We start from the raw sequence: 143015 nt of genomic DNA, 5'->3' as shown, positions 1-143015 counted from the left end.
AGCAGGGCTCCAGCCCAGGACAACCTGGATGGTCTCTGGGTGAGGTCTATCCCACACAGAGCTGGGAACTGTGAACGAAGTGGAGCAGAGCCCAGCCTGAGCGGCGTGGAACAACCAAACTTGGAGTCGGGCGGATGGGGCCCCTAGCGCCCTGAATATGTGAGCTGCGGCAGTTACCAGAGCCCTCGACCCACAAACACCAAAGACTGCAGAGAAGGTTAGTGGGAAAAGCTGCGGGAGTGGAAGGAGTTCGAGGTTTGGCCACTGCCCCCAGGGCAGCAGAGGTGGGGCAGCTACAGCTGCTGTTGCTTCTGGCCCCAGGCCCACCTGGTGGGAGGAATTAAGTGGCGGATCAGAGCAGGAGTGCAACAGCCTGCTGAAGATCTAAGCCCTGCCCGGGCTGGGGGTTCTTGGGGAAGGAGCAGTGCTGGTGTGGCAGAGCTGGCACCTCCCCCCCAAACGTGGAACATAGAACTCGTTAGTCTACAAGCAGTCATACCCCACTGAAAAACTCAAGGGTCAAGTTAGTTGGTTGGGAATATCGCCAGGCAGCGAAAACACACCCAGATTCAGTCTCAGACTTTGGATTCTTTTTTTGGTGACAAAGAAGACCAAAACATACAGCCTAAAGAAGACAACAAAGTCATAGAGCCTACAACAAAAGCCTCCAGGCCATGGAAGAGCTCAAAAAGGATTTGGAAAAGCAAGTTAGAGAAGTAGAGGAAAAATTGGGAAGAGAAATGAGAAGGATGCGAGAAAACCATGAAAAACAAGTCAATGACTTGCTAAAGGAGACCCCAAAAAATACTGAAAAATACACTGAAGAAAACAACACCTTAAAAAATAGATTAACTCAAATGGCAAAAGCGCTCCAAAAAGCCAATGAGGAGAAGAATGCCTTGAAAGGCAGAATTAGCCAAATGGAAAAGGAGGTCCAAAAGACCACTGAAGAAAATACTACTTTAAAAATTAGATTGGAGCAAGTGGAAGCTAGTGACTTTATGAGAAATCAGGATATTATAAAACAGAACCAGAGGAATGAAAAAATGGAAGACAATGAAAAATATCTCATTGGAAAAACCACTGACCTGGAAAATAGATCCAGGAGAGATAGTTTAAAAATTATTGGACTACCGGAAAGCCATGATCAAAAAAAGAGCCTAGATATCATCTTTCAAGAAATTATCAAGGAGAACTGCCCTGATATTCTAGAGCCACAGGGCAAAATAGAAATTGAAAGAATCCATTGATCGCCTCCTCAAATAAATCCCAAAAAGAAATCTCCTAGGAATATTGTGGCCAAATTCCAGAGCTCCCAGATCAAGGAGAAAATACTGCAAGCAGCCAGAAAGAAACAATTTGAGTATTGTGGAAACCCAATCAGAATAACCCAAGATCTGGCAGCTTCTACATTAAGAGATCGAAGGGCTTGGAATGCGATATTCCGGAGGTCAATGGAGCTAGGATTAAAACCTAGAATCACCTACCCAGCAAAACTGAGTATCATGCTCCAAGGCAAAATATGGATTTTCAATAAAATAGAGGACTTTCAAGCTTTCTCAGTGAAAAGACCAGAACTGAATAGAAAATTTGACTTTCAAACACAAGAATCAAGAGAAGCATGAAAAGGTAAACAAGAGACAGAAATCATAAGGGACTTACTAAAGCTGAACTGTTTTGTTTACCTTCCTACGTGGAAAGATGATGTGTATAATTCGTGAGACCTCAGTATTAGGGTAGCTGAAGGGAATGTCTGTGTGTATGTGTGTGTGTGTGTGTGTGTGTGTGCGTGTCTGTATATATATATATATGGACAGAGAACACTGGGTGAGTTGAAGATGAAGGGAAGATATCTAAAAGAAATAAAATGAAATTAAGGGATGAGAGAGCAACATACTGAGAGAGGGAGATAGGGAGAGATAGAATGGGGTGGATTATCTCGCATAAAGGTGGCAAGAGGAAGCAGTTCTGTGGGAGGAGGGGAGAGGGCAGGTGAGGGGGGAATGAGTGAACCTTGCTCTCATCAGATTTGGCCTGAGGAGGGAATACCATACATACTCAATTGGGTATCTTACCCCACAGGAAAGAAGAGGGAAGAAGATAAAAAAGGGGGGGATGATGGAGGGGAGGGCAGATGGGGGTGGAGGTAATCAAAACAAACACTTTGGAAAGAGGACAGGGTCAAGGGAGAAAATTCAATAAAGCTGGTTGGGTTGGGAAGGAGCAAAATGTAGTTAGTCTTTCACAACATGAGTATTATGGAAGGGTTATACATAATGATACACATGTGGCCTAGGTTGAATTGCTCGACTTCTTAGGGAGGGTGGGTAGGAAGGGAAGAGGGGAGAGAATTTGGAACTCAAAGTTTTAAAAACAGATGTTCAAAACCAAAAAAAAGTTTTTGCATGCAACTAAAAAATAAGATACACAGGCAATGGGGCATAGAAATTTATCTTGCCCTACAAGAAAGGAAGGGAAAAGGGGATGAGAGGGGAGGGGGGTGATAGAGGGGAGGGCTGACTGGGGAACAGGGCAACCAGAATATACGCCATCTTGGAGTGGGGGGTAGGGTATAAATGGGGAGAAAATTTGTAATTCAAACTCTTGTGAAAATCAATGCTGAAAACTAAATATGTTAAATAAATAAATTTAAATTAAATTAAATTAAAAAAATGTAATTACAGCCCCCCAAAAATAATTCAGGGTTAAATCTTCTTAATTACACACCATGTCTTTTTTTTCTTATTACTATTCTTTCTTCTTGTTTATTGTAAATTCTTATATTAACCCTGGTCTGACTGTGCACAGATAGCTATGCTAGGAACAACTCCCACATCTTGTCCATTAAAATGTAGTCAATTTCATTCTTTGTGATACTTTGGTACCCACTTCCAATTTTTTTAAGAAAATATCCATGATGTAGAGGCATAAGTCTTTTGTATAATCTACAAATCTTGAGCCTCCTTACTTCTTTTCTTTTTTAAAGTTCATCATTATTAAGAAAATAGAATTGTTTGCCCAGGGAAGCCTACCAAAAGTTTACCCCATTGGGTAATAATTGTTTGCACTTGCCACCCTGTTCTGACTACCTACTGATGGAGGTTAGTCTTCACTAAGAGCTCACTGCCTTGGGAGTGATCAATTTACGGTTTCCCTCCAAAGTTGCAGCTTGTGAGAATAACATTGGGTCAATATATTACTAGAACAAGCTGCTGGCAACCAAAGTTGCCAGAAGTCCTGGGATGTCTCTCCAGGGGTCTCTGTCCAAGAAGGAAGTCTTTGATAAGGTCATTATCAAACACAAAAAGCATCATGAGACATCTGTCATGTGGCATAGCCCCAAATGGGTGATTCAATGAGCTTTGCTGGAGAGTTAAAGATCACAACTACTGTTTTATTCTCTAAATAGGATGGATGATGAGCGCAGGCTGCTTGGAGCAGAGACAATCAGGCATGCTCTCCTCCTCTCTGGAGACACGAGATATTTGGGATGGTGTCAGAGATCACCACTGCACAGGGTAGCTTTGATGAAGTATTTTTCTTGGTTATTGTTGGGGCAGAAGTTATCCTGGGAAATAACTGTGGTTTAAAAGGACTAAGGCATTTCAATAAAACTTTTTTTTCGATGAAGGTGAGAAGTTCAGTTCGGGGCACATTGAGTTTGAGGTTCTGGAGGTGTCCTATAGATAGCTGGGATGGAAGGAGTAGAGAGCAAATGAGAAGCCCATTCTGGAGACGGAGGTTTGGGAATCCTAGAGATGTAATCTTTTAGTTGGATAGGACTTCAGAGGTCACCTTGTTTTGACCTTCTGAGAGGTGATGGGATGTGCCCATGGTCACATGCAAAGTTAGCAGCAGAGCTGGCACTGGAATCCAGGGTACCAGACTTCCAAATTCAATGTTCTTCCCACCGCTCTAGGAGGCCTCACTTGCAGAGAGGAGAGGGTTAAAGTGTGGAGGAGAAGAGCAAATGAATGACCCCTGCTTCTTCACAGAGCCTTGGATCTGCCTGCTGATGCTGCCTTCTCCCCTGCCCCTCCTTGGCCCCCTGCTCCCCGCCATACAGCTACCTTGGATCTGACTTCCCTTGGACAGATTTCTATTTATTCTCTTGATATCAATGCTAAACATACTTATATATGGCCTTGTTACCTCCTCCATTAGAATGGAGGCTCCTTTCATTCTTTGCACTTGTATCCCCAGTGCCTAGCATGGTGCCTGGCACATAGTAGGTATTGATTCTTGACCCATTATGTATAGAGAAAGTCAGAGTGTCAAGGACAGTGCCCTGGGGCACACTCACACATTACAGGTGGGAAGAGGAAGAGGAGGTGGAGATGAGAAGTGAGAGGAGAAGCAGGCTTATAGAGCATCACCAAAACCAAAGGAGGCGAGAAAGTCCAGAAGGAACAGATGGCAGCAGCTGGGAGGTCATGAGCCAGGCAACAGAAGTGTCCCATGTCATGCTGAAGTGACATCTGGGACAGTAGCCATTTCCCAGGGGCTTTCCAGGCTTGAGTAGAAGCGATGTCATTTAAAAACTGGTAGTTCAGAGAAACTTCCTTTGACAAAGAAGGCAAGAGGAAGCATCACCTTGCTTCCCCTTGTACCCCCATCACTCAAACTCCCAGCAGTCATCTAGAAGGAGGGCAGCCTCCTATAGTACCTACAGCAGCTCTCTGCAGGCTGGACTGTCTGGAGAACCAGGCCACAAATGAGGCAAGGCAAGGGTATGGAGGAAGACAGGGGAGTCCCATTTTTGTGGTGTACCGAGTAGCATGTGGTGCTTTCCCAGTGAAGAACTGAGCAGAAGAGAGGGTGCGAAGCTATTGTTGGAGCAGAAAAAGAGGTGGGCAGCCACCCAAGGCAAGTACACTGTCACCATGGGCCACAAAGAATCTCCCCTCTGTGCTATTCAGGGCATGGAGACCAGAGCCAACTCCCCCATCTAGATCCCCAGCTCTAATATCTCCCCTGACCTTTTAGTCTCACATCACCAGTTGCTTATCGAACATCTCAAACTCATGATCTTTCCCTCCAAAACCCTCTCCTTTTCCAAATATCCCTATTTCTGTTGGAGACACTGCCATCCTTCCAGCGTTCCAGGTTTGTAAGCTCAGCACATTCCCCAACTCCTCACTTTCCTTCACCCCCACATCAGATCCGATCAGTTGTCAAGTCTTGCTTCTCTCTCCCTTCACACAGCAACCACCCTAGCTCAGGCTCTCATCACCTCTGGACCACGTTATTGTCTCCTAACAGGTGTCCATGCCTCAAGTCTCTCCCCACTCCATGCCGAAATGATTTTCCTTAAATGAAGATCTGATCATATCGCTCCCTACTCCCCTATTGTGTCTAGGATCAAATATAAACTCTGTCTGGCTTTTAAAGCCCTTCACGATGGGCCCAAACCTATCTTTCCAGACTTACCGTACATTATTCCCCTTCTCCACACTCTATTAATCAGCCAATTGGCCTTCTCTCTATTCCTCACACACAACATCTTCACGTCCCATTTCCAACCTTTGCACACCATGCCTGGAACGCCATCCCTCCTCACCTACTTTAAGACGTGGCTCAAGCACCACCTTCTACATGACACCTTCCCAGTCCCCTTGCCTGTTAGTCTTAATACTTGATTGATTATGTATAGAGAAAGGCGGAGGGTCAAAGATGGCACCCTGAGACACAGTTCCAAAATCTACCTCCTGTTTCTTTGGATTTGTTCGCTTTATAGCCAATGTCCTTGCTGTGTCACCCACCAAAATACGGGGAAGGCTTCACTCTTTGTACTTGTAGCCCTAGTGCCTGGCATACAGTAGGTGCTAAAGAAATGCTTACCACTTATTCGATTGGATGGCTTGAACATTGCTCTCCCAAGTTATTCCTACCCGTTGGTCACAGAAGGATCTCCCCTGACTGAGGGAAGGGCATGAACCTCTGGGCTAGAGCCTATCAGGAAGTGACTGGGTAGGCACGGCTGGCTCTGTGGCTGGCCCCGGGCCCAGGGAAATAGTAAGAGGCTTCGAGGACTGGGCCAGACCTGGAGGCAGGAGTACCATGGGCATCTCCCTCCAGGAGATATTCAAGCCTCACAAACCTATTTATCACAACAGTCTGCTGTGCAGGTCACACCTGTACCATGCCCCAACACCCCAAGTTCCCAGGCCTTGGTGAGCTGGAGTCATCTCATTTCATATTCATGGACATATTAAGACTTTTTTTCCCACCATGCTGCCCATCTAATCTGCAAGTCTCTGATATAGCCTTGAAGAGAAACAACAACGTGGCTTAACACAAATACCTGGGGCCAAAGGGCTGGATTTGAGTACTGACTCTGTCACTTACTAGCTCTAGAACCTTAGTCTTTCTGAGCCATAGTTTCTTCTTCTGTTAAATGGGGATGATAATGCTTGCATGACCTACCTCACAAGGCAATGCATGAAAGAGGCTGCAATAGGAGGGGGGCGGGAATGTTACCAGACTCTTCCTCTGAAAAGCGGAAGTGCAGTCCATAATGATAGCCTGAATGTCTGCATGGGGCTGTGGGTTTGGGGACTGTGGCTGAGGAGACCAAAGGATTTTCTTCCTTTCAGGAGCTAAGATGAAATAGCTTGGACTCCAGGAAAGGAGGTGGAGTGAAGGGAAAAAAACCAGTTTTGGTGGGGCAGTAGCAAAGAGGCCTATGCACGATGAGCCAAGATCTTGCTTCTCCTCATTCAAGACCCCATGGAATTTCCATCTGTTCTTTGTCTGATGTCCAGCCCCTCTTTCTGGGACAGTCTCTCTGTCCTCTGACCTATCAGCTGACATTGAGAGGCTGGTTAGTTTAGGTTTAGCATGGGACTAATCAGGTCGTAGGATCAAAACAATCATAGACTTAGAACCAGAAAACACCTTAGAAACAAGAAGTTACAAAGCAGGAAACTGAGGCCTCAAGAAAGGAAATGACATGCCCAAGGTCAGGCAGGTAAGTAAGTGGTAGAGCTTGGATTGAAACCCAGCATTCTTTCCACTGCACCACACAGCATTTATTATCAGGATTGATTCATCAATAATGAATCTAGAAATATTGTCCATAATATTATATAGTATATATTATTAAGAAATAATTCTTAATCATACCAACTCACTTTCAAATTTACCAAGCGCTATCCTTACCACAATCCTGGGAAGTGGGAAACGTAAGTGCTCAGAGAGAGACAGAGACTTCTCACTGACTCCAGGTGGCCAGATTCCAAGGCCAGTGCCCTTTCTTTCGAGTGGGCCAGTTAAGAAATATGAACACAAAAGGATTGCTGTGCTGGGTCAGACCTATGTTCCCTGCAGCAGAACTTCCCTGAAGTTCTATTTCCAAAGAGGTGGCCCCAAGGGAAACGCTTTGGAAAGCTCTGATTGTCCATCCTGCTGTTGACCTCAACAGCTGGATGGATGCCAGCTTCTCTTAGTGGCCATTTATGGCTCCATTGTTCACAAACGCATCCAAGTCTTTTTAAAATCTATTTATCAGAGAATCTCACAGTCGGAATGTGTCAGCGTCCCATGACTTCTGTCTGACATAGATGTTTCTGAGAAAACAGGGAAGAGCTCAAAAGGTGAAACTTGCTGATTTTGAAACACACAGAGTCATGTCTACCAAAACCTTTTAGCAGTCTCTGAACCTAGGACCTCAGGCAGCTGTACAGCCCAGTCCAGCACATAGAGCTCTCCCAGGGGCACACAAAACACAGAACACTAACACACGGGGAAAGCCACCCAGGAACACCATGTCACCATACTGCACCACTCTGTTGTGATGAGTCCATTTCAAAAGAACAGTATGACAAAGTACCAACAAAGAAGTCCTAATTCTCCTAGTTTCTATGAGTTGACTTCAGGCAACTCCAGCATGAGAGAGGGCGGTACCCTCCTCGGTTTAAGGCAGCGTAGCATAGTAGTTACTGAAGTTGTCTCAGTCATGTACAAATTGATTTGGCATAATCTCAACTGGACCCTTACTGGGGCAAAGCCATGCCTTCATACCTTCCTAGTCAGCTCACTATCGCATTCACCACAGTGGCTTTTCTAGGCCTTTTCATCCTTCCTCAATCCTCCCATGGCTGTCCTTCCCTCCCAAGCCTCTCAGCTAAAAACCTTCTCTCATATTTTACTGAAAAATTTAAGGCCACTCGCCAAGAGCCCTCTCTTCTCCCTCCTGCCTCCTCTTCTTATATCCCTCAGATGCCTTTCCCCACTATCTCCTCTTTCACCCCTATCTCACATGAAAAGGGCGGGGCCATCGCAAGTTGTCTTGACTTACGTCTTGCCACTGGACTCCAATGGCTCTGGAGGAGTGAGGCTGATGACTTTGTTCAGCCCTGCCTCACTTCAATCCAATTCACTCGCAAGTCAAGACATCCCCCCACCTGGTGTGAGAACAAAGGACTAAGAACAGTCTGTGAGTAGTAGTAACTGCTCCCTGTGGACCCAACCAGCCAGTTCAAGTTGGGCAATGCTGCTATTTCTCCTCCTCCTCCTCCTCTTCCTTTTCTCCTGTCCTTCTGTCACATGGGGAGTCATACCCTTACATGTGGGTGTTCTGTCCAAAGGAATATACTTTTTTTGATCACTTACACTTCACAAGACATCTTGGGATTTGGGTACCTTATCCAGTGATTCTCTATGCATTTGTTGAAACCCTTTTTGATTATTTCTATTAGTGCCACCTTTCTCCAGACTAAGATGACATTTTTAAGAAAAATTATTCCAAACACTAAAAAAGGAGTATTTCCATATCCACAGAAGAACACAAAAGAGGATTCTTTATGAAACCATGACTATCCATTATACCACTTGCTTTTTTTAAAAAAAGTGTTTCATAAACTCTGTCCAGTTTCAGAACTATCTTGTCTGTGCTTCCTTCTGAACTTTTATCTGTTCTCTCCTGTGCATTTTAAGAAATGTTGCAATTGCCCCCTGTTTTTTTGGAATCATTATTGCTAAGACCCTTCACTCATTCCTGATTAAAAATTGAGAGAAAGAGAAAACAAAAACAAAAAACCAACTTATAACAAATAAGCATAGTCAAGCAAAGTAGTGGCAATATCCAAGAATGTCTGACTCTGTACCTTGAATCCATTGCTTCTCTGTCAGGAGACAGGCAACGTGCTTCATCATCTCCTTGCACCTGCACTAAGTGCAGGTCAGAGCATTTCGGTGGACTCCAGTGGCTCCCTAGCACTTCCAGGATCAAACATAAAATCCTCCGTTTGGTGGTCAGAGTCCTTCCGAACATATTCTCCAACAGCACCTTTCCAGTCTTCAACACACCTTACACCCTTCCAAGGAGTCTTCGAGTCAGTGAAATTGCCTCCCTGGCTGTTCCATGAGCAAGACATTCTCTCCGTGGGCATTTTCCCTGTTGTCTCCCAGACTTGGAATGCTCTTCCTCCCTATCCCTGCCTCCTGGCTTCCTTCAAGGCCCAGTTAAAATCCCTCCTTCTACAGGAAGGCTTTTCCAATCTCTCTTCATTCAAATGCCTTCCCTCTGTTGATTATTTCCTATTTATGGTGATGGGGTGCTTGGGTGCCTGTGTTTGGACCCCAACTCCAAGATCATGTTTCTCCCTAGCCTCAAAACATTATCCCTGGAAGTTTCTCCCCAGCCCAGGGACACTATGCCTAACAATTACTCATAAGTGGGCCCCAGCAACACACTTATCTCTCTTCCTGGTGTAGTAACAAATGGCATCTGTAGGAATTTTTCTTTTTAATTGGCTTTGTACTGGCTCATAAAGATATTCAGTACCCACTGGACCATCTATACCAACTCCCTACCTCGTTATATGCATCCTGGACTCCTCATTATGTGTATCCTAGACTTTAGACATATGCACACTCCCTACAACTATCTTATCTAACAAGACATTGATGGGTGGCAGATTGGGCATTTCTCAGTCATCCCTGACCGCTAGTTGACTTTGTGATGTTGCAGGTCTAAAACCACACCTCCATGTAGCCCCTCCTTGGGTTTTTTCCCAGTGATCTCTGGGTAAAATGCCTGTGCAGTAGATACTAAAAATGTATGTTCCCTTAAGAACTGACCACTCCTTAACCACACCCTAATCCTGCCCTGAATCACCTACTTAGCATATTTGGCACATATTCTTCTACTATAGAATATCCTATATAAACTTTAACTCTGCTCTTCTAAGGTCGCAGGTTGCCTAAGAACTCTTGCCCACTGAAAAGCATAACAATACATCTTTGCCACCTTGACTTAAAGAATGCTTGAGTCCATGAATTCATTGCAGATGACCCTATCCAGTACTCCCTCCCTTGAGGGGTCCCTGGATCCCCTGCTCAAACCGCATCAGTAGAATATATAGCTTCTTTGTATGTAGTTGTTTGCACGTTGTCTTCCCCTTAGATTGTGAGCTTCTTGAGGGCAGGGACTGTCTTTTGTCTTTCTTTGTATCCTCAGCACTTAAACATAGGGCCTAGCACATAGTAGGTGCTTAATAAATGCCTAACCCCAAATAGGGTCATGAAGAGTCAGGCACAATTGAAATGACTGAACAACAATAAATTTGATTGTATTTAATGCATAAAAATCTGTCTGTCCCTGTATTCTTGGTCCAGTGCCAAAGCTGAGGAAGCCAGGTCTCAATTTGTCATGCAATTGGCATGTACTGCTTAATAAATCTATCTGCTTGGAAGCTTGAATCTTCGTTCCTCAGTCATTTCATTTTTTACCTGCCACAAGGGTATGCTATTCTTGAATGTAAGGCATATATGTGTATGTATGTCTATATGTGTGTCTATGTGTGTATATATACACATATAGACATATACACACATGTGTATATGTGTGTGTGCACATACACATACATACATACATACATCTTTTTGAATCACACACCAAGATTCTCCTCTCCTTTTCAGTGGAAAGTGACAGGTCTTATGTGATCTTGACTGTGGTTCCTTGGTACTTGAACTGCTTATTTTTGAATGATTGTAGTATTTCTTCTTTGTCATGAGAGCTCTGGATTTTAGCTGTGACATTTCTGGGACTCTTCTTTAGGGATTCCTTTCAAGAAGTGATTGGTGTGTCCTTTCTATCTTTACTTACCCTCTGGTTCTAATTGATCTGGGCAGCTTTCATTTGTGATTTCTTGAAATCTTTTTTTTTTTAAATCATGGTTTTCACAGAATCAAATGATTCTTAAATCATCTCTCCTTAACCTATTTTTTAGGTCAATTGTTTTTAATATATCTTCCACTTTCAAATCTTTTGATTTGTTCTAATATTTTCTGCTGTCTCATGGAGTCGTTAATATTTCTGTTTGGTCTAGTCTAGCTCTCAGGAATTTCATTTCTTGGATAAGGTATGCTGCTTTCTTTTCTAAACTATTTATTTTCCTTCCAATTCTTTTCTCCAGAGCTTTTGTTTCATTATTTTTTTTATCTCTTGCTTCATTTCTACTAGATATTCATATGCTTGTTGTGAAAAATCCATTTTTCCCTTTGAGTTTCTATTTGTAGTTGTTATGGAGTTACTTGTTTGTTCCTTCTTTGGGGGTACCTCCAGATTTGCAATAATTTTTAAAATATTGGTCAAACGATGTTCTCTTTGCTTTACTCATCTCTTCAGATTTACTTCCTGAAATGGGACTTTGTTCCAGGGCCAGGCTCTACCCTCTGCTGTGTTCTATTCTGATCTTCACCTCCCAGGGTTAGGTTACCTTGAATCTTTGAGATCTTGAGCACTGGATCTTCAGGGTCCCCTCTGGAATCTCAGGGCAGAGTATTATGGACCCCAGCACCCCTAAGCCTAGACTGTCCAGGTGTGAGTGCTGTGGCACTCAGTGCCAGTCACTCGTTGCTCCCCACTTGGGTTCCTGGATCTTCTAAGATCCCAACGCTGGGATTTTCTGACTCCCTTGGGGTTTTCTCAAGGGAGCTCTCTGCTCTTGCACAAGCACTCTGTGCTCTAGGCACAAAGCCTCGCAGGCTCCTTACGTCTTGTCCTGTCTCTGGTTGTACTGAGAGGCTACCTTGGGCTGGCACTAGTTTTGCTGGCAAAGGCCTCCTTTTCTATTGCCCTCCTGCTTCTGATTGACTTTTTGTGTATTTCTGGGGCAGGAGAAGTTATTTACTGTGGTTCCTCTTTAGATTTATTGATCATTATTTAGTCTGGTGTGAACTGCAGACTTTTCTTGGAGTAGGCATGTGAGAACTAAGCAGTTTGCTTCTCTTTCAGACAGTCATTTTGGCCAGAAGATGGGTCTTATTCATAGACTCTCAGGGTTAGAAGGGACCTCTGGAGTCAAATTATCCCTGAATACCCCTGAATACAACACCCCAGCAAGTGCTCATGCAGCCTACATTTGAAGATCTCCAGGGGATAGGAAACTTACTACCTTCTCAGACAAAGTATTCCGCTTGATTTTATTTATCCAATTAATTTGGACACAATAGACCCTTCACAATGTGGCCCTCTACATCTACCTGTCCCCACTTTTGGACTAGCTCTAATTGCTGGGAAATCTTTCCTTTCAATGAGCCCAACTCTGCCTCTTTGCATCTTCTAGCCATTATTTCGAAGTCGGCCTCCTGGAGCCATACAGAACAAGTCGAATCCCTCTTCTAGGTCCTCTGGGAAGCAGAAAATACATTTCCATCAATGATGGCCAAAATGAGCCCTTTTAGTGCCCAAATCTTGCTAAGCTTCTATTATGTAGACAAAAATCATTGACATGACCCCCAACCCCACTGTCCCAAAGAGATGCCTTTTTAGTTGATGGCCGGTGAAATCCACAAGGTCATTTTATAGCTTCGATAATGAAATTAACATCCGAGTACTTTCATCTTGTTCCTCTGCTCCACAATAAACAAGATGGTGAAAAGATCAATTTATCTGCAGGCATTCTGCTGCAAATCCAATTCTAAGGATATGCTCTTCTTATAACTGTGGGCTAGGCACACCAAAGTTCTTTTAATCCTCCCAGTGAGGCAGTTCATTGATTTCCTGACTAGACTGGCTGCCAAGAAGGTAAGAGTTTTAGGAAGTCGCTTCTGTAAATAATAACTCCCATTTCTATAATAATAGAAAATCACGATTCCCCATTTCCATGGCACACTTTGAAACTTACAGAATGTTTTCTTTCAAACCACAAGAACCCTGTTTATAGATAATGAAGCTGAGATTCAGAAGGGGATGAATTGAATGACTTACTCAAGGTCACACAGCTAGTGGGTGGCAAAACCAAGATTCACCCCCCGAGTTTCTATTTTTGATAAACCCCTTTCCACAGAATGAGTTGGACTTAACTCCAGGATCTGGGGACACTGAGTATTGTCCTTAATGCCTACAGAACTTGGCATCTGCCCCTAAGATAAGGTTCCAATCCCTTTCATCTACTTTTCAGTTATTTGTTTTAATCCAGTTTTCCTATTTTAAATGTTGTTACAGATGAGCACTTTTCTATTGTGTGATTCTTTGAACTATATCCTAACATACAAAACCGTCACATTTTCTTTTTTTTAAATCATAGGCTTTATTCTTAACAATAACAACCACAGTGAGGTGGCCTAGAAAATCTCAATATATATCTATATGCCTACTTTCCCATCTCTACCAAGTCTTTATGAGAATAAACCATACACATGCCAAGACATCATTGCTAAAGGTATGAAAAGGGCTTTTGCAAAATAATGTGCCATATCAGATATCATTTGGAAAAATTTTAATAAATTTGTTTTTATTTTTGGTTTACAACACCTGGTTGCACAATTTTTTGGGATCCAAATTTTCTCTCCTTCCCACTCCTCCCCCCTCCCCACAAGACACCATGTAATCCAATGTAGGTCCTACATATACCTTCACATTGAACTTACTTACATAATAGTACAGTTGTAATGAAGAATTAGAACCAACAGAATGAATCATGAGAAAGAAGAAATGAAACCAAAAAAGAAAGAAAAAAAGAGAGAGAACAAAAAGTTTGCCTCCATCTGCATTCAGACTCCATAATTCTTTCTCTGGATGTGCATAGCTTTTTCCATCATGAGCCTTTTGGAGTTGTCTTTGAACCTTGCATTGATGAGAAGAGTCAAGTCTACCAAAGTTAGTCCTCACAGATACCGTGTGTCTATAATCATGTACAATGTTCTCCTGGTTCTGCTCCCCTCACTCACCATCAGTTCATATAAGTCTTTCCAAGTTATGATGAAGTTCGTATCTTCTCCATTTATTATCACACAATAGTATTCCATTACCTTCATATACCACAACTTGTTCAGTCATTCCCCAGTTGATGGGCATCCCCTCGATTTCCAATTCTTTGCCACCACAAAAAGAACTGTTATAAATATTTTTGTACATCTGGATCCCTTTCCCACTTGTATGATCTCTTTGGGATACAGCCCTAGAAGTAAAACCCTCACATTTTCAAGACAATCAATCAATCAATCAATATTTATTAAGTAATTACTATGTGCCAGGCACTGTGAATACAAAAAGAGGCAACAGACAGTCCCTGCCTTCAAGGAGCTTACAATCTAATGTAAACATACAAGCAAATGTATATACAAGGGGAGCAGAGCCAAGATGGCTGCTGGAAAGCAGGGACTTGCATGAGCTCTCCCCTGGGTCCCTCCAAACACCTATAAAAATGGCTCTGAACAAATTCTAGAGCTGCAGAACCTATGAAATAGCAGAGGGAAGCAGGGTTCCAGCCCAGGACAGCCTGGATGGTCGCTGGGTAAGGTCTATTGCACGGAGCTGGGAGTGGAGTGGAGCAGAGCCCAGCATGGGCTGCACCTGGACCAACCAGACCAGGAGCCGGGCCGAACAGGCCACATGGCCCTGAATCATTGAGCTGTGGCAGTTACCAGATTTCTCAACCCACAAACGCCAAAGACAACAGAGAAGGTTAGTGGGTAGAACTGCTAGAATGGAGTGAAAGGACTGCTCAGTCAGCGCCAGCCCCGGGGGCACGGAAGTGGTGCAGCTCTGGGACTGCTTCCAGCTGCAGTTGCTTCTGGCCCCAGGCCCGCCAGGTGGGAGGAATTAAGTGGCGGATCTGAGCAGGAGTGCAGAGCCTGCTTGGATCTGAGTCCTGGTCTGGGTTGGTGGTTCTTGGGGGAGGAGGAGCACTGGTGTGGCAGAGCTTGCTGTGTAGAAGTAGCTCTGAAAGCAGCAGCACAAGGCCCCTAAAGCTTGGGACAAAGTACTCTCTATTCTACAAGCAGTCATACCTTTACAAAAAGCTCAAGGGTCAAGTAGTTGGCTGGGAACATGGCCAAGCAGTGAAAACGCACCCAGATTCAGAATCAGACTTTGGAATATTTTTTTGGTGACAAAGAAGACCAAAACATACAGCCAGAAGAAGTCAACAAAGTTAAAGAGCCTACAACAAAAGCCTCCAAGAAAAATATGAATTGGTCTCAGGCCATGGAAGAGCTCAAAAAGGATTTGGAAAAGCAAGTAAGAGGAGAGGAAAAATTGGGAAGGGAAATGAGAGTGATGCAAGAAAATAATGAAAAACAAGTCAATGACTTGCTAAAGGAGACCCCAAAAAATACTGAAAAAAATAACACCTTAAAAAATAGATTAACTCAAATGGCAAAAGAGCTCCAAAAAGCCAATGAGGAGAAGAATGCCTTGAAAGGCAGAATTAGCCAAATGGAAAAGGAGGTCCAAAAGACCACTGAAGAAAATACTACCTTAAAAATTAGATTGGAGCAAGTGGAAGTTAGTGACTTTATGAGAAATCAAGATATTATAAAACAGAACCAAAGGAATGAAAAAATGGAAGACAATGTGAAATATCTCATTGGAAAAACCATTGACCTGGAAAATAGATCCAGGAGAGATAATTTAAAAATTATTGGACTACCTGAAAGCCATGATCAAGAAAGAGCCTAGATATCATCTTTCAAGAAATTATCAAGGAGAACTGCCCTGATATTCTAGAGCCAGAGGGTAAAATAGAAATTGAAAGAATCCACCAATCGCCTCCTGAAAAAGATCCCAAAAAGAAAACTCCTAGGAATATTGTTGCCAAATTCCAGAGTTCCTGGGTCAAGGAGAAAATATTGTAAGCAGCCAGAAAGAAACGATTTGAGTATTGTGGAAACACAATCAGAATAATACAAGATCTAGCAGGTTCTACATTAAGGGATCGAAGGCTTAGAATACGATATTCCAGAGATCAATGGAGCTAGTATTAAAACCAAGAATCACCTATCCAGCAAAACTGAGTATCATGATCCAAGGCAAAATATGGATTTTCAATAAAATAGAGGACTTTCAAACTTTCTCAATGAAAAGACCAGAGCTGAATAGGAAATTTGACTTTCAAACACAAGAATCAAGAGAAGCATGAAAAGGTAAACAAGAAAGAGAAATCATAAGGGACTTACTAAAGTTGAACTGTTTTGTTTACATTTCTATATGGAAAGATGATGTGTGTAATTCATGAGACCTCAGTATTAGGGTAGCTGAAGGGAATATACATATACATATATATATATATATATATATATATATATACACACACATATAGACAGAGGGCACAGGATGAGTTGAATATGAAGGGATGATATCTAAAAAAATAGAATCAAATTAAGGGATGAGAGAGGAATATATTGAGAGAGGGAGGAAGGAAGAGATAGAATGGGGTACATTATGTCACATAAAAGTGGCAAGAAAAAGCAGTTCTGTTGGAAGGGAAGAGGGGGCAAGTGAGGAGGAATGAGTAAATCTTGCTCTCATCGGATTTGACCTGAGGAGGGAATACCATACACACTCAGCTGGGTATCTTACTCCACATGAAAGTAGGGGGAAGGGGATAAAAAAGGGGGACAATAGAAGGGAGGGCATATGGGGGAAGAAGTAATCAAAAGCAAACACTTTTGAAAAGGGGCAGGGTCAAGGGACAAAATTGAATAAAGTGGGACAGGATAGGAGGGAGGGAAATAGTTAGTCTTTCACAACATGACTGTTTATGGGAGTGTTTTGCATAATGATACATATGTGGCCTGTGTTGAATTGCTTGCCTTCTTAGGGAGACTGGGTGGGGAGGGAGGAGGGGAGAGAATTTGGAACTCAGTCTTAAAAGCAGATGCTCAAAAAAAGGTTTTTGCATGCAACGGGAAAATAAGATATACAGGCAATGGGGCATAGAAATCTATCTTGTCCTATAAGAAAGTAAGGGGAAAAGGGATGGGGGGAAAGAAAAGGGGGTAATAGAAGGGAGGGCTGACTAGGGAACAGGGCAATCAGAACATATGCCATCTTGGAGTGGGGGGGGAGGGTAGAAATGGGGAGAAAATTTGTAACTCAAAATCTTGTGGAAATCAATGCTGAAAACTAAAAAATATCAAAGGAAAAAAAAGAAACACTGAGAGGAGGAAGGGCAGCATTCCAGTCATAACAGTAAAGCCTATGCTTTTCTTAAACAATTTCTTTAAATTTTTAAAAAAATTTTTTTTGGATAAAACAAGCATTTCTACAACATCGGATAATAAAATTTAATTTAATTTTAAAAAAAATGTACATACAAAGCAAGCTACATACAGGATAAATAGGAAATAACCAAAAAGTACTAGTTATTTTCTCTAAATAATGTTCCTGTTTTGAGTTGAATTGAGTTGAGTTCTCTGACTATGGCTAAGGAGGAAAGTCCTAGTTGGTCTCATAGACAGAAACTGTTGGCTGGTTAACATTATCTTCTTGGCTGTGTGTGTGTGTGTGTGTGTACACACAACAGCCAGAGTTTGGATCTGGGGCTATAGCCCCATTACTCTGGCCCTTTGACTCATCCTGCCCCGCCCCCACAGCCTGTCTCAGACTTCTTATGAAGGAAAAGATGGATCAGTTTTTTACAATGCCATCCTAGACAGAGGAAATTGGGCTAAATGGGCTAGCCATGGTGTAGTATCTATTTTTAGGAACTGTTACATCATAATCCTAAGAGAATACGCTTTTGCTTGCTCCTGTGTCCATGCCTGAAACGTCCTCCCTGCCCTCTCCTCCAGAAAGAAGTAGTGGGAGGACAAGCACTAGCTGAAGGGCAGGAGGCCTGGCCTCGAATTCTGGTTCTAATGATGTGACTATGGGAAACCACTTACCCCTTCAGAGCATTAGTTGCCTAATGGTGTTGATGGTGTTGATGGTGCCATAGGAACTACTTGGTACCACAGATTTAGAGCTGGGAGGGACCTTGGAAGTCATTGGTTCCAATGCCCACACAGACTCACAGGGTTATTGGTCTGGAGACCTACAGAAAGGGCAGATGTTATGCTGTCTTTCAAGGCCCAGCTTGCATCTCATCTCTGTGAGATTCACCCTTTCTCTGAAATCTTTCCTGTGGCCCTTACAGGCCACATGAGCTCCTGTTGGAACTAATACCTCTGTCACTTACTTGACATTTATTAGATATGAACTCATATTGTCAGTTTCCTATTTGTGTATTTGCCTTCTTCCATCAACTAGACCTAATGACCTCAGGAGTTGATTTTCAGCGGAGCTCCTTGAGGGAATCGATTAGGGGCTGTATTCAGAGAAGCATTCAAGGCTTAAGGATTAGCTAAGGGGAGAGCGCAGCACCCCTCTGAGTGTTCAGACCATTTCCAGATGATTATGTTCACATCCACATACCACATTTGAGGTGGAACACTGACAAGCAGGAATGCCCAGAGGAGTACTACCACTGCGGTGAAAGGTCCCCAGGTCATGCCATATGAGGATCAGTGGAAGGAAATGGACAAGTTAGCGTGGACAAGAGAGGAGTCTGGGAGACCATGAGAGCTGTTTTCAAGTATTTGACAGACTGTCATGGGAAAGAGGGCCTAGGCTTATTCTGGCTTATTTGGTTTGAAAGGGAAAAACCAGGAGCAATTTTGTGATGAAATTGCAAAGAGGCCAGTTGAGGCATGAGGTCAGATAAAACTTTCCAGGAGAGCTGTCCAAGAGCAGAATGGGATGGCTTTGAGAGTAGTGAGCTCCCTGAACCTACAGAACTTCATGTAGAAGCGCTAACCACTAGGCAGAAATGTCATTGAGAAAATTCTTCTTCTTCAAATGTGAGTGGAATTGATTGGCCTCTGATTGAGCCTAAGCGGCCCATCTACCTCTGGCCTTCTGGGATTCTTGGGCCTTGTCTTATTTATTCTTGTCTCTTTTCCTCGTAGCCCCACACAATGCCTACCATGGAACAGATGCTCAATAAAGATCTGGCGGTTGGTTGAATACAACCACAATTTCATTGTGTTTGGACACCAATGAGCCTTCTCATGAAAGTCATTATCAGGAGCCAATCTCAAATGGATTTGGACCAATCTTCTGAAGGCCCCAAAGTTCTAAAGATCTCAGCCCTCTGATAAAGCCCCATTTATTCCTTAACTCTGGCTGCAATTGCCCCTCTGTGGGAGACAGATTTGTTGATGCCCTGTCTCCTAGCTATTAACAAGCAGGGGCTAAGGGAGTGGTCACACACAAGTGCTCAGATGGAAGCCTCTGGTTTTGAATGAAGTCATGGGGTATCTCAGTGTAGTATATATATATATATATATATATATATATATATATATATACTTTTATTTCAACCTCTAAAGACTTGGCAAGAAGGCCCGTAGCTTCCTGGAAGCCGGAGTGCCCTTCTTCTGAGTCAACATGCCTTCAGCTACCTAGCTTGTCAGATAAGCATTCAGTCTATGTTGTGCATAGAACAGTTTGGATCAAAATACTGTAGCCCTCCTCCTCCTTTCTCAGTCCACACCCACAACTTCTTTAGTGCTTTGTGGTTCCACAAAGGGCCTTCTTGCCCTGGCTTCCTGCTCCTCACAACAACCCCGGAAGGCAAGTATCATCCCCATTTTTCACTTCCTTTGCTGGTGATCTTTACGTGAGGCTGAAGACTCCTTTGCCCAGGGTGTTATAGAGGAGATTCCGGCCCAGGGTTTCAACCAGCTCTGACTGGGGCTTTTCTTAGTTGAATTAATCTAAGATCACATCAGTTGCCGAAGCCTCAGTTTTCTCTTCTGTAAAATGTGGATCCTAATGCCCATTGTGAGGCTCGAATGAGGAAATGGATGTAAAGCACTTTAGAAACTGTAAAGCAACCTGTGAATGTCAGCTCTTGGCTCAAGCCTTGGCATCAAGAATACCTGGATTTGAGTCTAGTCCTATCTGTGCCACATACTGGCTTTGTGACCGTGAGCCAAGTATGGCTCAGGTAATGGCCCAGGCAACACTAAGACCAGATGTTCCAAACAAATAGTATCTGCATCGCTGGAGGGAGTTTCTAGGCTGGGAGTTCCCCACATGGATGAAATCATGATGAACTCACAGAAGCAGACCAAACATTACAATCTAATGATAACGACAATAATTACTCACTTTGGGCAGGTGCTCAGTGCAGATGTGGGGCCCGAAATTTTGGCAGGGGGGAGGGGGGCCAGCAGTGGTGAAAAGGGAAAAAAAACCTTTCAGATGCTGGTTCTGCCATGCGGTGCCTGTGTGACCATGAGCTCGAACCTTCAGCTTCTGCGCCCTCAGTTTTCTTTGCTATGAAAGGATTGAACTCCAAATCCAGAAGCCAGCAGCCTTGAGCCCCCACCAAGAGCGCAGTTACAGAAATAGAGTCAGGATTAAAACTCTGTCCTGAGGAAGACGTTTCCTTTGAACGATATAGATGTGCAGGAAACAGAGAACAAAAGCATTTTTCGATTGTTTCAACAAAGGCAGATGGACTACTATGGAAAGAACACTGCCCCTTACCAGCTGAAGGATCTTGGGCAAGTCACTTAATGGTCTTGAGCCTCTTTCTCTTCACCTATGGGTGAATGGGGCTAATAATCTCTATCCCTCTACTTTCCAAGACTGTAGTGAGGCTCAAATAAGATCACCTACGTGACAGTGATGCCCATATGGTTTGGGTTAGATCCCCTTGTGATCCTGGTCCTCCCTCTTTGGACATGTTCTAGCTTGCCAAAGTCGTCTTTCAACAGTGGCCCCAGAAGTGGTTGGAGCAGGGTAGAGAATAACTGGACAATCCCCTACTTAGTCTTGGACTGATGCAGTCTTGAAGCAATCTAAGATCAATCACATACAAACTGCTGCCTAGTCACACCTCAGGAGCCTTGTATTCTTCATTGGAATTGGAACTCTGGCTCTGCTACTTGGGCAAGTCATGTGATCTGTCAACAGGGCCTCAGTTTCCTCAGTCACCAGATGAGAGGGTTGGACTCAAAGGCTTCTTCCAAGGACACTTCCAGCTCTAAATCGGCAATCCTATGACCCATCATTTGGCTTGTACTTGTGAAATTGATTTTTTGGACCTAAGTATAGGATTTTACATTCAGCAGAACTGGTACTCAATGAATATTTATTGATTAGTCTGATTAATATCAGACAGGGGTGTGTCTGAAGGTATAAGACAAGTCAGTAGCAGAGCCAGAAGTAGAACTCAGGGGATGAAGCCTCCAACATCATTTTACCCTCTTTGCTCACCTAAGAGCCTGACGGCATTTTCTAAGAAGCCAAGATGATTTGCTTCGGCAAGGCCCCAAGTCCATGTCAATGTTCACTCGTGTGACTGACCTAATTCTCACCCTTTTCCTGTCCTGTTTCTTCTTTTTCCAAATATGCTGATGTGGTGTTTTTTTAAGTAGAGTGACCCTAAGTAAATACTTAAGGCCTAGCAAAGCCAGGCCCCCTCTGCCACACACAGAAAAGTGTCAGTGGCTCAATGGCATGCTCTGTCCCAACAACTCTGAAGACTGTTACTAAAAGTGGAGCTTCTTTGAAATGACACCTCAGTGAGAGTTGTGTGGGTGCTTGGGGGGTAGGGAGGAGGATGTGAGGTGTGGAGGGCAGGAACAAGCCCAGTATCAGAGACTGTTTCACTTCTCCTGCATTGGAGCCTGGACCCTACAGGTGTCTGGGAGCACCAGCAGACCTGTGGGGCCTGAAACAGCAGTGCCACCTCCCTGGACAGGCTCCATGACCTTATCCTTGTATTCACTGACTGACCTCAGAGCTGGCCTTCCCAGTCTCTGGGCAATAGAAGGCCAATGGCATTTCACCCAGTTAAGCAAATGTTTATTTGGCACCGTTGGAGCAAAGGCTGTGGCCCTAGGGCCACAAAGCCCAAAATGCTGCAATCCCTGCCCTCAAGAAGCTTCCATTCAATTGGCCAGGATGTATCTTGCACAGGAAGGCTCAAGGTGCTAACAATTGAGGAAGAGCAGGATAATGGGGACAGGACCTCATCTGAGCTGAGCCTCGAATGAAGACAAATGTGCAACAATTCTGCCTTGCCTCCTGGAGACCCAGAGTCTTCACATTGCCCACTGCTCTCAGAGTGCTCCGTCTCTTTGTCTCCGCCTCTCTCTCTCTGTCTGTCTCTTGTCTCTCACTGTCTCTATCTCTCTCTCTCTCTGTCTGTCTCCCTCCTTACCTTCCTCTCTCTCTCTCTCTCTCTCTCTCTCTCTCTCTCTCTCTGTCTCTGCCTCTCTCTCTGTCTGTCTCTCTCTCTCTCTCTGTCTGTCTCTTGTCTCTCCCTGTCTGTGCCTGTCTCTCATTAATCCAGATGGATAGTCATCTCTCGTCTTGCTGCCAGGACTGCTGATTGATAGTAGCTTGAGGAAGTTACTTGGAGCTAATTTTGTCCTAGTAAAAATTCTCCCCGGTCACCCTGCCCTAAGCCCCTCACTGCCATTCTACTGCCCTGCTGTGTCCTTAGTCAGTCCCAGGCTCATTCTGGGCCATACAGCGTTCTCTTTCCTCACTCCTACCGCTTCCATTTAAGAGAAGAGGGCTAGCACCCATTACCTCAGTTTCCTTTCTCTTTTCTTTCTTCTAACCCCTCTGCCCTCTGGCCTCTGACTTCATCACCCAACTGAAGCTGCTCTCTCCAGAGTTCCCAGGATCTCGAAGTTGCCCGATCTAATGGCCTTTTCTCAATCATCACCCACCTTGATTTTTCTGCGGTCTTGGACACTGTCCATCACCTCCTCCTCTGCTTATTTTCTTCCATCTAGGTTTTGATGACACTACTCTCTCCTGGTTTTCCTCCTACTCGTCTGAATGCTTCTTCTCAGGCTCCTCGGCTGGCTCATCATTCAGATCACAGCCCTTAATTGTGGTTGTTCCTCAAAGTTCTGTCCTAAATCCACATTTTCATCAAGGTTGCCTGGTGGTTAGAGCACCGGGCCTGGAGTCAGGAAGACCTAAGTTCCAATCCAGCCTCAGACACTTACTAGCTGTGTGATCCTGGGCAAGTCACTTAACCTGTTTGCCTCAGTTTTCTCAACTGTAAAATTGGGCTAATAGTTGCTGCCTCCCAGGTGGTTGTGAGGGTTGAGTAAGATAATATCTGTGAAGTGCTTAGCACAGGGCCTGGCACATTATAGGCTCTCTAGAAAAGCTTATTCCCTCCCTCCTCACCATTTCTCAACTGCTGCCCCACTCCAGCCTATGCTGGCTGACCCCCAGTTCCCCTTACCACAGCCCCCAGCAGGAATCCAGCCTCTGCTAGCCCCCCTCAAGTGAGAGGCCAGTTTCCCTCTTCCACTCTTGGATAGCTCTCCTTGTTAGGAAGTTTGTCTTTCCATCAAGGCCAAGTCAGCCGCTCTGGACATCCCTCATTGTTCCTGGCTCTGCCCTCAGGGGCTGAGCTGGACAAGCCCATCAATCCCTCTTCCAGGGGGCTCTGGGGGCTGCTGGGAGTTTGCACTGAAATGCTTATTTTAGTACTGGCCCCATGTTTTTTCTGGCTTGAGCCCCATCAGCTCATGCTAATTTGTGTGTCTATTATTATAAGCCTGGAAGAGAGCTCGGGCTCAGGGTCAGCCCATGGGGAAGGGGGCTCCTTTGCAGCTTCTCACTAACCTCTGGAGACTGGCAGACACCCAAAAGGAAAAACAAAAGGTTGTTTGTTTGGGGTTGTTTTTCCCCACCTTTTCCTTGGGAAATAAGAAGTCAGGTCAAGCATGGTATATCCTTCCCCTAAAGGAAACCAAACCTGAGACTTCATATTCTTAGATTTATTTCATTAAAGACAGGCAACCAGCAGCAAGAGGGTGAAGTTCTTTCCAGCCTGGATTGTAATGTGGTGTGTGTTGGGAGTGTGCTTGTGGGTGTGTGCTCATGGGTGCATGTGGAGCTGTGTGTGCCTGTGCATGTGTGTGTGATAGGACATAGGAAAGCACAACACAAGCAGGGAACTGAGAATGTGGTGTCCTCCTTGTAGAACGGGACAATTGCAGTGTCTACAGGGTGGGAGGAGGAGGTCACAGATCAGAATGATCATCATAGGACCAGAGGCCTAGAGCTGGAAGGGGCCCCAGAGACCACTGAGTCCAGCTCCCTCATCTTCCAGTGGAAGAAACTGAGACTTCGAATTTGGAAAGGACCTTGTCCAGGGTCCCACTAGGCAGGATTTGATCCTGGGTCTGCCCGACACCAAGTCTAAATCTTGATGTACTTTCTGTGTACCTTCTGTGGACTTACTGGGGTGCACGTTCATGTGACAATGCCTTTCCTAATGAAAATCACTCCATCAAAGCCCAACCAAGCAATCATGTGCAGGGAGGTGGGCAGTGCCAGCCAAGGTGATGCTCTGTGCCCTGAGATCGTGAGGTCACTGGATTGGGCCCTGTACTGCAGCCTATGGCAGGTAATGGCTCCTGTAGCTCAAAGAGGGAGCAGAGGCAGCCTCAGGTCGTGGGGTGGCTCTACACAAAGTCATCGGAATGATCAGCTTCATGTGGTAGGCAGCAGGGGGAGTGGCGTTCCCTTATTATTATAAGAATATATATTCTCTATCCTTATTATTGGGGCTCACATTGCTGGGGTGCTTCAAAAAGCTTCCAAAGCATTTCCCACGCAGGAGCTCACAATAACCCATAAGGAAGGTACTATTATTATCCCTATTTTACAGATGGGGAAACTGAGGCTCAAAGAGGCTGGTTTTGCCCATGTCTTCCTGACTCCAAGTCTAGCACTCTATCCACTATGCCACCTTGCTTCCCAGCTTCTACCTCAGACTCACTGAAATAATGAAGGATTAGCAAGGTCCCAAATAGCTTTGAAATGATTATCTGCTTACCAGGAATGTTCCCCACTGTCCTCGAGGAATTCAAGGGCAGAGTCCAAGGTACAGTGGGATTCCCCAGAGGTCATAGATTTCAGGGGACCCAGGAACCTGCATGAGGCAAACCCTGATATCTTTATTTTTCTGAGTCTTTGGTTGCCTTTGTAATCCTACATCTTATTTTATACTTCATTTACAAACTAACTTTTGAGAAAGAATCTAGGATCTTCTTCACCAGCCTCTCCAAGGGGTACGGGACCCAATGAAAGGGTGAAGAAACCTTCTTCTATGTGGTAATGTCAGCCTAGTGCTTCTGTTCCTAAATGGGATTGACAACCACTCCAAAGTTCAGCACAACTATCCTCATAGGAAAAACGAAGTGGATGCACAATGTCTCTTGTCCAGACTAGAATATGTACAATTGGGTGGGTGGCCCATCAGTGCAGATGTGCTAGACAGTCCTAGCAGATGGACCATGAGCTGGGCAGAAGAGAGATGGCTGCATAGTCCTCAGGAAAGTGTGTGGTAGCTTCACACCTTTCCCTGGAACAAAAATCCATCCTTTTAAGGCCAGAATTCCTCAAGGGATTCATATGGCTGCTAATTAGAGCAGACCAGAGCTTCAAAATGATCAGAATTGCTCTCAAAGCCACTCAAAGGACAATGAAAGGACATATGAGGGGTATAAATTAATGACAGTATAAACAGTGATAGCTTGCCTGCAACAAGTGACCTAAAAGATAATACAAGAGATGTGTAACCAGAAAAGGAGGTGGACTGGTCATGTAACAAGAGGGATGGAAAACCAAGTGGTCAGCCCTCAAGGAAGGTCCATTGTGGAGTCGTTCTGAAGGATACGAACAAGAGGGAATGGTTTGAGAAGGTGTGGTTGGCTTGGGATCTGCTCCCACAGGGATGGAACCTATGTCTCCTGCAGTAGCAGCAGCTCCCACTGAGAGCTATCTGGCCAGTCATTGAACCCTTGCTGAAGGATGCTCGGACCATGGTCCAGAAACAAAGCAAAAAGCTCCTACGTTGACCGTGTGCTTCTGACCTCACAAGCCTGCATTGATGTCTTGGGGGGCCAGGGGCTATTTCTGTATTCTACCACCAGGTGGCAGCAAAAGCACATACAACAGTCATGAGTGCGTTCTCAGGCTCAGCAGCCCCATTGGACCCTGGGAGAGCTCAGGAATTGCTAAGTAGGAACTCTGCGTTAAGGGCTGGAAGGGCCTGAGGAGAGCACATCTACTCTAAGAGGCCTAGAGAAGGAAAGGGGATTGTCCGAAGTCACACAGAGGGGAGACCTAGAAAATTGAGGTTCTCTGGCTCCAAGTCCAGCTCCCCCTACTTACGGGCCAAGCTACTACAGTAGAAACAGCATAAAGAGCAGTTCGCTCCCTGGTGGCAAGGATGGCAATGGCCTCAGACATAGCTTCCAACTTGGTAGGACCTGGGGGAGCTTTGGGTGGCCGTCCCCTCCACCCCATGGTGAGCCTCAGATTAGAAGACACTCATAGATTTAGAGCTGGAAGAGGTCCTGGTGGCCATGTGGCTCAGCAAGGGAGTAGGTAAGATGAAATTGAAGCATGTTGATGCTTCATTGGAAGTCAACAAGCATTTCTGAAAGTAATTTCTATAGGTATAGGCTGGGCAGTGTGTGTATGTATGCCGAGACACGCATGAAACCACCCTGGCCTTCAAAAGATCAATGCTCTATCAGATTACACGCCATCTTGGCGAGCGAGGAGGGGAGGGAGGAGGAGAACTCAAAATCTTATGGAAGTGACCATTGAAGTCAACAATCGTGGCCTTCAAAGGGCTAACCTTTAGCAAAATCCAGACTTGGATCCAGGGTGACAATAAGCCCCTCCTGCCTCTTCTTTCCCTCCTGAGATTTGAAAAGAAACTTTGGGGGTTTCTTGGCAAAGGCCAGGGCTCTGTTAACCCAAGTCAGTCTGCATTTGGTGAAACATATATATTTTTAGTGTAATCTTTTACAGCTGAAAGCTACTTTGGAGACCATCTAGTTCAGCCCCTCACTCAGGATCATAGGAATGTTGATCGATGAGGAAACTGAGGTCATAGAACCAGGTCCATTTTTCCAAAAGCTATTTGGTGTTGGGGCCAGTATTCTCATAGCCCCATGCATGCTAGCTTCCTTGAGCCATGTGGTGTAATGGCCAGAGGCCACCACTAGAGGTCAGGAGACCTAGTTGACATGCTAAAGGGTGTGTCTAGCTCCACAGGCCTGTAGGGTGGGGGCGTCATCACAGAAGGTTCAATGGCAGAGGGAGGAACTGAGCTGGGTCTTGAAGGGCTGGGAAGGCTGACAGAGATGACCTAGATGGGGGGGAGTCTAGGATGGGGAGCAAAAACCCAGAAGGGCAGGCTAGGGCACCTGGCAGCCCACTTCTGGCACATGATGGTTTCTGTCTCCTTGACTGTCTCCTCTTGTGCAGTGGCCCCCCACTGGTTCTTTCTTGGGCTCCTCTTAATGCTGGTGACTCCCAAAATTATGGCTGCAGCCCCAAGGCTCCGGGCGTACACTTCTGGCTATTACTCACGGAATGTTTTCCATTGGCTCTCCCACCCATACTTGAACTTCCATTGTTCAAAACCAAATTCATCGCCTCTACCTCCTGAAAAGCAGTTAGGTGGTGGCTGGGCCAGAAGACTCATTTTCCTGAGTTCAAATTCTGCCTCAAACACTCACTAGCTGTGTGACCCTGGGCAAGTCACTTTGCCCTGTTTTCCTCAGTTTCCTCATCTATAAAAGGAAAGAAGGAAATGGCAACCTACTCCAGTATCTTTGCCAAGAAAACCACAAATGGAGCCACGAGGCAGCGGCCACCACCGAACACAACAACTTCCTGAAAAGCGACCTGGCTGCGTTTTTCTTAGTGGTTAATAATTATTGTCTGATTAGCTCTCTAGCTGCCTACAGGCCAGGCCTGGCTTCAGGGAGACCCCCTGATCATTGTTCTCTGCCTTTGTTTCCTCAGCTGTAAAATGGCACCTACCTCCCAGGGTTGTTGTGAGGATCAAAGGAGATAGTATTTGTAAAAGGCTTAGCCCAATGTCTGGCACACAGTAGGTACTTAATAAATGCTACCCCCCTTCCTTCCTGGTGCACAGATCCTTCCCCACCTCCATCTTACTCCCTCCCACACCATATATCAGGGCAGGTATTATTACCCTCACTGTACATATGAAGCAAATGACTTACCCATAAGCACACAGCTAGTCAGTGTTTACAGCAGGATTCGCACTCAGGTGTTCCTGACCCCAAGTTCAGCATTCTCCCCACTGCCTCTCTAACGTCCAGTCACTGAAACTGAAATGCTATTGCAAAAAGAAATCCCCTCGTCATTCAGTCCAAGGCTAACACCCCTCCCCCCACCTGGAGCCTGGGGACATCACTATGCATCCTTCCAAGTCAGCCTGGTCAGTGGCCTCAGACCTCCAGCTCCCAGGCAGCCTGGACTCTTCTCTCTCGCTCCTTCCTTGCCTCCAATGAGTGCTCCAGGCCTGACGATTTCACTTGCATACCTCTCCCTTCTGCCCTTCTAGTGGATGCCCTCATTGCCTTAGGGCTACAATCACTACGGGGACTGCTTCCTAGCTGCTTTCCTCGCCTCCAGTCTCCCCTCTCCAATCCACTTTTGGCAGCTGTGGCATAGTTCTGACCTCTTCACTCCTCTACTCAAAGATTTGCAATGGCTCCCTGTTGTCCATAGGCTGAACTACAAAGTCCTTGACCCAGCATTTCAAGCCCTCTGCTCCCTGGTTCCCACCTGCTCTTCAGCCTTATTTCATCACACCTTGCGTTGCAAACCAACTGGTGCTCCAGCATGCAATGCATTGTACTCAGCCCTCTTCCTCCACCTGGCAGTAGCCTGAATGGTCGTCAGGTGCTACTTCCTCTTTGAAGCCTCCGCCTTCTAGCATCCCTAGGTCTTGGGCTCTTCTTCCTCTACTTACCCTCCAGCACTTCTGCTCATGTCTCCCTCACCCGATTATATTTGTCTGCCTCTATGTCATTTCCCTTTGGCAGGATGGAAGCTCCTTGAGGGAAAGAACTATTTTCAGGCTTTTCTTTGCATCCCCAGGATCTAATACCATGTCTCACAAATAGCAGGCCAGGTTAATACATGGGCTTTGGATTTAAATAGAACTCAGAAAGAAAATAGAAATTTTCTATGAGAATATATGATCAAAATTATGCTATGACCAGTTCCAGAGCTTTAAAGACTGGCTTTACAAATAGTCTAGACCACATTCAATCTATTCTTTCCACACAGACTCACCTATCATCTCTCAAGCAGTCTCTAAACCTGTGTGACTAGTCATAACTAGGGCACGGCGGCTGGGGCTCTGGCCCATGGTGCCAAAAGGGCACTGAAAGCACCATACCAGCATATACTTCCTCACCACCACTGGCTACACTCCAATTGAACTTCCTGTCCCAGGTACCAAAACTAATAGTTAAAGCTCTGTGTGACTGTGCCCTTCATCAAGATAGGCTGCCTATATTGAATACAAAGTTGTCCAGACAGCATGGGATAATTTAAAGTGATCACAGTAAATTATGCTTTAGCTGGGCAGGCTTATACTTCCCTAAGTGCAGAAAGACCTTCCAAACCTTGCCTGCTTCCAAGATCAAGGAAAGATACTACTGGACTTCCCTAGCCCTTTGGGTCTATGGTAACAGACCAAGGAGAGGTGTGGCTAGCGAAAAACCAAAAAAGAAAGTTGCTGCAAACAGGGTCCCCTCTTCCTATCTAGCCCTTTGGACTTGCTTATTCCAGAAACTCTGGCTTCACCTGGCACTGGATCCTATTGGATTTTTCAGTTCATAACTTGGAATATGCCCTCTTTACCTAGGTCTGCCTTGACAATAGCTCCTAATCACCAGCATGGCTTGGCCCCCTCCCTCTGGAAGCAGAATTGTCTTTTGCCCTAAACCCTTCCCAAGGGCCCACTGGTTTCTTCCACCAGCAGCTGGTAAACCATGTTTCTCATCATCACCACTTGAGATAGTTGCATCATTCCTTTTTCTTTGAGTTTTTCAAATATACATACGTATGTGTATATATATATATAATATATATACACACATATACACATATATTCAGATTACAGAGCTACTTAAAGTGTGTCATACAGTGTGCCACAATGTGAAGGTATAAAACAATTTTTCGGGGTGTAGCCATCCACATTTCTGGAAAGTTCCATCCCCCCAGGTGTTTTACTCGTGGCTTTATCCTTGATAGACATTGCATTTTTCCCTCTGGGTTTTCTATTGTCCTATACTGCTTTGGTCATCAAATACCTGAGATTCTATCACTGTTGTTTTCTGATCTATCTCGAGGTCTGGTCAGGCAAATTTCCCTTCTCAAATTCTCTCTCTTTTTTGGCCCCTGACGATATTTTCCCCCTTCTCATCCATTTTAATTTTCTTGTGACATTAGCTGATTCATTAGCTGACCTAGCAGTATCAAATTAAGTCTAGAAAATAATTTGGGAAGTATTGGCATTGTAGACAATCTCCTTCCATCTGCTCAGTGAGTATTAGATTATTATCAGATTAGGCCCATTCAATTCAATTCATCTCTTAAGTGCCTACTGTTAGGGACCTGAGAAGTACCCACCCGGTGAACTGAATTGATTTATTCCTTTAGAATTCAAACCTAACTCAAATTGTCTATAACAATCTCTTGGGGCCCCAACATTCGATGACTTTCATCTTAATTGTAACTGGCATTTCTCTCTCATTTGCTCTGGACTTTGCTAGTGGCATATAGTAATGTAGATGATTTCTGTGGGTTTCGCTTCTATTCTTCCACATGAATCAAGCAATCTAGTACTTCCAATGACCATTTCTGTTCCCCATCCTAGGTTCTCTAGCAATAAAGCCCTATCATCTGCTATCGAAAGCCATATTTTCATTTCTTTGTGACCATTTCACAGTTTTCATGCCCAATCAAATAAAAGCCCAGAGATGGCATGGGGGTACTAGAGAGTGCTGGCTTTGGAGTGGGAAAGACCTCGGTTCAATTCCCTACTCCGACTGTTATTATTTGGAAAGCGACCATGTCGCCGAGCCTCAAGCAGCTCCTAGGACTCACCAAGTAAGTCATAAACAAGTTAAGATCTGTGGTAGGGGAGGGAATTCTTACACTAAAAGGTGGAGGTAGACAGTCTTGAGTGAAATCAATAAGTAGGTCAATTTCCCTGGAGTATAGGGTGCCCAGAGGAGGGTAATATAGGAGGAGACTGGAGAGGGCAGCAGGGCTTTAAATGCCAAACACAGGAGTTTGTGTTTGATCCTACGAGTAATAGAGAGCCACTAGAATTTATCGAGTGAAGGAGTGACCATGGATAGGCCTGCATTTTAGGAAACCTCACTCTGGCAGCCATATGGAAGACGGCTTAGAGAAGGAAAAGACTGGAGGCAGGAGACCACTTCATGGAGAGGTGTTGATGGTATGGATCATGGTGGTGGCTCTGTGAGCAAAGAGGAAGGGAGATTGTGGAGATACAAATGATGAGACTCAGCAAGTGATTGCTTATGTGAGGCAAGTGCTCAGAAAGGAGTGGAGGATGACTGCTATGGCAGACCCAGGGACCTGGAATGAGGATGGTGCCTCTTACAGAAACAAGAAAGTTTAGAAGATGGGTTAGTTGGGAGGGAAAGATAACAAGTTCTGTTTTGGACATATGGAATTTGGGATTTGAAATGTCCCATAGGTGGTTGGTGATGTGGGACTGAAGCTCAACAGAGCTCAAGAGACAGATTGGAGTTGGATAGATAGATCTGGGATCTCTATAGATACACATGCATAGTTAGTGGGTTTGACATGAAGCTCAGGCAAAGGAAGGAACCATCCGGATCCACAGGAAGAAAACCTAGAGAGGAGCGAGTGATGAACAGTGTCCGAGGCTGCTGAGAGATCAAGGAGGATCTAGATGAACTAGGCAATGAAGAAATCACCGGTAACTTTGGAGAGAGCAGTTTGGGTGAAATGATGAGGTTGGAAGTCAGACTGCAGAGTTAAGAAGAGAGAGACAGATGAAAGGAAGTGGAGGCATCACTTGTAGATGGTTTTAGCAAAAAGGGGGAGGAGAGATATAGGAAAATAGGTAGCAGGCATGGCCAGTTCAAGTGAGGGTTTTTTCAGGACATGGGAGACTTGACCATATTTGTAGGCTGGGGCCTGGCAAGGGATGAGCTGGGGTAACTATCACTGGCAGAGCATTACAGGGTGGAAGTGTCATAGGATCATGGGTTTGGAGTTGTGAGAGCCCTCAGAGGCCATCAAATCCAGTCCTTGGCTGTCACATCTATCTCAATGAGGAAGAGGAGTAGGTGACACTGAACATTGGACATTTATTTACCACATCCACACTGGCATCGCTGTTGCTATAACTTGAGCTTATTTTTAGAACATGCTGATTTTCTTTTGTACCCAGACCTACTTTAGTGAGTTGGCTGTAACTTCTGCACTGACAGATACCATTTACTCAGGCCATCATTGTTTACCACTCATTTTATCCCACTGGGGTCTGCCCATTCCTGCTTTTGGACATCTGTCTTTGTGATGACCCAGGACATGATCCATATTTCCATGTGTACTTGAAAAAAATGCACCCAATGCAAAATGGTCTCCGTCCTAGCAGGGAAGGTCAAAGGGCTGGAGGAACACGGCCAGCTTCCCAGCTTATGAGTGGAATGGAGTGTTCCTTTCAAAAATGGCAAAAGGACTTCAATATGAAAACAGAGACATAGAAGGACATAAAGAGCCAGAGGGGCATATTGACCCGCATCCGGAACCTGGAGGCTGGAACAAAGTGACACGCAGAGGAAAGAGAAGAACAAGGGCCCTGGAACACTTGGAACTAAGCAACAGATATGAACAAAGTTGCAAAAGACACAGGGCAAAGAGCACTTTGACTCATGGCAACATGATCCAGAAGGAATTATCCTTTCTCCTTGGAGATGCTTCCTTCCAAGATCTTCCCGTGCCTGACCTTGTCTGGCCCGTTCTCAGGGGCTTGCCCTGGGCCATCCTTCTCCAGGGTTCTGTGATGATGACCTTCCTTCTCCTGATGTGAGTGTACATGTTGTAGGACTCTCTTCTGTGCTGCCACCCTCAGCTGCCCTCTTCCAGTATGACTGTACCTGCTGTAGGACTCTCTTCTGTGCTGCTACCCTCAGCTGCCCTCTCCAATTAGATCTGCCGCAGTCTTTTAGCTATTTCTGCTTCTGGATATCAGGCCCTCCTCTCTAGAAGAATGTCAGCTTCTGGAGGGCAGAGACTGTCTTATGTTTATTTATGTCTAGCATCTAGACCTGGTCCTGACACAGAGTAGGCACTTAAGAAATGCTTGGTGATTGAATCATCTATTGGCAATGAGGGGCAGCTAGGTGGCACAGTGGATAGAACAGGTAGAGCACTGGGCCTGAAGTCAGAAAGACTCTTCTTCCCGAGTGCAAATGTGGCCTCAGACACTTCCTAGCTGTGTGACCCTGGACAAGTCATTTCACCCTGTTTGCCTTAGTTTCCTTATCTGTAAAATGAGCTGGAGAAGAGAATGGTAAACCACTCCTGTATCTTTGCCAAGAAAACCCCAAGTGGGGTCACAAAGAGTCAGACACACCTGAAGAATGACTGAACAACAATTAGCAAAGAGGAGGAGGAGGAGGAGGAGGATGAGGAGGAGGAAGCAGTGGCAGGTGCTTGTCCTCCCAGAAATGAGGATGCCAGTCCACAGCTGGTATGGTGACATCTATTGGTTGATCTGATAACAACAGAAACATCTGCTGTTTTCCTGGGACCTGTGTCAGGGCCATGAGAGAGAACCTCCCCAGACCTGTCAAACCAGATGACAGCTACCCACTTCTGGTGATTCACATGGGCAACAAGGATGCAGCCCGGATGAATCTCAGAAGTGTTGCTAAAGTGGAGTTGTGAACCGATCTAGCCATTCTGGAAAACAATTTGCCCAAAGGGCAATCAAACTGCACATACCCTTTGATCCAGCAATACCACTACTAGGTCTGTATCCCAAAGAGATCAGAAAAAGGGGAAAAGGAGCCACATGTACACAAATATTTATAGCAGCTCTTTTTATAGTGGGAAAAATTGGAAATTGAGGGGATGCCCATCAACTGGGGCATGGCTGAACAAGTTGTGGTATGTGAAGGTAATGGAATACTATTGTGCTATAAGAAATGGTGAGCAGGCGGATTTCAGAAAGACCTGGAAAACTTACATGAACTGATGCAAAATGAAATAAGCAGAACCAGGAGAACACTGAACACAATAACAACTACACTGTGTGATGGTCAACATAAATGACTTAGCTCTTCTCAGCAATACAATGACCCAAGGCAATTCTGAAGAACTCATGATGGAAAATGGTCTCCAAATCCAGACAAAGAACTGCTGGAGTCTGAATGCAAATCAAAGCGCGCTATTTGCATTTTATCTTTTTTTGTGCTTTTCCCCTTTTGTTCTGTTTCTTCTTTCACAACATGAGTGATGTGGAAATATGTTTTACATGATTGCCCATGTATAACCTATTTAAAATTCTTACATTTTTAGGAAGGGGGAAGGAAAAGGAGGGAGAAAATTTGAAACTCAAAGTATTTTTTAAATGAATGTTAAAAATTATCCTTACATATAATTGGAAAAAAATAAAATACTATCTTTAGAAAAGGAAAAAAACGTGTTGCTAAAGCTTGTGAAGCCTTGGACAAGAACATGAAGCCTCAGTTTCACAGGTGGGCTTTTAACATTGTTGCCTATCCAAGCTAAGGGTTTCTGAAGTATGAGGTCTCCAAAGGGAGGAGCAATGCACGTGGAGTCAAATGAATTGGGTGCAAATCCTAGCCCAACTACTTATTTGCTGTGTGACCTTGGGCAAGTTATCATCCCTCTCTGGGCCTCAGTTTCTTTATTTGTAAAATGAAGACTACTAGTCCCCTATGCCAGTGAAATCACAGGTCTGTACCAAAAAATTTCAAATACTCCTGTGAGAAAATCCAGGGACCAAATGAGGGAAGCATGATGAAGGGCATTTGAACAAAGGTCAATGGAGGCAGAAATAGAAGTGATATTGTCATGAGAGTATACTACAGACCACCTGGTCAGAAAGATGAAATAGATCCTCAGCCTGGCATGATATAGTAATGATGGGGTATTTCAACCATTGGTGCATTTGCTGGAGTACTTTCTCTCTCTCTCTCTCTCTCAAAATCAGAGCAGTTGACAATTTCTTGAGTTGTCTTAATGATAGGTTCATTCTTTAAAGTGTGCAGGAATAAATGAAGGGGCCTGCTACTCTGGATCTAGTTATCATCAACAAGAGAGAACTGAGTTCTGGGGGTAGAATCCATGGCAGCTTTGAAAAGAAGTGCTACTCTAGTGTAGAACTTGTAATAAGGGAGCTCTTAGCCTGTACATAGTCTGACAAGTAACCTAGATTACAGGAACAGATTTCAAAGGCTTTCAAGAAAGGAGAAGTCAAATCCCATGGCCTAAAATTCACCAGGGGAAGTCAGCCTAGGAGGAATGGGAAGTTCTCAGGAAGGAAACTATGAAGACTCAAAAGGAAGTAATTCCAATGAGCAGCTAAAGGGAGTAGGGCGGCCACCTAGAGACCCAGGTTACTTACTTTGCCTGCTAGCTAGCGGTAGGAGCTCTTCCTATCTTGCCCTCGAATCCCCCTCCCAGGCCCCAGTAAAATAGAAGTAGCGCAGCCCCCAAGGGACACATCCCCATATCTGTCTCTGCTTTTAAGCAGTAGTGCCCTAGGAGAGGTACATTGCCACTTGAGTTGGCTTCTGTTTCCCAGATGTGAGGACCCCTGGGTCCAACCTGAACTGGGGAAGCACTTGGGGGAGGCTCCCAGCAACATTCCATTCCTAGCATAACGTCAAGACTGGAGAAGCTCCCTAAGCCCAACTCTAGGTCAATGGTTCCTAATATACACACGAGGACCACATTTATTAGCTCTCTCAAGGCCCCCTTTGCCCTCAGTTGTCTCAGCCCGGAGGGTGGGAAGCTGGGCAGTGAAAGCTTGGCAGACTGGTAAAATTTTGCCACAGATCAGCAGTTGGGAAATCCTGGTCCATGTGTTCTGATCAGCAGGGGAAGGAAGTGAAGGGGTAAAGGCTTTTGATTCACATGATGGTGGAACCCCTGCGAGTACATTTCTGAGGCTGATCCTGGTGGCTTTCCTGCCACTCATGTGGTAGTTTTGAGAAAGGCTATTAGCCCAGCTGGATGCACAGTAATTTTACTTACCGTTGGGAGTTCCAGTGTATCCTTACTTAGCCAGTAGAGTTGGAAGTTCCCTTCTTCAGGTCTTTTGCCATCCTGGTTGCCCTCCCCTGGACCCTCTCGGGGTAATAACAGTAGTAACATTTATATAGCCTTCACTATGTGCCAGGCACTGTGCTAAGTACTTCACCAATATTATCTCATTGGATCCTCACAACAACCCTGGGAGGTAGGTGCTATCATTATCCCCATTTTACAGATAAAGAAACTGAGGCAAACAGAGCTAAAGTGACTGCCCCAGAGTCACACAGCTAGCAACAATCTGAGGCTGGTTTTGAATTCAGGTCTTCCTGACTCCAGGCGCAGCCATTTCATTGCTTCAATGTTCATCTTACATGATGGGGCTCAGAACTGAGTACTGTACCCCAGGTGTGGTCTGAGCAGGGCAGAGGACAGTGAGCCCATCAGCTCCTTATTTCAGGAAGCTCAGCCTCTCCTGATTCGACAAGCAGCCTCACTCCTGACTCTGGCCCTGACTGCCAAGGCCATGTCCCTCCCATGAATTTCTAACATGAATTTCTAATTTGTCCTTCTGCTAGGCATTTCTGTCTTTTTAAAAACACTTTTTACTGACATGTTTTGCATGTCTTTCCCTCCCCCCTCCTTCCATTTCTTAAACAAAGACTTTTTTTTTTAAATAAAAAGAGGAAGAAGTGAAAAAAAAATTCAATACAATCAACACATTAAAAAATTGGAGATCAGGTGCAGCCCTGCAAAGGAGGGAGCTGAGGGATCTTCTCTAATGTGTACTTTGGTGCCACATCTAATTCTTTGTAATTTTGTACCATTCACTTTCCACTGTTTGCTATCAGTCTTTCCAGTGCCAGTATTGTAGTCACTGCTTCAGTTTGAAGCAGGTCACAGAAATCTTCCCAGGCTTCTCTGTATTCATCATATTTGTAGTTTTCTACAGCACGGTAACATTCCACGTGCAATATTCATGTGGCATCATTTCTTTAGGCATTCCCTCCATCGATGGGGATCTACTTAGTTTCCACTTTGTCTACTTTGTTATCATAAAAAGTGCTACAAAAAAGCACATGGAACTTTCCTTTTTTTTTTTTTTTTTAAATCAGTGACCTCCTAGGGGGATATGCCTAGCAGAACAGTGGCTGGCTTCAAAGGTTGGGACTTTTTGAGCACTTTCTTTGCATAATTCCAAATGGCTTTGCCGAATGGTTATGCTAATTTACCATTCCCCCAACAAATGCTTTAGTTAGTACGAGCATCCTTGTCTTGGTCAGACTAGAAAAAATACATATCAGTTCTTTCTTCAGATCTTTAAAGACTGACAAGAGAAAATCTATAGAATCTGCAGAAATCTTGGCATTCGATCCGACTAGGCACAATCATCCAAAGAGCAATTCTGGATGAAACATAAGGAAGATGACAAAACAAAAAAAGAGGAAGGGGTCTGGCAGCATTTCTGATTTTGATTACAGTGAAACCTTTCTGTTTGGACTATAAAACCAAAATCGTCAACAGGCTTTATCTGAAGCGGTGGAGATGGCACTCTGGAAGATGAAGTTAAGCTGGATTGTATTGTTGTGTGTTACCCACAGAAGAGGGAAGCTAGGGGGTGCTGCAGTAGAGTCAGGAAGACCTGAGTTCAAATCCAGCCTCAGACCCTTATTAGCTGTGTGACCCTGGGCAAGTCACTTCACCCTGTTTGCCTCAGTTTCTTTATCTATAAAATGAGCTGGAGCAGGAAATAGCAAACCACTGCAGTATTTCTGCCAAGAAAACTCCAAATGGGGTCACAAAGAGTCGGACATGACTGAAATGACTCAACAAGAACCACAACACACACACACAGAAGAAACCTATGTTAGCGTCGGAGATGTTTTCCAGATATCCTAAAGCGAAGGAGACACAAAAACTATCCCAGTATTGTTACCCCAAAGGGCCGTCCAGACAGCATCATTGGCCAAGATCTAAGAATGTTCTATTCCAACCTGGAGGGGATTTTTGATGCCAGTATGAGAAGGGAACAGGTAGGTTTGGGAAACAATTTTGTACAGAGGACAGAAGGTTCAGCACAAGCTCTTACTGGGGAGGGGGAGGGGCCTCTGACCAGAGTCTGGCCTCTTGACTCTCAGATGACAATCCTCTTTAATCACTGGGGACCACTGGGAACTTCCTTTTGGGTCACCCCAGTGAGGTAGGTCCACGTCCCTTCGCAGGGAGAACGAAAAACTGAGAGGGGATCTGGAGAGGCCTTGTGGGGAAGGTAGCTGAGGTGAGGAGGGAGGGCATCCTTGGCATCACTGGCAGTGCATGGGAAATGACCTATTCGAGGGAGGTGACAGACAGAAGGCTAAGTTCCAGGAAATACTAGGCTAGTCTGGCTGGAACGCAGAGTCTCTGAAGGGGACACAGATGTGCTGACGTGGTATTTTATACTAAGGTACTAGGGAGTCACCAAAGCTGCTTGAGCAGGGGAGTGAAACACCCGAGGAACAGCTTGCTTAGCTGACTGCTGATCTCCCTATGGAATTCTGTGCTGCTGAGGTGGGCATGCCACCCATGGGTCCAACAGGGGCCCAGGGCCAGGGGCTCCCGTCTTCTGCCTCCAGCGGGGGTGCGGGGGGGGGGGGTGCCTTGCCTCAGGAGCTTCTCCTAGCGGCCGCCCAAGTAGGGGAAGCTCAGGCCCTGCTCCCTCCGCCCGCAAAATGGCCGCGGGGGAGGGGTGGGGGGGGTGGGGAGGTGGGTTGGTGCGCGTGCGCGTACGGGACCGGTGCCGGCTGGGCCTCGCGGACACGCGCGGGGGCGCGCGGGGGGGCGGGGGCCCGCGGCGGCGAGCTCGCCTCCCTCCCAGGCGGCGGCGGCGGCAGCGTCTGTCACATGAGGCGGCGGGCCGGCGGCCGGCGGCCCGGGAGCCCGAGGGAGCCGCGTGCCCCCTCCCCCTCCCCTCCCCCTCCCCCTCCCCCTCCCTCCTCCTCCCGGGAGGCCCGGGGTGGATGGAGCGCCGCCGCTGCCGGGGCCGGGGCCCGGGCTTGTCGCCGCCACGGCTCCGGGTCGGGCGGGCGAGCTGAAGCCGCCGTTGCCGCCGCGCTCAAGGTAACTCCCGGCGGAGTCCGGCCGCTGGCGTTGCCGGCGTCGCCTCCCTCCGAGCGCAGCAGCCGCGGTGGCCGCCCCCGGGGCACCGGGCGGGGGGCGGGGGTGGCTGCCTGGTGGGGTGCGCGAACTGGGGGTGGTGAGGCCCCTGTCTTCCTCCTGCTGCTCCTTGTGCTCCTGCACCTCTCCCTCCCCGCTTCGCTCCGGGAGCCCCCCCCCCCCGCTTCTCCTCCTTCGGGGGGGGGCGGTGCGCTCACTCCTTCTCCTTCCCGGGGGGGGGGGCGCCTCTTTGGGAAGCTCTTGTAAATTCCCAGGCCGTTCCTGTTGAATTAATTCTCCCGGGAAGAATCCCAGACACAATTCTTGTTAATTTCCTTCCCTGGAAGCTGTGACTAATTAGGGGCAGCCGAGCCGGTGGGGGTGGGGGTGGGGGTGGGGGTGAAAAGCCAGCGCTCCGAGTGGACCGACCGCCTAGCTCTTAGCGAGTTTCCATGTTTGAATGATTCCAGAAGCATTACATTGCGTTCCCCCATGGGCAAAGCCTGCTTAACTACGGCCTCAATCGGAAAAACCGAGAGACGCAGACACACAGAGACACAGAGACAGAGACAGAGATAGACATAGAGATAGACAGACAACCAAGAAGTTCTCAGATAAAAAGCTCTCAGCTCGGGGTTTGCTTTTGCTCAACCGAGGGAATATATAGTTCCCTCTTGTCTCCTGTCTCGCTCTCTCAGTCTCTGTCTCTCTTTGTCTCTCTCTGTCTTTCTCCTCTGCCCTTCTCTCCGTGTCTCTGCTTCTCTGTCTCTTTGTCTTTCTCCTTTTTTTCTTCTCTGTCTCTCTTTGTCTCTCTGTCTTTCTTTGTCTCTTTCTCCTTTTTTTCCTCTCTGTCTCTTTCTCTTCTTTCTCTGTCTCTCTTTCTACCTCTCCACCCCTCCCCTTTCATTTTTCTTTTAAAACGTAGCTCTCCAAGAGAGCTTCAGAATGGTAGTCCTGCCCCAGTACTCTGAGGCTTAGCCGTGCCCTTTAGAGGGAGAGATAATGTCTAAGCTCCAGACATGCCAACCCCGGTTTGGCGCCCAGGCTCCAGAAAGTGAGAAGTTTTCCCTCGCTAAAAGCCCGCCTGCATATCTAGACAGCTGCCCCAGTGGTGCTGGTGGAGGGCAAAACCCAGCTTGTTCCCCTGTTGGCTTGCCCGCGCTGCCCCAGAGCTGGGCTGTTAACGCTCCATTCTCAGAATCTTGCAAACCAGACTAACCAAGCCTGCCTCGTTTTCTCTAGAGCGGCATCGCCCTTGGTGCAGTAAGTAGCCCCAGAAGAAGCATGGTTAAGTTCGGGAACTCCCGAGCCAGAGACAGGAATAAGTCAGGGCTAGAGGAGTTGAGATCTGTACCAGCCAAAGGGAGTGCCCACCTCCATACAGAGCGGAACGCATTGTCTCGACAAAGACTTTGACAACCTTCTTGACCTGGGGGGGGGGGGGGGTTATTTGGCTCCTGTTCAATCGCTTGCAATTACTGAACCACGAACAGCATGAAGAGAAATGAAGAAACCCAAGTCCGATTGCCAGCCTCCCCTTTGCAGGCATGCTTTCCCTCCCTCGTTATCCGGGAGCCCCCGCCACCCCCAAGAACCTCGGAAAAGCCATTAACCAGAGAGCTAGCAGAGTGACGGGGGATCCGAGCAGAGCCCTGGGACCCCCATTCTCGCTTCTCGCTCACCTTAAGCTTTGAGTATTTGGGAGAAAAGATAGAGAGATGATTTGCAAGTGTTGAAAATAGTGGGTTTACCTTTTTGTGAGTTTCTTGCTTACAAGTTTCAGTTTTTCCACATCTGTCTTCCAGGGAAGAGGGACCAGACAGCTGCTCTCACACCAGCCAGTGCACATATCCAAGCTTTCCCCAAGACTAGAGGTGCATTTTTTTTGGAGGGGGAGGGGAGCAAAAGAACTGTAACCCCCAGCCCAGGGAAGGTAGGAGGGAGGATCTGGAGCTGGGGGGAGGGGGAGGGAGGGGACCATAAGAGGAGTGACTGCTGACTAGCTCTCCTTCCCCCCCCCCCCCCCCCCCCCCCCCAGCCAGTGACAGGCAGCCAGCTGCTTCTTAAACTTAACCCTTTGACCATCTGGCAAGGACAAAATATATTCCACGTAGAGAAGCCTCTTCTGGCCTTGATCTTGTGGTGTTTCACAACAGGAACCAAAATTACACTTGGGGAATGAAGTAGGGAAAACGGTTTTCTTGATTTTTTTCTTCTCAAAATCTGTGCGTGTGAAAATGTGAGTAATACTGGCTTTTTTCTTCTCCTTTGTTTTGAAGCTTTCATTGAAATCTCTAGCGACATGAGATGTGAACTCTGAATAGGGTTTTTAATTGATTTCAGCTCCTTTCCGTCACTTCCCGCTTTGGTGATTCTGGGTTGCTGAGAGTCTCCTGGTCCCTCTCTCGTCTTCTCCACTGAACTTGCTTTGATCACTCACCCAGAATGCAGAAAGATTTTTCACATTAACTTTTAGCTCATCGCCCTCAACTTTGCTAATGCTTGAACTCAACAGAGAAAGGCTGCTCTGTGCAGCTTTCCGCCCTAGACTGAGTAGAATGATGTGATCTGTGTTCTGGTTAACATGGACATGGACACGCGGGCTGATGGGGCTAGCTTAGACGCTGAGCTTGGGATCTGGGGGCTTTTCACCTTTTGCCAGGGTTAGCGCTCACATTCAAACCCTGATTCTGGTATTTTCAGCTTGATGTGCTTCCTGTTCCTGTCATTCTGTAAAACCTGTGAAGAGGCTGTGCCAGGCATGCCAGCGGGCGGTGGGTGGTGGGAAATAACTCAGGTGCCATCACTTCCACAGAGCCTTTCCTGATCCCACCAGTGGTGATACCTGTCAGCGTTCTCCTCTCCCTCTTCCACTGGCTCTGGGGTTACTCTGCTGTGCACATGTCCTGTCCCTACAGTAGAACACAGTCGAAAGGGCTTTTCTTTTTTCTTTTTTGAATTTCCTAGCGCCTTGCCCAGAGGAGGCACTGAATGTTTCTGAAGTTCAATGATGTCCTTTATCTTATTCTTTCTCTACGTGGGGATACTTGGGCAGCAAAAAGAGACAGGTCAGGTTCTTTTGTTGTATGAGTCCATTTGGATGAAACTCAAGAAGTTGGTTGGTTGAATAAGAAATGGAATTGTAACAGTATTGGTTATAATGTGCTTTGATCCATGTAGTGGGAGTTCTTCAGGATGGCTTTTGATAACATTGCTTGAATCCTAAGGCCCAAAGGCCCCTGGGATTTTAGTTCTCGATCTGCAACGGCTGCCCTTTGCCCTCACTTGCTCTCTTTACCCAAGCCTGGCATTCATAGCTGAGTTCTGATTTCAAATTCTCTTAATTTAGAACCAGAAAGGTACTTCGAAGTCATCTAGCCCATCCCCTTTATCTTACAGATGAAGCACCTGATGCCCAGAGATATGAAGTGGCTGACACCAAAGGTTTTCCAGGTTCTTCCCTCTACTCCATAGCCTCTTTCAATTTGTAGCTTCTAATCTGCTAGAAACTAGATAACCAAGTAACAGAGCCTGGATTAGATCCCAGATCCTGACTTCAAATCCAAGGTTCTTTCTACTGGGTGCAAGTTTAGGGATAGGGTTAGATTAAATGAAGTCCTCTTTTCCTCTTTGGGGGTTGCTTGGGCAGCAAAAAGAGACGAGCTCAGGTTCTTTTGTTGTGTGAGCCTCAGCTGTTCCTTTGAGTGCCCATGGGGCTGCCACTCACTTGTTTGTTGGTTGAGTGGGCCGTGAGAGCCTCCCCTTTCCCTGTCTACCTGCCCCCCTTGCCCCTGTCTTCCTGCCCCCCTTGTCCAGCATCACTGGGGAAGGGGCTCTTCCGAGGAAGGACTTTTCACGTCATTGAAGCTTACTCCTTCAGGATATTGTGTACCTCCCTCCCTGCCTTCTTGAACAGTCTCCACTCATCACTGGCTGTCACTGACCCACGTTTGTGATGATTCCTGGTTGTTGGGGCAGGCCTCTGGTGCTGATGTCCTTACCTCCCACCTCCTGGGCTCCTGCTTTACACTTTCTTTTCCCTTACTATGAGTGTGTGTCCTCGCCTTCCCACCTTTTACTCCTCTATCAGGAGTTAGGAAGGGTGGCCTAGCTTGTTCTGGGGTGGGGGTGGGGCCTCTACCACATCTGTCTGAAGGCCCCAGGGCTTTCGTCTCTCCTCTGGACTGCTCAAGGCCCTTTCCCCTTCCCTCCAGCTTGGGGCCTGCGTTCCACAGAGCTGAGGTTTCTGTGTCTGACTTCCAGATAAGGAATGTCACTGGACTGGAGATGGTGTTAATCCCTTTTGACTAGACTCACATTCTTTTTCTAGGTTCCCTCTTGTAGTCTTCCTGAGGGGTGGCAGGTGCCCTTCTCCTGAAGGCCAAGTGAAACCTTGTCCTGCCTTTCTGCTTGGGCCCCGCTTGGTTCTCACAGTCTTTTCTAGCCAGACTCTCCCTTCTTTCTTCCCCTCAGGCATGACGGCTGCTCGGAATGATAGGGGCAGACTACTTTCTGTGGGTGTCACTCTCTTTGCTTGGGGGGGCTAGGAGCAGAAGTCCTTGATCTCCCTTGGCCATGTTATTATTTCCTGCCCTTAACCTTTAGCAAACTCCTCATTCCTCCTCCTCAGCTCCTCAGAGCCATTGGAGCCACCAGGCAGCCCATTGGGGGGAATAATGGAGTGGAGGGGGGAATCACACACTTCTTTAAAGTGGGAGGGATGTGTGTGTGTGCGGGGAGGGGGAGCAGAAACAAGCCTGTCAGAATTGTAAGGAAGCCAGATGTTGGAGAGAAAAATCACTCCGTTACAAGTGTCCAACGTCTAGGCATCGGGTGTTTAGAATTGGCAGATGTTTTTTCACACATCATGATGCCTGTTGACAAAAGGAATGCTGATCTTGCTGAGCTGGTGGTACAGGAGGAGAGCAGGGAACCCAAGGAAGAGGCACAAAGCAGGCACTGTGCTGGGGTGTCGTCTGTGGGCAACCAGCGGGTCCCCTTGTGGGCTGTCCTTGAAGAAAGCGAGCGCTCTGGGAGCTCTGTGTGTTAGCACTCAGGCTGTGTGTGTGTTTGATGAAACGAGTTTAGCTAAGAGTCTGCCCCCCCGCCCAAAGCATGTGTGTATATGTAGTACATGTATGTGTGTATGTGTATGTGTGGGGATTGTTTTTCTCAATAGGATTAGATTCTGATGGATGAGAAGCCTTTTGGCAAAGAAATCTTTCATGCGGTTGTTCTTTTAGAAGCAAGTACCCTTTCCCAAGTCCGTGTGATGGATCGTATTGGGGTTTGCGGCACTAGCAGAGAAAATAAAATCAGGCATGTTGTTAGCTGGGGGATGAGATCATAGTCTTGGATTTGGAAGCTGGAAGGGGTCTAACCCTGTCATGCTGCAGATGAAGAAACTGAGGCTTGGAAGGGAGAGTGCCTCAAGGCAAGGAGCAAGGTAGCCTCCCGGAATCTGTGCCCCACTGCTGCTTCCTTTGGGCTGGTGGCCCCTGACAAGGACCGGCTGCAGCCTTTCCGTCAGTGCTCCCTCCGTGAGGGAGGCTCTCATTACTCCCAGAGCAAGCTTTAGCTGTTTTTCTAAAGAAAGTCTCCGCTGAGGTTTCTAGGTTCTTTTTTTGACTTGTTACATTAAAAAAAAAATAAGCTATGGGATCTCAGGTTTTAACCAGAATTATGATTCAAAACTTCCGCTTTCTATTTTTTCTACATCAGCAGCGCATGAAAATTTCCCTGTGGGTGGCAGAGCTGTCAGATTTTTCCTTGTTGTTCCTATCGGGTCTGAACACTCTGAAGTGTGTTAGCGCTATGGTCACGGGGCAGTAGTTGTTAACCGAGGTAAGGACAAGAGTTAGCTTCCTTGGAAATCTCACAAGTCCTTGTATCCTTAACCCCACAGCCATGAAAATAGCAAAGTGTTTCTCTTTTTACTTCCTTAGAATTTCTCTCCTTCCAAAAGGACTCGAGGCCAGTGACAGGCTGAAATGAGCCGAAGTGGGGTAGCTTTACTAAGAGACCTGGATGTTAGTGGTCACGAAAGAAACGTAACCTAACAAAGGCCATGAAAAGGGAACTAGCCCTGGGAGTTCCCAGGCACCTGAGATGAGCTGATTGGGTACCCAGTCTGGCCTGAGGTTTCCTGGCCACTACAAGCCAAAAAGGGAAAGACGCTGGATTATATAACGTTAACTTTCTGATCAAAGAAAGCATACATACTTGCTGGCAGACACTAGCTTTTTCCTGGAACTTAGCTCAAGGAGAAATTCATCATATGGCTGGTTCCTTGTATAACTTGGTGGGTAATCACTTCAGCTGAGGTTTTGCAAAAGACTCAGAAATGTTGTTACACCAGATTCTTGGATCAAGCCCCTCCAACGTCAGAGGGTATAACATTAAATCCTAATTTAGCGAAGACATTTTTGTGGGGTCCTGGGGCCATTTGGTCCAGAGATTTTGCTTTCTGATATTTTCGCTTAGTTCATAGTTGGAGAAACTAGAAGAATGGGTGATCACTATGTCCATTAGATGGTCGCTCTTAAATATTAGGTGTCTGAAAGAAGCCAGGGCAAGTCCTGGGTTGCAGTGGATTACTGACTGAGTTCTGGGAGTACCTGGGCTTTGGAAAGTCTGTTCTGTGATGTTGGTCCAAGTGAAAGCCACAGCTTTAGATGTTAACCATGAGCAGTGCAAGGTCTTGCAAAACCATGAGCGATCCCCACATTCTCTCCTAGACAAACAGCCAAACCCTCCTTGACGTGGGCTGAAGGGATACCTACAGGTGATGAGATCTTTTCCCCCGCCATGAAAATGCACTTTGGATTTTCTCAAGTCTTTGCCTAAGTACTTGGTTGAGTTCTGAGCCATACGGTGTGGAAGAGATGACTTTAGCTTGAAAAACATGTAGCGTAGATGTTGCTGGCCTCAGTCTGGCCCCACAGAGTGTCTGGTTTTCCATAGTGTTGCATGCTGATGGCCCCACTGGAGTGAGTTAGCTCCAAAAGACCTTCGCAAAGAGCTCATTGGCTTGACTCGTTGGATTGGGTGACTTCAGATGGCCTCTTGAGATACCGTTGATGAAGGCCTAGAATATCCTAGTGGGGTTTGTGGCAGGGATTCTGGGCAGCTCTGTTTATCCCTTGTCAACGGGCTGAGCCCGCTACTTTCCTTATGACTGTGCAGGTCAAAGGGCAGCAGGAGGGCTCTCCTCTCAGGTCACTGACCTGTTGTTCTCAAGGTCTTTCCATGGTACCAGAATGGCAGTCCTATGGTTTGTCCAGAAGAAAACTGTCATATACTTTGGAGGGACTATCCAATAAGCCAGCAGCTTTACCCTCCCCTTTTGTTGACTGAAAAGAAAATGGAGAAAAACAGATACAAATCTAATGATACTGTCGGAGCATGCGAATGTATGTGGCTATATATATGAATAAACACATATAAGAACATACCAAATTGACCATCTTAGGAAGCCGGATCAAACAGGGACAATGTGTTCTTATTTAGAGGAGTCAGGTATCTCAGAGGCTAACCCTCTAAGAGCTGACTGAAATCAGAGTGGCTAGCCCACCCTTGAGTTTATAGGCCACCCAGCAAAGGAACTTTTACTGAGTTGGGGGAAGTCTGGAAACCTCAGATATGAGGGAATTAAATGTCTAATAAGCAGGTCTCTATTATGAATGGAAAAGCATTTAAGTGTATATATACATACATACATACATATATATGTATATATTTTATATATATATATATATATATATATATATATATATATATATATATATATATATGTTATATACACTATGTTCCAGACACTGTGCTATTCAGCACTTCGGATAGCAGAGTGAAAACGAAGACAACTCCTGCTTCACGCATCCCTGGCCTCATGGGGAGACAGTCTCTTTAGCAGGATTTGCATCAGGGCAGATGGCAAGGCCAGACAAGAAGGTTGCAAGATTGATTCATTCACCAAGCATTCCTTAGTTAAATGTCTTCCATTCCCAGTCTCTGTCACAGTGGTTTGCAAAGACAAAACAAAAAGACCGTTTCTGCCCTAAAGGAGCTTATGTTCTATAGGGAAGGGATGTGACATTTAAACAGATAAATAGAATTTGAGGAGGTAGAGCTCACTAAGACTAAGGGTGTTAGGAAAGGCTTCCCATGGAGCTACCATTTTATCTCAGTCTTGGAGGAAGCCAAGGCTTTTGGGAGGCAGAGGTGAGGAAGAAGTACATTTCAGGCAGGGAAGACAGTCTGGGCAAAGGAACCATACCACGAAAGGTTGTCAATGCCAGTTTGCATTGGCTTCCCCATTGTGTTGCATTATGGGACAGCCTGGTTAGCCATTATGAGATATGATTGAGAGTACCCTGAGCTTGAAAGAAAATATATCCATTTGCCTTATATACTTGTGATTACATGATTCTCCAGTGAGTGGTTGTGCCCAAGGCAGTTGAGCCCACCTCATATTGGCCAGAGTGTGAGATAGCAGTGCAACTCTTTGTGGGGGATCTGGGTCAGGGTGAGGGTTTGGGTCATTCCATCCAAGAAGGAGTCAACTTGAGCCAAAGATTGCTTCTAGTCTTTGGCTAGGGAGGCTGAAATGAAAGAAGAACCAACCTCAGGAGCAGACCACATAACTGGGTGGGGAATTACAGAGAGGACCAGGATGCCTTGGGTTATTGGATGGCAGAAAGAATGTAATTAGCTTATAGGTACCACAGATAGGGCTTAATTGCCAATGGGTCAGGTGGTCACGGAAACATTGGTCAGAAGGACTGGTTGGGTAGAAGGTTTGGCAAGGCTATGGTGTAAAGAGGACCCAGGTAAGACTTGGGCTTTGTACCCTACCATGACCAGGGTATCAATAGGTCTCTCACAAGGCTCTTAACTTTACCCCAAAGTCAGGGTTCTTCTCCCTGTTCTCTATCTCATTTTGCTCTTCTTTAGCTCAGAAGAATGTGAGCACGTGTGTGTGTGGGAGGGGAGGGGGTTGATACCTGTCCTCCCTTACATGGTATTTTCGAGGAGCCACTTCTTTCTCCTCATCTTGGATTCCAGGCTCTAGAGGACCAGCCAGTCAGTGGAAGTCTATTGGGTTTACCTTCTTGCCCAAGGAATGTACTTAGTGGTGGTCTCAATGGAAAGGTGGAAGGCTTCTATGTCCTTAGTCCTTGGAGGCCAACTGCTGTTTGCAGGGTTTGGCACCACCCAGGGCAGTACTGTAGCTTCCAGATGTTTCAGGTGGAGGTGTTGCTCCCCAGGGACCTGAGCCTGAGAGGAGGCTGAGGCCTCTTGACTACAAATAAGGGCCTGTTGTAGACTTACACCTTGGGGGCGGGGAGGCAGGCTTCCACCTTGCTTCATTCCTCTGCCCTCGGAGGCCAGGCCTCCATCTGGTCCAAGACTTCTTCACCTTGTCTATGCCATGAACCCTTTTGGCAATCTGGGTAAGCTTGGGGATCCCTTCTTAGAGTAAAGTACTTAAGTACTTCAAATAAGATACAGATGATCACAAAGGAAGTCAGTTCTATTGAAATACTTATCAAAATATTAATATCCCAGCCCCCCCATCCCAGCTTTCCAGGTTAAGAACCCCTGCTTTAGGGAGTTACCTACTCAATGCATTTTGAGGAGTGCTGGGAAGCCTGCCTGACCCGGGTTCTCCAGACCTACCCCCTTCCCTTCTTTGGAGCCTGAAATTCTCATCTTTGGTTGCTCCTTTGGGCTAATACATTGTCTCTAGAAGGCACCAAGTTAACTGTGCTTTTTATCTAGAGGCTCATTAATGAGAGCAGGGTTGGAGAGAGTAGATAGATGACAGGTCAGTTTGGCAAAGAGGAGAGCATAGTGGGGAACTCTGGGTGATCAGGAGGGGGTGGTGTGAGGCCATTGGCAGCCCTGCAGGGGGCACCAGAAATAGGGGTGGTGAAGATGGGCCCTCTGCAGACAGCTGGCATTGCTATGAAAGGCAGGGTTGGCTATGGAAGAGGGAAGCACTTCTTCTGCCTTTGCTTCCCAGATGATCCTGAGGGCTTGTTGGGCCACAGCAAAAGCCTGACTTGGGGTGCTCACAATTATTAAGGCAAAAGTTTTGTCTAACCTCATTGAACCATTGGGGAATGGCTCAGGGCTGTGAGAGGGGAAGTCACACACTTACCTACTAAAGCTCTGTTCCCTTAGTTTTCAAGTAGGGGTAAAATAATAGCTTAGGGTTGCCAGGAAGCATTTAAGTGCCTACTGTGTGCCAGACGCTATGCTAAGCACAAAGAAAGGCAAAAGACAGTCGCTGCCCCCAAGGAACTTACAATCTAATGGGAGTGACAACATGCAAACAACTATATACAGACAAGCTAGAGACGGAAGAAACAGGAAATAATCAGAGGGAAAGCACTAGAATTAAGAAAGATTGGAGAAGACTTCCTGTAGAAGGCAGGACTTTAGCTGGGACTTGAAAGAAGCCAGGGAAGCCAGGAGGCACAGAGGAGGAGAAAAGTGGTCCAGGCATGGGGGACAGACGGTGAAAATGGCCAAAGGGATGGAGGGTCATGTCCATGGCACAGCCTGGAGGCTGGGGTCATGGGATAGAAGAGTCCATGGTGTAGTGGTGTATGGTGTAAGAAGACTAGAAAGGTTGGAGGGGCTTTTAGAGGATTTTGTATTTGATCCTGGAGAAGATAGGGAGCCACTGGAGTTTATTGACTAGAGGAAGGGTGACACAGACCTACATTTTAGGAAGGTCACTTTGGCAGCTGAGTGGAAGATAAATCGGAGTGGGGAGAGACTTAAGGCAGGCAGCCCCACCATCAGGCTATTGCAGTAGTCCAGAGGGGAGGTGATGGAGGCCTGCAGCAGTGGGGCGGCAGTGTCAGAGGAGAGAAGGGGGTGTATGGGAAAGATGCTGGAGAGGTGAACCGGACAGGCCTTGTCGATAGCTTGGATTTGGGTGGTGAGAGATAATGAGGAGTCCAGGATGCCTTGTAGGTGAGAGCCTAGGGGATGAGGAGGATGGTGTTGGCCTCTACAGTAATGGCAAAGGGTGGAGGGGGGAAGGTTCAGGGGAAAGAGAATGAGTCCTGTTACTAACTTGTGTCAGGGTCTCCATCCAGATGTCCTTGGAGAGTCAGAGAAGGAATGATCCTTTAAAGCTGGACTTCTAATGGAGGAGGGGGAGGGCAGGAACTTGTTCTTTAAAAAATATAGAAAGGTGACGCAGACGTAGCCACAGCCCTGCTTGTTTTTTCTATATTGATCTTTTAAAAAAAATTAGATTTCAACATTCACTTTTATAAAATTTTGAGTTCTAAATTCCCCCTCCTCCCCTCTCTCCAAGACAGCGTGCAATCCAATATAGGCTATACATGTACAATCATATTAAAAATATTCCCACATTAGCCATATTGTGAAAGAAGAATTAGAATGAAAGGGAAAACCACAAGAAAGAAAAAAAGAGAGAAAACAGCCTGCTTAGATCTGCTTTCAGACTCCGTAGTTCTTTCTCTGGATGTGGACAGCATTTTCCATCATGAATCTTTTGGAGTTGTCTTGGATCCTTGCATTGCTGAGAAGAGCTGAGTCTATCAGAGCCAGTCATCGCACAATGTTGGCGTTACTGTGTACAGTGTTCTCCTGGTTCTGCTCACTTCACTCAGCATCAGTTCATGCAAGTCTTTCCAGATTTTTCTGAAATCTTCCTGCGCATTTAGGGTTAGGATTAGGATTAGGTTTCTTATGGAACAATAGTATTCCATTACATTCATATACTACAACTTGTTCAGTCATTCCCCAACTGATGGGCATTCCCTCAGTTTCCAATTCTTGGCCACCACAAAAAGAGCTACTATAAATATTTTTGTACATATAGATCCTTTTCCTTTTTATTTGATCTCTTTGGCATCCAGACCTAGTAGTGATAGTACCAGATCAAAGGGTATACACAGTTTTATAGCCCTTTGGGCATAGTTCCAAACTGCTCTTCAGAATGTTTGAATCAGTTCACAACTCCACCAATAATGCATTAGTGTTCCAGTTTTCCATATCTCCAGCATTTATCATTTTCCTGTTTTGTCATGTTAGTCAATCTGATAGGTATGATTTGGTACCTCAGAGTTGTTTTAATTTGCATTTTTCTAATCAATAGTGATTTAGAGTATTTTTTTCATATGACTATAGATAGCTTTAATTTCTTCATCTGAAAACTGCCTGTTCATATCCTTTGACCATTTATCATTTGGGGAATGACTTGTATTCTTATAAATTTCACTCAGTTCTCTCTATGTTTTAAGAGATGAGGCCTTTATCAGAGACTGGCTGTAAAAATTGTTTCCCAGCTTTCCGCTTCCCTTCTAATCTTGAGTGCATTTCATTGCATTTCATAATTTTTTCTATCTCTGGTCATAAGTTTCTCCCTTCTCTATAGATCTGACAGGTAAACTATTCCTTGCTCTCCTTAATTTGCTCATAAAAAAAGCAAATTAGGAGAGCAAGCATCACTGAATAGGTGCTGCCTCAGTCAGACTGAAACCTGGTAAAGACCTTAGCTTGAAAAGGCCAAGGTCCTCCACTGCATCCTGGGCCGTCTCCAGTCGTCCTGATCTGTATCTGGTCCCTGGCCCCAGATGGCTGTGGAGGAGAAAGTGAGGCTGGTGACTTTGCACAGCCTTCTCTCACTTAAATCCAATTCACTTGCATGTCGTGGCATCACCTTTCTGATGTCATGGTTCTCTCCTAGAATGAAGGGCAAACAGCAATTTGCTTATAGTAGTATCACACTTTATGTCTAAATCGTGTACCCATTTTGACTTTATCTTGGTATACCGTGTGAGATGTTGGTCTATACCTAGTTTCTGCCATGCTGTTTTCCAGTTTTCCTGGCAGTTTTTGTCAAATAGCGAGTTCTTATCCCAGAAGCTGGAGTCTTTGGGCTTATCAAACAGTAGATGACAAAAGTCATTGACTACTGCATCTTGGGTACCTAACCTATTGCACTCATCCGCCACTCTGTTCCTTAGCCAGTGCCAAGTAGTTCTGATGCCTGTGCAATCCTTCTTTAAGCCATGCTCTCCAGCTCCTAGCTTGTTTGCTCTGGCTTCTCCTGTCAACCTCTAAGGATCTTGTTCCTTTGGTTTTTAGATGTCAGTGAAATAATAGCATGTGGTTGTTCACTGAGCCCTGTTGATTTTCCTTTGCAAATCCCTTGTCTCCTTCCTTTCCCTGCCTGCTGCCTCAGGCTCCCCACTGTTTTCTGCCTCAGATCTTGTTCTGCTCCCATCTGGCCCTGCCCCACCCATCTCCCAAAAGCTCAGGTTAATCCTCTGCTCACAGTCCTTCGGTGGCTCCTGAGTCCACCCTCCTACCCAGCCTTGCTCCATCTTTTTGTCTGGCTGCCTTTTTCACTGTTGGTGCAGTTAAAACAGCACCAGAGCTGGAGTCAGTGGGCCTGGTCTAGTGCCTAGCTCATTACTCAGGAGCTGTGTGCCTTGGGCAAGTCTTTTAACTACTTTGTGGCTGTTTCCTTCTCTATCAAATGAGGGGCCTTGGACTCAGCCTTGGAGGCCCTCCCCCCTGAAATCGAGGGTCTCTCATGCTTTGCTTTCTTCTGTCTTCGTGCCTTCAGTACCTTCTTCCTGTCCAAACTCTCCATCCTTCTCTCGCTTTCACTATTCTCTGGCCCTCACTGTTCTCTGGCCCTCTGGTTAGCGGCAGGCCTTGCCTCGTGATTGGTGTTTTCCTTTCTTGCGTCAGCCTTCTCTCCCCACCTAGATGGTGGATCCTTGATGGCGGGCGGGGGTGGGCTGCCTCCTGAGCTTCCACCGTGTACCTGGCCCAGTAGAGGTGGTAGGCAGACCATCATGCACTTAGGTGAGCATGTAACCATGGCTGGCTCTGGACATTGCCCATTTTGAGGCAGGGAACATTCAGGTGGAAAGTTTGCAAAGCTAGTCCCTGCTCACATGAAGTTTAGCCTAGTGGGAGATATTAATAATAATAATGATGGCAAATAGCTAACATTTATATGATGCCCATTATGTACCAGACCCTGTGCAAGGTAGGTGCTGCTATGACCTCCATTTGACAGATGAGGAAACTGAGGCAAACAGATACATCGACTTGCCCAGGATCACATAGCTAGTTAGTGTCTGAGGTTAGATTTGAACTTGGCTCTTCCTGCCTAGTGTTCTATCCACTGTGGTGCCACCTAGCTGCCCGAATTATACCCATACCAACAATGCCAACACAGAATAACACAAGCGTACATCCGAGGGTCCAAGAAAGTGCTCTGAGGGGGAAACTAGTCTTTTGACACATAGGAGGAAAGCAGCCTGGAGAGGATTTCATGACTTACCCAAACTCACTCAGTCACCAAGCATTTATTGGGCATCTAAGCACTGGGGTTGTACAGGTGAGCCAGTCTTTTTGGGCCCTAATGTTCTGGTGTTTTCTGCTATGCCTCAGTCTTGGATTTGGGCTTGAAAGGATGTGGAGGAAGTGAGGGGGCTGAGCCAGGGATATGCATGATTCTCCACTTGGGGAACAGAGAGAGAGTTATGATCCAGTTTGCCTGGAGGCAGGGAGGGGGAGCAGTACCAGGTTGGAGAGGGCCTTGAATGACAGGCCTAGAAGCTTGACCTTGGCTCAGAGGCAGAACCAAAGATCTCTGAGTGGAGGAGAGAGGCCTCCAGATTGCTGTGTGTGCAGAGAAGATTGTCTAGGCTAACATTCAGAGAATTCTCTGTCCATGAAGAAAATGCTTGAGGGTGGCCTTTGTGGGGAGGGGCTGGACTTGGGGAGACCCCCTGAACCTGTCAGTTCCTTTGGGGGTTTCTGCTTGCCTAGTAATGAGTGATAGCCTTCATTGAGAAGAAACAGCTAACTGTAGATTTGGAGTCCAAGGAGCTGGGTTCAGATTCCCCATCACTTTTCTCTGGGTTTCCATTTCCTCATTTGGCCTGGATGTTTCCGAAGGTCCAAATTTATGATCCAGTCAATACGATAGGGGCAGCTGGGTGACACAGCTGGTCCCGAAGTCAGGATGACCTGAATTCAAATCTGGCATCAGACACTTCCTAGATGGGTGACCCAGGGCAAGTCTCTTTACCCTGTTTGCCTCAATTTCCTCATCTGTAAAATGAGCTGGAGTGTCTCTGCTGAGAGGTCCTGAAGAGCTGGATGCGACCGAACAACAATGTGACAGGGCTGTTGTGTTCCTGAGTGAGAAGCTAGATTTGCAGTGGCTCACAGCTTCCTTTTTCATTTTCTTCCTTCAGTCATCCTTGCTGCCTCCACTAGGAAACTGCACATGTTCCCCTGCCACTGATCAAGGCTGTGCAGTGGGCGCATCCTGGGAGCCAGAGAGAGCTTAGCGCATTGTGTGTGTGTGTGGAGTCAATGGCCCCAGTGTTCTGGCCAGTGCTCTGCCACTGACTCCTTGGGTGGCCATCACTCCAATGCTGCCCCTTCTGGCCTTGAGTTTCCTCCTCCGTGCAGATGGTGTGGAGGGTGACTTGGGCTGTGATCACCCAAAGATTCCCTCCTCTTTTCTCCTTTTGAGGGGTCAAGGGATAAAGTGCTGGCTCTTTGCCTGCTTGGGTGTGGGCCATATCATTTGCTTGCTCACTGTCGAGGGCCTTGTTAAGATCTTCTCGTGATACCAAATCTCCAGGACGGGGACAAAGTTGTGACCACTGCAAGTCTTCCTTGGGATGGGGTTTGGCCCGTTCATCTGTTAACATGAAAACGTACTTCTGACCAGAGTAGCAAGAACTCCAGGGGGCCGAGAGCGCTGGGAATGGGGTCTGGCCAAGAGCCGCTCCCCTGGCACAGCAGGACATCCCTGACGATGTTTTTTTCCCTTTTCTTTGGGAAGGAGGCTTTGGGCCAGGGCCCTATGTGAATGTGCTTTACTGATGGAAAGCTTTGGCTCGCCCATCAAACAGCCTACCATCCAGTGGAATTTTCAGCTAATTATTAGAAACTTAGCCATCAACAAAGACAAACGATCAAATAAACATAGAAGAGAAGGACTAGAGTGTCACATTTAAGAAAGCAGAGCCCAGTGGCCCCACAGACAAATGCCGCTGCCTTTTGAGGGCCTTCCTGGCTTTGCCGTGGCCCAGGCTCTGCCCCCTCCTTGCTGGCCGTCGCTCCCTAGCACTCTTTCCATATTTCTTGGCTTCCCATTTGTTGTCTTTGCAGCACCATAATATTCCATGCCATCATTTATTCAGCCATTCCCCAGTGGTTGCACATAGAGGTTTTCAGGTTTTTGCTCTAACAAATAGCTCTGCTGGGAACATTGTCCAGAGAGATTCTTTTGCCCTTTCTGTGATTTTTGAGGATGAAGTCCTAGCACTAAGCTTTCTGGGTGACACTTTGTCTCTGCCCCAAGGTCAGTCAGGCTACACTGCCCATTGTGTGCAGTGCGTTCTCTTTCCCTCTCTGTCTCTCACCAGTCTACAGTACCAGTGACAGTGTAGACAGTACAGAATGCTTCATTTGTACATATTTCCGTATATCCCCCACCTGTGTTGAAGCTCATCTGCTACTTTTACCAGTCTAGTGGCTGTTCTAAAGGTGGCAAATGGGAGCAGTGGAGGTTATTTCAGCCTTCTTCCTGGGGGCCTGGCCCAGAGGCGGTGAGGAAGTAGATGGTTCCCCAAGTGGAGCAGCAGGGGGCGCTAGCTTCTGACCCTCTTCTTTTGTCACTGGGCCCCAGGCTGTTTCTTTGGTGGTGACTGTAATTCCAGGCTATACTTAGTGAGCTCTTAGACCAGCTACACTTAGGGAATGGATCTGACTACAGGAGCATGATGAGGAATGGAGAAGAGACCAATGTTTGCTCCCCAGCGGGCAGGTTTTCATCATGGGGCAATTCCCTCCCCTCCCCTTCCCTTCCCTCTCCTTTGGTGGCCTGTGGCTCTAGGGTGTGACTGCTCCCACCTCAGGGCTGCTGTGGAAGTATTCCTGGCCCAGGCTCCTCAGTTACCTCATGGCCTACATATACAATAATTTGTGTTGGGGGGAGGGATGATCTTTAGCTATGTGGGGACCCTCAGAGACAAGCCAATGAGCCTCTGCTGATTTTCCAAAAAGGGGTGGCAATTCTGGCCCAGTTATAGACAGATGGTGATCACTGTGAGCTCCCACAAGTTCATGACAAGGAAGGCACACCAAGCAAACTTTGCCCTTTTTGGGCCAGGGACAGGCTGGCTTTCCCAGCAATAATAGCTGGTAACAGGGTGGTGAGGGATCTGACTCAGAGTGATTTGGTGAGTGATGGGGAAGGGGTGATTGACCAGGATAATGAAATTAGGGGGCACACTGAGTAAACCCAAGAGTGACCCAGAAGTGCTCTGGTGCAAAGGCCACTGGATCTGGGCTCAGGAGCTGGGTGTTTGAATGCTGACTTGGCCAAGTCACCCAGTGTGCATTTAGGGTTAGGGTTAAATGCCTCACTTTCCACTTCTATAAAAGGTCTGAGGATCACATGGAATGATGTATGTTGATCATTTTGTAAACTGTAAAGGGCCAGGGACACAGGAAGCTATCATTAACACATTGGAAAGTTGGGGTGACTAATAGGATGAAAGGGACTAGGACAAATGTGAAGCTATTATCGTAAATTTGGCATCAGAAAAATCTGGTGTCCAAGTACTAGCCAAGGAACTGGCCCGTCCGTCATGGAGGACTGGTTGCAAGCTTGCTAAATCAGCAGCACAGTTCATGCAGCTTTAGTCTCTAGGAACAGCTGTAGTGGATCCAGAATGAGGACAGGGACTGGCCTGCTGTCCTCTGGCCTGGTCAGGCCACATCTGGGGCATTAGGTTAAGTTTTAGGCTCCCCATTTTAAAGTGGAATTGGACAGGCTGGAGTGTGTCCACAGGACAGTAACAAGGATTTTGAGGGGCCTCAAATGCTTTGTGGGGCAGATGGGAAAGACCAGGGGATGTGGAGTCTGAAGCAAACGGGCTGGAAGGGGAGGGGAGGGGAGGAGGTCATGACGATAGTCATAAAATATTTGACGATTTGAAGAGGGGTTAGAGTTATGTTGCTTGGCCCTTGGGGCCCATCAGTGGATGGAAGTTAGAGGCAGATTTTGGCTCAATATGAGGAAAATGTTCCTAACAATTAGAGCTGTCTAGCAATGGAATGGGCTGCCTGGGGAGGGAGAGTTCTGTCACTGGAAGTCTTCAAGAGCCGAGATGACTGGCTGGCTGGTGGAGTCGTTGGGGCTTCAGGCATGGCTTGGCGGAGGGCCCTGGGTTAGAGGAAGGGCTCTGTAAGCAGGTGTGGGTGACGCTTTCCTGATCATCAGGCTGGTGGGAGGCTTAATGTGGCCCACTTTGCCCAATCAACGGGAGCTTGGTGCCAACTGATGGGACACAGAAAATCGTGTGTGTGTGTGTGTGTGTGTGTGTGTGTGTGTGTGTGTGTGTGTGTGTGACAGAGAGAGGGACAGAGACATGTGGCTGATATTCTCAGAGAAGTACAATGATCATAAACAGAGTTATTAAAGGGAATTTTTAGCCATGCCTCCAAGTTTTTGCCGAGAGAATTAGGGGTGGGGGAGTAAATCTGTTTTAGTTTGTTAAATGTTTAAAAAACCTTCTTTCTCTTGTAACTACTCAGATTTTTTTTCCTTCTCCTTGTAGATCTTTGCTTCCATCTGAGTTGGCTTAGACTCGCTTTGTATTGGGCTTTCTGATGGAAAATTATATTTGTGTGTTTGAGATGCTAGGGAGGAACAGTAACTAAGTAGGGTGATCCCTGCGGGTGGGAAAGATGTTTCTAGAAAGTGTTTGAAACAGTTTGGCCAGTGGTGCTGGATTGCTAGAGATTGGCTTGTGTTTTCTGATCCCTCCGATTTCCTTGGAGACAGTGGGGCTGGGATGTTGGCTTTTGGGTCACATTCTCCCAAGTTGTGTTCCGTACAACCTTCCTAGAGTGCTAGAGCAAAGAGGAAGCTTTCAATGCTAATCCGAATTGCACATTTTATATGAGGGGAAAATAGGTATTAGCAAATCCTTCTCAAGGACAGCTTTTTTTTTTCTTTTGTTCCACAAATTGTCTGCCCTTTTCCTCTCTCTTCCTTTGTCTTGGGGTGCTTCGTGTATCCCCTAGACTAGGGGTGGAAACCTACAGCCGTGAGGCCACATGTGGCCTTCTAGGTCCTTGGGTGTGGCTTTTTGAGTGAGTCCAAGTTTTACAGAACAAATCCTTTTATGAAGGGGATTTGTTCTGGGAAGTTTGGATTCGGTTAAAGCATTGGCTGCACTTGAGGACCTAGAGGGCCACGTGTGGCCTGGAGGCCGAAGATTCCCCATCCCTGGCCTAGACCTTTCCAGACCAGCCAACTGATGGTTGTCTCAGTACATTACAAGTCTAAATTAGCTTGGGAACCCCATTAGAGGCCTGGGAGAAGCCCATGGTCAGGAGATTTAATAGCTGGACTTTGGCTGCAAGAACGAGCCTTTGAAACCTTTTGATATGGACATGTCTTGAAGCTATAGCATCTAAAATCTTGTCATGTAGGCTGAGAATCTAACACACTCTCAAAACAAGTACTTGCTGTGGGGAGGCTTGGCTGGTCTGGGCCAGACTGGGCCAGGCCAGGCCGGGCCAGCCTCCTGGAAACTTAGTGTACTCAAATGAACTGAGGCTCCAAGGGTGGAAAAACCTGCTGGGAGCCCATTCAGATGTGGACATTTCCAGTCCTTCTTGGCAGCCACATTTTCATTAGGAAAATGAGGCAGGCAATTAATAATGGTGATTCATGGCTTTTACTTGGAAATGGGAAAGAAAAACAGGATTTTGTTTTAATCTTTATTGCATATGTTAAGAGGCAGTCATTCACCAGAGCTGTCTGTAATCTAGCATTCCCCAGTTATCTTGGCCTGTCTAGGGAGTGGGCCAGAGCAATAGTGAGAAGGGTAAGGCCTCCTCGATTTTCTGATGGCGCCTTGGTCCAAGCAGCAACAAATGAGGGGAGGTGGGAGCCAGGAGTCTGACCTCTCACTCATCCTGACTGTGTCACCCTGGGGAAGTCACTTTACTTTTCCATGCTCTCAGTTGCCGAGATGGTGCTGACCTGCCTTGGTAGAAGGAGTTTGCACTCCTGGGAGTTCTCTCTACCAATGAAATCCCATCTAAACAGAGCCTCTGACTGATGTTGGACGTACAGTTACCTCCAGGGTGAGGAGTAGGTAGAAGTTAAGAATGACTTGGAGGAGGTTGCCAGAAGTCCCAGGGGTCTAACAGGTAGCCCCTCTCCCATCCTTTGAGGCTTTCTTACCGTTTTCTGTACCATGATCCCCTTTGTCTGCTGAGGTCTCTGGCCCCTGCTCAGAAGCATGGTAAATAATTGAAGTTAGAGTGAGTGAAAATAACATGTTGTTTTCCCTGTCCAAGTTCACAGGCAGCCTGGAATCTGTCCACAGACCCCTAAGGGGTTAGCAGACCCCAGGTTAAAAAGCGCTGTTCCAAAGCCTTGTCCTCCCCTTGGCTTTGGGTGGTAGGAAGGCCTGGCCTTCAGGCTGCACTTGACTTGAGAACCATGAGACTGAGCATCGGGTTCTTGTCATCGCTTTACCCACTCTGTAGGCCAAGATGCTCAGATTCGCGGGTTTCCTTAACAGAAATACAGGTATGTGTTCTTGGGACCTAGTGCTATGGGCCACCTAAGGTGAGGGAGTTGGCATCTGCACGGTGCCTCTCCTAGACAAGATGGAATAATGATTCAGGCATGGCTTGGCGGAGGGCCCTGGGTTAGAGGAAGGGCTCTGTAAGCAGGTGTGGGTGACGCTTTCCTGATCATCAGGCTGGTGGACTGAGCAGGCCTAGGTTTGAACCTCACCTCCACCAGTTCCACTTCCTTGAGCCTCAGTTTCTTCATCTGTGTAATGAAGACAGTAAGACCCATAGCCCTTAGAGCTCAGGGTTGTTTTGAAGCCCAAATTAGAGACCGTATGTAAAGTACTTTGGAAAGTCTACAATGAGGTGCCACTGGGCCTCTCTTCTCATCCTCGTTTGCTTCCGTGAATCCTGCCATTTCTCCCCTGCAGGCCTCAGTCCCTTCCTGACCCTGGTGTACACCACCTGTTGCCTGCTGGGCAAAGCTGTCCTCCACAGGTCTTCCTCCCAGCCTTCTGAGGCTCCCAACATCCCCCAAGTTACCCTGGTGGTTAATGCCAAGTCACCTAGGACTTCCTTCTTGCACACTTGCCTCAGGCTGGTCAGCTGCCAGGGCCATGGACTCTATCAGATCCCTTCCCTTTCACTCCCTAGGCCTTTGTCCTAGGCAGCCTCTCCTGGCCTCTTGTCCAGATGAAGATGATAGCTTCCTAATTGGTCTCCTTCCTTCCTGTCGCTTCCCTCTTTATCTTCCTGGAAGCTGCTAAAATAAGCTAAGATAAATAGGGCTGGTGCAGAGAATGGATCAGAGGTTGAACTTGGAGTCCAGAAGACCTGGGTTCAAATCCTGCCTCAGACACTGATTAGTTTTGGAGCCTTGGACAAGTCACTTAACTGTTCTATAAGCTACTGTCTTCCTGTATAAAATGAGAGCCTTCAATGTTCCTTCCAGCTAAGATTTCTTGTCCTAGGAGCTTTCGAAGGCACAGTCCTGATCTCTATCCCACAACTTGAACCCTCATGTTTCCTGAAGTCCTGTGCACCTTGAGCCTTACTTGGTTCTCTGAGTGCTGAGATCTGCCTAATCTGACCTCCCATCATTTGCCTCCTTCTGCCACTGAAGCCATATCCTCAGGCCTATTTCCAATTTCTGCCAGGGCTGGACCTGAGTTCAAATCCTGCTTCAGACACTTAATAGCTCTATCGCTAAGTCACTGAACCTGTCTTCCTCATCTCTTATGAGGTTCAAAGGAGATCATCTTGTAAATGTTTTGAAACGTGGGCTGATGTGTGTATATGTGCGTGTACACTGCCCACATGTACCACCACCATTATTATTTTCGATGTTGACTGCTCATATGGTTTGGATGAGGTGGGGTCACCACTCCCATGCCACCTGCCCCACCTGGCTGGGACCTAAGGCCCCCCAGGGCTTGCCATGAACTCACTGCTAGGAGGAACCATCTTGGGTTTTCTCTTTGTGTCTCTGATGCCTAGCCCTCAGCGAGTACGAAGGGTTTCATAAATGCCCCTGCCTTGGCCTCTCATTCTTTCTTGGACCCCATAAGAGAATGGTGCCTTGGTGCCTGACACCCCACACTATGGAGAAGCCTCCTGATTTCATGGCCAGTCTGGGCCTGTCCTGTCCACATTCTGTGCTAATCCTAGCCAGCTGCGCCCCCCAAACCCTTGACAAAGGGAAAGACAAGGAGACCCAGTGTTCCCGGTACCCCTGAGCCCACCCCAACATACCCCCAGCTTGGCCTCCGACTTGGCCAGTTAACTGTTTCATCTCCGTGCTGCTAGGAGTGGGCCCCCAGTCTTTGTCCCTAGGTCTTGCTACAAGCATACACAAAGCTTTGAAAGCCCTTTTTGTCTGCCTTTGGAAGGTTTTCCGAGCCTCAGGTCATGTGCCTCTCCAGGCTGCTATTTGTTCCAGGTCCTTGCCATTCTTTTTCGTATTCCTTGCTGGCTAGGTACCTCCCTTTCCACCTTTTGGGGGTTTGTGTCCTATTACAGGCTCAGCTCCCTGGGCAGCAGTGCTTGCTGTCCTGGGTGGTGGAGGCTGGGGCCTGCTTTGAGTGCCTCCTTTTCTCTCATTCAGTTGTATTCTTCAAGTTTCCTTGATGCAACTTCTTGTTTTGCTCGGGCCAACTCTCCCTTTCCGAGTCTCAGGCCAGGGGACTGGACCTTGGTATTCAGTACTTTCTCTAAGCTCTAACAAACTTCTTTTCGTCAAGTCTAGAGTTTCTGGTGAAAAGCAGTGGAGTTTAGCGCCAAAGGCCCTGGGTTCACATCCTGGCTCTTCTACTTATTACCCCCTGTGACTGCAGGCTAGTCCCTTAACCTCTCAGGGCCTTGGTTTCTTCATCTATAAAATGGCAGGATTGGATGTAATCTGGGCTCCATGAACTTTTCCCCCCTATTTTGATAACTAGTTTAATAGAATATGTTTCCTTTGTTATCCTGTTTTCTGTATTGATATATTTTATGCCTTAAAAACCACCTTCTTTATTTTCACTAACCTCTAAGTCAAATTAAGTGTTTCTTTCCAGTGTGAATATAGGCAGCTAACTTTGATTAGGACAAGGGCTATAAAGGCTCCATGATGGCAAATAAGCTGATGCAGCCAAGGTCTGGGAGGCCCCTGAGGCCCCTTCAGACTCTAAGTCCTTGAGCCTTTGAAACCTGGGATGATGAGGCCCCTCCCTGCTCCCCAGAGGAGAGAGCGCTGAAGAGGACTCCCAGGGCCTTGCCTTGAATCCTGCCTTTTCCACTTGCTACCTAGTAGATGTTGGGCAAGTCACTTCACGTCTGTAGGCCTCAGTTTTCTCATCTCTGAAAGGCGTAGGTTAGACTAGGCCTCTAGCATCCCTCTTAGGTCCAGATCTGTGATCCTTTGTGCCTAGGTAAATAGTGGCAGCTTTCCTCATTGCTTCCTCTGCCTCCCCAAAATTGAAATTAGCACTAAGAGAAGTCCAGAATTTCTCAGGCACTCTGATTCTAGTGGAATGAGCCCCTAACACACATCAGGATATGCTGCTCTACCTCACTTCTGGGCCAGTGTTGTGCTCTCTTGGGAAAGCAGCATCGAAATCCTTCATCTGGCTGGGCTGTCTGTAGCCTATTTTTGTAACTGTTGTTTTGGCTTCCCTTTCCTCCTTAGCATTAACCTAAATGTCCTTTACCATGATTCCACCTACTGCTTCAAGGATTTTTTGTATGGGCACCTACTTTCTTGCCATTGTTATCCCTCTGACCCTTCGAGTTGGCTCTTTTTTTTTCTTTTTTTTGGGGTTAAGTGACTTGCCCAAGGTCATATAGCTGGTAAGTGTGTCAAGTGTCTGAGGTCCTCCTGACTTCAGGGCTACTGTGCCACCTAGCTGCCCCAGGCCTTTTCTTTTGAACAAAGTATGTCCTATTCTTGTATTCTAGCCACGTGTCCAATCTGACCGAGTTCCAGAGACACTGGTTGTGCCTTATTTGCTTCTGCTCTGTGGGTCAGTATGACATCTGACACCAGAAGGCTTCTTCCTGCCCAAATGACTAGGTGACTCCTTAGTTGTTGCACTTTTTGTCTACAGTATCTCATTTTACAGATTTTTGCAGATATTCTTCTCTCCTCCTCTGATTTCACCTTCAGTTCCTCGATTAGCTCAGTTTTCTGTCTCCTACCAAATGTATTCTTTGTGACCTCTGGCCCACCAGCAGCCCCCCTTCCTGCCTGCCAGTGATGGGGCACGGTCTGATCTGCAGAGTCTGCTGGTGAGTCCCTGTAGGTTCTTTTTGCCTCTTGACTTTGAAGAAGAGAATCCTGCACTTTCCTTCCCAGGGCTGCAGCCCCTCCCAAGAGCCATCCTGGTGGTGCTTATGGTGACACATGTGACATGGTTCCTGCCTTCAGAGAGCTTAGGTTCTCCTGGGGAAACTACTTGTACATTGATAAGTAAGCACACAGTGGATGCAAAGAAGGGTGGGGATGGAGTACAGTCCTGGAAACCACTGGGTGCTACCATAGCTCAGCACTTTGGGGACTTGGCAAGGGGTCACCCAAACCAGCATATGTCAGAGGCAGAATTGGAATCCATGTCTTCTGACTCCAAAGCCAACTCTGTTCACTATTTCACGTCTCCCATGTCCAATGTGTGTCCATTCGGCCATGCTAGAGTTCTGGGGGGAGGGAGATGGTAGGAACTGAGAGGTTCCGGAACAGCCTTATGCAGGGAGGAGTGGTGCTTACTGAACTGTAAGAAGTCTAGAAAGATTGGTTGGGACCACATTGTGAAAGGTTTGAAATGCTCTTGAATGTTAAAGGTTTTCTACTGGAAACCACTGGTCTAGAGCGGACTGAGCAAGGGGTGTGTGCCTTACAGCTGTCACTTTGGTAGCTGGCTGGAGAATGGATTAGAGGTGACCAAAGAGGAGGTTGTTGCCTTAGTCCAGGTGAGAGGCCATACATGCCCACACCAAGGTGATGTGGTGGTGGCCATAGGGGTGGAGAAAAGGGAAGGAATGGAAGAGATCTGCCAAGGTGAATCTGGGTCTGTGGGGGCCAGGGAGAGGCAGAATGAGGAGTTGTGAGCCTGGGTGACTGAGAGGATGATGACACCCTTGACAGAAAGTAGGGTGAGTCTGGGAGGAGAGGTGAGATTTGTTTTGGGTGTATTGGCCTTGACATGTCTACAGGACATCCATTTGGAAATATGGCAGTTGGTGATGTGGGGCTTGAGCTCAGGAGAGAGGCTAGGGCTGGATCTATACATCGAGGAGCCATCTGTATAGGGGAGATCACTGAATCCATGGGAGCTGAGTTCACCAAGAGAAAAAAGAGAAGAGGGTCTAGAACAGAGCTTTCTATTTCAGTTCAGCCCTGAGGGATTAATGATGGGACAATTTAGGGAGCCCATAGGCAGCAGGGGCCTAAGTCAGTGTCCAAGCTTCTGTGGCTAAGGAAACGATTCAGGTGTGGTCCTGGCAGTGAAGGGCTAAGGGGTTGCCCTCCTGAGGAAACTGAGTTTTGCAAAAGCTTTGAAGATAAAGAGGAAGCTGATTTGATTGGTGGGGAGGAGTGAGTCAGATGTTCTAGGGAGTCTGGGTGGACTCTCATGGGAGAGAAACCCAGGTAGTATCCTGAGGTGGGAGGAGCAATGACCGGCCGGGGCAGCCTTGTAACTCCTCAAAACTTGTGGCCTATTAAATGTGACACCTGACTGCCTCCTGTGTAGCTTGTAGCTTGGCAGCTATTTCATGTGGGCATACTTGTAAACTAGGCCCAAACAGCCAACCCCAAGAGCAAGAGGGTGTTCCTTGGGCCTGTCTCTGCCCTTGGGGACATTTAATGAACCACGGTCCTAGAAATCCCTGAAAGCCAGCTCATTTCCCTAAAAGAGGCTACCTGCTGACTCCCATTTTGGGGTGGGGTTGTTATTGAAACTGTGAAGCTTAACCCCTGCATACTACACCCTTTCTTATCAGATAGTGACTCATCAGGGCCTTGTACCTCACATGTCTGTGTTGCGCATCTACGTCCAGGGTTGGGCTTTTAGTTGCTTTTCCTGCACTTGGCAATATTTTAGAAGCCAGAACGAGGTGAGATCCCTCTGGGCAGTGGGGTGATTGGGGTGATGGCATTGCCCCAGCATTTGTGCTCTTTCTTTCTTTGCTTTTGCCTCCAGTTGGCAGCTGTCTTATCTTTGGTAAAATTCACTGAAGTTGATTAACCGGTTAGGTGGTGCAGCTGGCACAGCTCTCGCATCTGTTTTCTTGCTAGGCCCAGTGGCAGGAGCAGGTTTTTCTTTTCTTTTCTTTTCTTTTCTTTTCTTTTCTTTTCTTTACTTTTCTTTTCTTTTCTTTTCTTTTCTTTTCTTTTCTGGTTTTTCTTTTCTTTTCTTTTCTTTTCTTTTCTTTTCTTTTCTTTTCTTTTCTTTTCTTTTCTTTTCTTTTCTTTCCGTCTCTGACTACTCAAGTCCTCAAAGCCTGAGGATTCCTAGCTACCTGTTAAGTGGATGGTAAATTATTCCTTAAATGAGAATTCTTTTAAGTAAAGTGTGCCTGGAGCAAGAGAGACCCTTCTCTTCAAATCAAATTAACTTTCTTTTTCTTTTAAGGCAGCAGACACTGGAGGCTCACTTCTGATAGTGAAACCTCATTAGTTTCAAATGCTGAAGGAGGGGTGCATCTCTTTGAAATGGGCCATGGTCACTCTAGAGGAACCTCTAGGCCAGAGGCCCTTTGACTGAATGCCAACCTCACAGAACGAAGGGCTGCACTTAGGACCTAGAGGGCACCCCTGCTTTAGGATAACCTTTGCTTAAGCCTCCCCTTTGCTTGGGAGCAAGGACTGGCTTTTTGTATCCCCAAGACTTAGCACATAGTAGGAGCTTAATAAATACTTATTAACTGACCGCCCAGGAGAAGGCTTCCTGAGATTCTGAGAGGTAAAGGTGAGGAGGGAGGACAGCAACTGCAGAGAGATGGGAAACAGAGTTCTGGGTGTGAATCTCCTCTGAGCCTAGCACCATGTGATTGTTTGACTTGGAGGTGGGGGGGCAGCCTCCTGATATGAAGGGTTCTCAGGCCTGCGCTTCTGTTTCTGAAGCCCTGGTGACTGAGGGGTGTTCATTTAACTGTTGGTAGCTTGTCCTGTGGCCAGTCTGGCAGCAATGTTGGTGTTCTCAAGATCCCATCGATCCAAGGATAGAATGTGAGGTTGTGACCAGGGAGGAGGCACGGTTTTCAGGGTCCATGAAGAAGGAGGGCATCATGAATATAAGCTCCTTGAGGCCAAGGACCAGTTTGTTTTTTGCCCTTCTAGCTCCAGCACCTAGAAAGGGCCTGGCAAATTGTAGGCTCTTACATGCTTGTTGAGTGTTTGGAGTAGGAAGGGCCTTTGAGTTTAACCCTTCATTTTACTGAAGGCCCAGAAAGGTAAAGGATTTCCCAAGATTTTGTTGGGATTTGAACTGGGGTCTTTGGCCCCCAAATCTAGTGCCTCTCACTATCATAGAAAGGAATTCTTTGATGAATTAAGGTATTCCAAACAAAGTTAGCATGTACCTTCATACTTAGAAGCTAATCCTTAATAAGCAAGGAGAGAATTGGGGAAACTGTTGAAAATTATTGTGTGAGATCCAGAAGTGTGAGCCAAGGGTTTAGAGATGGCCTCCTTGAAAAATTCCCATCTGGACACATCTGGACACAGAAGTCGCTTGGTCGGCCCTCGGAGTAGGCGGGCAGCATCTAGCTCTGGCTGAGGGAAGGTTCCTCCCAGCGTATAGACAGATGTTCTTAAGCTGCTTAGGAATGGCTCAAGCAGAGTCACGGTGGATTTTTCTTGCTCTTAAAGAGCAAACCATTATTGTTAATACTTATACTCGGTCTCTTTGTGAGCTTGTAAGTTGATGAAGGCCACGGGAATCTCCCTACTTCTTTCCACAGTGTACTTCAGTAACATTAGGGCTTAAAGAGCCTTTTGTGGGCTAGCCTGGGAACCTCTTCACAACAATATGGTGTTGGAGAGGAAATGCCTCATTTCAATTGAACAAGCAGTACATCTCATTGGGGAATTGGGAATTTCCTGTACATTTGAATTCTAACTTTCAAAATCCATTTTCATCATGAGAGTTTAATAATAAATTATCTGGGACATTTATCTGTAACCTTTCTCCCCAAATGAGCTAACAGTGAACAACCTCATAAAGACTGAAATTGATTCGATCTAAAGAGGCAGAAGATGGCAGGTTCTGCCATGGGTGATCATGAGGTTCACATAAATACCAAAGAGAAAACAGAGAAGACACTGCATGTGGTGATAGCAGCTCCAACCTCACTTTGAAGAGTGAGGACTGGACAAAAAAAAGATTCCAAAATATGGAGGTTTCCCAAAGAAGTGCACACCGGTACACATCAACCTTCCCACTTAAGAGGCCCAGAAACAGCCTCCTTGGTTGCCCTCCCCATGCTTCGCATGCTCCCCCCTTCCCTGCTGCCTCTCAGAATCAGGACACTGGCCTTATGTAGGAGGGAGGCCTTTCCAACCCTCCCCCCCAACCCCCCACACAGCTGCCGGGGCCTCCCATCTATGCTGAATGTATCTTGTGTATATGTGATCTGCCCATTACAGGGGCAGGGGCTGCTTCTGCTCTGTGCGCATCCCGAAAAGCTTAGAGCACATGGTGAGGTCATTGTTTTTTTCTGAGCAGAGGGATTTGCCAGCTTAGGGCAACACCTGTTTGGAGGCCTGTCTTCCATGATACAGTCAGAGGCAGCTGAGGAGGATGGCAGCCAGTAGGGTGAGAGCATCAGTGAGACCCTCGAAGATCCACCTCTTGACACAGGTTGTTTCCTAGTGCCACCCCCCCCCCCAACTACTTTGGTCTTTTAAGGAAACTTTTAATTTTCCTTTATACCCTGGAGGTTAGAGGGCTTCCTCCAGCCTTCTTACCTCCTGGGCGGGGGTGGGAGATTAAGCTATATGTACTATGTGTGTGGGTGTCTGCTCGTGTGTATACACACACGTGTGTTGCAGGGCCATAAGTCTAGCACGCTCTCTCCCTAAGTCATTGCAGATTTCCCCTTCCCCTCCAAGTCACCTGGACAGAAGGCCCTTGTTCCTCTGTCACTCCGTCATCTTGAGCAGACTTCTCTTTCGCTGAGCTCTGTCCACGCCAGAGCCTTGAGGCAGCAGCTCTTGGCTGGGGAGGGTCTCCAGGAAATCTACTCCCCAGGCACTGGGTGTGGGAGCTCTCTAGTTCCTCATCGGTTTTCAGATCAGAAATCCTTCCTTCCCTGGGCCGGGCCCTTAGGCTGGGAGTCCCTGGTCCCTTTTGTGTGGACTGGAGGATGCCTCAGCCCTCCACTGGGTTATTACAGACCTGCCAAGACTTCTCCCTGCGAGGGGGAGCCACAGAAAGGTTGGGTTTAGAAGGTTCTCTTCAATAGGTAATGTTATGCTAAATATATTTTTAAGGTGGAAACTTCCAAAATGAATGAAAAAACCCAGCATTCTTTTGCTGTGGTAACCTAGGTAACTGTAGTAAACTTGTCTTTTCTTGCTGCAGTGGGGGCAGGATGAGGGAGGAGACTTTTAGCCCCCTGGAAGGGCCCTTTGGGTTGGGTTTTTTGTTGATCTTTGGGGGAGAGGGGCCAAGCACAGCTAAGATAGCACCCTCTCTGGGTGATCTCGGGGCTCTGGGAAAGGGCAAGCTTGACAACTCCTGGCAAGAGGAGAGGCTGAGGAGGGAGGGAGGCTTATTGAAACTGGCCCAAGGATCCACAGATTTCCTTTAGCTTAATCCTAAAGCCTAAATAAACCCCCTGAACCTAGCCCTAAAGGGGTGGGGGTTGGGAGTTGGGCTTCAGGTAAAAGGCGCCTCCTGGGCTGGAGAAAGGGAAAGAGCCCTAGCTAATCCAGAGCTTTGGTTGCATTGTGTTGTGGGTAGCAGGGGTAGGGACAGCAGAACCAGGACAGACCCCAGAAGGGGAATGCTTCTTTTCTCCAATGATCTCCAAGGGCCATTTCTGCTCCCCAAGTCAATCATTCTTCACCTTTTGGTCAAGGGCTCGTTCTCCCATACCTCTCCATACTTCTTTGGAAATGGTGAAAAAAGCCAAGCTTATCTTCGGCCTTTTGACCTCCCTAGGCAGCTCGGCCTCAGATCCAGCCAAGCACCTCCTAATTGAGCCTTTCCCTTCTTTCCAGGAGTTCAGCGTCTTCATGCTACCCACTGATTATTCAGAGACGCCCCAGGACTGCTGACTCCCAAGGTAAGTGAATGGAGAGAGAGGCCGGTCAGCTGCAGTCTGTTGACTGTGGGTTGGCCACGGCCAAGCTGGGGGCAGCAAACAGCTGTGAAGCTTCGGGGCGGTGGGCTTGGTGGACAGCTAAGCTAGTGGGAGCTGTGCGGATCCACCGATATCTTTGCAAATCGTGCTCATTGCCATTGTAATGGTGCTGAGGGACCCCGACGCTGCTGAAGCTTCCGTGGTTCTCATGGGAATTTGGGTGTATAATGGGACAAGGACTTTTCTAAGGCGCTCCCAGGTGAAGAAGCTCCCTTCACCACTGCACTTTGTCACCTTCGTTGTCTGGGGCACTGTCCACGGTTTTACACACACACACACACACTCACACACACTCACACACACTCACTCAGACTCTCCCGCTCCCTCTCCCTCAACTTCCCTCAACCTCCCTCCCCTTCCTTTATTCTTGCGGTATAATTGAGTTAGATGCCATAGAGTAGGTGGCCAGAAAGTTTTATAAAGGCCGCTGGGACGTTTTGCATCCAAAGGGAGTGTTAATCTGCTAATCTCTCCTTCCTTACAATGGAGCCCAGCCCTACTAGGTCACTGTTTGGGCCTGATCGGCTTAGAATGAATGCAAATAACAATTGTTTCTGTTTTGGCCAGACACCCTAAGGGTCTTCCCCTCCCAGATCTAGTTTTGGAAGAGGCCCTTCTTTGCCTCTTTTTTTTATTAAGCCTTAATCATTACATTAAAGACCTTAGCTTGAAAAGGCACAGCATCCTGGGCCACCTCCAGTCGTCCTGATCCATATCTGGCCACTGGCTCCAGATGGCTCCGGAGGAGAAAGTGAGGCTGGTGACTTTGCCCGGCCCTCCCTCGCTTAAATCCAATTCACTTGCATGTCATGGCATCCCCTCCCTGATGTCATGGTCCTCTTCCAGAATGAAGGACAAACAGAGAGAAAGAGAAAGAAATGATTGAGTACAATTTCTTGTCTGCCCACACAGGTCAAGTCAGCAAGCATCTATTCGGTGCTTACTGTGTGCCAGGTGCTGGGGATCCAAAGGAAGGCAAAAGACAGTTTCTGCCTTCAGGGAACTCCAAAGTCTAAAGGGGGAGACATATAAGCTAGACACAGGATGTGTTGGAGGAACCCTCAGAAGGCAAACATCCGAGGAGACTTAGCCAGGCTTCCTGTGGAAGGTGTGGGGTTTAGACCAAGACCAAGTCAGGGGGCGGAGACTAGGAGGGAAGAGCATTCCAGGCCTAGGCAACAGCCTCTGAAAAGTTTCTCAATCACCACGTGAGAAGAATTGCCAGGAGGCCCTTGTCCCTGGGTCTCTAAGTACATGGAGGGAGTAAGGTGTGAGAAGCCTGGAAAGGGAAGAAGGGACCAGGTTGTGAAGGGCTTTAAAAGCGGGAGGAGTTTGCATTTGGGCCTGGGGGTGCTAGGGAGGCCCTAGTAGAAGAGTGAGTGATATGGTCATCCCTTCGCTTAAAGAAGTCCATGGCTGACTCGGAGAGCCTGGAGGCAGGCGGCTGTTGCAATAGTCCAGGTGCTAGATGGTGGGGGGTGGGGGTGGGGCTGCACTCAGGTGGTGGCTGTGTCAGAGAGAGGAGAGATGGAGGCAGATTTGTGAGATGGAATTTATGATGATTAATGGGTTGGGGCTAGGACAGGGGTGGGCACCCTGCAGCCTCGAGGTCACATGAGGTCTTCTAGAACCTTAAGTTTGGCTTTTTGACTGAATCCGAATTTTACAGAATAAATCTGCAGCGTTGAGGCCACAGGTTCCCCACCCCTAGGCAAGGATCTGGTCTGGGACACGTTCATTTTTATGTACTTAGGAACCTGGGAGAAGTCCTTTAAGGAGGGTGTGTGTTCTGGAGGGTGGGGGAGATGTTGATTGGATTAGCAGAGGATTTAGTTGGGGACTCGTTAGTGGGAAGCCTTGGTGGTGCCCTCGGGCATTTAGGCTTACCAGGTGTAGATGGGGGCCTTGGGGGTGGAATCTTGCCTTTGGCCTTTTCTTCTACCTGTCAATAACTCAATAACTTTTGTCTGGGCCTTGGGTTCCTCAGCTGGAGTATGGTTGGGTGGGTTGTGCTGGAACCACCATTTTTGGCCTGGGGGCTGTGGCCCTACTTGATATTTGGCTAACTGTTCTAATAGAATTTGCTTCCTTTCTAATCTTCTCTATCTTATTTTGTGCATTTAAGAAGATGATTCTGGACGAACTGCCACAGGGGGCCATGGTGCCCCCAAAGTGAAGAAGTTCTCCCCTTGAGGGCATTTGAGGCTCCTGCCTCCTCAGAGGCTGTGGTTACTTGTTTCATGGATTCCTTGCCAATGAACCTCAGGGGCAGGGACGATCCTGCTTTCCTGTCTTTTTTCCCCCTCCTCTTGTCTGTACAGAGTAGATGCTGTGTAAAGACTATGTGATTTCTGAAATCATCGCTCACATTCCTCTAACACTTTGAGGTGTTCAAGCCCTTTTACCATAGCAGAGCTGGGCTTCCTCGTTCCCTCTTAGCTTCAGGGGATTATTAGATTATTAAAGATGAATTGGAGCCAATGGAGAGAGAATGTGCCTTGTGGTCAGTTTAAAAGGCACCCAGTGGAGTCTTTTGGAGGCTCCTACTGAGTTCCAAGTGGAGGGGCAGTGGTTACTCCGGCCACTTTCTGGGCTGAGGACAGGCCGAGGGACAGCTTCCTGCCCCCTGACCTCCTGGGAGTCCTTCCCTTTGGCTGTTCCTGCCATGTCCTGGGCTTCTAACTCTGCACAGTCACCTTGGACACCATCTCCTTCTCTGCCCAAAGTCCTTCCCAGGGCTAGCTGATCAATCAGTGATCCAGCTGATTGCACCAAGTCAGCTGCCTGGCCTGCCCCGCCCACCCAAGGCCCTCAGGCAATGGTTTTGTTTTCTCCTTCCCAGGCCCCAGTGTTCTTTGAGAGATGTAGTATCATGACAGCCCAGGTATTCCAAGAGTCAGTCTGTAGTCCCAGAGTTCAGAACTTCTTTTCTGTTCTTAGTGGCCACAGTAGGAGCTGGGAGCCTTTGAGGAAATAGGGGGAAATGTGTTGGGTGACATGAAACAAGGATTGACAAAAACTTTCTCAGGATTCGAATTTGAGTTGACTAAAAAGGGTCTGGGCAAGTCACTTAACCTCTGAACCTCTGAGAGTTCCAGACAGCTCTCAAAGACTGGAAATTCCCGAAAAGGTGCCCCCTTTCCTTGGTAAAGAGAATTTCGACCTTGGAGTGCCTTCCGCCTGTGAAGTCATAGGTCTTGACACCCCCAGCCCAGTCATCATCATTGGAATTCATTTGGCAATCTGATTGTTCTTCAAAAGTTGACTGGGCTCCTTTGTGATAGAATGAATTCCTTGGCACTGGCAATATGCCAGCAGAGGCCAGCAGTACTATCTAGTACTGCAGGAAGGTGGCTAAGGTGCCCTCTGAGATGCTATGGCTCCCTATTCTTGTCAGCATCACACTGTTCATCTGCAGCTTCTAAAAGGCTTGTGTTCCCAAATTGTGATTTGAAGTAGGTTGTTTGGGAAGAGCTTGTCTGAATGTCTAGTGTCATTATATGTGTCATTAGCTGCCCTGTCCACACAGCTCCTCAAAGCATCTTTTGCACCCTTTAACAGCCATACTTGAGAATGGGCACATCCTACAACTTCTCCATCTCCTCAAAGTAGGACCCTCAATCCCATTTTCCCTCTGTAACCTAGTTCTGGCCCCTCCAGCAATCTTCCTGAACAAGTTCTCTGCCCTCATTGTGACAACCCCCCCCATTCTATCAACCCCTCTCTTACACCTTTTTTTGCTTCTGTTCCTGAGCTGTTAAGAATAGATTTTTAAAGTTTTTGAGGCCTTTTGTTTTGATGCCACCATCATTTGCCCATATTCTCTCTGTCCACAGCCATCCCTTATAACTAAAGGCTGCAATGACTGAGGCTGGCATGTGCTGAAGCCCTCTTCCGAAAGGGTTAAGAGGACAAGAGCCTTTTCATTATCTCATTCTCCAGGCCTGAAATTAGTTATGACAGAATTCAACTTCCTCTTCTGATTATATTTGGATTCATTATTATAGTTATTTCAATCAATCAGTAAACATTTTTTTAGGAACACACTACATGCCAGGCATTGTGCTAAGTACTGGGGATACTAATAGAGGCAAAAGACAATCTCTCTCCTCAGGGAGTTTACAATCTAATGGAAGGGACAACATGCAAACAAATATATACAAAGCAAGCTCTAGACAGTAGAAAAAGGAAATGATTAACAAAGGGAAGGCACTGGAATGAAGAGGGGTTGGAGTAGTATTCCTGTAGGAAGTGGGATTTTAGTTGGGTCTTAAAGGAAGCCAGGGAGGTCAGTAGTGGGAGTAGAGGAGGGAGAGCGGAATGTCCAGGGCCGAGATGGGTGTCTTGTTTATGGAACATCCATGAGGTCCGTGTCACTGGATTAAAGAGTACATGTAGGGGAGTAAGGTGTAAGAAGACTAGAAAGGCAGGAGGGGGCTAGGTCATGAAGGGTTTTGAATGCCAAATAGTGACCATTTTGTATTTGATCCTGAAGGTAATAGAGAGCCACTGCAGGTTTTGAGGAAGAGGGGTGACATGATCAGATTTATGCTTTAGTGAAATCACTTTGGTGGCAGAATGGAGGATGAATTGGAGTGGGGAGAGACTTGAGGCAGGTAAACTCACCTGCAGCTATTGCAGTAGTCCAGTCATGAGGAGATGAGGGCCTGCACCAGGATGGGGGCAGTGTCAGAGGAGAAAAGGGGGAGTATCCAAGAGGTGCTGCACAGTTGCAATCAGCAGGCCTTGGCAACAGATTGGATGGATGTGTGGGGTGAGAGAGAGAGAGTAAGGAGTTAAGGATAATTCCTAGGTTGCAAGTCTGGGGGACTAGAAGGATGTTGGTGCTGTAGGTAGGCTATAAAATTAAAGTAAGAGAGAGTTTTGTTTTGTGAAACACATATTTCACCTTAAACTCATAGGCAACACCCTTGTGCATTACATAAAAACTGTGAGAAATGAGTCGCTTCCTCAACAGCCTGTGTCTGTCAATATTAAGGTGCTACCATGAACTGCAGTGGACCAAATTCACCTAGGGAATAAACGTTCTTCTCCTTATAATTATATTTGGATCCTTTATTGTAGTTATGGTAATCAATAAGCATTAAATACCTGCTATGTGCTAGGCACAGGTAGGAGAGGGGGAAGGGTTTGAGGGAAGTGTACTTGGTACATTTTCTTGGCTCTGCTTATTTGGCTCTGCATCAGTTAGTATGAGTCTTCTCATGGTTCTCTGAAAGTTCTCAGTTGTCATTTCTTATAGTGTAAGAGTATCCCATTACATTCAGATTCCACAAATTGTTGATGCTTCCAAGGTGATGGGCAGCCCCATTGTTTACAGCTTTTTGCTACCACAAAAAGTTCTACTTTGAATTTTGGGGCAGCATAAGTGGGCTTTTTCTGATTTGGATCCCCTTGAGCTAGCTATTTGTTCAGTAATAGTGAGATCAGTGCATCAAACAAAACTTATGAATGGTTTTGTGAATAATTTTCCATCATCTTGAATGGTTTCTAAAACAATTGGAACAACTCACTGATCCTACTGCACTATAGGAAGATAGCTGTCTGTTATTATCTTTGCCAATTCAAGGTGAAATCCGCAGTTTTTAGGATTTACATTTCTCTTCTTCTGAGTCCTTGGAAGCATTCTTTCCTATGGTTAATGATAGTTCATTATTGAACTACTGGGGAGTGATTCTTGGTCATATTTGTATCAATTTCCTATTTATCTTGTATATTAGACTTGTATTAAGGATATATCATGTAAAGATTATTTCCCCCCCCGCTGTGCAATTTCCCTTTTTATCCTAGCTGCATTGATTTTGTTGGGGAAAAGCTTTCTAAAAATTTTTTTGTAATTAAAATAGCTTCTTTTACCTTTGTGATCACCTCTATCCTTTGGTTAAGAATTTTCCACCTAGCCATAGTTGTAAAAGGTACCTTTTTTCAATATCCTCTAATTTAAAAAAAAAATTTTATTTTGGTCATTTGGTGCTTATTTTATGGTATATAGTAGAAAATGCTAGTCTAACCCCATTTTCTGCCAACCCGCTTTGTGACAGTTCTCATTTAGAAGGGAGCCCTTCCCCCAGGAGTTTGTGTTCTTGAATTTATCAAACACTGTCGTGCTGTTCTGCCTATAGACATTTCTGCTTTTTAACCAGTACCAGGGAATTTTGATGATTCTTGCCTTAAAGGCTAATTTGACCTCTGGTATGGCTATGCTGCCTTCGTTCCTGCTTCTCCCCTCCCCCATTATTTCCCTTGTAATTTCTAGGGTTATAGATTTAGATTTCCAAGGAACATTAGAGGTCACCTAGCCCAGAGATGGACAAATGGAGGGCCAAAGCAAGTGAAATGCCATGACCCCAGTCACAGTCCCCAGTCATCAGTGGCAGAGCCAGGATTCAAGCCAAGGCCCCTGATTCCACTGCCACATGTGCTTCTAGAGCTTTTATTTCCCAGGTGAATTTGGCCCACTACAGTTCGTGGTGGCACAGGCTTTGCCTTGGTACCCTAATATTGGTAGACATAGCCTGTTGAGGGAGCCTCACCTAGAATTCCTCACCTTGTTTTTATGACGTGCCAGGGTGTTGCTGGTGAGCTTAAGGTGTAGGATATGTGTTTCACAAAACAAAGCTGTCTCCCTCACTTTAATAATTTTAAAGCATACCCAGCACCTCCCTTTAGGGGGTACAGTTGGGGGAGTGATAGTGGTATTAAAGTTCCAGACTCTATGGAAAGTGCTGGATTTAGGGTCCAGCGATCTGGTGCCCTGGGTCTACCACCTGCCCAAGGTAGCTTTGTTTCCTTTTGTGGACAGTGGGCACGAGAGTTGCTTTACTATTTCTTCCAGGGCTAGAATGGTCAAATAAGACTCTGGGCAGAATGCTGTGGTATCGTAAGCCACTATTCTGCTCTCATCTTCTGACAGCTCCCCTGTGGACCGTGCCTGTGGGGCCCAAGCTTAAGTGAGGGCTTACTCTGGGCCTTTATTATCAGAAGACCTCTTGAGACTGGTTGGGAGAAGCCCATCACCAGGGTGGCCCAGTGATGTGCTGGGTGGGGTTTTTGGCCACAGTCACTCTGGAAGACTGTTTACCCTGGCCAGAGAAGGGTGGGGATCAGCATCGGTGGAGGGAATGTCAACACCGATAAAACCCTGGCTCTTTGTTGGGCATCACTGACTTGGACTAGCTGTTATGGGGTGGCCCAGTCCACATGGTGTTCACTCTGGCAATCAGACATTTGCTTGTAGGTTCCTAGGATTCCAATTCCCAGCCCCCTCATTTGACAGATGAGGAAACTTGAGTGTTTGGTTTCAGTGCCAGCTGGCTCCCAGCAGTCCCATTTACTCATCCGCACCCGCAAGGCCAGTCCCCGTGCCTTAATGTCATCTGAACACATAGGCAGCACGAGCTGGGGCCCTCTTCTCCTAAGTAACCTAGTTCTCTTTGAGGCCTGAAGGATGGTGTGTCACTTGCTGGTGAGTTTCTTTGACTTTCTTGCACAACCTCAATAGTAGCTCCTTGACGATCTGGCATTTATGGGCGTGTGTACTGTGAAGTGTAAATAATAACCCATTTGCAAAAGGTGTTTGGGCTGGTGAATTAAGCCTTTGACTTGTCTTGTTTGCTTGAGGGCCCTGCCTCCATCTGCCTGGCAGCAGGAATTCTGAAAACTCTTCAAATCTATGGGGTCTTTCAATTCGTTAAAAAAAACCCCCCACCACCCCAGGTGTTTTAGAGCTACATTTAGCCACGGTTAGCAGTCAATTTAGGAACCCCCTTGATACAGCTTGCTAATTGTGGTGCCAGAGAAGCTCGAAAGGATCTATTCTCCGCTACAATTTTTTTTTTCTGCCTCCCAACTTCCCCATCTCTTCACTTTTTCTCCTGTTCCTGTTTTCTTTAAACTTTCAGAAGATGAATTCAGACTTAAAATTGTTATACGTGGTCCTGCCCTAGGATTAGGCACAAACCTCATAAAGTCAGGTTGGGAAACATGCCCATTTTTTTCTTAAAGGCACTGTGTGGTTTGCATTTTTGAATCAGTGCCCACAGTAAGGTTCTCTCCAGGTGCGAAGTATTAGGATGGTGTCTTGAGACCTTGGGGAAACGCTGAACGCAAAAACTCTTCTGGCCTGTGTCAGTCCTGGTGAGTGATGGGGTGGCAGTGGCTCCGTGGCCCCCATCAACCCAACCCCAAAAGGGCCTCTCTGATCATCGGTGTCTCTGTCAGTGATTCAAATATTGAAAGTGAATCTCCTATTTACAGTCATAGATTTAGCACTAGAAAGAGACTGACTGAAAGGTCTAATGATCTCATTTTATAGGGAAGAAATGGAGACCCAGAGGGGTCCTCCCCGGCTCAGCTTGCAGAACCAATGGTTTCTTTATTTGTAGAAAAGAAGCTGCCAGATTAATCTTTAGCTGTTTGCTAGTTTATAAAGTGCTTCATCTCATTTGACCCTCCCAACAGTCCTGTGAGGAAGTGACTACCAGGCATTATATCATTGTTCCTATTTTGCAGACAGAAAGCCGAGGTAAAGGGAAGTTAAGTGACTTGCCCAAGATCACACAGCTACTAAGTGTCAGTGGAGGCATTTGAACCCAGGTCTTCTAGTTCCAAATCCATTGTTCTTTTCAAACGACCTTGATCAGCAGAAACTGGAGTCATTTGAATCATTTCAGAGCATCCCAGGATGTCAGAGCTAGAAGGGAGGCTATCATTTGACAAATTTGACAGTCATCTTACAAATGAGAAAACTGAGGCCCTCCCCAAAGGTTAGGCACAAAATCAGATGGTAATTAGGTGGCTCCAAATCCAGCCTCTTTGCACTGTAGCACAGCTGCCTGATCCAACCCCCTCATCTTACAGATGAGGAAACTGAGGCCCATGCCTAGGTCACAGAGGTAGGCAATAACTGAGCTGGGATTCAAACCCTTGCCCCTCTCTCTGACTCCATGTAGAATGCTCTTCCCACTGCATCAAAGCTTTTCTAAAGTCTAAGATGGCAAACAAAATGATTGTTAATGAAATGTTTAATTCATGCTGATTAGCATAGGCTGTTTAGCTTGAGGTTTAATTACTTACTGGCGCCCTGACTTTCGGGCTAAGTATTAATTCATGGAAGTCTTTCCCCATTTCTTCGGATTGTTCATTCTCTTCATTCCTTATGGCACAGGAGGATTCCATTACATTCATATACCATAATTGAGTCAGCTACTCCCCAGACGTTGGCCACATGGTTTTCTAGTGCGGGAATATTTTATATACCAACAGGTATTTTTGTCTGTTGATGGTATCCTGGGATCTAGGCCTCACACAGGGCTCTCTGGGCCAGAGGGGCCAGCCATTTTTAGCGTTCTTATTTTCTTGTCGTTTTTATGTAAGTCTTGTGTGTCTTGGCAGGTCTACTAACTCTTAGATTGTTGAATACGTTTGGTTATTTCATATCAAATTTTCTTTTGAAAAAGGGAATATATCAGCACACTGATGATTTTTGTGGGTTAATAATTGTATTAGGCACCAAAAAATTATTTTAGCCTCTACTTTGCCACTGCCTCTTTCGTTCCCTTTTCCTTCTCCCGAGTGTAGAAACGTTGGCCCCGGCAGGCTCTCCCAGAATAATGCCGCTAGTTATGGCATCCTGGCTTCACCCCTGTTTTTATTGGAAAGGCTTCTAATGTTTCTCAATTACAAGTAACGTGAGCTCCTGGTTTCAGTTACATTTTTCCTTCACTATGTGAGAGAGGGTTCTATTTCTCGGCTATAGTGTTTTTAACATAGATGAGTATTTGTATTTTATCGGAGGCTTTTTCTGCAACCATTGATACGAGCATGTGTTTTTAATTGCTTTTGTTGCTGATATGATTTAGTATATTCATTGTTTTCCTATGAAACTACCCTCACATGCCTGGTATAAATTCTGCTTGGCCATAATGAATACATTTGGCAGGAAGGGTGGGGGGAAGGTCTGTGAGGGAGTGCATGGCTGAAGTCTATTTTCCAGCACTTAATATTTTTTGCATCTATATTCCTTACTGATACAGGTTTGGAATTTTTTTTCTGTGCCTTATTCTTCCCAGGCTAGGTCTTAGGATTGTATTTGTCTTGTAGAATAAATGAATAGAATGTTTTCTTTGCCTATTTTTCAAAATAGTTTCTATAGCATAGGGATTCTTTGTTCTTTACATTTTTGATAGAATTCACTTGTGAAACATCTAATCTCAGGGGTTGGTTTTTTTCTCCAGTGGCAGTTCATTTGTAGCCTGGTGAGTTTCCCTTTCTAAGGTTCCCTATTTCCTGTTGGACTGAGTTGAATATTTTATATTACTGTAGATATTCATCCATTACACGGATATTTTCAGTTTTGCTAATGTGCTTTGTTTGCTCTTTGGTGATTCAGTTAGCTGGCTGAAGAGTTAGTAACTTATTCATTGGTCCTGCCCTTTGTTAATTGTATTTTGTAGTTTTCAGTTTTGTTTATTTCACCTATTCAATTTTTATTCTTTTTCATCCTTGTTTTGGGTTCATCTGTTTTTAAATTGCCCTCTCCACTCATTAACCTTTGCTTTTTCTCTTTGGTTAATATTAACATTAATATACAGATGCCTTCGTGATCACTGCTTCTGCTGTGGCCCATACATTTTGATATGTTATAGCATTATTTGTTTTATATGTATATATGTGTATGCATGTATGCATACACATATATGTTATAGCATGTTATATAGCATATTACATGTCATTGTATCACATTCCACATGATGATATGAATATAGAACGGCCCTTTTCAAAGTGTTTATTTCTATGATTTTGTCCTTAGCCCTCCACATTATTTAGCAAATTGTTTTGGGGCTCTTTTGGTCAGTATCTTTTAATCAGCTTTCCGTGATTATTTTCATCACATTGTGATCTAGAAAGCAAATGTTTGACATTTCTGCTTCTCTGCGTTTATGGGTCTGTTCTTTATGCCCTAGAGCGTGACCAACGTTTGTGACAGTCCCGGGAGTGTTTGAAAAATCAATATGCTCGGGAACTCGGCAGGGCCATGTTTCTCCCTGAATTCACTGAGTGCAGTTTTGTTTGCATCCCCCCCTCCCCCAATCCAGGTCTCTGACTACTTTATTTATCTCTCTGTTTGACTTGTAAATTTTCTGAGAATGGAATATTAGTCTCCTCCTAGTGATTTCTTACTGCCTCGGCTTTTTTTTACTCCTTATTTATTTGCCAGGTTGTTTGTTGTATGCATATTTGGTGCTGATTGCATTTTGCTAGGTATGGGGTGGGCCTGGAAAGCAAGCTGCATTTAATGGAGTCTCTGGACTCACTCCTGCCCCAAGCCCTGCTGTCACTGAGTGACCCAGGTCTGTCACTTAACCTCTCCAGTCCTCAGTTTCCCTTATTTAGAAAATGCAGATAATACAGATAGAAATAATTTCGAATATACAGATGCTTCTGCTCCCTATGGCAATTGGTCAATGAACCTGTGCTAAGCAGCACCGAGGATACAGAAGCCAAAACGAAATGAGCCCTTTCCTCAAGGAGCTCATGTTTTGTGGCAACAGGGGCTTGGCCCCTTTTCTGGGTCATGGATTCCTCTTTTGGCAGTCTGTCTGGTGGGGTAGCCTCTGCTCAGAAGCAGGTTTAGAAATGAAGCATGAAAGAAAAGAGCCTGTCAGGAAACATTTTTAAGCGCCTACTATGTGCCAGCACCATGCTAAACACCAGGAATGCCGAGAAAGGTACAACATATTCCTGCTCTCAAGGAGTTCACAGTCTAACGGGAGAGACAATATCCAAACAACCATGGGCACATAAGCTAGAGACAGGCAACAGAGGGAAGGAAGAGAGTCTGGGAAAGGCTTCCTGTAAGAGGTGCCATTTCAGCTGGGCCTTGAAGGCAGCCAAGGAGGCCAGGAAACTGTAAGATTACAAAGAAAAAGAATTCTATTGAAATAAAGATGTAAACTTTCCCCCCAAATTAGTTCACAGACACCTTCTCCCCCAAAGTCTATCCGTAGACCCCAGGTTAAGCTCTCCTGTATTAGGGAAAATAGTGTGTGTGTGTGTGTGTGTCTGTGTCTGTGTCTGTGTATGTTTATAAAGGATATGTACAAAATATTCCCATTTTGGGTGGGGCAGTGATCAGGAACAGCCTGTCAGAGGACAGACATGGTGCTTATATTGATCCTTGAAGGAAGCTAAGGATTCTGAGAGGTAGAGAGGAAGAGGCATGGGGTGGGAGGGTTCAGTCATTTTCAGTGGTGTCCAACTTTTCATGATCTCTTTTGGGGATTTCTTGGCAGAGATAGTGGAGTGGTTTGCCATTTCTTTCTCCAGCTCATTTACAGATGAGGAAACTGAGGCAAACAATTAACTTGCCCAGGGTCACTCAGCTAGTAAGTCTCTGAGGCTGGATTTGAACTCAGGAAGCTGAGTCTTCCTGACTCCAGGGCCAGCACTCTAACCACTGTACCATCTGGCTACCCCAGCCTGGGTTTACCCTTAGTGATATTTAAATATGACATGCTATTATTGTTATGGAGTCTTTAAGCCAAGATATAGTTTTCCTATTTCTCTTAATGTTTTCTACTGTAACTTTAGCTTTGGCTTTGGCTAAACCAGGATACGTTATATTCCAGTCTCTTGTTTTAAATTTGTTTGTTTTCTTACATTTGGATGTATTTCATATTGGCTATATGTTATTGGGGCTTGGTTTTTTTTTTTGCTAGGTACTGAAACTATTTTCCTTTTTTATGGAGAACGTTTAATGCAGTTAAATTCAGGGTCATAATTAAATCTAACTTTTCATCAGCCATGTATCTTATTATATAGTTTTCTCAGCACAAGTTACAATCAAGTTTGAGTCATTCTAAGGACCCAGTCCAAGAGTTTGTAGCACACATACACTCTCACCCACATCACTAAAAACAGTTCCTGAAATTCTACTTTTACTTATGTAAATTTTCCCACACTTCCCATCCTTCCTCCAATCCCAGATATGGGTATTATTTGGGATTGCCTGCTCTACCTTCTTGGAGATTCCCCGTTTCCTTAGTGTTTCCTTTCCCTGGATTTTGCCAATCAGGTATTAGTCATTATTTCCTTAATGTTTCTTTGATATCCCATTTTGCTAAGGAAGTAAATACTTTGAGTCATCATTTATTCTCTGGTCATTTACAGCAGCTTTATCCTAATGGTAGATTTGAATATCAGTGGCCCTTGCCTGGGCCTGTTTCCTTCAGTAGGAATGCCTGGAAGGCCTTTGAGTTAAAAACAAAAATACAAAGCTTTTTTTACTGCTTTGCTCAGTAGCTACTTTGGGGATGGATGAAGGTTGATCTCTTGCTTTTTATTATATTGCATTCCAGTTTCTTCTGTCTTTTCTTATCTTGGATGATAAATCTTGTATATTTTGAGATGGTGTTTTGGGGCATATGATTTGTGTCTTTCTGACCATTTGTGATATCTTCTCTCTTGCTGAAATTTTGGAGTTTGCTGAAATTTCTGAAGTTGAGATTCATTTACATAAGTGTCTTGTGAATTCTGTTGATTTGCGCTCTGTCTCTTCTTTTCAGTACTTCTGGGAAGTATTTCTTTCATGTGTAAAATTCTCCAAGGGGAAAAAAGGAGGAACATGAGTGAGGTAAGGGAACATATAACTCAGCTGTCTTGTAGATTGTAAGAGTATTTGAGAACTGTAGTTTGTCAGAAGTAAGGGATAAAGTGATTGATTTAGAAGTTATATATGCATTGAGATGATAGTTGGATGCAAGGGAAAAGATGAAGTTTCTGAGGGAGAAAGTATATATAGAGAAAACCCAGTGACCAAGGACTGAGTCTTCTTGTACATCCAGAGTTAAAAATTGGGGAATATAAAGAGGAGGAAGAGGTGCAGACAAGGATATAAGAAAGGAATTAGGGGTAGAGAAGTAAGAGGAGTGTCCAGACTGTGTGGTGGAAACTGAGAAAGTAGAGTGTCACAAAATAGGTGATCAGTAGCTCAAAAAGGATTGGAATTGTTTTCCCAAACTCTGTGACCTCTAGAGGCAATGCATTGGAGCTGTGCTACAACACTACGTACCTATGATGTACGATCTAATATAGTCCAGGTCTGTCTTACTGGAGGAGGCTGTGGCCATTGGGTAGCACCGCCTCATAGTGCAGTAAGGACGGCAGTCAAAGCTTACGTGTAATTCTCCTTAAGCATGGCTCCCAGACAGAACTTATACATGGTTGTGCTGCTTCATCTTAGTAACAATTCATCTACCCCAAAGGATCTGTAGGGTTGTGGTTTGTTTTTTTCCCCCTTTTCCACTTCTGTTCCCTTGGGCAGCAACTAAGATGTAAAGATCTTTATTCATTTGCTCTTCGTTTGCTCAGGCAGTCAAGGACGAGACTAGGAATAGAATCCCATTCCCCTGCTTGCTTTGCTGGTGCTGTGGTTAGCCTTGAATTTCCATCCACCATCCCCCCCCCCACTCTAACAGAAGGCTTTGCTGTTAGTCCCCATTAGTCTACACCAGAGCTATTCTGTCAGACGAAACTTCCAGCTGCCCCTTGCCATTCTCGAATTAAGGAAGAAGGTGTAGTGGTATTCGTCATGGTTGGTAGTCACCACACCTATGGCTGTTGGTTAGTCGTGGCACCAGCCTGAAGGACAAGTCTGCCTCGTTCAACACAACACGCCCTAAAATGTCTCCCTGAATTAGTCAATGGCCCCATTCATGTTTCATTGCCAAGTAAAGGGGGAGGAGACATTTTTAGTGGTTGTTTTTAATGTTTTTATTCCCCTTAAAATGACTTTGCCTTATAAAAAGAGGATGAAAATAGTGTACTTCACTTGTAAGTCATTATATATTCAGCAAAGGTTTCTTAAGCACCAACTGTGTGCTAGGCACTCTGCCCTATGAACAGACCCTGAAGCAGCTCAGACTGGGGAGAGAAAAGGCAGGGCCACAACCAAGTCTAATAGGAGGCCAGGTAGCTCAGTGGTGTGGGCATTCAGAGAAAGGGAACAGCTTCTTGGCCAGGGTGATTAGAAGAGACTCTGCCTACACTTGGGTAAACTAATCTGCCCCAGATGAGATGAGGATTTGAGATAGAAACTTGTTCATTTAAAATTAGTGTCCTGAGTTAGAAAGAACATTGTATTTATGTCCCTCTATTGAAAGAGGTATTCATTTTCACTTAAACATTTGGAGCTGAGGAAAAAATCACTTGTGGCCTGACTCCGGAGCTCAGGCAGTTGGGAAATTCAGGAAGCTATTAGAGTTTCATGTTCGAACACTAACACAGGAAAGGCTGCTTGCCAGTAAAGTCCCCAGGCCTCAGTTTCCTTATCCATAACAGGAGGTCATTGGACCAGATTAGTGTTTCCCACACTGCTCTTGGAGAACCTCAGTGTGTGATGGGGGGTGAATAGGAGCTCTGTGAGACTTTGAGGGCTAGCTATATTTGTCTGGAAATTTCTTGGTATGGAACTAGGCTTGCGTGGTGGGTAGCATGGACATCTCAGGGAGGGCAAAAAAAAATCAGCAATCTCTAGGGGGAAAAACAGAAAAAAAGGTTGTTTTCATTCTAACATTAACAAACATCAACTAAAACAAACACTTCCATACCCTCAGGAGGGCAGAGAAGGGCAGCCCTGTGGCTCTCTGGGCTCTGCTAGGGACTGCTTATGTGCTATCCTCCCCTCCCCTCCCCTTCCCTGTGGCACTTGGTCACTGCATTGATCAGAGTTCTTGTGTTTCCTGTGGTGGTGTTACTGAAATTGTTCTCCCAGTTCTGCTCACTTCACTTGTGTCAATTCCTCAAGCTTTCCCAGGGTTCTCAGAAACCAGCCCTTTCATCATCTTATGTTGCAATACTATTCCATTACATCCTTATGCCCTCATTCGTTCAGCTATTCCCCAGTCGATGGGCACACCCCTTAGTTTTTGGTTCTTTGCCTCGACAAAAAAAGAAGTGCTCCAAGTGCTTTTGCACATCTGGGGCCTTTTCCTGTTTCTTTGATCTCTTTGGGGTCTAGACCTCCCAGGGCTCTGACTGGATAAAAGGATATGTACAGCTTTGTGGCAATCAGAACTGGGTATGGTATGTCAGGTGAGATTCGGCCAGCAGAGTTCGGGGGATCATCGTTTTCCTTTTCCTAGACACTATGTTCCAATTAACGAAGGTAAAAATATTTGTTAGCTGATTTTGGGTGAAATTTCATGATTTCATGGAGGGGCAAATATTCTGGTGCTCTCTTTCACATTCATGCCCCTGCCCTCCTAATTCAGGCCCGTTTTACTCACAACTGCCTTCACTTAACAGCTTCCTAAGGGTCTCCCAACTCCATCTCCCTTTTCTCTCATCCATCAGCCTTACCATTGCCAGATTAATCTTCCCCAAACATTTTCATCATGCTGCTCCTTTGTTCAGTCCATCCTCCATTGGTTTCCCATTGTCTTATAAAATGAAGCCTGACAAAACCTTCTGTCCCAGTCAAATTGGTGTCCTTGTCCCCAGAAAAGGGCCTCTTCTTATCACCTTCGACTTGACTTCCAGAAATGCCCTTCCCCTCCTCTTCCTTTCTTCCCATTCAGGTCTCCTTCAGCTCAGATCCTTCCTCCATAAAGCTTTCCCAGCCACTGGGGCTCCTGCCTGGTGGAGTTCCTCGGGTATATGGTCTTCCCAACTAGATTATAACATTCTGCAGGGCAGGCACACACTCAACTATGGGGAAAAAGAAAACCTCAGAGATGAGGTTGGATTTGTGGACAACCATTATGCTTGTCAGTGTCACAGTGATTCGATTTCCTGTTTTCAAGGCCCAGTCATCTGGCCTACAAATTCTCCGTGTTATTGGCTCATTCTTCCCGTCCCTGTTGTAGCACTCACAAATGAGATCATCATGTGTAAAGCACAATACACACTAGCTGCTGTGATTTTTACATTTTAATTGTAATGTTATTGTCCTTTCCTTCCAGATACGTAGCTCATATCTGACTACCCAGTTCCCCACAGCAAACCTAATCCCCCTACTACATGACAGCCCTCCCTTCCAATACTTGAACATCCTCAGTTCCTTCTTAAGATACTCTTCTGGTACGATTTGAGACCTTTCATTACCCTGGTTACCTTCTGCTGGCTGTTCATTATCGGCCTTCCCAAAAATGTGGCCTGGCTATAGGGCAGAGGACAGATTACAGCCTCCCTAATTCTGGATAACCTGCCTTTTGCTGCAGCCTTAACTTCTTGGACTGCCATGTTATACTGAGCTTGTGGGCTACTGAGACCTCCAGACCTTTTTATGTCAACTCTGACTGAACCACTCATACTTGTGAAATTGATGTTTTGAACCCGATTGCAATGGAGTCCCTTTATCCCAACTATATTTCCTCCATTTGTATTTGGCTCAGCGTTCTAGCCTGTCAAGACTTTGGCATACCAACCCAGTCATCCACTGTGTTAACAAGCCATCCCTTCTAATTTTCTGTCTTCTGGAAATCTTTAAGAATGCCATTGGTGCCTTTAAACCACTGATTAAAAGCCTGTTAGCCCTGGGCAGATTCTGGGGCACTTCACTGGACACTGCTTACTTGTTAGGTCTGCCCATTCAGCCAGTTCTAAAACCACTTAATTATCCTATCATTTAGTCCACATCTCTCTGTCTTGTCTAGAGGATGACATGAGAGATTTTGTTCAATTATTTTGAAATCTAGGTAAATTGTATGTGTAGCATTACCCTGACCTATTTGTTTTAATCACTCTGTCAAACAAAATGAGTTTGGTCTGACGTGACTTTTTCTGGAGGAGGCTTTTTGTAACTGCCACTTCCTTTTCTGGAGGAGACCATGCCAGCTCTTCATGATCGCTACTTCCTTTTCTGGATGTTCACTAGCTATCCCTCTAATGATACATTCTAGAACTTTGCCAGACTCAATGTCTACAGCTTGCAGACTATACTCCCTTCCCTTAAACACAACGAAGACATCATTTTCCCTCCTTCAATCCTAATCCTGTTTGCTCTAATCATTCCCTGTGATCATTTTGTGCCAAAGGTGCCAGTATCTTTAGTCCCCAGGGATGGAGCTCCTCTGGGCCTACTGACTGAACACATTCACAGATAGCTTGTTATCTTAGTCACCTCGTATTAGCCCGCTTTGTTCCGTCCTTTCCAGTAGTACAAAGGTAATTTTTCCTTAGCAGAGAAAGCAGAAGCAGAAGCAAAACCATGTAGGAGGTTAATTATGATGGTCTAGGGCAGGCAAATTATGACCATTGGGCTACATCTCCCCTGCTGGCTCTTTTTGTACAGCTTGAGCTAAGCACGGTTTTTACATTTTTGAATAAAGTTTTATCGTATTTCAAAGTGTAAAAACCATCCTTAGCTCATAGGCTGTATACAAACAGGGAGGAGGCTCTGATTTGCTGACCCCTGGCCTAGGGAAGTAGTGATGTCAGCCTGAACTGGGATTGTGACCGTGTGAGTGAAGGAGACAGCTGAGAGACACCGTTGTGGAGAAATGATCAACAGACCTTGGCGACTGATGTGATATGGGAGGGGAGGGGGAGGAAAGCGCCAAGCAGAGGCAATCAGAGGATTGAGTACTTTTGGCAGAAAGAGCAAAGTTCCAAGAAGGGCGGGTTTGGGGGGAGATGCGGGTTCTGCTTTGGACGTGACGAGTATGAGATGTCTGGGCTTCATCCCAGTGGAGGATGGCCCATAGGCAGTTGGGAAGAAAGAGATGGGAGAATGTATAGAAAGGAGAAACAGAGCGAGTCTAGAAATGGACCTTGCTGTAGTGAGTGATCTCCCCCAAACTGTTTTCTGCTCTTGCTGAATAAGAAATCCCTCCCTCCATAGTTGGTGCTGCCAGGTTCATTAGCTCTTCTTCTAATCTTGCTTCTCTGGCCTTTTCTCTTGATCTCATCTTCTATTTTTTAGTTTGGATGACCTTTGCTTTATAACATGCTTTGAGAGCTGGTGATGCCAGTCATTCATTTTTCAAGTGTTCTTTCTTCCTTGAAATTCTTGCCCTTTTGTTCCTGCATGGAGATGTAGGTGGGACTTCCTCGATGGCTCTTGTGAAGCCTCTGGTCAGTGTCAGGCAGCCTTCCCTCTGCCCCTCAGCATGCACCAAATGAGCTCACCAAATGCAGGCTGACTACCTACAATAGAAATAGAGAGGGCGGTCTTGGTCCCTCACCCCACCCCACTGACTGGGGTACATCAGACGCTCCTTAGCAATGATTCGGTGATACCAGATGTGGCAGCTCTATGCCATTGATAGCTCTTTCTCACTCTGGCTGACTTGTTGGGCCTCCATTCCCTGGCCATTGTGCTTAGGGCTTGTAAGTTGCAATTCGAACATGACATTTTTCAGCAGCAAAAGTTAGACCTTGACTGGAAACAAACCTGGCTCAAATTAGTTTCCCAGATTACGTGAACGTGTCAGTTTTGTTCAACTAGAGGAAATACAGACCTTTGCATGTGTAGAGCTCAGCAGCATCCTGGAAACCCCTTGTGGACCTCGAAGTCCAGAAGGGAGAGCCTGCCTTGCTTCACATTTGGGACAGATGGAATTTTGTGGTGGCTTGCCAGTCACACACTTTCTGACTTAGAAGGGCCCTCCATGGCCATCTAGGAGTGAAAGGCTAAGGCCATTTCTTCCTTCATGGTGGGAATCATGGGTAGAGGGCTGACTTCAAACCTGTGTGACTTTGACTAAGTCACTTGCCCTGTCTGGGCCTCATTTTCCTCTCAGGGTTGTCCCCCCCACTCTAGATCCTATGGGAACAATCTTTGGGGACTAGACAGAACAAAGATCTTCTGGGCCCATAGAATTTATAACAGGAATGTCCTTCAGAAGTCCGGTAGTGCTTAAAACCCTTCAGCTTCGAGAAACATCCTGTACATTTTACAAATTCAGATATGAATTTCCTTCCTCAATTTGATCCAGGGAGGACCTACTGAAGTTCTGCTTCTTTCATCTTAAAGGAACTCTTCCCCCACCCCAAATATAGAAGCGTCAAGCTTTTTGCTCAAAGGCAGTCAGACTGGCCATCTCATTACAAGCCAAGGTATATGTTGGTGAAATCTTCTAAATAGAAGCAGAATCCATTTTTAATGAGCTTGAAGGGAAATCACGTGTTGTAGCCAAACCTCATTAAAAAGGGAGCTTCTGTGCTCCACTGTCTAGGGGAAGAACACTGCAGCATTCAGTAATTTACTGCTTTGCCAATTTTCGAGAAGAATTTGGTGACACTGGATTAGATAAACATTGGATCTGAGTTGAAAGAGTTCTCAGAGGATCCCCATCTAGGCCCACCCACACATGATCAAAAGTCCTTCCACAGCCACTGCATTTTGGGGCCCCCTTAATGCACAGGGTGCCTGGGACCCAATCAGCACACTAGACAGTGTCCCTTCCTCCTGAGAGCTCATTTGGCAGGCCACCCTAGGGCTTAAGAGAGTAAGAGGAGCTGCTTTTTAAAGTCTTTTTTTTCCCCTTTCCTTGACATTGCAGAAAATTCATCTGATTCTTAAATTTGGGGGCTGGCTCAGAGATCTCAAGTCACTTTATCAAGCTCTATGCAAATAATTCAGATGAGGCTGAATACCAGGACTACAGTAAGGAGGATGCATGAGTTGCTATCTGGGGTCTGCACGTCAGCCTAGGAGAAGCCTGGAAGACCCTATGGAGGATGTGGCATTGGCTTTGGGCCTTGAAAGATGGCAGGATTACTTTTCTTTTTCTTTCTCTTGGGGGGAATGGGGAATTAGGGTTACGATTTCTTCTGGTCTGTATGGCTCAGTGTGGGAGTTAATATAAGTCTGTGTAAAATATGCTTCCTGCCATCACAGAGCTTATAATTTGGGATGGTAAAACCCAAATAATTGAAAATGATAGTTGCCGAGTAATATAAGTCCCTCTTTGGGGAAGTTTGACTTGGGGCAGTACTGACCAGCAGTTGAGGCCTTGACAGTTCAGTCGGTAGAGAGGAGGATGGGTGCAGACTAGACCTGGAGAATGATGTGAATTAAGGTGTGGAGGCAGGAGGTGGGAAGCCATTTTTGGGAGTTCATGGAGCATCGTGGGACAGAAGGCTAGAAATATGGGCCGGGGATGGCTTTGGAGGCCTCCAGTGCCAGTTTGAGTTTGGACCTGATTCTCCATGATGATCTCAGTAATGGTTTAAGGAAGGTTAGGATAATTTGGGGCAACAAAGAGGCAGCCACGCTGGTCTAGGCACGAGTGCTGTGCCAAGGAGACTCACGTTCGAACTTTCTAGATATGTGACTTTTTCAGTCTTCATAATTTGACTGTTAAAATTGTGGGGGTTGCAAAGTGCCCTGGCAGACAGGGCGCTGCTTGTACAAAGGGCCCTTACAGCCACATGAATTGGCCTCTGTTGTCTTAATGATCTGGAGGAGAAAATAGTAGCCGAGACTCTCGCCTGCTTTCTTTCAGCCTCTGGATTTAGGTGTTCAACGTGTCCAGTGTCCCGTTGGGGTGGGAGGGGGCACAGAAGGGAGGGGGGCAAGAGTGTGAGTGCAGTAGCAGAGCTCTCCAGAAAGGATATTATGAACCTTCCCTGAGGATCTGGCCAGCCCTGTTGCAGGAAATCCCCCCCAGCCTGCCTCCACGCAGTCTCTGTGCCCAGATAGTACTCTCTGCGTGGTCATCCTTAGGTATTGGATGGGAGAGACCTAGAGGTCACATGGTCTAACCCTCCAATTTGACAGAGGAGGAAACAGGCTGGGAGAGCATGTGGAATCCCTGGGTGTCCTGAGATGTGGAGCCAGGCCCTCAGGGGAAGGTGTTGAGCTGGAATCCCTCTCCAAAGTGGTCCTTTGAAAGTCTGAGTGTATTCCGCTGAATTTCTCCACTGGGGACTAGTGACAGCCACAAAAGCTGTTGTGCAATGTTTTCTGAGCCATCCTGATTGTTGTCCTGTGAACGGCATCGGGAGTTAGCAAACTAGTTGAGAAGCGCTAAGAACAAGAGATATTTTGGGGACCAGCCCCTCCCTCCCCTTGACTGTTTAAGCCTTTGGTTTAGTGCTTGAGTTGGTGGGTACCATCATCCCTGCCCACTCCCTGCCCACCTAGGAGGAACACCTCAGCCAGCTTTGAAGAATGTTTGCTCCAAATGGCTGGGGCCCTTGCTTCTTTGATAGTTTAGGTTTAGGCAGAGGGCCTTAGCAGATGTGCAGTGGGGCCTCGTCTATACTCACCACAAGTGCACAGCTCTGCTTCCCAGCGCTGGTGGACTGCTCGGCTTCAGGGCTGTTCATCCTAGAATCCAGCCCATCGAGCCGCCCTAGGTGCTGAGGGACGTTCCAAAAAACAGCCTCGCCCTCACCAAGTTTTTGTTCTTTGTGCCCAGTATAGGCATTTCTTTCTCCAGTGCATGTCTTGAATATACCTCTCCTCTGACTCTGGCACCCCCTTGGTACAGGCCTTCATCTTCTCATGCCTAGACTATTGCAATGACTGCTGGGGAGGGGGTGTCCCTGCCGCCAGTCTCTCCCCACTCCACTCTATCCTCTATTCAGTCACTGAAGAGATTTTCCTGAAGTCCAATCAGGTCACCCCCACCCTGACTCAGTAAACTCTGGTGGCTCCCTATGGCCTCCAGGAACAAATATAAACTTCTGGTTGGCATTTTCAGCCCATTCGTGCCTCCCTGGTCTTCTAGCTTCCTTGCCTTCACTTACTGTGTGACCCAGCTGCACTGACCTCCATGCCCTTGCCTTGGCTGGTTCCCATGCCTGGAATGCTCTTCTTCCTCCTCACCTCTGTCCTTCCTGATCCCTGGCATCCTTCCCACCATCTATCTGCAGGGTTTATTTCTCAGTCCTCTGCTTTCACCTTGGAGCTTCCCCTCTGTCGACCCTGTATCATTTCCAACTTGTTTCCCCCTTAGAAGAGGGGCTCCGCGATCGCAGGCACAGGGGTTGGGCTCTTCATTCCATCTTCTTCTGTCTCCTCAAAGCAACTTGTTCCCCTGATATCCTTTATCTTTCCCTAATTTTCAGTCTCTCCCTATGTGTTGGCTCCTTCCTGATCAATGCCTACAAATGTGCCCTGATCTTCCCCATCCAAAAAACCACTGACCTTGCTGTTCTCTCTTCCCTTTCACATCCTAATTCTTTGAAAAAATTCTCCAGGGTTCTTGCTCCCACTTTTTCAAACACCCACTCACTTCTCAGCCCCCGTCAAAATCTGGTCTCTTTGTCGCCAAAGCCAACTTTTCTCAGCTCTTGGTTTTCTTGGCCTCCTTGAGGCCTTGATCCGCTGCCTCCCCAGGTTGCCTGAGGTCCCCATGTGGGTTACTCATTCTTCCCTGCATTTTCCTGATACTGCTCACTCCTGGTCCTCCTACCTGTTCTTCTCTATCTCTTTTGCAGGATCATCTGCCATGTTCTTCCCCTCTTCCCACATGGGACTTTGGGAGGTGGGAAACAGTAGCCTGGGCCCCCTCCCCTCTTCCCTCCCTTCCCCTCCCCTCTCCTCTTCTCCCCTCTCCTCTCTCTATACCTACCTTTTCTCTTGGTGAACTCATCAGCTCCCACATCTAAGTGCTTATCTCTGGAGCGCAGCCAATTCCAGGAGGCATCCCCAGTTTCTTTGCATTAGAAGAGTTCATGAGAAAGAAGTGGCCCTTTTGCCCATTTGGTTCACTTATTGCAAAAAAGTCACTTGGTCCTATCCAGACAGGGAGAAACATGTAAGGCCTTTACAAGCCATGTGGGCAATAGGTGCCTACAGGGAGATTGTCTGAAAATGCTGTGTCCATGTTTAGAGATTTGTCCAGAGGATCATGTTCAGACTCCATACCTTGGTCTTTAAAGCAGGGGGAAAGAAAGAGAAGAAAGAAAGAAAGGGAGGGAGAGAGGGAGAAAGAGCCAGAGAAGTGGAGAATGCTTCTTTTGGCTTTGTGATTCCTGTTGATGGCTTTCAAGAAGGGAGTGTTTAGCTACAGCACTTCGTGAGTGAGTCCTCTCGAGTTAGGCCTTCACAGCCTACCTTCATCATTTGGTCACATATGTAGCATTAAAGGCACATTCCAGGGCCAAATAGCCATGATTTAGGGATTATCAAAGTTTCCACTTTCCCTTGATTGCCACAGATAATGTGAACCAGGCTGAAGGGAACATGTGGCCAGTGGGTTTCTGGCTTCTTGCACAAAGCTGTGACTTTGGCCTTTGCATTTGCTCTTAAAAAAACTTCTGTTTTGACCTTGACCAATACCACCAAATAGGAGCCTTTCCTTACACAAAGAACAAGGAAAAGAGGATGATTGCTCATAAACCCAGGCAGTCTGAACCAGCAGCAGGTCCCGGTGCCACCCTGCCCATCGGCATCATCTTCTGCTCTCTCCTGTACAGTTGGGCTGCTCTCCTAGCAGGCTGCTGGTACTTTTAGCAGACCCTATATTCTCCAAAGGCAAATTCACATGTACCTAGATAAGTCGGTACAGGAGGAAGGGAGTATTAACAACTTTGGGGATTCCACCCTGGAGGAGGTGCATAAGGAAGAAGCTGAGGTAAGACAGGGTACATTTGAGAAATGAGGAACAGCTTGTGGAGGGGGGAGGGATGGAAGATGAGGCCAGTGGGGATGGGGGATGGTGGGGGGGTGTGGGACGGGGTGTGGAGCTGTATTGAGGAAGACCTTAAATGCCAGCTGGAGACATTTATATTTTATCTTAGAGGCACTAGGGTGTCAGTGGAGATTTTTGAGCATGTAACGAGAAGGTCCAAATGATGATTTTTAGGCATTTTCTTGACTTCCATCCAGTCAACAACAAGCATTTGTTGAGTCAGGGGGACCAGTCAGAGCCTGCTCAAACCCACCCTCCCTAGTAAGAGAAGGCCCGTCCTGCCTGAGTGACCCTGGCAGCTGGAACTGGCCACCATCTTCCAGGTCCTCCAGGTGCTCACTTCCATCCGTAGTCATGGTGCACGTGGCCCCGCTTCTGCTTTCACACTCAGCTCGTTGAAGCTCTCCTTCCCTACTTCTCTGAATTTCTCATCTTCTCTGTTCATTGCATTCATAAACCACACTTTGTTCCATCATCCCTCCAACTGGTTGATCTCGATGTAAGAAGTGCAAATGGCTTTAATTCTCTTTTTGGCTGGGAGATTTGATTGTTTCTGGAAGATGGCAGGCTTGTTAAGTGTCCATCTCCTGCCCAATGTGCTAGGCGGCTGATTTGGGGCTTCTGGGCCACACTTCTTTGGGGTGCCTGGGTTCTCTCTTCCGGTTTCCCTGATTGTCCCTGGTTCTCTTTGAAAAGTGGGCCATGCTCCTGATGATTGCTCATGGACCAGTGGTTTCTGGGTTTTCTTCTGGCCATGGGTGAAGGGTTCGATACTTGGCACTGGAAGCTCGCAGTTGGATTGGGATGGACTGAGGTGGGTGCAGCGTTTTTCAGCAGGGTTTGGGAGGCCTTTCTCTCAGTATTTGGCTGCGTATCTTTTCCAACTCTGGCAAGTTTTCTTTGACCGTTTTCAGGATTGTAGTACTCATGTTGTCTTTTTCTGATTTATCTGGGATGTCCAAAGAAATCCAGAGATTGCTGGATGCAGATCTTTCACTGGAATGTACTTGTTTTCTGGCTAGGGGGTGCCACGGTAGAGAGAACACTGGACCTGGAGTCAGGAGTGAAACTGTCATATTGACTAACTTTGGGACCTTGGGCAAGTCGCTTTACTTCTGCCTCAGTTTCCTCAGCTGTAAAATGGGGAACCATAATAGCACCAGGTGCTCCTAGGGTTGTTGTGAGGATTAAATGAGATCATATTTCTGAAGTGCTTAGCCCAGTGCCTGGAACATAGTAGGTGTTTAATCAATGCTTGTTCCCCTCCCTTCCAGTCATTTTGATGGTTCTATAATTGGGCCAAGAGACATACGGTTTTAGCTCTTGCTGTGCACAAAGGCATTTTGGGATTCGGGGGAGGTTTTCCAGTTGTCTTTTCTTCATTCTTTCCTATTGATCTTTTGGTGGCTTCCTGCAGCGGCGCAGATTGCACCCCCGGTATACCTGCCCAGTTGGTGCACCTCTTCTTGGCCATGTCTTCTCTGCCTGTGCCAGAGGAGCCCACCCAAAGTGGCGGGAGCCTAGTTCCACTCATTTTTCCATTGTGCGGGTACATTGGGTGTACGTGTTGGATGTCCGCTGGCTGTGGGGATCCCTCATTCTTCATTACATGACTATATGACCAGCCCATTGGAGAGGGGAGGTTCTGACGATTTGTCTTCCCCAGCACAAGCCCTGATTTGTCATGTCTTGCAGCCAGCTCACCCACCATTTGCCCACTGGGCAGTCTTCATTTACAATTCTGCAAAGACTGTTCTAGCCATGCAGCATCACCAGAAGAATATTGATGTTATAAACAAGCCTTTGTTTCCTGGAAAAGCTTGGGGTCTTTGAAAAAACTATGTAATTTTGCCAAGACAGTTTGTTGAACCTCCTCTTCCTCCTCCTGTCTGATTCTGAGCCCAGTTCGTGGTCATTTTGCAGTGTGCTCAAAGTTGCTGTACTGTTAGATCAGCTCTCTGAGCTGTCCATCCAGTTGCCTAGCCTAACCTGGACAATAAAGCTTTTTCATCCGCTTGGTCTTTTCTGTGTGAATAGTGAGGCTGAGCTCGGGAGTGTTTGTGGATGTCATTTAGGAAACTGCTGGCTGCCCTGCTCCTGGCACCATGCCATCTGTAGGCTGACCTTTCAGAAGGTCTTTATTCTAGTTTGAGTCCCTTCCCCCTCCCCACCCCCATGATTTTTTCCTCTCTTCAGACTCTTCTTTGGTTACCCATGTTCATTATTACTCAGTTTCTCCTGGTGTGCCAACCACCTCTCCATTGCCAATTTTTCTGGACATGTTGATATTTTGTTTTCTCTCCCTGTTGTTTATGAGACTTTTCAGCCTTTCTTCTTCTCAGCAAAGGTGACTGTGGGGTTTCCTGAGGTGGCTGTGAGGAGATCCAGCCCCATCTGCACAATTTATCCCATCTTGGCTTTGCCTCTGCCTTCGAGGCCAGTCTGTGGCTACCTGTCTTCCCCAACATTTTTGCCAGTCTACAAAGCTTCCTCCCAGTCTCTTTCCACGGGTTTCTGTATCATGGCAGTGAATATTGGCATCTGCAAGGAGCAATGCCCCTTCTTGAATATGGCGTCAGTGTTTATCTTCGCTCTCCTCATTGGATCCTGCTGCCAGGACTGTCTAGTAAGGCCAAAGGCCAAGCAGAGGACAGTGGTGTGGGGCAGCAGCCAGGCACTTTTCTCTTGGACCCCACAGTGGTTTTCCAGGAGAGTGGAGGCATGGGCTGCCCATTAACCCTGAGTTGAGGTTTTTCTAGGTGTATCATTTGGGGCCATCCTGCTTTGTCCTCATCGTTGTCATTGTCATGGGCCCACCAAGAAGGGGGAGGGTGGTGTGAGAGGCGCGACCTTCAGTCACCATCCTATCTCGTCTCTGCCACCTTCCAGATTCTGAGAGCGACGCCATGGACAACCCAGGCTTTCGGAGAGGGAGCTTCAATAGCTTCCACAGCAGCACCAGTGACGAAGACCTGGTGGAGATCTCGGGGACCACCTTGGACTTCTCCATGACAGATGATGTCCCTCCGCTTGACAGAGACCTGGGAGGTACGCTGACTGCTGGGGCCTCAGCCCACTTCCAGATTCCCCTTCTTGCTTGTCCGTGTGTCTTAGACTGGGGGGCTCCTTGGGAGCAGGGCTTTGTGTTGTTTTTTTTCCTCCTTTCTTTGTATCTCTGGCACTTGGTTGAGTACCTGGCGCATAGTAGGAACTTGCTGTTTATTGATTGACTGCTGAGAACATCAGTAGACCAGCAGTCACCAAGTGCTTGTCGAGTGCTTCTTGTGTGCCAGGCCCTGTGCTGAGTCCTCAAGGAGCTTCCATTCTACCAGGTGCAGAGAGTCGGGGGCCAGGACCAGGAGGGGCTTCCTATGGGAGCAGCACCATCTTGGAACAATGAAAAGGTCCTTTTCTTTCCTGCTCCTGATAATAGTTGGGCACTGAGCTCCGGGCCAGGTTCAGCTCCCTCACATCTTCACCTCCCATTCTCCAAGTGTGTGTGTGGCCCCCAAGGCTCTGACCTGAGTCCTCTTCTCTCTTCTTTCTTCTCTAGAGGCAGCTAGGGGGCGCCACAGTGCACAGAGCCCCGGGCCTGAAGTCAGGGAGACCTGAATTCAAATGTGGCCTCAGACACTTACTGGCTGTGTGACCCTGGCCAAGTCCCTTCATTTTTATCTGCCTCAGTTTCCTCATCTTTAGAGTGGGGATAAGAATAGCACCTACCTTCCAAGGTTGTTGTGAGAATGAAATAAGAGAATTTTCCTCAACTGCTGAGCACAGCGCCCGGCACATAGTAGGTGCTTTATAAATGTTTATTCCCTTGCCCTTCTTCCTTTCTTGACTCCCTCTCTTAGTGATCTCATCTGTTCCCATGGATTCAGTTATCACTGAACTCTGTGCGTGACTCCCAGATACAACTGTCCAGCCCTTATCCCTCCAGCAAAGTCCAGGCCATCAGTTACATCTGCCTGCTAGACGCTTCCACCTGGCTGTCAAGCCCAACCTGCCCCAAGCAGAGCATGTTCTCTGGCCCTCTCGCTCCTCCAGGCTTCCTGATTTTGACGAGCAGACTTCCAGTCACTCTGAATCCTCCTTGACTCTTCCTTCTGCACCGTTCCGCAGCCCCCATATTTTATTGCTCACCAAAGCCAGTGGCTTCTACCCGCCCAGTACTTCTGACTGCCATCGGCTTGTTTTTGATTTCTCCCTCGGTCTGTCACAGCAGCCTCCTGACTGACTTCCCTGCCTTCATTTGCCTTCCTCTTTATAACTCTTTCTCCATCCAGTTGCCGATGGTGACCTTTCGAAGGCCCAGGGATGAGACGTTTTCTCCCCTTGGCTCAGAAACCTTCCATGGCTCCCTTGGGAGACTGCTTGCCCATGTACTCTTTCCTGCCTTGCTGCACAAACTCTCCAGGCCAGCCAGATTACACTGCTAGCTCTTCTCAGACCTCACATTCCTCCCTCCATGCATTTGCACAGTCTGTCTCCCTCCTAGGGCTCACATGCATGCCCTCCCTATTCATCTGTGCTTCTCAGTATCCTCATCTCTCTTAATGGCTCAGCTCAGATGCCACCTCCTACATGAGGCCTTCCTTGATCTTCTCCCCCATCCCCCCACTCTGATAACCAGGGTTCTCTTCCTCCTTAGTGGCCTCATCTTTGTCCATGTTGTGACCCCCAGTGAAATGTCACATCCTTCAGCTCAGGGACAGTTTCCCTCCTGTCCTTGTGTCCCCAGAACCTTAATAAATGTTTCTTGAGGAGACAGTGTAAAAGGTCAAAGAGGGAACCCTATTAGGACCTGTCAAGGAGGGCAGCAAACCGCTGTTCTCCTAGCTGTTAGCAGCAGGGTTGGGAGGCAGGGCACTCACTGCTTGGATAATGCATCATGCAGATATGGCAGAGGTAAATGATTCATTCTTGACAGAAACAATAATGTTGACAGTGCTCTGTTAGAAGTGACCAGGCCCCAGGGGCTTCCAGATCCAGCTGAGAACCATTTGGCTGGATCACTGCCAAAAAGATGACGTTACGGGCCAGTAGGGTGCATTGGGGGACAGACCTTCTAAGTAGCAGCAGTCTTGGAGTCTCCAGGTGGACAAAGAACAAGAGAAACGCAAGGTCGGGGTGGGGGTGGGGAGGAAGCCAGGCCAAGATGAGATGGTGAAAACAAGAGAGCAGAGTTTAGCCTTTGATGCTCTTGTGTCCTTTTCTTTGCCTAGGAAAGGGAAATTTATGACAGTGTCATATTAATATATGGCTTAATAGCTTGAGTGACTCAGTCATAACCGTTCACTGTTCCTTGTCAAAGGCATTTATGGAAGCCCCACACCAGTAAGCCTGGAGCCTCTCCTAGAGGCTTCTGGCTCAAGGCCACAGGAATCTGGCCTAGGTGGGAAGCCACTGCACCTTGATAGCAGTCATTTCTACCTCCAGAAATCCTTTGGAGAGAAATTGGGACAGGTAGGAATTATTCACCTTTCTGTGTTTTGGAGGAAGGACTATGTGCACCTGGAGATTGTGTCATTGGTTGACTTCCTGCTTCTGGCTCTGATTTCCTCCTGCTAACAGAGCCCCCAGGCTTTGGACCTGTGTGGACCTCCAGTGCCAGACCAGGTAGCAGAGCACATACGGACAATATGGCTCCATGTCAGGCAGGGCTGGAGGAGCAATAAAGCGTCCCTTGTTTGCTAGCTGGCCCGGCGAGGTTGGCTTATGAAGAAGGAATAAATCCGTCACATAGAGCCTGATTTGAAATGCGTTGGTGGTGATGGGATCAGAGTCTCCAGACTGGAAAGAATATAAGCAAAAAGAGCTGGGAAGAGGGGAAAAATCAGGCGAGTGGCCCTGGAACTTGGCTCTGTGTGGAGGGGAAGCAGGAAGGTGTTTTTCAAAGCAGTTCAATATTTGGTGTCAAAGCTGGTGTGTTTTGGTTCCCGTCCTCAGTCTATCATTTATTAGGTGATAGGTATGGAACACCATGGCTATAAAAAGCTTGCTGGATCCTCTCAGCCTCCAAAACAAGCCAGCTTATTCTTATAGGAGGGAGGAAGAGGGGAGACCTGCCTGGTTCTGTCTGCTTTGGTCTAGTTAGGGACTGATGAAAGAGAAAATGGGAGCTCTGCTGGGCGGCCTCTGACAGATACCCTGGGACAGGGAGAAAAGCGATGCCAGTCTCTTCATCCCTGCTTCTTCCTGAGCTGGGCACTAGAGGGTGCTGCTGCCTCTGGCTACTGTTCCCATTTAGAAAGCCCTGTTGGCCCAGAGACCACTAAAGTTCTATGAGCTGACGGCTTTCACAGTTTCCCATGGGCTGAAAGCCCAGTGACAAGAGATTGGAATAGGTCGCCGTCCAATCTGCTGTCTACAGAGGCTATCCTCTTGCTCATCTTCCATGTCCAGTTTGTATTAGAGCATAGTGTCGGCTTTCATCTGTGTATCCCTACCTAGGGTAAGGTCTAGCTTAATAAGTGTTTGTTAGGTTCCCCAGTAGCCTTGGTATGTGCACCGAGATGAGCCCACATGTTTGCTCCTGGGCCATTTCCCAGATAATGCTCAAGGCAGGGTGGAGGTATAGAGGAGTAGAGTATCAATTTGTCATCCCCTACCCCACCCCTCACTGCCAAAGGGCCACCTCTAAGATGGAGGGAGGGAGATCAGATTAGCCTACTTCTGTTCCCAAACCTTCCAGACTCCTTGGGCTGTAGATTTCCAGGCACAGCTCCATAATGGAAACCATTTTGGGTGGCAGCTGGCAGAGAGGAGGACAGCTGATGACTTCCAGGTGACAGTGACCCTGCAGCTAGCCCAGAGGAGCTCCAGCTTACTACACCAGGAGATCCCAGGCCCAGGGTCTTGCTGGTTGGTTGGACGGCTCTGCTGATGGACTGTGGCTCACTTGTTTCCACTGTTCCGTTGTTTCATCTAAGCCCAACTTGGAGAATTGCTCCTTTTCCAAGTCATTAGAAGGCCCTTTTAGTCTGAACCTTCTCAGGGAACTGGACAGTGATGTCTAACTGAACTGGATTCCATTGCCATCAGAATGCCCCTGGGATTTCTTAAGGCTAAGTCCTTTCTGAAGTGCCCACTGCCCACTTGACGCTTGCTGTTCACTGACCTTGGCCACAACACTTTTCCCTGGCAGCACTTTGCATGGATGGCAGTGGCCAGTACAGAACTGATCCCATTGGGGTGATGTTTCAGGGACTCAGAGATATTCCCCAGCTCCCTTGGAACCGTTAGGAGCTGGCGACAAGGTAGGGGCCTGGGATGTTGCCTTTTCTGAAGAAGCGATTGTGACGATTCTGAGGAATGCACTCAGAAGCAGAGATGCCTTCTTTGAGAGGCACATGAGTAAAGATGGAAATGTGGGCTAGGCAGCATTTATTTTGCCAGAGTTTGAGAGCTCCTAGTCACAAGAACGTAAAGGCACCTACCAGGCTGTCTAGTCTAGCCCTTTCCTTTTACAGAAGGGGAAACTGAGACACCAATATTTTAAAGGATTTACTCAAGATCATGTACCTTGTGAGCTGCTGGCTGGTTTTGGGAGGCCAAGGCTAAGTACATCCTAAGTGAGGCATTGGTCTGACTGTACTAACACACCCAGGCCATCGGACTCTCTGAGAGAGGGAGGCCTTGCAGCCCATTCTGCTCAGCTGTCGAATGAAGAGATTGGGCCAGAGAATCCTGAGGGCCCCTTTCAGATCTGCGTTGCATGGCTGGGCCAACCTTTTGCCATGTTGTGCCAAGCCCAGGCCTCCCTGAGTCCCTGGTCAAGGTGCAGAACCAACAGCAGTTCTCCCTCCACCCGGCTTGTGTTGTAGGCCCTTGGGCAGTCTGGGGAAGAAGCCTAGGGACTGACCCTTTCTTTGTTCACAAGAAGCACATTGTTAAATCACTGAAAGAAACATAAGTTTCACTTAGAAGTAGTGAAAATCAAGATGGACTCCCAGAAATCTGCCTATGGACCCCGGGTTAAGAACCTCGGTACTACAGGGAAGCCAGGAAGCCATCCTCATGTCAAATTAGGAACTTGTCAACAGAAGTGAGTGTGAGTAGGACCCTGGTAAGGACAGCTAGGTGGCACAGGGGATGAAGCACCAACCCTGGAGCCAGAAGTTCCTGAGTTCAAATCTAGCCTATATGTGACCCTGGGCAAATCACTTTACCCTGTTTGCCTCAGTTTGCTCACCTGTAAAATGAGCTGGAGAAGGAAATGGCAAACCCTCCAGTATCTGTGCCAAGAAAACCCCAAATAGGGTCACAGAGCATTGGACACAATTGAACAACAACTTAGCAGCAACAGGCCCCCGATGAACAAACGTGAGGCCTTTAGCTCAGGCATTTAGTCTGTGCTCAGAATTCTAGATGAATTGAGAAGTGAATGGGTGACTTGATGAAAGGGTTGTGGGCTGCTGGAGAGCCATTAAGGACAGTTATTAGACCTTGAAGCAATGCTATGCAGTGGTGGGAGTCCTGGACAAATCACTTGACCTTTCTGAGCCTCAGCTTTCTCCCCTGTCAAAACGAGGGGCTTGGCCTAGGCAATCTTTCAGGGCCTTGCCTGTCTGGCATTCAGTGTTCCCAGATCCGCTGGGTCTAAGCCGAGCCTGGTACCACTGGGCACAGGCGACTCCCCCTTGGGAGCCATAGTTATGTGAGTGAACAAATTCCTGGGGTGATTTGTTTGAGCTCCTTCATCCTGCTCCCTCTCCCTGACTCCTGTGTCAGGGCTTTGACTTTGCAGTGCTGTGTGATGTGTTAGCATAATGAGAAATGGGTTAAATGCCTTCCCTGACTTCTGGGCCTTGTCATTTCAGCGATGAGCTTCTAAAGAGCCGTTGTGAAGTCTTTGGACTTGAATGGAATCTTCTGGTCAAGCTGCTCCAATATTGATTTTTCCTGGCCCCCTCACCATATATTTTTCCTGGGCTCAGCGAATGCAAATGAGCCTTTTCTGGTTTTGATTCCATCTTTCAGACGGAGATTTCTTAAATGAAAGCATCTTTCTCTTAAGGACTAAAAGTCATTTCATATGCAAGCCCATGAAACCTTTGCAGGCCCCCTTTCCTCCCCATAGGTTCCTTCCCTCTCTCCTACCACAAACACTTTTCCCCTTGTAAATGGAGACACAGCAAGGAGCTCCTCCAAGCTCTCCCTGGGAGGCACTGGTCTGGGGGCCTCATCGACCCGTGCCCTCCCTGGCTCCACTGTGTGGAGCCTCCTGTGGAGAGGCCCTTAGCATTTTTCCCACAGCGGAGCTGCTCCAGCGATGGCAGGTGGGCAGATCATGTCCACATTGGGCTCCTTAGCTGGGCTTTGTGACGCTGAAAGCCAGGAGGAGGAGAAGGGGCTGCGTCTTGCTCTGCGTCCTGTCCCCTTGAGAGCACTGCCATGGCTAAGTCCAAGGAAGGGAACTGTTTCGGCTTTTCAGTGGATTCCTGCCCCACGAGATGCCCAGCCTCTCCCATGGCCCGTCAGTGAGGGAGGTGGCCTCCCCGCATGCTCCTGGGAGGCCTCTGGGACCATAGTGGCAACTGCTTGTGCCTGAACTGTACATGCTGTGCTCCTCCGCACAGTACAAGGCCAGTAAATGTCTATTAACTGCTGAAAAGAAAACAGAATTCTCGGTTTATTCTTGGCAGAAGAGGTTGGGTTTTAGACATACATCTTCAAGCACTCACCACATAGTATGGGCTGTGAGCCGGCCCATTTGGGGTTTTTTTTCCTTCATGAAAATTCTGGCTCTAGCCTATATTCCCTGCATAGGCTGCCTGCTTCCCACAGTTGTCCTCAGCAGCTGCTAATGGGTGGGGATCACCCCAGCCTCCTGGGACTGCTTGTCTGCCTCCCTGTAGCTACTTCGAGCTAAGGCCAATTCTGTGGGCCGCAGTAGATGCTAGCATCCTGTTTTAATGAGTTCCAGGGGCCCTGGTTGAGCTGGAAGCAGTAACAAATTAGAGGGGGAGCAAAAGGAGGAGTCATTGTGCTGAAGGTATGGGGATCCCCGTTGCTAGAAGCATATTCTTAAAATTGGATGTTCCTGGTGCTGTGGAGGGGAGGGGCAAGGTGGCTTTTGGGTTTGGCCTTGGTTGGTTTTGTGCATCTTTTTGGTAACAAGCCCTCCCTATGGCACCTAGAGCGGTGGTTGGGAGTCCTGATCCTGGTGCAGTTAGGGAGCTGACCCCGATGCTGGGGACTGCCTGCTCAGAGTGTACACTCAGGAAGGCAGGCATCAGAGCAGCCAGTGTTGGCCCAGAGATATAGCTGTGTCACCAGCCATTTGTGAGAGAAGGGTCTAAAGAGGGCACAAAAGCACTCTGGGTTTTAGAGATGGAGAGAGTGGTCTGGCTCAGCAGCTGTTAGACGGCCTTCCTTGTGGGCTTGTCCCCAGGCCTCACTCCTCCGAATGCCTCGGGCATCTGACTGGCCTCGAAGGGCTATCCAATAGCCCTGAACATCCCCGAGATCTAGCTTCTCCCCCTTGAGTGGTTACCTTTTCTCATCCGTCTCTTCGATGGTCTCATTTTCTCCTCCCTCCTTAGACCCTGGGTACTCCCAGACCCTAGAACTCTCTCCAAAATCGAACTGCTGTCTTTGCATACCCAGCACACTGCCTGGCACACAGTAGGTGCTTAAGAAATGTTTGTTGAAAGGGTCTCCTCAGTGGATGACATTTTTAAAAGCACATCCATTTTGATTGAGCACTTTTACCTGTTCCAATCCAGTCACTCTTGGTAAATGCCAGAACCCAAGGAGAGCAGTTTCACTTAGCTGCTGAGGGCATCTGTGAAGTACAGTTCCTGCTGTCAGTAGGGGTTGGGGGATACACTCATTATCTATGCGTGACTGATGCAGCGATCCCCCTGCAATATTGGAAGAGCAGTTTTAAGGAGGGTTTCCATATTGGTGCATTCCTCCTTTGCAGAGAATGCCAACAATTTCCTAAAATATTCATCCTGTCATAGCAAGCCCACTCAGGTCCTGAAGGGCTCTTGCTCTGTCCACGATTGAAACCCAGTGACACCAAAGATGAAGTGGCCCCTAGTGCCATTGACCAGCTCATTAGTGACCTAGATTATCTTACTGAAGGGGCCAGAATTAGGTTAATGCTCATGTGCCAGTGTCCCTGCCGCGTTTAGCTGGTAGGCGATCAGACTAGGATGATTTTGGTAAGCTGAGTAGTTCTCAGTACACAGAGTATTCTTTCTTCTCAAGAACAAAGCTATGAGCTAGCTGGGTGACCTTGACCCAGTCACTTCTCCTTTCTGGGCCTCAGTTTCCCTACCTGTAAAATGAAAGAGTTGAACTAGGATCATCTCAGAGGGCCCAAAGTTCTCTGAATCTGGGAGTACCACTTTTGCAATGATAATAAATATATCCACTGTTGTGCCCCCTAACCCAGCCCCCAATCCTCGAAATTCCTCAGCGGGCTGATTTGGGCCAATGAGGGACAAGTCTCTGCCCTTCTCCTTCCCCACTTTGAGGTAATGAGCCTAATGATTAGAACAAGCTATGAACAGGTTAATATGTGACAGTGGCTCTTGCTGATGCTGTCAGAGAAGGGGGAGCAGTCTTTACAGGCCTGACCTTAAGTCATGCAGAACAAGTCGGGACAGATGGGTAACTGGGTCCTGCCTCAGGGTTTCGAGAGTTCTGCTCTTGTCGGGGTTGATATAAGGGCCAGGGGGACCCAATCAGCCTGGGTTCTGGCTCGTTTGAAATGAAATGGTTTGACTAGGCCCTTCCTTGCCCCTCTCCATCCCCTCTTGTAGACCAGGCTCTCCGTCCTTTCACATCCCCGGACTGGTTCTCAAGAACTTTGACTTATGTGGTGGCAAAGCTTTGGAAAGGCCAGTGTGAATGGAAGCTTGGCATTGAGAGCCAAGGCTGGTGAATGAGGGAGACAGATATGTGTTCCTAGGAGGTCACCCTATTTTGCATTTAAAAATGAGGTGACTGTAGTGAAAGCAAGCTGATTGTTTGGGGCTTGGGCTGACAGAGGTCTGAAGGTGTTGGAGCCAGCGAGTTCTCATTAAGGGATTCAGAAAACTCTTCCAGAGGTCTTTTCCAGAGGTGAGCCTGGATGTGGCTCGCCAAGTCCAGGTCTACTGGCTCAAAACTATCTCCCCACTTTGTGTGGTCAGATCTTGTATTTGCTGAAGCTCTTTTGCACAGACGTGAATTTCCCCTGGGTTTATATAGAAGTTCATGCTCCATCCCTTCTCCCCTCCGGGCCTCACTTTCCTCATTTGGACTTGATGACCTTGAAGACTCCCTGGGACCATTTTCAGTGACGCTTGTATTTTCATTTTTGCCTTGCTGTGGGAGGAGGGACAGTCCCTGATGCTCTGAAAGTCAGTAAACCTGTCCCTTTTGAGGACTTGAGGCCACTTAGAGGGAAATCTGCTTTGTCGCCCATCCCTGGTTTTCTCCCATAAACACGGCCCTGGTTTCACCAATGACATCATTGTGTCTAGTTTTCTCTAGGGCTTAGCCCCTGGGCTGGGCAACTGCTTACTCTGCCCATGTGACGTGAGCAAACCCTGAGAAGCCCTGCATGACCCAGATCCCCAAAGGAGGCTCTTTTGGTCCTGGGGAAGTGCTTATATTCAGCAGTCCCACTGTGTAGGGATGGATGCTTGCTCAAGAGAGCCCACTGGCTAGGTCTGCTCCCCTTCAGGAGGCTCTGGCCTCGTCACCACCTGCCCCCCCCCCCCAGCTGACCCTGGGCTCTTTCTGAACTCTAATGGCCATTTTCCCTCTGAAGTGCCCCCAGGATGATTTTCTGCCCATCCCTTCCGAGACACTTGCATCTCATCCAAAGGTCTCTGAGAGCTGAGGACTGCTGAACTGTCTGTCCTGTCCCTGAAATGACAGGGGTGTCTCCATCCCTGAGATTGAGTCTAAGAAGAGTCACTCCCTCTCTGTGGCTTCAGAAAGGGAAGTGTATATCATTAAGAATGTTGTCCGTTCGAATACAGGTACAGCAGAAAAACTCTCTTGTGTGCATTCTTCTGTGAGCCTTAAAACCCTTCTTTTGCATGAGGCCATTGCAAATGGTGAGGTAAACAAGTAACAGAAGCCTCCATTCTGCAGGATCAGCAGACCAACCAAGCACAAGTGGTATCTTGGCAGTCTTGTCTCCATGGGCCCTCAGGATTTGGACTGACTTGGATAGAACAGTGAGCTCAGCCTCTCCTTCCTTTTCTCCCTGGTTTTCCATAGAGTGGCCTTCATAGAGGAGCCTCCCAGTGTGCCGGCGCCCTTCTTCAATGTTGTAGCCAGCAGGGAACACGGCGGCTGCCTCCTTTTTCTCCCTGGCTCTGGCTTTGTGACTGGCCTGCCATCTTGTCTAGGCATCTGTGGCCTTGGCTATTTTTATTCTTTCTCCTCCTGAAGTCATGGGTAATTTTCTGCTGCCCACTTACACCCACCATATGCCTTTGCTGTTGCTTCTGGTTGAATGAAATAACAATTTAGATGAAAATGGAGGCCTTAGGAATGGCCGTCTAAGTGGGACACTACACGCTGCTGTCATTCACGGTCTCAGTGTCTGGACATTTTTGTAGCTTACAAAATCCTTCTTGCAGAACTCAAGTTCAGGTCACCTCAGCTGATTGAAGGTGGCCTGATTTTGTCTCCAGTAGTAAACATTGGCTTTCCTCTTTATGAGCTCGCCAATAGCTCCTATTACCTCCCTTCCTGGTTTCTTGGGGCCTTCTGTTTCAACCCTGAGGTGGTTGGAAACTGTGCTTGGTGCCTTGGGGCTCCAGGTTCACTGGCATCTAATTCAGACTATAGCTTTAAGGTTTCCCTGCTCAGTAACAAGCCTCCTTTTCCCCAGGCTGGTCTGAGGGGGTCTGTTCACGTGAGCCAGCCAGTGACATCACGTTGGAGTGCTGGTGGCTGGGGCTCTGGAGGGTGGCTGACTCCTAGGAGCCGGGGCTGATTGCAAGTGTTGCAAGCGCTCTTCTCCCCTGATCCACCCTGGGCGGCAGGCAGGCAGGCAGGCAGGCAGGCAGGCATTCTGCTGCGAGTGTATCACTGCCTGCTGGCCTGCTCGCCCGCCTGCCTGCCTGCCTGCCTGCCTGCCTTTCTGCCCGCCCAGCAGCAACATGCAGCCTGCAGTGTCGGGCTCCCGCTTGGAGCAGAACCAGTAAAGGTAAGCAGACACTGCCGCTCCTGCCCACCCCTCCCTCAGAGCCCAGCATGGCGTAAGGGCCTGCATGGCCACTGCTCAGCAGGAGCTCAGACTCTGTCACTGGGAGCAAACTGTCAGAATTGGTTTTTCTTCTGACAAGAAAATGCCAGGAGGGATGATGGTATTGAATGAAATCATCTGGTCTTTGGGGTATCTTTGGGCCGGGGGGTGGTGCTGCTGCTGCTGGTACGAGTTGGGGCTCTGCTATCAGGAAGTGGGGTGAGGGGGGACCTTCGTTTTGGCTTGAGTCATTCAGAGCTTAGATGTCTGGTACATCATGAGGATCATAGGAGAGAGCTGGCGGATGCTTTTAAAAAATCAATTTCTCAGGATCCTTTGCCTCAGATGAAACGAGAAATTTGAAACCCATGGGAATCTAAGCTGAGCCTGGTTTCTTTTTTTCTAGTAGATTTCTGGGCGTGAGTAGTTTGCGGTGGGCTGCATGTGAATGGAGAGCTGGAGTCCTTGGAGCCTTCCTCCTGCCCTGACCCCAGCCCCCCAGCGCCCCCTCCCCCCTCGGCCTTTGTTTTTATCTGTCAGAAACCAGCTTATCGCTACTTCTAGGGCTTGATGGGCCAGTAAATGCTGCCTGAGCAGTTCCCTCCTCCCTGGCCTTGCTCTTTCCAGTCAGGTGCTCTGGAAGACGCTGCAAGGACTTTGATTTGGGGATTTAAGATTAACTTCTTCTCCGCTGGACCCATGTGATTTGGCCTTTGGCCTCTTCCTCTCAGGTGTGTGCTGCTTTTCATTGGAGAGGCTGAGCTGGTAGAGAGTAGGTATGGCTTCGGCTTCTGTCCTTCCTCTAGGAGAATGAGGGCCCAGAGCTGGGTGTGAGCTCAGCTGCCCTTCATGCCCAGATCCGCAGAGTGACCACAGTGCCAGCCAGGCGACATTGCTTCCTGCCCCTGCCAGGGCTGGGAACAGGGAGCGTAGTGTCTGCCAGGCCTGCTGCAAGCTATTCTCAGGGAGCCAACCACCCTCTTCTTGGACCTGGAGGGGTTTCTCTAGCCCCTCCCCCAACTGCTTGCCCTCAACTCGACTGTTCTGCTCCAACTCATTGCTACAATCACCAAACGGAGACAAGGGAAAGCTTCAGTATTTGGACTGGGCCCAGCCTAGGACAAGGCGCCAACCCCCACAACTCTTGCCTTCAGGACTTCATCTCCAGGAAGGGCCACTGAAGGCAGGCCCAGTCTCCCTTCTTTGAGCTGAGGGTGGGAGGCCCAGCCAAAAGGTACTACATCCCTGTCCTAAGGCTAGCAAACTCTGACCTCTTCCTCTCTTAATTCCAGTGCTACAGAGTCAGTCAGCACCCCCTCCTCTGCTACCTTCCCATCCTCTCACTTCCATCCACCTCCACCTGCCACCACTGCTGTCTCCCCCTGCCCCCCAGTCTGGCTTTGCTTCTTCCTTCTGTCATGCCCTCTGGAATTGTGCTGTTCAAAAATGTTCCTTCTCCTCAACCCTTTTCCTCTTCTGCTCCCTCTTTCATCTTTTGGCTCCTCCCAGAAGACAGTGCTGCTCATACTTTCTTCTGGTGCCCAATGCATTGGAGCAGGGAAAAGAGCAGGGTTACTCCTTGAGCACCTGGTGCCACCTGCAGGGCCTCTTGCTGTCATCATTTCGTGACCTCTGCCTTTGATGCAGTGATCTGCTGGGTCCTGCTCATACTCCCTTCTTCGTCTGGGGTTCAGGCCCTGGCTCACATCCTTCTTCCCCACTCAGAACCCCTGGTCTCCCATGGCGGCAGACAGAGACAGTGATGGTTGTATCCTTGACCTCACCGGCTCTCAGAAAGGTTCCAGTTCCACGATCAAAAACTCTGCAATTCCCATTTCCCATAGCCTTCTGTTCTTCCATCTGTCACTGGCTCCTTTGTGACCTCTAGGCTCTCTACCCCTCAAGATTCTCTGAGGCCATTACCCTTGCCCTGGGAGCTAGTGTGGGACACTGGAAAGGCCTGTGACTCTGATGTCAGAGGGCCTGGGTTCAAATGCTACCTCTGATTTGTGTGACCTTGGGCAAATCACTTTAACTCTCTGAGCCTCAGTTTCCTCATCTGTCAAACGAAGGGTCAGACCAGAAGACCCCTGATGTTGCTTCCAGCTCTAGGTCTAGGATTCTGCGGCCCTCCCTTCCCAGTCTTGACCCTGTACGTAACCATAGTCCTCCCCCAGTTCTGGATTCTCTGCCCCTTGTGTACTAAATGGTTTGCAAAGAGCTTTACAGATCTTTCTGACAGCCCTGGGTGGTCGATGCTGTTCTTATTCTCATTTAACACTTGAGGAGACTGAGGCAGACAGGGTTAAGTGACTTGCCCAGGGTCGCCCAGCTAGCAAGTGGCTGAATTCAGAGCTTCCTGCCTTCAGACCCAGGACTCCGTGCACCGTTAAGGCAGCACACCAGACATTCAGCTAGCTCCCAATCCCTCTACTGTCGTCGAACTTGCATCTCCATATGTCATTGGGCCCGGGCGCTGCTAAAATCTGCCGTGCTGTGGCCTGTTCTCGATGACGCCACCCCTGTCGTATTCTAGAATTTTGCCAAGAATCCAAGTCAAGCCCTTTGGCTTAGAGTATACAGGCTCCATCTGCTTCCCTTTTTGGAAAATTGGGCAAACATTTACCCTTTGCCAGTCCTGAGACTCCGCACTCATTCCCCATCATTGTTCTGAGGTCATGGGCCATGCTGGTTTCTTTCAGGCCCATGGCCTGTAGTTTGTATGGGCCTGGTGACTCCTCCAGGGTGTCTGAGTTATCTTTGGTGGCTGCTTATCTTGGATTCCTGGAACCCCTCCACCCCTGCCTGTAGCCAGAGGCTAAAAAAGATGAGGACCTTTGATCTGACCCCATCCTCCCACCCCAAGTCCCAGGCTTGTGTCTTCTTGCTGTCTTGTGCAAGCCTGGCCCACCTGAGCTCAGGATGGCTTTAGAAATCTAAGAGGCTCTTGCAGGTCTGGGCCATGATTTTGCACCCCTCCTCTGTCACCTGACCTGGCTTCCTACCTTTGGTGTCTTATTTGCTAAGCATCAGGTGCGGCTAGAATCATGGATTGACTGCCCATGCTCCTGCTAACTTCCAAAGTTTCTCTCTCAAAGCCTCAGCCTTCAATGGGCAGCAGCCTGTATTGCCAAGGTCTTTAGCTTCTCACCCCAAGCCTTGTTCCACTTTCTTGATTCCTGATGCCAATGGTGTCATTTGTTCCCTTTTGAATCACCGGTAATGGGTGGCTAGTAAGCATCAGGCTTGCCAAAGTTTGGAAGGCTCTTCATCCCTTCTTGGACACATGCCCCAGAAAGGGGGCAGCCGTCTGTAGCAGTGCTAGTTTCTGGTTCACACAACACCCCCTCCCCCTTGGCCATCACTGTTTTTCTCTCCTTTCTCCACCCTACACTGATCCCTCACCTACCAGCACCTACCTGTGGCTCCAGGTCATCATTCCTTGGGTGACAAGCAGCTGCTCCTCCCTGCAAGGGGCTGTGCTGTCTCCTGCCTCTTTGAGAAAAGCCTCCTAGCTTCAAGAACTCAGTGGCCCTTCTTCTGGGAGAAGGCCTAGCATCCCGACGGTAGGTCAGATCATGCCAGGAATATTGGATTTACTTCTGAGAGATACATTTGAGAGAATGAGGGAGGACTCATGGGAGGCGGGGGCATGTAAGTTGGGCTTTAAAAGGTGAGCAGGAATTTGGTAGGTAGAGGGAGGTGAGGGCGTTGTAGGCATGAGAAACACTGTCATTAAGGGCCTAGAACCCCAAGAGCAGGCTATGTCCTGGGGTGGAGGTGGGGTAACGGTCAGAGAATAGTCCAGTTTGGCCAAGCCATAGAGTGATGATGAGCGGGGAGAAATAAGGAAGAGGGCTACTGCAGGATCTCAAGTGCCAGGCAAAGAAATCTGAAGTTGGTAGGCAATAGAGAGCCACGGAAGATATTTTTAGTGGAAGAATCACTTGAAAAAGATTTCTTACACATATTAGTGATTCTTTTGGTAGCCTTATGAAGGCTGAATTAGAAAGACAGGTAGGAGCAGGTGGAGAATGAGAGTCCAGGTAGACAGGTAGCAATACTAGTTAATAATAGCTAACATTTATTAAGCACCTACTGTGCCAGGCACTGTGCTAAGTCTCCTTTCATCCTTACAACAACCCTTATGATCCCTGGCTTACAGATGAGGAAACTGAGACAAACAGAAGTGAAGTAATTTGCTAGTAAGTGTGTTAGGCCCAGGGCTTTATCCACTGTGCTACCTAGCTGCCCCAGGTGATCGAAGGCTATATTTAAGGCTCTTGATAATAAGGGATCGAGGGGAGAGGACAGATGTGCCTTCCAGCGCTATTGCAAAGGGACAATTGGTGAGGTCGCTCATCAGTTGATATTTGCTTCTCCTTCCTCTCTCATAGCCAAAGAGGACCAGGACCCTAAGGGTACAAGCATGGGAGAACAGGTGCATCTTGCTACCAGAGGCAAAAATAGGGAAGTTAAAAAGAAGAGCAAGCTTAAGGGGCAAGGTAATGAGGAAAACAACACTGAACGACTTCACCAAACTGATGGCAGAAAAGTGGGGGGTCCCAGGTGTGGAGTGAGGCATGCACTAGCCAGCATAGCTAGTGTGTTGACTGGTTTGGCTTTGCTGTGGCTCTTTGTGGAGGGATGAGGGGTGGTGAGAGGGAAGTGCCAGTGGTGGATTGATTTTTCTAAAGCATAAAACATGTTGTTGTTGTCTGTTAACCAATGAGCTCAGTGGCTGGCATCTGTTGAGTTTGAGGTGCCAGGTGGAACTGTCCTATATGTAGGACATTAGAGATGCAGGCTTGGAGCTGGCGGTAGTGGGGAGTCAGGATTCATCAACTTTAAAGCTGTGGGAGAGAATGTAAAGGGGAACAATGGACCTTTCTTTAGCACATGGAGGTTTGCAAAGAGCCTCATCTATGTTCTTCTTATTTGAGCTTTACGATAACCCTGAGAGGTAGGTTGTACAGGCATTAGGAACGTCATTTTACAGGTGAGGAAACTGAGGCTCAGATAACTGATGTGACTTGCCTAGATCATGTAGTTAGGAGGTGTCAGAAGTGGAATTTAAATGCAGGTCTTCCTGATCCCTGATCCCTGGGACAGCTAGGTGGTGCTGCAGTGAATAGAGCACTGGGCCTGGAGTCAGGAAGACTCATCTTCCTGAGTTCAAATCTGGCGTCAGACACTTGCTAGCTGTGTGACCATGGGCAAGTCACTTAACCCTGTTTGCCTTGATTTCCTCATCTGTACAATGGGCTGGAGAAGGAAATGGCAAACCAAGAATACCCTAAATGGGGTCATGAAGAGTTAGACATGACTGAAATGACTCAACAGCTTCCTGATTCCAAGTCCATTTACTGTCATGTCCCTTCTCCATAAAGAGAATGAAGGGAAATGCCCTCATTAAAGGATCAGGAAAAAGATGAGACATCAAGGGAGGCAGAGGTTAAAGTAGAAGGAAGGAAAAACAGGAGAGTTTAATGTCAATGGTTAGCAGGGTCAGATGCTTCCAAAAGGTCCAGAAAAATGAAGATGGAAAGGAAAACCATCAGGCTTGATGGCTGAGGAAACTGGTAACTTTAACAGGGTCATTTCACTGGCAGAGGCAAGGATGGTGGGGAAATGGAGGCCTTGGACTGAGACTGCTCTTTCAGGTAGTAGTAAGAGTGTGAGAGGAGAGAGATGGGCCTAGGTCCTTAAGATTGAGGAGACTTGAACATGTTTGTGAGCAGATGGGAGGGGATGGACACAAAGAGCTACTGCTGCTTCCCTGCCCAGAGGGAGGGAGGCAAGGATGGGGGCGGGGCATTTGAGGAGCGAGAGCTGAGAAAGCTTGGTCAGATGGCCTCAGCCTCTCAGTGAAGTAGAACGAAGCTGGGCATATTCTCTGAGTGGTGGGGGGAATGGGATGAAGCAACAATTTGGAGCAGTTGCTGGCAGTGATGGAAGAGGGCAGGCACTAAGAGGGCTTGAGGAGGAGTGTTGATCTAATAGCAAGAACCCAACTGAGTGGTCCAACTGTGAATTCCTAGTGGGTGGATTCCTTTCTGTTTTGTCACTTTTCCCAGGGATGATCTGATTTGGGCAGTGGCCCAGGGCTGAGGATTTGCAGGGTGGGTCCTAGGAAAGGTTGAGGGGGTGGAGTGAGCCAATAAGTCTGGGATAGTAGGTCATGACAGGCCATGTGGTACCATATTGGGTGGTGAAAGCAAATGAAGCCAAAATCAGGGAGGTGGACTGGAAAGGTCAGGAGGGGGTCATGGATGAGCAACAGCAATGAAAGGCAGGAGTGAGGATGGGAGAGCTTGTGATCAGTGGGAAATTCCCAAGAATCTCTTGCTCTTGGGAGGGTGTGACCTTCTTCTGAGATGCCACAGTGATGATGAAGGTGTGGCCATGTCAGTGTCTGGGTAGGCTAGGAATTGATTGGAATCCTGGAGCTTGGGTAAGCTTTGTGATCCAGTGATTCCATTGAAAGGTCCCTGTGTCTCAACAGAAATATTCATAACTGCCCTACTTCTAACAGTCCCAGATTGGGAACACTTATGGTCAGCAGTTGGAGACTAGGTAATGGAATATTATGGTGCCACCAAAATGATAACAAATGAAGCCTCCAAGGTAATATGGAAAGTCTTCTCTATGCCAGGACCGAGTGGAACCCACAGGGCAAGAGCCAGCAAGACAGTGAGTGGGATGTGAGATTTTATAAAGAAAGAAGACGAAGCCAGGGCTAGTAGAAGAACTTCCAGATGACTTAGAATGGAAGAGGTTTGCAGCCTTCTCAAGAAGCCTTCATTGTGCTCCAAGGGTTTGTGTAAAATGTTACCCCTTATTTTACACAGTTGGTATTTTGTTGCTGGTTCCCAGTATAACAATGAAAATCCATGTGCACCCCTCCTGATTTTCCTTTGTCCCTTTACTCCTTGTAACCAGTCAGGCGTAAGGTCTCCTTGCGTCTCCCTGTTATGTCTTCTTTTGGTAACATGTCGCTGATAGCCGAGTTTAGGCTCTTCTCAGCCCCTCCTGATGAGGACTATGGAAGTCATTTCATGCCTCATTACTCCAGTGGTGCGATGTAGTCTGTGTAGATTTCTTCTCCTTTGCTGGGTAATGCCAACTTTTGAGTGCAAGCTTCTTGTGAGTCGGATTTGTTTTCCTCGTTGTATTTGTCTCCCCACTGTCTGGCAGGTGCTGGGCAAATAGAAGCCTCATGACAAATACTGTTGATTAATTGAGAGCTCAACTAGTGTGGACGTGTATGTTTCCCCCTTTTCTGCAGAGTTTATGTCATACAATGGAGGAGGGCTGAATGTTCCAAATAAGATGATGGACTTCTTAGAAGAGCCTATCCCCGGAGTGGGGACCTATGAAGACTTCAATACTATTGACTGGGTGAGGGAGAAATCCAGAGACCGAGACAGGCACCGAGAGGTAAGGCCAGGGATGTCTGTTGGGGAACACATGGGAATAAATGGAAGTTTGATCATGTACTTTCCCCCTCTTTGGATTTGAGTGCTCTGGCCTCCCTTACCCTCTTGTAACCTCCAGATGAGAGCCCATGAAGAGTGTCATGATTCAGTTCTTTTTCGTGATAGAATGCTTGCTACTCTGATACCTACAAGTTTGGCTCTGGATTCACATGTTTCCTTCATCTTGGGGGGGGATGTTTTGCTCTAAATCATTCATATTTGATGATGCCTCTTTTGCCCTGGGGCAGGCCTGCACAACCTGCAGCCCACCAAAGGATTTATGGTGGCCGTTGAAAAATCCAGAGGATGTTCATTTTTCACAGACTACCCAAAATCCTTTGCTGTGCCTGCCAGTTGCAGGTTGTGCAGGCCTGCCGTGGGGCCTGTATGGCTGATGTGGATGCCTGAAAGTCTTTGGAAATGTGAGCGTAAGACAGTGGAAGCTTCGAAAGCACCTGTACCTATTGTCTTTGTGTTGTTTCAGGGGTGACTTCTGGGTACTTTGGATGATGTTCAGTATCTTCAGGGGTAATATTGGAATGTGGAAAATGTTACGTTTGTAGAGAGCTTCCTAATGAATGGAGAATAGTAGTTTGTCACTATGATACTAGCAATCCATTGCGAAGACACCAGAAAATATTTTGCTACTAAAAGAATAATATGTTAAATTGGAATGAGCATTTTTCAAATTAGACATTTTGCTAGAGCGTGTCACTTAGATCGGGTGGCCTGGACTCCCACAATGGCAACGTTCTTCCCTTTTGAAATAGCGCTTGCTAATTATATTGCTTGTGCAGCAGGGATGTATTTCAGGAGGTGATCGGTGGATTCTTTCAGTTTCTATTTTAGCCTCTCGATCCAAGATATCAGATTATTAAGATATATAAGATATTCCTTGCTAATTTGAAATGTGATGTCTAGGCTCTTTTTTTGATTGTGGCTTTGAGGTAGTCCAGTAATTCTTGAATTATCTCTCCTTGATCTGTCTTCTAGGCCAGTTGTTTTTCCAATGAGATAGTTCACATTTTCTTCTATTTTTCATTCTTTTGACTATGTTTTATTATTTCATGACGTCTCATGGAATCATTAGTTTTTACTTGGCCAGTTGTAATTTTTAAGGAACTATTTTCTTCAGCAAGATTTTTGTACCTCCTTTTTCATTTGTCCTATTCTGCTTTTTGAGGAGTTCTTTTCTTCAGTGAATATTTGTGCCTCTTTTACCATTATGTCAATTCTGTTTTTTAAGATGTTATTTTCTTCAGTTTTTTTATCCCTATTTTACCAAGATATTATTTGTTTTCATTTTTTTCTTTTTCTTTTTAATTTTAATTTTCTTTTTTTTAATAGGCAAATGAGGCCATCTTTTACTTCATTTCTTAGCTAACCTTAAATCATCGAATGGGTGTTACCTCAGACAAACTGAGACCTGGTAAAGACCTTACAAGCAATATAAATTTCTTGAAATAGAGCTCTGGAAACCAGGCATTGATAAAGCCATTGGGATTCAAATGGAGCTACTTGACTCCCAAATCGATCTGGCTCCCACTGATTGGCTAATAATGGGCTCCAACCCAAGCCTCAGTTGGTCTTTGTTGGCCTAGAGTGAGTGTAAATAGCAATTGTGTCTGTTCTGACTAGAAGAAGACCTGAGGGTCTTCCCCTCCCAGATGGATTGGTTTTCGGGGTTTTTTGAGTAGGTGAAAGGGGCCATTTTTTTGCCTCATTTCTTGCTTTGCCATAATCAGTGAATGGGTATTGCCTCAGACAAACTGAGCCCGGGAAACACCTTAGCTTAAAAAGGCCAAGGTCTCCTACTACATCCCTGACCATCTCCCACCATCCTGATCTAGGTCTTGTGACTGGACCCAGATGACTCTGGAGGAGAGAGGCTGGTGACTTTGCATAGCCCTGTCTCATTTAAATCCAATTCACTTGCAAGTCCTGATGTCATTAATCCACTTTGAGAATCAATTGAGACAAACAATTTTCTTTCCATAATTTTCTTGCATCACTCTCACTTCTCTTCCCAATTCTTCTTCTACCACTCATCTCTTTCTTTAACTCTCCCAGGCATTCTTGCTGGGCTTGGGGTCAATTAGCATTTTTCTTTCAGGCTTTGTTTGTAGCTGTTTTTGTGTTTTTTTTCTTCTGAGTTTATGTCTTGGTCTTCCCTGCCAACATAGTAGCTTTTTATGGTCAAATTCTTTTTTGTTGTTGTTTGCCCATTTTCTCAGCCTTTTTCTTGACTTTGAATTTTATGTTGAAGTTGGGCTCTGTTCACCTGTGCCAAGCTTCAGGCTTTTTTTGTACTGCAATTTTCAGAGCTAATTCTAGGGGTCTGCAGGTTATTGGTGCATCCAAGGTGGTGTGATCCTGGGAGAGGTATTCCAAATTGTGCTCTTAATGATCATTGAAACAGTGTTTTTGATGGTTTTGCTTATTTATGTTTTAGTTCTTCCAGTGTATTTCTAGCCACTTTAGGACTTGGGTTGGTTTTTGTAAAAGAGAGATCAATTAATGCTTAAAGCCACACAGACCTTTGCTATGGTTCATTTTTGAACTCTCAAGGGAGGACTTAAGGCCTAACATGAGCCCCCTGGGGAAGGGATAAGAAAGGATATAACCAGGGAAGGCATTTCTTTGGTATGTGAGATTCCAGAAAAGGGAAGAAGTGGAATGTGGCTAGGAAGAAGGGGCATGTCGAGAGCAGAGAGAGCCTAGTGCCAAATCCAGAGGTTTGGAGCTTTAATTGATAAACCTTCTTTTCCAAGAAAGACAGATGGGAAGTCAGAGAGAAGAAAGTCAGATAGGGAGAGAAGGGCAGACCAGTAACAGAGGGGATGGAATTTATGGGCACTGAGGAATGGGGATTGGTCTTGACAGAGCTGAGGGACATCAGAAGGTAGGAATGCCAATTTGGCAGGTGCTCCTATTGGTGCAGCCTCCAATTTCTGGAGAAAATTGGAGGATTTCAGAGGCGACTTTTGTGTTAAGGCTAACTCTGTCTGCCTTTCCAGGAGGCAGTAAGAATGCTTTGTTTTTGAGTGAATGGGTGACACGTGTGACAGAAAGGCAATCAAGCGAGCATGTCAGAGCCATGCGGTGCGTAATCTGTTCTTCTCCAGATCACCAATAAAAGCAAAGAGTCTACCTGGGCCCTGGTTCACCGTGTGAGCGACGCCTTTTCGGGCTGGCTGCTGATGCTGCTCATTGGGCTCTTAGCAGGTATGGTCAATCTTCCCATCGTGCAAGGGGCTGGTTGTCTTGGATGAAGGCCTGAGTGCAGTTAAAAGGCAATGTTGAGAGAGAAGCAAAATGGCCACTGAGTTCACTGGCTGCCCAGGAAGGGCCTCTCCTGGGGGGGAAGAGGGGGTAGCCCTGGCACTGCCCCTCAGTGCCATAGTAGACAGCAGAGCGAACTCGGGAGCATGTCCTGGGGTGGTGTGACTGGGAAATCCGCACTCTTACCAAAGCCAGGGGAGATTGAGCAATGAGCCACAGTGTTAATTTCTCCATTTCCAAGGGCAGATAAGGATGGCACACTCTGGAGCATCTGAGCTCATATATGGTTAGTATGGGCTGGAGTTCAAGGGCAGTGGAAGCAGCTCAGGGTGAGGAATGAACTGGAAGGTTGAAGTTGGGTGGATTCAAGACGAATGTGGAAGTTAGAGAGGGAGATGTGAGGAAACAGGTTTTGGAGGGTGATGGTGACCCCGGTGTGAAAGGAACCCCAGATGAGCAGAAATGAGTGTGGGAGGGGGTGCAGCACTGGTTTTCAGGAGGGCAGAGAAGCAGATGGAGAGCATGGAGTCCTCACGTAAAGTCAATCACCTCTGGCATCGGCTTCATGTATCAGAATACTGCTGGTATGAGTGAAGTACCAAGACAGTGACAGTGGCAATAACTCATTTTTTTTGAAGGCACAAAGGTCAGGAGAGGTCAGAACGAGAGTCAGAGGGAAGCAGAGACAAGTTGGATGGCTTTGGAATTTAATGTATAGAGTGCACCAAGACTTTAGGGACACCTTGTATGTGTTAGAGAAAAAAGGGCCAAACTGTCCGTGGTTAGAGAATTGTGGTGTCAAGGTCAGAGCGCAAGAGAAAATAGAATTTAAAAAAAATCAAGTGAGCTATATCTGTGTTTAGACTTTTGGTTTTCTGTAAATGAAAGTGCTCTAATTACTAAAGAAGACTGTAAGATGCGAGCTTGGCCTTTCCCCTCCATCAGGCTCCCTGGCCGGCTTGATAGACATCTCTGCTCACTGGATGACTGACTTGAAGGAAGGAGTCTGCCTCAGGGGCTTCTGGTTTAACCACGAGCATTGCTGCTGGAACTCGGAACAAGTCACCTTCGAAGACAGAGACAAATGCCTCGAGTGGAATACCTGGTCCCAGCTACTCATCAACCAGTCCGAGGTAGCTGGGACGGGGCTGTCTCTCTGCCTTGTCTTTGTCGATGACACCAGATGGTGCGCTTCAGCACAGGCAGCTGGGGAGTCTCTAGCCCTTGTGGGAAAAAGGGACCCAGCCGCGATTTCGCCTTCATCTTAGTACCCTGTGTTGCTATTTGTGTTCCCCCCAAGTAATTTCAGGAAAACTTGCCCTTGGCAGCCAGCAGGTGAGGGGTCCCAGTGGGTCCCAGCCATCACATTGGCAAGCTTTATGAAGGAGAAAGTTGACTTCCTCTTTCCCCCAGCTCTTTAGCTTTCTTTTCCAAATTAAAGTGAGATCATATTTATAGAGTGCCTAGCACATAGTAGGTGTTTATGAAATGCTTGTTCCCTCCCCCTCCCTCCTACTGTGAGCCTGAATGCCCTCACACCTGGATTGTAGTAGCTTTCTAAGCTATCTCCTTGCCTAAAACCAGCTTCAGCACCAAACAAATTCACAGGTCTGGGCCAAAAAAAAATCGTCCCAGCAGCCATCTAGCTTTCCCAGGATTCAGAATTGCTTCTGTCACAAAATAAGTTTCTTTTGTCCCCCTTTGTGATGGTGGCAGCTGCTGACAGGTGTCTGAGATCAGCTGTCCTCCCCACACACTCCGCTGAAGCCAGGATGCTCTTTTCCAATAACCATTGGGCCCATGCTCTTACGTGGAAACACCCTAAGAGGCCCTCCAAGGCTCTCCAGCCTGCTTAGCTCTTGTTCACTGACAGCCCGAGTTGTTTTTGCTGTAATAAAACATCTTGTTTTCAGTGGCAAGCTAATGGTTTCACCAAATGAGCTGACAGTGTGTTTCTGCTCTCGTGTCTCGAACTCTGGAAGGGGTGTCTCCTGAGAGTTCATGTAGATCCTGTCTCCTTCATGACCTTTCCCGAAAACCATTTTTCTAAGTAGTTTCATGCCTGATGGGGACAACCTCATCCAAGTCTGAGCCCTCTCTCTCTCCCTCTCCCTCCCTCTCCTTCTCCCTCTCTCTCTGTCTCATTTTCTTTCACTCTCTCTTTCTCGCTCTCTGTCTCTTGTTCTCTCACTCTCTCTCATATGTGTTTGTGTTCCAGGGAGCCTTTGCCTACATCCTCAATTATTTCATGTATGTCCTCTGGGCCCTCCTGTTTGCCCTTCTGGCTGTCTCCCTTGTCAGGGTGTTTGCACCCTACGCCTGTGGCTCTGGAATCCCTGAGGTGAGTTGCTGCTAAAACATGGAAGAAATTGTCCATCATCCTCTTTTACCCTGGAAAACAGTCCCAACACCTGGAATATGCTAGGAGTCCCCAACCTGGAAACAGTTGAAATCCTTTTCTCAGCAAAGCTGTGGCTTGGTTCCCAGACCAGCTCCTGGGAGCCCATGTAATCCAAAGTATATACAATGCAGTGTGTACAGCCCTTCACTAGAATCCTAGGGGGAGAGTTTGGAGCTGCCAGAGACCTCAGCAAGCCCTTTGTTTAAACCCTTCATTTGGTAGAGGAGGGAGGGAGGAAAGAGATTGAGGCCCAGAGAGGACAAGGGGAACACACAGCTCGGACTGGTGGCAGACTCCAGCTCTTTCTGATACACCGTGCTACTTCTGAGATTCCGACAGAGTTCACAATGTCCAAAGGCCTAAGAAATTGGAATCAATTGTTCTCTAAGACACATTTGATTAGAATCTTCATTCTCCTTGTATAACGTATCATCAGCCCTCCATAAGCTCTGTTCATGGAGTGAGTAATACACACTAGCAGACCGTCCCTAGCCTATAGGAAAGTTTTCTGGCATTGGCCCTCTGGATTCTCTTCTGCTCAGACTAATGAGGCTACTTTCCCTGACTGAGCCCAAACCAGTAGACTTCTCTGGCCTGAGCATTTGCTTTTGGGACCCTACATGTAGTTAATCTGAGAGTTGGCCTCTTGTATACGATTGATATCATAGAGAACCAGTTCCAATTAAAATGTAATCAGCATTCTCCTGTTCCGAATGCCCCATTTCTGAAATTCCAGTGGGATAAGGGTAAAATACATGTTGTTTAAAAACAGCCTCCACCCACTGCAAAAAAGTACAGTTGGGCCCCATGTTACAGACTGCTTCTGTTCACCCAGTGTTGACTGCCTAGAATGCCCACTGAGAAGGGTTTGCTGCAGGGGAAGGGCCCTTAACTATCTGCTCCCCTAGCCCCTTAAGGATCAGGAAAAGCAGATTCACATTAATAGGTTTCTTGCTCCACCCTGTTGGCTGGCTACTATGCACCAAGAGGAATTTGTTGGAGGAAGGAGCCTTTGGGGACTGTATATGGGATGCTTCTAAGTTAGGGAAGACTTCAGGGTTGTCGTTGCTTATGCAAAGGTAGCCTAGGGAATGTGCAACCTTTCTTGTGCTTGGACTTACAGATCAAGACGATTCTGAGTGGTTTCATTATTCGAGGCTATTTGGGAAAGTGGACACTGATCATTAAAACCATAACTCTGGTGCTGGCAGTATCATCTGGCCTGAGCCTGGGCAAAGAAGGCCCCCTTGTACATGTTGCATGCTGCTGTGGAAACATCCTTTGCCACTGTTTCACCAAGTACAGGAAAAATGAGGCCAAGCGCCGAGAGGTAAAGAAATAACAAAAGGCCCAAATACCAAGTGGCCTTCATGGTATTCATCCTGATGGACAAGCCTGTGAGTCTGCCCACTGTCTTTAGAGGGCCTTGTACAGAAGAGGGAGGGGGCTTCCTTAGTTGTGTTCCAGAGGGCCGAACGAGGAAGGTGCTTTTAACAATGGGAGCTGGTAAATGGGCTGCCTGCGGAGGCAGCAGCCTCTCTCAGGTCACCGGCAACACTCGAGGTGATCATCTGTTGGGTGGGATTCCTGATAGAAACAAAGCTGCCCTGCTTATCTGCTGCCCCATTTGAACTTCCTTCTGCTCTCTTTGGTGCATTTAAAAAAATGTTTCCTTGATACTTTTTTCTTTCTGTGTTTTGTTTTCCTTCATGAGCACTATCGAGCAGCTCCCCTACCTCACCCACATACTTCTTTCCTGCCTGTAGTCAAAGCCTCCCCACAGTGCGCCTCCTGGCCAAAAGAGGATCCTTGTAGCTTTCTCCCTAGACCCCCTGGCAATATCTTTCACAAAATGGGGTGCCCAGCATCAAACACAAGATTCCAAATGTAGCCTGACCAGGGAATAGGACAGGGGGCCAGTCACCAACATTGCTTCTCAATGCAGTGTGACGCAATGGGTGGAGCTCCAGAATTGGGAGTCAGTGGGCTGGATGTGCTCAGTGGGGGAGGGTCAGGAAGAGCTAAGCTCAAAGCTCATTAGCTGTGTGATCCTGGGCAAGTCACTCCACCTCCTTTGGGATACAAGAGATGTTAAGGAGCATGCTTCATCTTCAGTCCTCTGGACTTGTGGTTTCTTGTTGCGTTGAAGTCTCTTGTTATGAAGTCTCTCAAAGTTGTCTTTCTCTATAATGTTATAATTGTATAATTTCACTCTGTATCAGTTCATAGAAGTCTTCTCGGTTTCCTCTAAAGTTGTCCATTTTGTCGTTTCTTATGATACGATAATATTCTGTTTCATTCATATACCACAATTTGTTCAGCCATTCTCCAATAGGTAGGCACTCCTTTTTGTTGTTCAGTCATTTTTCAATTGTTTCCAACTCTTCATGACTCTGGGGTTTTTTTGGTAAAGATCCTGCAGTGCTTTGCCATTTCCTTCTCCAGCTCATTTTACAGATGAGGAAACTGAGGCAAACAGGGTGAAGTGACTTGCGCAGGGTCACACAGCTAGTAAATGTCTGACATCACATTTGAACTCAAGAAGAGGAGTCTTTCTCACTCCAAGTCTGGCACTCTATCCACTGCAGCACCAGATTGCTGCCCTAGGTACTGCTTTAGTCTCCAGTTTTTTGCTGCTATAAACATTTTTGTACATATGGGTCCTTTTCTTCTTTCTTTGATCTCTTTGGAATATAGACGTACTATTCATTGAGTCAAAGAGTGTGCCCAGTTTAATAGCTTTGGGGACCTTGTTCCAGATTTCTTTTCAGAATGGCTGGACCAGTTCTACCAACAGTGTATTAAAGTAGCTGTTTTCCCACAGCCCCTCCAGCATTTATCATTTTCCTCTTTAACAGTTAGTCAATCTGAAGGGTGTAAGGTGGAACCTCGGAGTTATTTTAATTTACATTTCTTTAATTATTAATGATTTGGAGAATTTTTTCATCTGGTTATTGGTAGCTTGGATTTCTTCCTTTGAGAACTGCCTGTTCATAATAACCTTTGACCATTTATCTCCTGGGAAATGGCTCTTAGTCTTATAAATTTGAATCAGTTCCTTATATGTCTTGGAAATGAGACCTGTATTAGAGAAACTTGTTGCAAAGGTTATTTTCCCAGTTATCTGCTTTTCTTCTAATTTTAACTGCATCAGAGTTGTGTAAATTTTATTTAATCAAAACGGTCTCATTTTCTCTTTATTCCATATATTTGTGTGACTATCTCTACCACTTGCTTAGTCATGAACTTTCCCCCTCTTCATAGATCCAACAGCTGACTTCTTCCATCGGTGCTCTAATTTGTTTATGACGTCATGTGTCCATTTGGAGCTCATCTGCCCCCGATATTTTTCAGGTGAACTGCTGTCTAGTCCTCCCTCATCTAGTATTTATGCAATTGATTTTCTGCAACTAATTATAACACTTTAAAGTGAATAGAAATAAATGTAACCTTAGTATACTCAGTCCACTATTTGAGTCCGTCAAGATCATTTTGGATCCTGATTCTGTCATCTGGTCTGCTAACTCTTCCTCCCAGTTTTGTGGTATCTGGAAATTTGTTAAGCCTGCCATCTGTGCCTTTACTTCAGGTTATAGATAAGAAATGTTTTCTAGCAGATGGCCAAAATGAGAGCTCCAGGGCCCCTAGCTGAGGGCTTCCTTTCAAGTTGACGTGGAAGCCTGGTTCCATACCCAGTAGAGAAAGAGATGTCTCTGTGTCGCTTTTCATTTTCAGGGTGTTTTTCAAAAAGAATCAAATGTCTGTGACATCACTAGGTTGTTTGGAGGTTTTCTAAGGCCTTGTACACACATTGTCTCATTGCACCTCCTAACTACCCTGTGAGAAAGGCTCTGAAGCATTACTGTCCTTTCCCAATTTTCCAGTGTTCAGGATGGGGTTCTGTAAACGGACCCCTCAGCATCAAGCTTGGCATTCTTGCTGGAACAACATTGTGCTGTCTCCTCACATTATACTGTACTTGGATCATAGATGGCTTTGAAACTTTTGTGGCACTTGGTGTAAGATGATGATCTGTTCCTCTCCTCCACCCAAGCACCGTCCTATTTTTCCAGCACCTTGGGCTCATGGAACACTGGAGCATTCTATGCATTTGGTTTGAAATGGGGCTTTTGTTGATCTCTTCTGCTCATGTGCTTTTCTGGTTTTTATATAGTGTCATGATAGTTCTGACATCCTGTTTTAGAGCATTGTTTTATGTGAGGCTGTACCTCCCCCGTCCTTATCTTTTTCATTGCTGTTCTTTACCTTACGTTCTTCCATATGAATTTTCTGAAATTGTCTGAAGCGCGTGCCATTGCCGCTTTTAATCTCAAAATTAGTTTGGATAGGACTGTCAGCTTTGCTGTGTCAGCGCTCCCTAAGCATGAATACGAACTACTTCTCCAATTATTTAGTTCTTTCTTTATTTCTATAAAAATTGTTTATAACTGTAGTTCTCGAAGTCCTGTGTATGGCACGGAACATGAGTTCCTAGATACTTACCCCATCGCCTCATCTTAAATGGGTTTTCTATCCATTTTTCCTCCTCTATGTTCTATCTAGAAGCACTGATAATTTTGTGAGTCATTTTATGTCCCACTCTTTTGGAGAAGCGATACATTCTTTTGCTCGATTTTTTGGGCAGATTTTCTAAATAAACTGTTGCATCGTCCTTAGCCTTTGTGATCCCCTATTTATTATTTGATTTCTGTTTAACTAGCATCTCTGGAACCCTGGTGTTAGTGGGAGAGTTTTCTGCAGGCTGAACACCCCAAGTCTTTCCAATTGACTCTCCCCCCCACCATGTGGCATGATCTCAAGGCCCTTTCCCCTCTTCGTCACCCTCTTCTGGTCTATCTCCAGTTTAGCAAAGTCCTACCTAAAAAATGGCACCCAGACCTAACTACAAACACTCCTCTAGATGTGGCAGAGAACAGGACTGTTGCCTCCTTGGCCTTAGGCATAGATTTCTCTGAATGCAACTGAGGATAACATTTATCACCCTGTTGACTCATATTGAGCTTGTAGTTTCCAATAAACAGCTTTCTTACCATGCCTTGTAAGTGGTGGGGGTGGCCTTGGTGACGTCTGAAGTCCCCTTCTAAAGCCATGATCCTATGACATATACTAGGTGCTTGTTGATTGATTGGTCGGATACCCTGACAGTGTGGTGGGCCCCCATGTCAGGCACCATTTCGGAGCTATTGTATGTTGTTAACATTACTATAATATAAAATATCTATTATCCTCAATAGTCAAATGAGCATGTGGTATGGTTTTTATCATCATACGTAATAATAGTTCATAAAATATATCATGGACTGAGGAAGACTCCGATATTGTGGCATCCTCTGAGCTAGCACAGACACGTTGTTGAGTACAACTGACGGTATCAGTGATGACCACGCACCTCGCTCACTTCTTTTTCATAGTGGGGAGGTCTCACCTCCAGATGGTTTTGACCGTCTGATGAAATCCCCCATGTAAATGCCTCAGGCTCCATCTGAGGGAGGGCTGCCTGAGCTTAAGTGCCGAAGTGTCAGACACCAGCTCTGTGTGCCAGGGGCTCCTTGGGTCGGGCGGTTCTAGAATAATTTCTGTGTCTACCTTCCTTACGCAAGAGAGACCCTCTAGGTGCTTCAAGCTCTTAGATTAATAGGTTGTCAACAGTCAAACCGTTTATAATGTTTAAGATTGTAATAAATCACGGTTAACCCTCACTTCTTGCTGTTCCTGCCTGGATCAAATTAAACTGAATTGAATTTTGGTCAACAGGAAATGGGAAACGTATCTGATGGTGGGAGTAGTAACAGTATTAATCTTAATTAAACAGAGCGAGCTTTGAAATCAGATGTCAGAGCAGGGAAGTAGACCAATCATGTAGCTGATGCCGAGTGTTTGCTTTTGCAGGTTTTGTCGGCAGCGGCAGCGGCAGGTGTTTCTGTAGCCTTTGGAGCTCCCATTGGTGGGGTGTTATTCAGCCTGGAAGAGGTAAAAGTGGTCCCTAGCAAAATCTCTGAAGTCCCTCTGCTTTCCATGTGACCTTTCTGGTGGCCTCGTGCTTGGAGAGCTCTCTGGAGGGGCTGGAGAAGGGCATTGGACCCATGTGCCTCCCAAGGACTCGGGCCTGTGGCAGTTCCTCATCCCCCGCCCCCCGATTGTGTTCTTCACCAAAACACTTGATGCCTGTGTGTCTGATTTGGCTTTCTCCTCTTCTCCCTTGCAGGTCAGTTATTATTTCCCCCTCAAAACACTGTGGCGATCTTTCTTTGCTGCTTTGGTGGCGGCGTTTACCCTGCGTTCCATCAACCCTTTTGGGAACAGCCGGCTGGTTCTGTTTTATGTAGAGTTTCACACTCCATGGCATCTCCTGGAGCTTGTGCCATTTGTGCTCTTGGGGATCTTTGGGGGTCTCTGGGGAGCCTTCTTTATCCGTGGCAACATCGCCTGGTGCCGCAAGCGCAAAAATACCCAGCTGGGCAAGTACCCGGTGCTGGAGGTCCTTGTCGTGACGGCCATCACGGGCATCCTGGCTTTCCCCAACGAGTATACACGCATGAGTACCAGTGAGCTGATTTCTGAGCTCTTCAATGACTGTGGCCTCCTGGATTCCTCCCAGCTCTGTGACTATGTGAACAACTTCACTACCACCAAAGGGGGCAAGCTGCCAGACAGGGCTGCCGGTGCGGGGGTCTACACAGCCATGTGGCAGCTTTCTCTGGCCCTTGTCATGAAGATCCTCATCACCATCTTCACCTTTGGGATGAAGGTGAGGGATCCTTGTTTGCACAAGCTCTGCCAGGTGCCCTATTACACACTCTAGGGGGCTGCTACGGCACTTGGGAAACCTGGCTCTCTATTGCCCTCCCACAACCCCTTTTCATGTGTTCTGGAGCTTGCTAGAAAATTTCCTCTCCACCGTATGTTCCCCAACTTGAGTTCTTATGAAAGGTGAAGCGAGTAATGTGCTCTCCTAGTCTCTGTGTCTCTCATAAAGGGCAGGAGACAGCATTCGATGGTGGAAGGATGGGGAAATCCTCTGTATTTTTTGTTAAGTACATTTTGGAGCTAAGCAGCATTGGAGTGACAGTGTTGACCCTTCCCAGGTGACCTGATATCTTTCCCAGAAATTAATGGGCACACTTCTAGTTTGTTTGTGCCTGGACAGAGATTGAAACTTTTGCCAGCAGAAGTCAGTGTGCTGTGCTTTTATTTTCACTTCCTTTGACTCACAGTCCAAAAGAAACAAAAAGGAAACATCTCAACAACCCTTCCCCTCCTCAAACCTAGCCATCAGCAGGGGCCTTTTCTACCAAGACGCTGAATTATGTCTGCGGCCTGCACCACCCCACCACCACCACCCTGGGAGAATGTGAGTGAGAAGCTCTGCTCAGTCCAGAACTTGTCTGAGATGACATAATTCATCTCCACCATGGATGGTTTTGACAACATGGCTTCATTGTTTAGTTTGTAATTTTCTGTTGACCACGAACTGTCTGGCCTGGAAGGAACCTCTGGCCATTTCTGTCATGGCCATCCCTACCTGTCAGGGATGGTGTAGATGGGGTACCTGGTCAGGGCTGGCTGGGGCCATATGGCGTCTGAGGACCCTTCCAGCTCTGAGAGTTTGAGCAGTGGGGCTGCACACAGCCATCATAGCTCATGTTTCTAAGCACAAAGAATCGAGCACAGAAAAATATCTGCATATGAGAACAGTTCCCTGTTTTTCCTTCTCTTTGCCATCCGTGGTTTTGGCCTCTAGCTCTCTGGTCTGGAGAGCTCAGGTTCTTGGCCCCAAGTTCATGGCCCCCACATGGCTCCCAGTTCAAGGCAAGGTATCTAGCCCTGAGACCCCTGAGATCCAGTGGGATTGGAAGGCGTCTTCCAAACTAACTTTGTACTTTGCTCAAAAATCCTTTGTGGGACCACACAGATAAAGTAATTCTCATTCTCTCTCTGAATGGATACAGTCTGGGGTTTTTGGAAAGTCTTTCTTATTAATCACTCATTCCTTCTTTCACAGGTCCCCTCTGGTCTCTTCATTCCAAGCATGGCTGTTGGTGCCATAGCAGGAAGACTTCTAGGTGTGGCAGTGGAACAGCTAGCTTACTATCACCATGACTGGCCCATCTTCAGTGGTTGGTGCAGCCAAGGAGCTGATTGTATCACACCTGGCCTTTATGCGATGGTTGGTGCGGCAGCCTGCTTGGGTAAAGTCTCTGTGTTGGTTTGAGCCAAGTGCTGGGTATTTCATGTAACCTGCAGGGAGCAGTAGGCAGGAGCTTGTTACAAGTGTACAGGCTACTACATTTGGGCCAAGTCTGCTGCCTACGGTGGAATCTGGAGCAGGTTGGGTCTGCTCTCTGGGCCAGTTTCCCCTTTTGTGCGACAAGAGGCTAGGGCTAGGTTGCTGCTAAGCTCTAAATCTGATGTCCTGAAATCTAAGGTGGTGAGCCACAGTGAGGGATTTTGAAGAGATATCAATGCCCTTTGTGAGTTTGTGGTTTTAAAGAGCCTTCAGAAAGAAAGCTTTAGATGTGTAGACATTGCTTTAGGGAGTCAGTTGGATTCTCAGAATTCAAAGGAGTCTGAGAGGTCATCTAGTCCCACCCCCCTCCCCTCTCCTGTGTTCTAACCTGAGTACATTTGGTGCTTTTCTCAGGGTCCATCCCGCTGGCCTGCAGCGTAGATGACATTTCATTATCTTGGGCTTTCTGGGGCTAGGCTTGCACATTTGGCATTGCACTGGTGCTCTTCTTGCCCTTATAGCTAGGCACTCACCAAAGAGATTTTCCTAAAATAATGTTCTTACCAAGTCACCGTCCTATTCAAGAAACCCCGATGGCTCCCTCTTGCCTCCAGGTCAGATATCAAATCCTGTGTGTGTAAAGACATGGAAGCCCTTCCCGGGCTGGCCCCGTCCTCCCTTTCCAGTCTTCTTCCACTTCGCTCTGCAATCCTGTCACCATGCTTTTGGACTGGCTGGGTCCCCTCGGCCTGGAGCACTCTCCCTCCTCACCTCCACCCCTTGGCTTCCCTGGCTTCCTTTGAGACTCAGCTGCCATCTTACCCTCTGAGATGACCTCCCACTTGCACTGTCTGTATCTTGTATGTAGATTGTTGTTTGCATGTCATCTCTCCCATTAGAATGTAAACTCCTTGAGGACAGGGTCTGTTTTATGCCTCTCTCCGTAGTTCCCCTGGTTAGCACAGTGCCTGGCTCATCGTGTGTGCTTAATAGATGCTTGTCGATTGACTAAATTGATTTTTCTTAATGAGGCCCTAATGTCTTTGTACAAATATTGTACTTTTCAGGTGGAGTGACTCGTATGACTGTGTCCCTAGTCGTCATCATGTTTGAACTCACGGGTGGCCTGGAGTACATCGTGCCCCTAATGGCTGCAGCTATGACCAGCAAGTGGGTGGCAGATGCCATCGGGCGGGAGGGCATTTATGATGCCCATATTCGCCTCAATGGATACCCATTCTTAGAAGCGAAAGAAGAGTTCACCCATAAGACTCTGGCAATGGACGTGATGAGACCCCGTCGAAGTGACCCAACGCTCATGGTCCTCACACAGGACAGTATGACCGTGGAGGATGTAGAGACTCTAATCAGTGAGACCACCTACAGTGGCTACCCGGTGGTTGTATCTCGAGAGTCCCAGAGGCTGGTGGGGTTTGTCCTCAGGAGAGACCTCATCATTTCAATTGGTAAGTGCTGAGAGGGCTGAATGTTCTCGTTGGAAATGTGCTTTCTCATAAGTAGGTTCATGTTTTGTTCAGTGATAATGTCAATGACCACGACATGATAAATGTTTGAGGATAGGTTGTTTGGGGTGTATTCTGAATAATTGAGGCTTACCGAACCCTGGAGGTACAGAGCAGAGGCATACTTAGCCACAGGTAACTCAAGGACTAAAATGGCCATGTGCCTTTCCCTTGCAAGTTAGAACCCAGGACACAGTGAAGACACCATGAACCTAGGTTATCATTTAGAAATTAAGTGAAGCTAAAGGTTGGGGTAATGGGGTAACAGAGTATACTAGGAAGTATGATGTGGCCAAGCACCAATCAGATTTGGAAGAGCTGGGTGAGTCCTAGCTCTGACACTTCCTCACTGTGTGAACATGGGCCTAGTCATTTTCCTTCTCTGAGCCTCAGCTTTCTCATCTATAAAATGGGGATAATTACCCTCATACTACACCTCCCTCAAGGGGTGGTTGTATAAATATTAAAGCCCATAGAAATGTGAGTTCTGACTATTTCTCTCTTCTCAAAAAATCTCAGGAACTCCCATCACCTCCTGAAGTACTCCTCAGCCTGACATTCGGCCTAACCCCAACCTCCTTTTCCACCCCCATTGTACTCTTCCCCTTCCTGTGGTCTAGTACAAAGTATGGTGTGTTCTGGGCATACTTCCTCACTATTTCTGCAGGTCTTGGCACCAGAAGTGCCCTTCCCCATCCCCACTTCGTTCTGCTGATTCCTGCCCCTTTCCCCACATGGTCTTTGCACCATATGCCATCTCTTCTGTGAAACCACCTAGACTCTCTCCCTCCAGTGAGCCCAGGCAGCCCTGGAGACAGTTAAAGGCCTTTACCGGGACCTGGACATTGTACCTTGTATCCCTCACATCACAGTTATCTCTGTACATCGCTTCCCTTTCTCCTGCTGGGAGCAGGGGCCATGTCTTAACCAGGATACAATATGTGCCAAATAAGTGTTGAGTGACCCCATTTTCAGTCTGAGTTAATGGCTCTGCAAGCTTAGGATCTCTGCAGCCCAGTCCAAGGGAAGGAGGCCAGGATTTGGAGTCCAAAGAACATTGGTTCAAATCCTGGTTCTCCTTCTTTGTACCTATGTGACCTGGGGCAGCTTGAAATCTCTACTCCCAAAGAAATGATGGAAGTGTTGGAGAGAAGCTCCTTGTGTGAGGCCACATTGATGACATTTGTGTTTCAAATAGAAAATGCTCGGAAGAAGCAGGATGGCATTGTGAGCACCTCCATCATTCATTTCACGGATCATTCCCCTCCACTGCCTCCTCATGCTCCCCCGTCGCTCAAACTTCGCAACATCCTGGACCTCAGCCCATTCACAGTGACAGACCAAACGCCCATGGAGATTGTGGTGGACATATTCCGAAAACTGGGACTTCGCCAGTGTCTGGTCACACACAATGGGTAAGAACGTCTGTGTGAGGTCAGAGATTGGAGTCTGGTAGAAGGGAGTGGTGTATCCGGGCAAGCATGTCAAGGGATGAGAGGAATCCCAGAAGTGGATTGACATTCATCGGCTGAAGAGACAGGCTTCACGTAGCCCAACAAAATGGTGGTAGTGGGAGCTTGGTATCCTTACTGTAGAAATGCTCCCCTGCCACCGAGAGTCACCTTCCTGTTGTTCAGTGGTCCTGCCCAAGACTGTGAGGAATGAATGCACAGAGAGAGATAAATAGAAAGCGTTTGCTCCCTAAATTATCTTCAGGAGTGCAAGTCATTGTCTTTAAGAATTGGGAGTGGCTGGGGCAGCTAGGTGGTGCAGTGCATAGGGCACCAGCCCTGGAGTCAGGAGGGCCAGAGTTCAAATCCAGCTTCAGATACTTGACACTTACTAACTGTGTGACCCTGGGCAAGTCACTTGACCCTGATTGCCTCAAGAAAAAATAAACCTAAGAATTGGGAGTGGGAGCGATGGGCATTACTGTCCTGTGAGCTAGTTGTGCCAGGTGGTTTTTTCCTTCCTCTCCAATGCCGAAGGGCATGTTTGGGCCTTTAAAAAAGGGATTCTAGCCCATAGTAGCCTTCTTAAAGCCTTCCGCTAATAACCTAGGCCAGTGAGTGCTATACCCCAGAACCAGGGGACAAGGAAGGACTGACTGCTGGTGGAGCAGGGGTGGGGATGGTATTTTATCCTGACTTTTTTATTTACATTGTAGGCGGCTCCTGGGAATTATTACCAAAAAGGATGTATTGAAGCACATAGCCCAGATGGCCAACCAAGATCCCGATTCCATACTTTTCAACTGAAGTCCTGGAACTGCGCTGGGGATGTGACACCATTGCTGTTGTTTAGAAAACCTGAGTACCCAGTGCATTTCCCATTTGGGAAGGAGGCTGATAATCATGTGTTGTTTGGGACTTCCCTCTCAGCTCACCTATTGCACTACAGAATCTTCTCTTTAGGAGAGCATGCTCCTGAGGCTTTTGGGAAGTTACAATGCAAAGATTTCACAAAGGAGTAAAAGAAAATTGCCATAGGGGAGTGCTTTTCCTTTCTCTTGTACTCCCGTCCCCCTCTTTCCCTTCCTATCCCTTCCCTCCCCTTTCCTCCCCTTCTCTTTCCTTCCCTTCCCCCCTGCCCCTCTCTCCCTTGCCCTCCCCTCCCCTTCTCCCTCCTTGCCTTTACCCCTCCCCTCCTCTTCTCCCTCCTGTCCCCTTCTCTACCTCCCCTTCTCTCCCTCCCCTCCCCTTTTCTCCCTTCCCTCCCCTCCCCTTCTCCCTCCTCCCCTCCCCTTCTCTCCCTCTCCTTCCTTTCCTATCCCTCCCCTCCTCTTCTCTCTCCCCTCCCTTTCTCTCCCCTTCTCTTCTGTCCCCTTCTCTCACCTTCCCTCTCTTCTCCTTTCCTTCTTTTTTTTTTAAATAAGATCTTTATTTTTTTAACTTTGGTAACTAATGATTAGCCAGCTTAACCATCACTAAAACCTCTGCAAGGAACCTCTTGGCCCACCTGGCCTCCTCCACTGTCTTCTGGCCCTTTTGGAGGTCTAGACCTACAAACTCGGGCTTTACTTGGTTTACTGACAGACAGGAAAACCGAAAAGTTCCATGGGATTCTCCCCAGATTGGAGGGGGGGGAGCGTGGTTTCATTCTCACAGCAGGTGGTCTTGTGCCTGTTAAACTATTTAGTGGGATTCCAGATTTTTGCTGTCCCTGTACATAGGGTGTAGGTGGGGGAGGGGAAACTCGCCAGCCTTTCTTTGTGTGAAATTCCTGAATCCTCCCAGAATACTGCTTGGTTTGACCTCTCACTGTACGCAGGGAGGCCCGCTTCTGTAGCTTGCTTACTCATTGCTCATGCTCCTTATATCAAGAGCAGAAATGTTATACTGCTTTCTCTTTGCCTGCAAAAATATTCACTGTTAATCGGGTAGATTTGTAAACAGTAGCAAAGAATGCTTTCTTACATGATCCTGAAACAAATGCTATGTGCGAATTGATTCATTAAAGGATATAGGGAAAAGAAAAGCCTTAGTGGAGATGTGATAGGCATCTTCAGGTGTTTGAAGGTCTTGTCATGTGGAAAAGGAATGGGACTTTCCCAGCAATGGGTAGAAATCACTGACAGGCAGTTTTTGGCTTGATGTGTTTGCAAAAACCCCTTAACCGTCAGAGCTGGGCCCAAGAAGTGGTGGCTTCCACCTTATTAGTGATCCACTCCTTGAGTCCTTGGTCAGGCATGGACTAGTCTGGTTGGATGACATGTACTTGGAGGTGCTAGAGATTCTGTGATTGGGGTCACAGCTCTAAGATCAATTATAAGAACTGACTAACCACATAGGACTCAGCTGCTATCTCTAAAAGTGAAGGTACGTGATACAAGTCACAAGGACTAGGTCACTTGGTCCCCTCGCTTGTGTCCGCTGGCTTTTCCAAAACTCCAGTGGTGTTCAGGTTGGACTGGGCCTGTTATAGACTCCCCAGGGAAACTATGGGTCCCTTAAAGTTCCTAATGATCCAAGTTGGAAACCCCCCCCCCCCCGCAATCCCATATACCTCCCAAGCTCCCCTGGGCTCCATGAGGGTGGCACCCAAAGGTGCTATGGTAAAAATCAATAGTCCTTTAGAATCCTCTGGGGATCGGGTGCTGAGTAGTAGGGTTACAGAGCCCTCAATCACTTCATTCCCTTCATTTTATCCACATGCAGCTCTCCCTTCTGCTCCCCTTCAAACAACTCAGGACTGAGCCCCATAGTATAGAAGACACTCCAAAAGATCCCTCCTAGGATTATGCACATGTACCAAAGATGGCATACACTCTGCCTTTCCTTAGTACACAGACTGATTCCTCCCATTTTGGGCAGGAAGACAATGGCCTCCATGTCCCCACTTTCCTTCTTGTAAGTTGTCCTATATGACTGGAGTTCACTTCATTTCCAAACACGTATTCCCCCCTTTCCCCCAACAAGCACACACACACTCACGCTTCCTCTGCTCAATGATGGGCAGACCCTGGATGCCATTCCATCTCCCCAGCACACCAAAAGGAAAAGGGAAGATCCACTGCTGTAGCTCCTCATAAAAGGCTACCAAACCCTCCTTAGAGCTGTTACTCAGGATTTTGCACTTCAAATTCTAGCCTTCGGAAGTTCTTTTATTACATATAATTATTTTGGAAATGTCAGAGAGTCACAAGGTATCATAGTCTCTCTTTTAAAATGTCAATCTGATGTTTTCAAGGAGCAGCCCAGAAGGCTCTTGCCTAGGTAAAATAGCAGCCGGTTTCAGTAACATTTCCTGTTTCTTTGATTTGGTCAGTCCACATTAAAGGCAGTTGACTGTGTGCTGAACTAACCATCTGGTGCCAGACAGACCCTGTGGGACACAGGGAAAGTGAAGCCCTTGGCGACATTTTTCCTTTGACTAGAGGCTCTGCTCCCACTGATGTTTGTGAAGATGACAAGTTGGGGTTTCTGTCTGTCACTTGGTGTTATCGAAAAGCTGAGTAGTGAGGCTTCCCTCGAGTACCAGTTTGCTCTTGTTTCTCATGTCTCCCCGAAATCTTTGACAGTTGAGGCAGCCCAGAGCGTTATCTGTGCTGGGGCCATTGTGTGCTTCCCAAGCTTTTTTGCACAATGAGAACGTCATGGCTTCTGTTTTTTGTTTTTTCATTGTTGTCATTTTGGAGTACAACCCCTCACAGTACCCTCCCTTGCAACAGAGAAGTCGAATTAAGCAAACCAAATAGACAGATCAGCACCCGTGTCTCAAAAGCATGTGGACATGTCTCCTGCCATCTGTCGAATGAGAACAGAGACATGTTTCACCATTGGTCCTCTGGAAGCCACCTTGGTCACTGCCTTGATCTGAGTTGAGCTCTTTTGGGGTTTGGTTTCCTTTGCGTTTTTATTGTCATCGTGGCCTTTCTTTCTTTGCTGTGTATCAGTTCAGAGTGATCTTCCCATATTTCTCTGAGTTGTCATGGGTCATAACTGCTTTCCACCATTCCCTGCTTGTTTTCTGGTGTTTTCCTGCCTCTGAATCTCTTGGGTCAAGTGGCACCTTGCTTCCTGGCGTCAACCTCTTCGGAGGCAGTGCCCAAGCGTGGGCCTCTCAGCTTGGGAGGACTTTTCCCGCTTATCATCCAGATGTAGTTGTGGCCTATACAGTGTATCCATCATGACACACTTACAACCCCGAGGAGCTGGAATTTGCTCTGATTGTGGCTAAAGCTTCCTGTCAACTTGCTAGTTCAGCACATTCACAGAGCCTCTTTTCTTGGCCTAAAGGAAAATGTGGCCTGTATTTAGCTGTTAAGCCAAACAGATGCAGGGAGCTCTGACAGCCCAGGCCAGCGGCCACATGGCCCCAACTAGGGAATTCTGTGACCCACAGATTAATGACCTAAGGCTCATCTGTTTAGTGTAAAAGCACTAAACGTGTTCTGTATGAGAGAGGGGGCTCGTGCTGGAATGCAATTGATTACTTCTGCAGAGTTTTGGCTTTCTAGTGAAGAATATATCTGGTAGACAGCCAGCCCTGAAAGGGATGAGAGGCCATCAGTTATTCTTTTAAAAGAAGACCTCCTTGTTCATCTGTGTTTGCACATTTTCGCAGATTTTAAATAGGGACGATAGTTAACTCCCACTTATCTGAAGCGATGGTATGTTGGGCAGGGAGTATAGAGGGTAGAGAAGAGGGGCAAATTCCATCAAAGAGTGAATACTTGGAAAAAAACCATTTGTTTGGACTAATCACAGTGACACACCCCTTTTCTGCCTGGCCTCAACTTCCCCCGGCTTCATTCTACCGTCAGCAGCTGGGACCCAGCTGCACGGTGGGAAAGAGGCCACCATCTCATGGCTTCCATGGATAATGCTGTGGTGAGATCATCTCAAGGCGTTGATCCAACAGCAAAGCAGTTCAATTGTTTTGGCACCAAACAGCTGTATCTGAACAACTCTTGGCAGGAAGAGCCGAGAACAGGATTAAAATCTCCAATGAATCCTCAATTTGGTTACAACATGAGCATGAGAAAGTAATGGCAAATTAGTACACTTTGAGACACTGAAGAACTTTGAAGCAAAGCCCTATGAACTCATTAAAAGAAAAGAAAAAGGTTTTCTCCAAGTTCTTGCTGAAGAGTTCATTATGATATGTTGCTATTGCCCTTCAAAATTGTGCCCCACAATGATTTCTGTACTATGAAAGGCAGTTTTCGAAAGTGAATTATTGTTGGTGAACAGGGACTTACCTGCCCACAAGTCTCATTTTTGAATGCTTGGGATTGGAAATGCCCAGTTTTTGCAATTTTCTGAAAGTGCTAAGTGCCCAGGCCAGCAATGGAAGAAGGAAGCTGTTTTGTCTCTCCTTACCTTGGACCCCTGTCGTATAAGAGGAAGTATGGCAGAAGGGTCATGTGGGGAGAAATTCCGAAAGGACATGTTCAAGGGAACCTTGATTCTTTTAAGAACTAGTGTTTCAAACACAGGAAGGAGCCCCAACTCTTCAGTTTGGAGCAACTTGGTGGATAATCGGGATCCCTTAGAAATGTGAAATAAATGGAGTGCCAGTGGGAAAGTGCCACTGTGTACTACTACTGGCGCTTGGCCTGGAAATGTGGGCAAGAGGCAGTTGGTCTCCCCTACCCCCTTCCCTCCCAGGCCTGGCATCTTGAAGATGCGATATTCCCATGCCTCCAGGGAATGAGGTCAGAGCAGAAAAATTCATCAAGAGGACCAAGTACATAAAGGCTTCTAAGTGTGAGAGGTGAGAGCAGGGCTCAGTTGTGGGGTGATATCCTAGGATGGAAGCTCACATGGGGGTGCAACCTGCACCAGTGATGCTAAGCTGTCTTCAGCTGCCACAGCCTTTCCCCCAGTCTTCTACAGTGGCATGTTCCCAGCCAGATCAATTTCATGGGCCCTGTGTGAAGGGGACATTTTTCAACTGCATCCCAGTTCCAGGCATTATTAAACAAAGGCTTTATCGAGCTAAGAAGGGTTTACACAAAAATGTTCACTTGGCATTGCACCACATGGATTTGTACCACCCCATATGGTAACATATGGTGCGGACCTCCCCTGAGCTGGTGTGGATGAGGGGGCTCTCTAGCCAACCACATGGCAACAAGAAATCGACTCAAAAACCATCGACAGTAAAAAATAATAGAGTCTTAAGTCTCCCTTTTATATACTTCTTCAGAAGAGGAACTAACAATTCAGACACTCCAGGGTTTCCTGATGAAATAGGAGGTAGCCGTAATAAAGTTGAGATTGAACCTGTTTGCTATTTGTTCTTTGTTTCGAGTCTCAACCTAAATGGTAAAAAGTTTGTTAAAGATTTGATTGCGTTGCTTATTACATGGAAGGAATTTCTTGGAATTGTGGGCGTTAGCAACTTGAGAGGATGCCAGAAGCTCTTGCTGGCCACATCCTCATTTCTAGACATCTGGATTCTGGCTTCATTTCATGGGTGATACAGGAAATTAAAATTGCTTTCTTTCCACTGTGCTCTCTAATTTTGCCAAATCACCCCCAAAAAAGAAAGCACTGCAAGACTGACCCTTACACGTGTCCTGACTCTTGGTGACTGGAGAAAAAGCAGAACAGAATGCTCTCAAGTTAAGGATTTTTAAATGGATCCTCAGTCCCTCTTCCTTCCTTTGCAATCATCAGTTCTAACAACTCTTCTCTTTTATTTGAGGATCTTAGTGAGTAAAGACCAATTTATTGGTAATGAGACAGGAGGACAAAAGGTGAAAGAAATGGCGTGGGTTCATTTAATGAGACTGAAATAAAAGGTCCATCAGGAGTGTGAACATTTGACATGAGGTAATTGACAATGTTGAGGTCAATAACATGCTAAGCAATTCATTGCTAAACCCTAATTTTAGCGATTGGCTGTGATCTACGGAGGCCTTGGTTTAGCGTGGTAAAGTACTAGAGTTAGAGTCGGAAGACCTGCATTTGAACCCCAGATGTTACTGTGAACATGGTTACACCCCCTTTTCCCTCTCTGGAACTCAGTTTCCTCCTCTGTAAAATGAGGGGGTTGAAGTAGATCTGCAATGAGAGTTCTTTAAATTGTCTTTAAAAGGCTATCCTGAGGAAGAGGGCTTTGACTTGTTCTTCTAGGCCAACGAGAGAAGAGCTAGGAGTGATTGGAGGGATGGGGTTACAAAGAGAGCAATTTAGGCTAATATCACTAGGAAAAACTTTATGTATAGAAAGGGCTGATGTGGTTGGTTTTCCCTCTTTGGAGTCTTGTCACGTATGTCATAGTGGAGATAGCTTTTGGGTATGGCTTGGACAAGGTGGCTGCTAAGGTCCCTTCCAACTCACCAAACCTCTGATCCTGCCTAGAAAGGAGAGAGATTTAGTTTTCTTCCTGTATCTCACCACATAACTAACTCCCCTCTGTCCCTTTGGCCATTAGTGTATACATCTTTGTTAAAGTTTGTGTCTCTGTGGTGTGTGTGTGTGTGTGTGTGTAGGGGGTGTGGTGGTGTTCTCTGGAGAGTGACCTCAAATCCTTTCAACATGATTTTGTGTAGCCTAGATAAACTCAGTATCTTCAATGTTCCTTTCTTTGAAACTACCTTTCGAAACCGTGTCACAAACCATATGTGGACAAGTTCATTGCTTACTAAGCCACTTGCCTCTCCTCTTCTATTTGCATCCAAAACCCTGCCCTGCCATCATCCCACATGAGAATGGTGCTGCCACTCTGTCATGGGCACCAGGGATACAACCAAGATGGTGGCTGGCCCCAAGCTAGGGCCCTTTCTGGGAGGCACAACATAGACTTCAACTTAGCCAAAGAAACCAACCTACCCAACTGGCTCTTGCAGTTGCTGAAAGTTGGGAAGGGTTCAGCAGAACCAATATTTTACTAATGTCTGTATGTCAATAGTAACTCAGCATCCAGAAAGTCAATGGAGTAGAATTTCCAGAGAAAGCACAGCACAGAATTGTGCCGAGCAGTTAATCATATGAGGAAGGGTTGCCAACCCTTAAGATGCTTCCTTAGCTTTATTCCATCCTCCAGAGGCATGGCCTGAACTCCAATCTGGCTGACTGTCACATAAAACGGTGTGGTGAAGTGTGGGGGCAGGGCATAGGAAACTGCTCTAGAGGCTGGTTATGGAAATTGAGCTGTCTAGTGCCTCTGTTTCCCTATCTATAAAATCGAGCCAATGCTACTATGGCCCTACCTATCTTGCAAGGATACTGGCAGGAGAATGTAGCAATAGATGGGAAACACTTTGGAAAGTAAGTGCCAAATGATGTTAGGTGGAATTCCTAATACTTCTGAGTATTTGGAGTCAGCCAGGTGGGGCAGTGGATGGAGCACTGGCCCAGGAGTCAGGAAAACCTGAGTTCAAATCTGGCTTCAGACACTAGCTGTGTGACCCTGGGCAAGTCACCTGACCCCAATTGCCTCCCCCCACACACACCAAAAAATGCTTCAGATATTTTCAGGCCCTGAGATTCGCACTTAAAGTAGAGTTAGTGTTGCTTTCTTGTTTTGTGAATTTACTTGGCACAGTAGTTATCCAGTCTGGTGCTATGATGGGGCATCTTTGATGCTTCATACTGGCAACATGGAGTCTCTACAGCAGGAGTTCTTAACATGGAGTTAAGATCTTAGGGGATCCATGAAATCGAATAGAAAAAAATTCTGTCTTTTATTTCCACTGACCTTGAACTAAAATATAGCATTTCCTTTAATTATGAATTTGTTTTTCTTTTAAATTTGATTTTAAGAGGAGATCTTTCTGTAGTTTTATGATAGCCCGAGGGCCAGGCTACACACAAAAACAGTGACAAACCCCCATTCTATAGCAAGGAACTTCTACGCCTGCAAAGACAGACCCCTTAAGTAATACCTACAGAAACACTAGGTAATTTGAATCATTATCATTTATTCACTGACTATTGCTTAATAGAGAACTACATTCAAAGGACTACCACAGACTTGGCCATTAGAATTTAGATTTACCCTTTAGAATATAGACTAAAATTTAAAAAAAAATACTGACTGGATAAGGGTAGTACATGTTTCCTGAATTCTACAAAAAGCCTCCTAATGTCAATTTTCTAGGTGGTAAGGACCTCGTTCTCCTGACAGACATCTCCCTAACTTGTGCCCAATGATATATCGTAGGCCATTGAAACTGTTGCTGGAACCTTGTTGCTGCCCAATATTGTGGTGTGATCAAGGAGAGCTAAAAAATAAAAGGGCCAGCCATGTTGAAAAATCTCACCCACAGGCCTGGTGCACAGTACCTGAAATTCCGACTTTGGGATTCAGTAGGAAAGTTGTTTGATGGGAAGATGGTAGTGATATTTCTTTGGTTGCATATTACTGAAAGCTAGGGGAGAGGGGGCAGATGTACCCAAAAAGGCTCTGATTAACCAGAAGGTATGATTGAGGAGGAGAGCAGTGGCACTTGGCACTAGGCACAAGCCATCAGTGAGAGATTGTGTAATTTTGTCAAGAACTAGCGCATTTCTGATGTGAAAGAACCAGAGAAATACAAACCTGTTGTGATTATTTTTTTTAATTAGTGCTGTTATTTCTGAGAGGAGAGGAAACTCTCCCCCTCCAGACTGAACCCTCCCTTGTGATGGAAGAGTAAGGAGGAAAACCATGGCAGCTGACAATGTAAATAATATTCTGTGCCAATAGTCCCCCTGCCTCCCTTCCCTGAAGGCTGTTTCATGATCTGTTCTGTGACCACCATTGGGTTTTCAATTAGTTTGACTTCCTTCTAGTGATTCTTTTCATTTATACTCACGTAGCCTTTGTA

General features: G+C 46.8%; 1 protein-coding gene across 1 annotated transcript; it reads left to right on the top strand.

Moving 5' to 3' along the window:
• The first annotated feature begins 39430 nt into the window (after positions 1-39430).
• Positions 39431-134314, top strand: CLCN5 (chloride voltage-gated channel 5). Its single transcript, XM_036740194.1, has 14 exons — positions 39431-39496; positions 69864-69928; positions 97504-97662; positions 116109-116260; positions 119424-119523; positions 120526-120713; positions 121799-121921; positions 123105-123311; positions 127892-127972; positions 128208-128750; positions 130005-130191; positions 131297-131695; positions 132951-133167; positions 133920-134314. The coding sequence occupies exons 3-14, from the start codon at positions 97521-97523 to the stop codon at positions 134008-134010; spliced, it is 2430 nt and encodes an 809-aa protein (XP_036596089.1). The 5' UTR covers positions 39431-39496; positions 69864-69928; positions 97504-97520; the 3' UTR covers positions 134011-134314.
• The last annotated feature ends 8701 nt before the right edge of the window (positions 134315-143015 follow it).

This window comes from Trichosurus vulpecula, chromosome X (genome assembly GCF_011100635.1).
Source record: "Trichosurus vulpecula isolate mTriVul1 chromosome X, mTriVul1.pri, whole genome shotgun sequence".
Taxonomy (NCBI): Eukaryota; Metazoa; Chordata; class Mammalia; order Diprotodontia; family Phalangeridae; genus Trichosurus; species Trichosurus vulpecula.
This window is presented reverse-complemented; position numbering and strand designations above follow the sequence as displayed.

Coding starts and splice junctions, on each gene's coding strand:
- CLCN5 (XM_036740194.1), top strand. CDS start 97,521: ATGGACAACCCAGGCTTTCGGAGAGGGAGCTTCAATAGCTTCCACAGC. Junction 97,663..116,108: donor GCTTGACAGAGACCTGGGAG/GTACGCTGACTG, acceptor CCTTTTCTGCAG/AGTTTATGTCATACAATGGA. Junction 128,751..130,004: donor TCTTCACCTTTGGGATGAAG/GTGAGGGATCCT, acceptor CTTCTTTCACAG/GTCCCCTCTGGTCTCTTCAT.